Source organism: Cryptomeria japonica, chromosome 3 (genome assembly GCF_030272615.1).
Source record: "Cryptomeria japonica chromosome 3, Sugi_1.0, whole genome shotgun sequence".
NCBI lineage: Eukaryota > Viridiplantae > Streptophyta > Pinopsida > Cupressales > Cupressaceae > Cryptomeria > Cryptomeria japonica.
In genome coordinates, this window is record NC_081407.1 from 355,326,896 (window position 1) to 355,449,599 (window position 122,704).

Sequence of the window (122,704 nt, forward strand, 5' to 3'; positions counted from 1 at the left end):
CGATTACCATGAAATCCTTCATGTCGGTAGAGATTTTGTCAGTGCCAGTGTCGGTGAACCAAAATGTGTTGCCAATGTTGCCATCAATGACAACATAAGAAACCAAATGAGTGTCAATTGCCAACACCCACAAGGTATATGGGGAAGAGATCCCCAAGTACATTGAGAAGAGAAAAAGGAATATAAAATTCCTTGAGAAATGAGGAGAGGAATTAAAAATTCCAAGAATAAGGGATGTGTGGGGAGAATAAAGGAAAAATGAATTAAAAATTCCTTGGGAAGAGAGGGAATGGGAATGTGCAAAGGATTTGAAATCCTTTGACATGATCAAATTTGGTGTATTTAAGGTTTGGAAGGTGAGAGGGGAGAGCCATTTATGGCAAAGAGTTGACTTGCTCCTAATCTTGCGGATTGGGAATGTACAAATGATTAAGAGGGGTGATTAGGTGGGTTAATGAGAGATTAGAATGCAAGTGGGAAAGTTAGGAGGATGTGACATGAGGAGAGATAATAAATGGATGAATATAAAATTAAGGGATAATGATAAGCGTGGTTGTAGATGAATTAATTAAACTAAATGGAAATTAGAAAAAGTGATTTGTAGGAATCACTTTGGTTAGGTTAATTAATTATAATTAATTAACTAAGTGGGCTTAGAAGAGATAATGATTATAAATGACTTTAGAAGAATGAGAAAATAATTAATTTATTGATAAATTAACTATTAAGCTATAGTGATCAAATTAATTAAATTTAATTCAATTATATTTTAAGAAGAACGAGGGAATAAGGGTAGACAATTAAATAAATTAATTATGTAGAAAGGCTCAAATTAATTAAATGTTTAATTTAATTAATTTTAGATGTCTACATTTTGCCCCTTTCATGTAGCGACAAAATTGGCGATGGATAAAAGACAAAAAAAGATGCCCCAATGTGAAGGTGCGGGTGGTGTATGCCCCCTCAAGAATTTAACTGAAATTTTTTAAAAAAAATTGGGAAATTTTTTGAAAAAATGGAGAAACTAATGGCAAGAAGGGAAGAAAAAACAAGAAAAAAGGAGAATACAAAAAGAAATTTGGAGGAAAAAGGAAGGAGGACAGAGAAAACAAAAGAACAGGAGGAAGGAAGGCCCTATATAAGCCCCACGGGGCCCAAGAACGGATCATTGTCACACACAGTTCACAGAGTCCAAAGAGAGCGGAGTGAAACAGAATCATGTCACACATTTCGCACCACAAGCACCGCGCTGAGATAGTCCAATGAAACCAACGACTACCCGAGTATGGCCCACAGGTATGTACCCTAACCCTGACCTTTGATTTCAGTAGATTAGCATTTATTAGGGTCATTAAATGAGGGGAAAACCTTGGTGGGGCCCAGACGTTGATCTTTGTTTTGGTGTCTGCATTGGGGATCATCGCCTATAGAGACAATCCTCGTCCGCATAGACAGTCAACATCTGCACAGATGCTGACCTATGATGGATCAGCGTCTCCATTGCAGGAAAAGGAGGGAAAAAATGAGAAACTAGGGATTGTCGTCTCTGCAATGTGGAACAATACCTGGGCAATGGTTTTGGTGTCTCTGTCGTAGGGGGATAGGGAAGATTGCAGATCATTATCCCTACACTACGGAATGGTGCATGGGTTGCGATCTCATTGTCCTCACCTAGGGAAACACCATCTTTGTGTGAAATGGGGGAGGAAGAAAAATGCAAGTCTTGGGCAAGGTTGCGGGATGTCGATAGGATGCCCCGAGGCTAGAATAGGTTAAGTAGGCTAGAATAGAAAGGCTAATGAGGTGGTTTGCATGAGTGCGAGAGGATCCTATGATCATAGGGTCAAGGGAGCACTGGCCTCCCACAATGAGACTGTTTAGGGATCTCGATGACACAGAGAAGACTCCTCTACCCTAGTGCGGGTTGGGGTTCATGGCTTAGTGGCCCCAGATTCGCTGCAATGATGACTGCACTGATGGAGCGCTAACATAGTGAGATGTGCACTTTTCAACTACCAATAGGTGAATCTAGCATCACTCTCTTGGATATTTGGTGGATCCGAAAGGTTCCAATTAGGGGCGTCATCCCCGAGTATCGATTGGAGAACGGGGAGTTCTACCTATAGAGTGTGTTGCACTAATGATTTACTTATGGATCGGACACAGATGGTCCTCAAGCCAGTGATGCAGCAACGTCAAGGGATTTCTTGACTAGTTCTATTCATTTGTGGTTTGATCAATGGTCTGATGATGCTAGATCTCAGCGGGCATGGCTTCTCAATAGGGTGGACCAGATGTTTATACTATATGATGGAGGGTGGGGTACAACATGCATGGGGAGTGGCTATATTAGGCCAATTGTATCATGATATGCATATGTGCATATACCAGGGTTATAAGAACCTTGGGACCGACGTCATGCTCCTTCACATCTGGACCTAAGAGCATATAGCAGTGGCATAACTATTAGGAGTACAACCATGGAGATGTAGGTATCCATATGTGGACAGGTATCGAGGGCTGTTGCACTACACACAAGTCGGCACCATATGGTTCTAGAGGCACATTTTTTATAAGATGGTAAAGTTTACATGGTGCCCCTACAAGGATTGCGAGAGATGGTGGTGGGATTATATGCTTGCATGGGTTTAGAGCCACTACTGATTATTTGGTTGAACCATTCATGTGATTGATCAGTACCTTCCGCATCGAGTCATGAGACAGTTTGGCCAGGTACAGGATATAGTGGATTATGAGGGCACCCACCCACGAATCACCAAGGAGTCAACTACCTAGGGGGATACTATTAGACCATTCACAGTACGGCTGAGTTGGATAGGTACGAAGATGGTAGTGTGGGATGAGAGGGTAGAGATTGAGGGTTGCGGTTGTATAGGTGCATATTCTGCATAGTGGGAGGCCCATAGGCCTATTCCTCTCACAATAATAGGGGACTTGGAGGTTGATGAGTATAGTCAGAGGCGAGGGGGATGGTGTTGGAGAGGGAGGGGCAGTAGGAGGAGCTAGTGGTTGACAACGGATGCCTAGGAGAGAAGGGAGGAAACAAGTATAGTCAATAGTGCTAGTGCCAGTATAGGCACAAGCACTAGCATAGGAGATTGAGTCGGCTCCACAGGTGCAGGGACCACCAACAGGAGGGGATGATCCTATGGATGCAGGGGGGGATAGAAGGGGGGAGAGCAGGTAGCAAGATAGGTCTCTCAAGACATTTTGGACCACGCTATTTTGGAGAGGGACACTGAGAGGGCTCAAACTCAGAGCCTAGAGGAGCATCTAGCCGCAAAGAGACAAAGGACGAATCAAGAGAGGGTGAGAGCAGATAGCTTACAGGTCAAACTTGACCAAGTCAGGAAGGAGGGAGATGCTCTATGGAGGGATCTATTAGTTGTTATCTTTGAGTGAGACAGCTACAAGATGAAGGTCGAGACTACCACAGAGTTACTAGAGGCGACCAAGAGTGGGGGAGCCATGTGGTAGATAGGAGAGGAGATGCAGAGGATGGATAGGAAGTTGGAGGCACTGAGGTCCAGGATCAACTGGGTAGAGGCAGAGGCTATGAGACTGCAAGGGGAGAGGGATATGGCCAGATGAGCCTTGGATCCTAGATAGATGATGACACTGTTCACAGAGTCGATGGGTGCACGACGGGCATCAAATAGGTCATTGAGAGAGGCTCGGTATTATAGGAGACTATATGAGAGGGCAGTGTCAGAGGAACAAAGTGCTCCCACCTATGTAGAGCATACGCAGTCTAGGCAGACACAGACTTAGAGATCAGGGGAGTCTGTAGGCATGAGAGCCCCTAAGCCACCACCAACAAGTCCGTCAGGAGGTGCAAGAGACAAAGAGAGCACATGTTAGTGCTCAGATATACATGTGTGATATTTTGACCCTTATGGGATATATCATTGGACTATGATTGGACCAATTATTTTTGACATATATGAGTCATGATTTTGGTGGCGATACATTATAGATTTTATTGTTATGGATCTTATTATGAATTTTTTTATTTATGATGGATTATTGATTCTTTTGATGGATGATGTTGATTTGACGTGTTTGTGATGCGGGATGTATGCCTATATGATATGTATGCACATGTTTCTATATTATGTTTCTAATGTGTTGTGGATGCAGGTTGGATGTATGAGATTTATGTGATGTATATTATGTGATATACCATGATTATGTCTAACCTATGATGTATGTAGGATGGGATTTGAAATGATTGCATGATCAATTGATGTATAATATGATATGATGATATATAATAATGAGATGGCTATTTCTATTATGATGTGTAATGAGAATATATGCAATGCTTATAATGATATGTGAAAATGAGCTATTTATATAATATAAAATGCAATGTAATGGATGAACTTAACGTGCATGTGATTTCTAATGCAAATGTAATATGATAATATTTATAATGTTTATAATGGATGTAACTATGATGGATGTGATATGAATGTTCCTAAATGATAAGTTGTAACTAAATGATAATGAATGCAATTTATAATGAACTAAAATAAAAATGTGACTAAATAAAAATAATAATGTATCTAAGAGATAATGATAATGATCACTACATGATAATGATAATGTATCTAAATGATAATGAAACTAAATGGTAATGAAAATGTCACTAAATAATATAACTAAATGGTAATGATAATGAATGATAATAATAAGATGCACTTAAAAAATGCAAGAACCTAATGTAATTGTAATGCAAAAGATGAATGCAATGATGACCTATATGCATATGTAGATGCAATGGGATGGAAATGAACATTTTTTTGTAATGAGCCAACCATAATACAATGATATAGGTCTTAGACAGAAGAAAGATGGGAGGGAAAATGAATAAATTGAAGTCTGCAAGATGGGGGAATTATGGGAAAAATGGAGTGAATAGGTGATGGTTGATTTGTTGTTGTGTAGATGTGAAGAGCAAACCTAGTTTGATATTGCCATACCATAAAAGATACCCCAATATACACGAACCTAAGACATACCAGGATATAGAATTATCATGGCATCCCTAGATAGGAGTAGTCACAGATCGATGTAAAGATGCAAATCAAAGCAAAAGACCAAACCATGCAAACAACATACACATGGCCAACTAACATCTCTTGCCAAGAGTAGGACTAGGATTGTGATGATGTGTCAGGCATGGGAAGGATGTATCCCAATGGGAAAAGGTAATTGATAGGATTGATGAGGCAATAGAGAAAATGGATGTGCAAGTGGATGTGGATATAAAATCGATTGTTGAGATTTGATTAGGATTGTGTGGATGGGTTTTTGGATGATGTGCAAGTCAAGAAGAAGCTCAGCTTGATGGGATAAGCTCAGAAAATGGGGGAAATCTCAATGTGATGGGATAAAAGCGTAGTGTACTGGGACGATTCTTATTCACATTTTGGATGAAAGTTCATCATCTCATGGGGGGGTGTGGCGAGTGCAAGGGATTTAGACAAAGGGTCGCAAGTGGTCAAGACGGAAGTGACCTGCACTGATGAGGGGAGCAAATTGATGGGCTAAATGGTGAATTAATGGCTTACATGACGTAATAAATATGGATGTTGTATGGGAGGCGGGGACAGAGGAGGATAATTAATGACTTACATTACAAAAATATGGATACCAGGCGGGGGGGAGTAATGCAAGAAAGGGGATGAGTGTCCAAAAAGACAGTGGATCTGACTTATTTACCTTGACACCTGGAACTAGGTTTGCACCAATGTACTTGGCCATAGCGCCACAAAGTGATTTCCACTGATAGATGAATTGATTTTTCTTTACTTTTTTGCTTATCTATATTATTTTGTATTTTTTTGATTTTTTATTTTTTTGATCCTTTTTTGATTTTGAAAGGCGGTTAACCTTTGAAGACTAGGCATAGAATCTCTTCAAATGAATGATGTTCATGGGCTAATATAAGGGATCTCCTTCAGGTGTAGCCAATTTATAGGCTCTTGATCCATACTTTGGAGTGATAACATAGGGTCCAAGACAATTAGGCTCAAACTTACCTTTCTTCTCACAATCCTAAAGGTTTTTCTGATTTTCCATAAGTACAAGGTCACCAATGTTAAATTGTCGGGTCTTGAATTTCTTTTTATAGCTCAGTCATAGGCGATTATGATATACCAAAGGTGATTCAGGGCCTTGAGACACCTTTCATCCAACAGTTCTAGCTCTTGCAATCTGATCACTTTTTATTCTTCATCAAGAAAGATATTCTGCAGTGATGATTGAAGTGAGGGGAACTTGATCTCAAGGGGAAGAATAGCTACGAAACTAAAGACTAGGGAGTATGGGGTGGCTCTTGTAGGGGTGTGAATTCTTGTGTGGTGAGCCCAAAGAGTGGTGTGAGTTGTGAATTCCAATCATAGCTAGCTTTATTGATTATTTTCTTGAGGATTTTGATAAGGGTTTTATTTGAAGCTTCAACTTGATCATTACCTTGCGGGTAGTATGGGGTGGAAAAGCGATGTTGGATGGTAAATTTATAGAACAATTATTTGACATCCTAATTTTTGAAAGGTCTACCATTGTCTGTAATGATGACTTTGGGAATTCAATAGCGGCAGATGAGGTAATTTAGGATAAACCTGGAAATTTGTTTACCAGTGGTGAAAGTGAGTGGTATAGCTTCCATCCACTTGGTAAAGTATTATGTGGCAGTTATTATGAACTTATGGCCATTGGATGAGGTGGGATGAATTTTTCCTATGAGATCGAGCCCCCACCGAGAAAAGGGCCAAGCTGTGATAAATGACTGCAGATCCTGAGAAGGTGCATGAATCTTGTCAGCATGCTTCTGACAAGGGATGCATTTCTTCACATAGTGGTAAGCATCTTCTTCCATTGTGGGCTAGTAGTATCTAGTGCGCAAGAGATTCTTAGCCAAAGTGAGGCCACTTAAGTGTTCTCCACAGATACCTTTGTGCACTTCACGTAGTGCTTGTTCAGCCTCCTTTCTGTCTAAACACCTTAGGAGGATTCTGTCAAAGTGCCTTTGAAATAGGGTGTCACCAAGGATAGTGTAGCATGCAGATCGACAAATGAAAGTTTTTTGTTGGGTTTTTGTGAGGTGAAGGGGGATAATGTTGTCTCAAAGGTAGGCTAAGGTTTTGTGGTACCATGGGGAATCAAGACCAACAAGGATACACACCAATTTTGAGTCAAGGACATCATATGCCAGTACTAGAAGTTGTTCAACTAAAAATTCACATTTCTGACTATTTGCAGACATCTACTGGAGGGAATTGATTGTATCCATTACGTCAGCATCTCTATTGTTTGTCCTAGGAACTTTCTCAAACTGAAGGAAAGTGAAGTGTTTCTTGAATTCATCCACCATGCAGCGACAAGGGATCAACTTTCCATCCTTTTGCTGATATTCATCATTACCTTATTTTATGACAAGTTGAGAATCATCATAGACTTGTAGTTATATGATCTTCCATTGATTAGCCAAACAGAGTCCAGTGATTAGAGCTTCATACTCCACTATGTTGTTTGTGCATGCAAAGGCTATCTTGTAGGACTTAGGGATTCAATCTCCTTGAGGTGTAATCAATATGATACCTATCCCTACTTCGTGTTGTATGCAAGAACCATCAAAGTATAAGTGTCATTGTGTTGATGTGGTGATATCCATGATGGAATCATCAGGAAATTCTATGATGAGGGAGTGGTCACCTTGAAGCAAAGTGTCAGCCAATTGATCAACTATGATTTGTCCTTTTATTCTTTTTTTGTCTACATACTCAATGTCAAACTCACTTAGTAGCATCATCCATTTTTTTGTGCATCCTATGAGAGCAACCTTAGACAACAAGTATTTGAGGGGATCACTCTTTGCTATGAGTTTGGTCTTGTTGTTAAGCATCTAGTGCTGAAGTTTCTAAGTGTTAAATACCATTGTGAGGCAAGATCCTTCTATGGGAGTATAGTTCAGTTCATACCCAACAAGAGTGTTCCTAATATAGTATATTGCATGCTCTTTGTCGTTGTCATCTATTTGTGCTAATAATGCCCCAGTGCTACTGTGGTTGTTGATATGTAAAAGAGGAGAGGTTGTCCTAGAAAAGGTGGCATCAAAGATAGAGGGGAGGCCAGATTTTCTTTCAATTTGTTGAAGGGCTTCTGATATAGGCAGTCCCACTTGAACTTGGTGTCTTTGCACAGAAGGTGTGCAAATGGATGATACTTGTCTGCAAGTTGTGCAATGAACTGATGAATAAATTGAAGTTTGCCATGGAGACTACGGAGTTGTCTAAGTGTCCTGGGAGGAGGCATTTCCATTATTGCTTTGACTTTGACTAGGTCCACTTCCATTCCTTGGTGAGAGACTATTAATCCCAATAGCTTTCTTGATGTGACCTCGAAGATACACTTCTTAGGGTTAAGGCGCAACTTACATTTCTCAAGTCTCTCAAATATTTTCCTTAAGACATGAATGTCTCTTCTCATGATTTAGATTTGCCTAGTAGGTCATCTACATAATATTCCATAATATTGTGCAAAAGGTCATGGAAGACAGTTGTCATTTCTCTTTGATAGGTTGCTCCTACATTCTTTACGCAAAAAGGCATGACTTGATAGAAAAAGGAACCCCAAGGTGTAGTGAATGTTGTCTTGTGTTGATCTTCTTCTGCGATCCTGATCTAATTGTATCCCGATAATCCATCCATTAAGGAGAGCATTTCATGTCTAGTTGTGAGATCTACAATCATGTCTATGTTAGGCAAGGGGAAATAATCTTTCAAACATACTTTGTTGAGGTCTCTAAAGTCTGTGCAAATCATGATGCCTCCAGCGGGCTTGTCGACAGGTACAATGTTTGAGACCCACTCTAGATAGTCAATGGGTTTGATGAATCTGACATCCAACATTTTCTGTAGTTCCACTTTAACTAGGAGGGCAACTTGTGGAGGCATCTTGTGAAGCTTTTGTTTCACTGGCTTAGCATCAAGTCTGACGGCAAGATTGTGTACTACCAACTCTAGGTCAAGTCCTGACATGTCAGCATATGACCAAGCAAAGTTTATTTGTGTCTCTTTGAGAAAACCCATGAAATTTTGTTTTTCGTTGTCTATAAGAGACTTGACAATGAGCACATTATTTGGATTATCATTTCTACCCATGTTGATAGTGTTTGTTTCTTCGATCAACAAAGGTGATTTATCCTGATATGGGGAACCATGGTAGGTAAGTCAAGTCCCTCATCTTCTAGCGCTTGATCCAGGTTTTCACTAGAAGATACATCCTTTATTTTTTTAATTTTTCTGAGTCCAAAGGTGCATTAGAGATGTTTTCACTAGGGGACCTATCATTTTTCTTTTTATATTCATTTTTGCAACTAAGGGAGTTGACTTGACTACCAAAGTATGCTTCCTAGTTGAGTTGGATTCCATTCATGGATGTGTGATCTTCAAGGTCTCGCATAGTAAATAATGCCAAGAGGGCATTGTCTTTAGCACAGATGTTAAAGGCAGGTGGTACTTGTTGGTCCCAATCAATAAGCTTAGGGTGGATAAGTTGAAGTTTTGGTTGGGTGGAAGGGGTGACAGGGGTGGTGGTGTTAATGTAAGCATTGTCAAATATATCATCAAGGTACTCGAAAGGCACTTTGTGGAACTCCTTTTTGTCAGACTCTTCAATTTAAGAAGGAGGTTCTATCAGAGCACTAGTAATAGTGATCTTAGGTACTAGAGAGTAACCCAAGCCCCTATTATTCTTGTAGGAAATTGGAGAGATGGGTGCTTTTCTTCCTTGTTCTTATGGTTTGAAACCATGTCCTTTGTAGCACATCTTATCTACAATGGTAGATATTTTAGGATATATTTGTTTGGCGATATTTGTTGGTGCTTCATCTTCTTCCCGATACAACCAAGAAGTGACATATGTTTCTAGGCTCTGTTCATCAAGTGGGCCCCGCTATTGAAAGGTGGTCTTCTTAAATTTCATGGTGTGTTTCTTTTGAACCTTGATTTCTTTAGGTTTTCCATATGACTTAGGAGAGGGTGGGAGTTGACCCACATAAAGATCATTTTGAAGTGTGTTAGATATTTGGTTAGTCCCAAAGACACTGAGAGGGGAGGGTGAATCAGTGTCTGGCCGATAGATGAAAGTTTTAAACTTATTTGTAACTTTACAACTCAAACTTATATACCGATAAGAAAATAATAATGCAGTAAAGAGAAAAAAAAAAGAATTATCATCAATGCACACCATAACATAGATATTTTTGACGAGGAAACCCAGTAAGGGAAAAACCTCGGTGGGATTTGTGACCCACAATATTTACTCACTGGCCAATATGAATAAATATTACTTAGTACAATAGGGGCCTGCACATGTAGGAAGGCCAACTGCCTAGAGCTCATTGCTCAACAACAAAATGGAGTCCCACTGACTACAATTGGATGGTTAAATCCAATAACAATGTACTGCTCAAAATAACATATGTAATGTTGGATTCAATACCGATTTAAGCTTTGTCTGATACCTCAGCCAAAACCTTGCTTCGCTCTACTCTTCTCTTATTCTCTCTCAAGATAAATACATCAAAGTCCATATACAATTATTCACTAACATAACCTATCACATATTACTGCTTCCTTACATATATTATCCTATCATCTATTTTTCTTACAAAATGACCTACAAGATCTCATACATATATGAGTCTTTACAATACATCATGTTGGCTATACAAATAATATTACATTACAATACATTCCGCATAAACAATATTATTTCCAAGTCGACTTGGACTAGCAGTATAATTTGTTGTCGATGTAACTACATGTCGGTGTGAATAAACTTTGTAGTGATTGTCAATGCCAGTAGGTGAAGTCTTTTGTCGGTATAACTTGTGAACCATGTTACCAGTTGGTTTCCATCAATGACAATATCAACCATTCTCATCTGAGTGTATAATGCCAACAATCTCCCCCTTTGGCATTGATGACAACACTCATGAGAAAAATCCAAAAACCGATATCCAAAATTTGAAGTCCGAAAACTGAGAGTGTTCCCCCTGAGCAAAGTCCTTGTGTCAAATACCGAGAATCTCCTTTGAGAAATATAGCATTAAGCACACAATCAAATTCCCAAATTTGAAAGTTCCTTTCTTGTCACCTTTGATCTTACTCAAATTTTCTAATAGTTCATCTTTCAACCATTCACAGATGTCAATTTTAGCATTATTCATAATCATCTCATAGGAACTATGAATGCATAAACTTGAAACAAAATTTAGCCTATTAGTATGAGCAACTTTGTATCCAATGACCATACTAGCATACTTAACATTGTTGTCAGTTATATCACTAACCCTAAGTGATCTGTTGTCAAATGTAGCACTGATTAAGTTCATAACCTCTTTGTTTGGAATTTTATTTTTCTTATCAGGCCTAGTGTCGGTAGAAGGTAAACCAATAATAGCCTTAATTGCTTCCTTAGTTATCTTGAAAACTGAATCTAACCACAAAAATTCTCCATGAACTCTGCTAAGAACATAACGCACATCTCATCTAATAATTCAAGCATGTGAAGGATTTCGGTGAATCCTAAATCCTCAACAATCTCATCTTGGTTGTCAGTATTAACATTCATGAACATATTCTTTAAATCCTTAGACCCTAAATTTTCAATGTTACAATGAAAGTATGCCCTAGGGTCTTCAACAGACGCAACTCCTTTCCGAATTTTTGAAAATGCACCAATAGAGTCATCTAACTTAGCTATCTTGGGGATGATTTTGAAGACTAGTCTAGGACGCTTGACATTTTCTACAATAGTAGGGTTTGCAATGAATTCAGGAACAAAAGATGAAGATGCCATGTCGTAGGATAAATACCTTTTAACTAAAAACCTTGGATGCCCTAAGAATCTTGTTGCTTTGCTTCTTGAATGTTTGTGCTCAACTCTATGCTCTTTGAATGCTTGAATGCTTTGGTGAGTAGAAATGAGAAATTCAAGTGCTTTATAACCAAAAAGTTAACTTACAACCGCAATAAATGCTTTGTCGGTGAAGTGAATACTCAACATATGTGTCGGTAAAGAAGAAATGTGACTTCTTACCACCAACTGAGGGTAAATGCATGATCTTCAATTAGTTGCCTTACCCTTAAGGATTATTCCTTAGTTAGATGAAGAATCTCCTGTCGGTACAGGATTGCTCTATTCTGTCGGTGCAGTGACAGATTCATCATTCCTCTGATCTCTCTTCCTGATCTATTGTTTAGTTAATTCTTGCTTGATTTCATTTACCTTTTCTTTGCCTTTGTCATTAGATCCTTTATTGTTTGTCGGCACATTCTTCCTTCTATAAAATTTTGCAATATGCCCAATCTTGTTGCATGCATAACAAGTTGCATTGTTTCTTTGAATAGCTTTTCCATAACCTTGACCGGTTTGAGTTCTGCATTGATTAGATAGCTGTCCAAATCTACCACAAACATATAATTTCACATTCATTCTACAATTGTCTGAGTTATGACCAATTTTATTGCATTTGGAACATTGATCGGTGGGTAAGTTTGTATTCTAATTATTTATAAATCTACATTGATTTGCTCTATGACCAAATTTGTTGCAATTAAAACATTTGCCATTGAATTTATAAGCATTAGGTTGCCTTACCGGTTTGCTGTAATCATGATTGTTTGCAGTTATGAAAATCTCTCCATGTTCAAATCCAAGTCCAACTGTTTCTCCATTAGGTTTTTGACTTTTCAGCATATCATCAAGCTTGTCTGAACTTTTCTTGAATTTGTCTTTGTATTCATTTGCAGTGACCAACTCACTTTCCAAAGTACTAACTTGTCTCATAAGTTCCTCTTTGTCATGTTGCATGTGAATCAAATCTATTTTAAGCATATCATTTTCATAACTAAGCCTTAGAGATTCATCTGATCTTTCATTAAGTCTTCTAGCCAAATCTTCTCCATTCCTCTTTCTATCTTCAATATCCTTACATAGTCTCATGGTTAAATCTTGGGTCTCATTCATCATGTTATTGTTCTCTTGTCTCAGTTTCTCTGCAATGTCTCAGAGAGTTTCCTTTTCTTCATCATCTTGGTTTTGTAGTTGCACATTTAATTCTTTTCTCTTATTCTTTGCTATAACTAGGTTATCTTGAAGTGCTTTGTTGAATTCTCAAGTAATTCTGAGTTCATCTTCTAGTTTGATATTCTTCAATTTTTCTGCATCAAAATCTTCAAGAGATCCTTCCAATTGTTATCTCAAACTTTCCATCGGTACTGGTTTCAGAATCTTCCTCAAGTTGTTAGGCTTCTGCAAATAGAGGATCAGGCTCTGGTAGCAATTGTTAGATATTTGGTTAGTCCCAAAGACACTAAGAGGGGGGGTGAATCAGTGTTTGACCGGTAGATGAACCTTTTAAACTTATTTGTAACTTTACAACTCAAACTTATATACCGGTAAGCAAATAATAATGCAATAAAGAGAAACAAAAGAATAATCATCAATGGACACCATAACACATATATTTTTGGTGAGGAAACCTAGTAAGGGAAAGACCTCGGTGGGATTTGTGACCCACCATATTTACTCATTGGCCAATATGAATAAATATTACTTAGTACAATAGGGGCCTACACATGCAGGAAGGCCAACTGCCTAGAGCTCACTGCTCAACAACAAAATGGAATCCCACTGACTACAATTGGATGGTTAAATCCAATAACAATGTACTGCTCAAAATAGCATTTGTAATGTTGGATTCAGTACCGATTTAAGCTTTGTCTAATACCTTTGCAAAACCTTGCTTTGCTCTACTCTGCTCTTATTCGCTCTCAAGATAAATACATCAAAGTGCATATACAATTATTCGCTAACATAACCTATCACATATTACCGCTTCCTTACATATCACATCCTATCATCTATCTATTTTTCTTACAAAATGACCTACAAGATCTCATACATATACAAGTATTTACAATACATCGTGTCGGATATACAAATAATATTACATTACAATACATTCCGCATAAACAATATTATTTCCAAGTCGGCTTGGACTGTCAATATAATCTATTATCGGTGTAACTGGATGCTGGTGTGAATAAACTTTGTAGTGACTGTCAGTGCTGGTAGGTGAAGTCTTTTGCCAGTATAACCTGTGAACCATGTTACCAGTTGGTTGCCATCAATGACAACATCAACCATTCTCATCTGAGTATATAATGCCAACAGTGTGTACTCTCCACAGCCATTATCAATTATGTTGATTTTGATCTTGAGTTGGGATGAAGTGGAGGTGACATTTTATGGATCAGGTGGAGGTGCAGAGTGTGTGTGTTAAGCGAGAAATGATAGGGATGTCTCCCTTCAAGGAGTTTGCAATATTGGAAGGGTTGTGGATCAGCTGGGATAGTAATCTCTCTACCATTGTAAGGGAATTTTAGGCATTGATGGTAGGTGGACGAAACAACTTGAATGGAGTGAATACATGGTCAACCAAGGAGAATGTTGTAAGGGAGATCAAGATCCAAGACTTTACATGTAGTTTCCATCATTGTCGGACCCACTTGAAGAGGTAGGGTTATGGTGCCTTTACAAACCCTTTTTGCATCATCATAAGCTTTTACTTGTGATCTTACCAAACATATCAACCAAGCCTTCAGAGATGCCCAATTGTTTAATTAATTTGTACGTACACAGATATAGGCTAGATCCACCATCTATAAGGACCCTCTTGATTTTATGTTTTTGAACAATAGCCTCAATGTGAAGTGGCTTGTTATGGGATGGATCTGTAGATGGGGCATCCTTGGCTGTGAAAATGAGGTGGTTCTAGGTAGTGAGGTTTCCAATGAGGGCTTGAAATCAGGTTGCATTGATGTTATCTGAGACACAAGATTCCAAAAGGGCGTGCTCAAGGATCTCTTTATGAATGGGTGTAGTCTTAAGGAGTTCTGAGATGGAGATCTATGCACGCATCTTACTGAGGTGATCAAGGATAACATAGCAATGGGTGGATGACATTGGGGCTTGTGGAGGAGGGGGAGGAGCTCCCTGAATGGTTACTCTCCCTCTATGGGTAGTGACGTTGCAATCATTTTGAGAATATGAAGTGGAGGGCGAGGCACCTTGAATGAATATCTTTGCTTGGGAGGATCTTCTTGATGATTATGGAAGATGAGCACCTGGAATGGTAACCCTGGGTTTGTAGAAATGGGAGGAGGATAAGTTCCTTGGATTATGATGGTGTTGACGTGCGTATCAATGAGATCTATACAGACTACCAAGGAGTCAAAGTCAAAAACATAATTGGTGTAGTCATAATGGACTTCATGAGATGATGAGGCTTTGTCCTTACCATGTTTACGAAAGGGATCCTGGTACATCTTAAGTTTTTCATTTGAATTATTGGGCTTAGCGGTTGCAACCTCAATATCATCCTTGTCAATTAGGTCTTGAATGTAGTTATTCAATTTTATACACTTGCATGTATCATTACCATTGACATGATTGTAGTCACAATATTCGTTCTCATTATACCATCATAGTTGGGTTGATTAGCATCAAAAGGGTGAGTCATCAGAAAGACAATGACACCAGCCTTGACAAGATTTTGGAAGATGACCTTGATGGGTTCGACGAGCAGAGTGTAGTCATGCTGGGATTGATTGTTGGAACGGGGAGGTCGACCTTGGATGGAGACATTATTGCAAGGTTAGGATTGATTGTGGGGGTTGGGTTGAGAGTTGAATAGGTTATTGGTGGTGATGGGTTTGGGAGGGACAGTCATGGTTTGAACATGTTGGGCATCGATGACTCCATCATTAACGACATTCTTGGTTTTGGACCAATACTTGGGCTTGTCATTATACCAGGAGAAACCTTGATTAGATTTTTTATAATGTTTTAATGTTCCTTCATCTAAGAGGACACAGTCTAAGGATAGACCTTTCTTAGTGATTTGTTCAAATGTGTCCAAGCATTGACAAGTCAAGGGTTTAGACAATTCTGGTACCAGGTTACATTGGAACAATTCTATTTGATATGATTCTAGGATGTCCCAAGCAAACTTCTTGATGAGATGTCACAACCTTTGTAGGAAGTTGGTGAAATTTTCTTCGTGTTGTTGTATGGAGCCTAATGAAACGTAGAGGTTAATTTTCTCCACTTCTATCGGCGCAATTTCCTCCAAAATCATTTAACGGGGGTTTGGGGGATGTTGGCAATTTTTGTGCCAAACTTAGAAAGATATCAGATCCAAGATTTCAATATGACTAACACATCATGTTATCGTACTCAGCAGAGCTACCTGCTTCTTTCTTTTTAGAAAAGTGCATAACACGAAGGTTATGTGAAGGCCAATAACCCTTGTGTTATTGACCTGTGCCTTACAGTTACACCAACATCTCATGTGAATAACACATCATGTTATTTGCCATCTTGTGTTAGACACTGTGTGTTATTCAACTATGGTGGGCTAAGGTTTTGGCCACACAAGTTTTTTAAATCAGAAGTATATGTGTGTCGTGCGGGATGGTGGGGAAAAGCAAGAAAGTTGGTTCTTTTCCCCCCATGCGAGCAGAGGAGAAAAGGCAAACATGGCACGGGATAGCGGGAGATAGAGACTCGGTCTTTCCCTGTTACCTCGCAAAGGAAAACTATAGCAGACAAAGGCCTTGTGGGGTAACAAACATATAGTATGGGTAATGTTCCCCATTATCCCACAATACAGAAAGGTCAAGAAGAAGGGCCTTGCAGGATAAACAAAAGATGAGGGTGGATGGTTTTCCCCACTACCTTGCAGGGCAAGATGAAGGCAGATGTGCCCTTGTGGGGTAACAAATAGATAAAACCAATAAGGATCCCTACCACCCCACAACAAATTTTGAGGGGGAAATGCGACTTCGTGGGGTAGCAAGAACATAGTGCAGATGGTGTTTCCTTCTATCCCGCAAGAAAGCTCAAGGCCAAAAAAGACAGATGCGAGGTAGCAAAATGAAGTGAACAAAGGCTTCCCCTATCTGATCAATCTGTGCTCTAAGGTCATCTATTCACTCTTACTATGGTATATCCTACTGGGGTATATCCTGCATGTCCTCATCTCCACCTGTTTGCAATTAATTAAATATCTACTATTTAATTAACTTCTATCTACTATCCTATAGTCTCATCAATTACATAATTTCTTAATTATTTAAATCTTCCTTTTCCAACTCACCCTCATCTCCATATCATCTTCTTCTTTGCCAACTCATCAATCATGTGGCTAAAGATATTAATATTTAATATTAATATGCATCATTATCTTCAAACTTTCAAGTTTTTCTTCAAATGATGTGTATGGACGCACATTCCTCAACCTCCCTGTATTCTCTCCAACCTTCCTACATCTTGCACTCAAAAAATCTATAAATAGAGGTCTCCTGAGCCATTTTTGAAACTAATAGCTAATCTCATAGTCAATTTGGAATCTTTATCTTTGCATCTGTGAGTTCATTTGTCCTACATTTTTAGAGTTTTTGAGCAATTTAGCATAAATCATTATCATAGCATTAGTTTTTGCATATCATATTATCTACCAGTCCATTCCACACTTGCCATCTTGGAAGCTACCAGTTCTTGTTTGAGACCAAAATCATTTGCAACCAAGAACAATGTGGTTAGGAAACAATGAGACATAAATCGTGAAGGTATAATCTTTTTATTTTGTTTTATTTCATGTTGTTTCATTCGTTGAAGCTTGAGTTATATTTGCAGGATGGACTAATGAAGCCATCCTGCAAGGGATTATGAGGAAGCAAGGCGGTGTTGTGGGGTAAGAGAACAAAAAGAATATGGTCTTCCCCGCCATCTCACACCCAAGACAATAACAGCAATATACAACTGAGCTCGACCCATCACGTGGCATGCATGCGGCTGTGGATTTTCACTTAATGGCTTGATCCGACAACCAGGTCTTAAATATTTATTGAGCCCCATGGGAGGATACATGTCTTGATCTTGCACATCCATCTTCATGTGATTTGATCAATTGGTTAGAGTTCAATTTTGTGGGGGTCATTGAAAGTTTAAATCCTTGTACAGTGGTTGTCAACCAAGTGGTTGAATTGAGTTTCGCCTTGGTTGGCGCCTTGAATCAAATACGATTTTCTTCCAACTGCCAAAGGACTTCGTCATAACTCTAGAGGTAACTCATGTAGTCCATTTCAGATGCCACCTGTGGCTCATTCATTGCAATTCATACTTATGGGTCTAAAGGCCTTTTCAGATGCATTCAGGTGCATAGTTCTCCCTGATTTGCGGTATTTTGCTTTTCCCCGTGTTGTAGAGGACTACCTTCTCAAAGGTTGCATTCAACACGCCATCAGATCATTCGATCTGATCTTCTTCCTCTCTGATATTTGGTAGCCTAACCCTAGCTAGGGTTAGGGTTTCTTAACCACAACTCAACCTGAGTTATGCCTGATCTATAAAGGCAATTTTGTAACCCTATTCAGGGATCTTCTTTCTTTTCTTCCGTAGAAAAATTATATTTCTCTGCACTTGTAAAAAATTTCTTTGCCTTCGCATGAATAGAATTCACCTGTTTTTCCTTTAATCGGTTCTTTCAACTTATGTAATGTTTTACTTTTTTGTCTAAATGCATTTTATTTTGTTTCCTTAGAATAGATGAGTGTGTTGATCCCTTGTAGATGTCATTTGTGAACTGAATTAGTTCTACCTACTATTTTGTAATTTTCAACCTTCACTTTGCATTTTGGAAGCTAATTAGAATAGAATCTTATGCATGCCTTGGGTGGTTTTATTTGTGTTTTGTGCAGCTACAGGAAGGGAAGATCACTTTCAATCTAGGTGAAAAACCTTATTTACCCCCTTTCGAGCATCCCCTCTTTCTCCCTTTTCCCTCTTAGATCATAGATTTGGATTTTTTAGTGTTGGGTTAGTCCAACAATTGCACTCAGATTGGAAAGGAAGTCAACCTTCCAAAGACTAAACCTCATTTCTTCAAGTCCCACACTTGGGAGGTTGTTTCCATGTTGCACAAGGTTGATGATCAAGGTTGGTCATCAAGGGTGCAAAATTTGATAATAACAGGGGCAGCGCCCCTGGCGTGCTCCCTTTCACGATACAGGGTGGGGTCAAGGGGCAACGCCCTGTCGGCCCCCAAACGACATTATTTTATAAAGGCATCGAGAGTTATTTTTCTATTGGCTGACATATTCTAACCCTATTTTTGTAACCAACTTAATTCTTGATAAAATGGCTAAGGGTTGGGGTTTTCTGTAGCGTTTGCAGTGGTATTGAGTTACAAAAGATTGATGGTTGTAATCTGTTCGATTTGTTGAATAATAATATTGGGCTCTCTTTTTGGTGGATGTAGCCCGAGTTTGGGTGAACCACGTTAAAAATTGTCTCCTCACTGTTATTATTTTTGTGTTTTTCATTCCTTTATTTAATCTTTATTTGCATATAATTGATATTTTCTGCATGCGATTCCTAACACTATGGGCCTCTACTTTTTGTTGCACAGGTCTGTCATGGATGTGTTGTTCTCAATGTTATATGTGTAGTGGGACACAAACTTCTCTATTAGGTCTAGGAATGACTTGATGGAGCCATGGGGTAGAGCGGAGAACCACGTGAGGGCATCTCCACTAAGTCTTTTAATAAAAATTATTCTAAGGTAGACATCATTGTAGGAGACCTCCTGACAAAGCATATAGAATTCTCAAATGTGGTCTCTTGGGTCACCCTTGCCTTTGTATTTTTTGAACTTAGGAATTTCAAAACCAAGAGGATATGGTGTGATGTAAATGGAAGGATCATACAGACAAGGACATATTTCTTTGAAAGTATAAGGTATTTTGTTAGTCTCGTCTTTGAAATTTTTGATGAGGTCTTTCATGTCCAGAATTTCCTTCATGAGGTCAGGATGTTGATTTTGGACATTAGGGACGTAATGGCCCATATTAGACCTTAGGAGTTTGTTGGACATGGATGGGATACCACCACCACCACCACCAATATATTGCTAAGAGAAATCAAGAGGTTGTGAAGTAATTTGAGGATGCGACCGACAAATGGTGCTAGCAGGAGGTAAGCTAGTGTTGATGTAGTTGGCCGAGTTGTGAAGAAGTATGGATGATCTTGGAGGATTAGAGATGTTCGAAGGGATAGAAATTGGAGGCAAAGTGGTCATAGGTATGGAAGTTTCAGGTGGTGGATGATGAAGGGCATCAAGGATAGAGTTGTCTACGAGGTCACCTTCCAATGGTTTGTCGAGAATAGATCGATCAGTCTAGGCATAAACATGCCCCTTGAGTGATGAGTTGTGCTACAATCCCATTGGGATTGGATTTAAATAATCTCTCCATCATCTCCTGATTGTATGGATCATCTATGACAGATTGCACACATGGAGAGAGCTCAGGTTGGTCAACAAGTTGTTCCTCTTCTTGTTGGGGATCTTGATCAAAGAGGTGACTAGTTTCAGGCATCTCATTGCCCTTCACTGACATCTTCGCCTTTTTGTGAGTGATTCAAGACCATACACGTGTAACCTTAAAGATGAAAAATGAGAACTATGGAATAGATCAAACTTAGAAAGAAAGAGTGATGAAGAGGGACTTAGTAAGTTTTTTATTTGATTTGATTAGGATTGGAATAAAATTGGTTTGGATGGTCCTTGGATTAGGATGAAATGGATTTGATGATATCTTAGCCCTTGGATTAGGACCTAGATAGAGAAGGGGTTGCAAAGCGAGGTGACAAACAAGGTAGGCCAAACTCATACCCTAGGTTAAGTTCGATCAAGCCTTCTTCCACTTAGGATAGACTTCATTATTAAGAAAAATTGGGCAAAGGATTAAAGGTTTTGATCAACCCAAATGATTAGGATTAATTAAACAATATACTTGAGGTAGATTTTGTCTCAAGCACAAGGCCAATTGTGGATTAATGATGAAATCTCTAAGTCAGAATTTTGTAGAGTGCCAACCTTGGATTGGGAAGGTGATTGATTGAGATTGAAAGTTGAGGATTGATTAATTAGTGTGCTAAGTCCTTAGAGAGGAAAGATGGCAACAATTATGGATGAAAAGATAGATTGAAGAAAAGAAATGGAAGAAAAATGAAGGTTACCCTAGATGGGCAAAAGACTCAATAAGTGGTTTTGGGGTAGGGAAAGTTGGACAATGGGATGCGACCACTCCTATTGATGCTTTGGGATAATCTCGATCTTTGATGGAAAGCTTGGGTTCTCAAAGGTTCCTCATCAAACTCATTGTTGTAACCATGTAGGTAATCATGGAAACGATACAAGAAGGTTCAATGTTTCAACAACAACTTGCGGTTGATGTACAAAAATTTGTGACGCTTGAGGATTTGTTTATAGATAGGATTCTTCTTGTTGACTTGGCAGAAAATGGACCTTATGGGATGTTTGAGGGATTTTGTTTTATGGTGCATGAGTGAAATTGGTCAAATGTTGGGGAGGGTGGTCTAGAGGGGGGAAAATGAACCTCTTTGATAGGTAGATAACAACCTCTTGAAGATTCACTAATCGACCTCTCCACTCAAGATGTAGTATGTCTTTGTACATCCTCTAATAGCTCTCTGCACAAGGACGTGTGCGGATTATGGACAACAGTGCGACGCACTAGTGTCCTATATGAAAAAAATGTAGAGTTTGCACATAAGGGTACAATGTAATGGATATGCATTCTGGATTAATTTAAATGTGATAGTATATATAAAAGAAGGTAAAATGATTATATAAATAGAATGAAAGCCACAAAGGAAAATAAGAAGATGATCTCACAACCAGTCCACGATATGAAGCCTCCAGCCAAACGAATCTTCTTTGATGCAACTTGCACACACGCTAGAAAGGAAAAAAATTTGGGGCCGCTTGGGGACTTGCCTTAGTCAAATCCCTGTTTTGGTGTTCCACCTCCATAGACAACCAAATAGATTGATAGAATAAAAGATAAATGCAAGATAAGATAAATAAAAAATGATAAACGATAAAGATAGAAGAGGGATATGATAAATCCCAAGATGCTCAAAGATAGGATAAATAGGTAGATATTACCAAAGATGCTTGAGAAAGCTAAGAGAGTTGCAAAAGAATACTATGAGAGCTTGAGAGTGTTGTAGCAAAATAGAGATTGTTGTAGCAATTGAGAGAGAGCCGAAGAAAGTTGTAAGAGCCCAAAGAATAATAGAGATTGTGTCCAAAATCTAGAGAGCTTGAATGAAGAGAGAGGATAGATTTAAAAGAGAGAAGAGGAGGGAAAAGAGGGATGGCAAGCCATTTGAAAGATTCGTGGCCATTTCCACTGACATGCGCAAGTGACAAGTGGAAAGGCATGCTTAGGACTGTCATTCGAATGTCAAGATGTTGCAAGATGAATGTGCGACACGTAGACATCCACGCGACGTGCTAGTGTCCAAATGATTCACGCTCGAAACAACAAGAGATAAGGGAGACACGAGGCTAAAAAGATTGACGCCATGAGCAAGATGCTGAAAAGGGGGTCTTGAGCATCCTGAGAGGGAAAAGGCTGATGCAAGGGCTAAAGTGAGCCTACTCAGGTGCTAGGGGAATGGACACCATAGTGGTTACAAAATATGTAGGTCAAATTACAAAGGGGTATGCAATTTTTTACTCTACAAGGTGGAATGTATCTACTCTTGGCAAGAGAAATCAAACAATGACAAGCACATTGGCCAAGGATGACACTTTATAATAAGAGTGAAAGTGAGTTGGGCCTAGATAAACCCAATACCAAAATTACTAGTTTGCACAATGAAGACACTTGAAAACATACAACTTGGGTTAGAAATTGGAAACCATTTAATGGGGCCCCCGTGACATAGAAATACCTCAAACAAGCAAGCAAATAGAGAATCTGGTAGCACTATCTCCACTCCACAACACACACATCTCGAGCATACCAGATTCTCTTACCCCAAAGATCCGAAGATCTTTTAACCGAGGAATTCCTGTCTCATCTTAAGTGGGTACATGAGGAGTATCTACGGGGTACGATTCACACTCCCTAAACCATCAAATATGGGATTTGGGATACTACAACAAGGTTCATAGTAATTGTTTGACGGGTCCAATCCAACAACAAATCCACGAAGCAAACCACTTAAGGCTCTAAATGGGCTTATCGATGCAGAGAAGGCCTCCACATACGTCAAATTCGCTCAACACTCTGACCATTTGATCAGGTTTATTGTATAGTGGCTCAAAATACATCGCTCGAGATCATGCAAGGAGAAGACGATATCCCTGACGTGTCTCAATTTGAAGTACTCTTGTGGGGTGATGAAATCTCCAATCAAAGATACCCCTCAACTACTAAAAAAAGGCGGGTGTTGTCAATCACCTTTCTCTTTACCCAAGGTCCACGAAGGTGAGGGGAGAGGATAATAGGTGTTACAGTGGGTCCACCCTACAAATGTGAAAGTGCACAAGACATGGCAAACATTGTTCTTTTTAGTCCCACATATATAGGTTATCTACTCTAAATGCAAAAAAGACAACTAAACTAGTGGAAAATAATGATCTTGGACAAGTGTGTTGTAAAAAACCAGTGTCAGTAGTCTAATAAATAGTCTTGGACCAATGAGAAAAGCTACAAAACCTGAATCTGATTAATAACACAAAAATTTTGTCTACCTTGGTGCAGACGCCAACGTTTGTGCAAAGCATTTGCGTAGACGCTAATTTAAGGCCCAAACCTAGAAACCTAGAACAAAATATGAAAAATTTTGAATTTTAAAATCTGAAAAAAGATAGGGAAACATATACCTGTGGAGACGTCGAAAGGTTTCAACACATACGTTAACATTTGCACAAATGCCGAAGTAGGTGTCCTACAAAACAATGTTAGCCAGGAAAATTCAAAATTTAAATTTAAAACACAAAGTGGGAAAACAGTCCAACGAAGACGTTGTTCTGCAGCATAGACGTCAAAGTGCTAATTCCCGAAAAGATTGACTATTTATCCTAAAGATTATAAACTATTGTTAAAATCCAAATGTTGCAAAAATAAAAATTGCTAAACTAACTATTTTTTGTGATTTTTAACCCTTGATTATAAATTTTTTTTGTGTTTTTGATTAATTAGAAAATAGAAAAATGCATAAAATGGTACCAAAACTGTGAAGAAATGGAGACGCCAAACTAGCTAAACTGAAACACCAATTTGTGATCCTGCAAAAAACAATCAGTGAGAAAATTTGAATTTGAATGGAGACATCGTTCAGGCTAGGCAGAGACGTCGAAATAACCTATGAAGACGCCGAAGTGCAGTCTCAAGTGTCGATCTACTAAACCTGCAAGAAATGTTCTTAAAAACCAAAAAAAGGATTAATAAAAAGGGATGTGGGTCTCACCGGGAATGCCAAAATAGAGATGTGGAAAAGGTGTTAGATGATTCAGATGCATACAACCAATATTAAACACAAATAATCAAATAAAAGCATACAAATGAAATTGTTATTCCTTCTCTTCTCCTTTGGATTGAACCTTTGGCGAAGCAAGGAATGTGCCCCTTCCTCACTTGATTGGATTGGTTCTTGGATTGGGATGTGGATTTCTCTACACTATAACAACAACAAGATAGCTTGATGGTTGAATGTGATGATGGATGGAATTGGCTAAGTGTGCAGTGATTTTGGTGGCATAAGGGTGCTTGTGGAAGATTCTAAGGCTTATTTGGAGAGAATAAACTTGCACGAGAGAGGAGATGAATTGTGAAGGAAGGAGGCTCCAATTTATATATTGGAGGAGGTCTGAATGAAGGGCCAAGATTGATTTGGAATGGAGGGCTAGGATTGAAAGAATGTGGGAGAGGATTGAGAGGACAATGTGTGGGGTTCAAGAGATTTGCCATAAAGGCATTTCTTGTCTCCACATCCCACAAGGTACATGGGGAAGAGATCCCCAAGTACATTGAGAAGAGAAAAAGGAATATAAAATTCCTTGGGAAATGAGGAGAGGAATTAAAAGTTCCAAGAATAAGGGATGTGTGGGGAGAATAAAGGAGAAAGGAATAAAAAATTCCTTGGGAAGAGAAGGCATGGGAATGTTCAAAGGATTTGAAATCCTTTGACATGATCAAAGTTGGTGCATTTAAGGTTTGGAAGGTGAGAGGGGAGAGCCATTTATGAAAAGAGTTGACTTGCTCCTAATCTTGGGAATTAGGAATGTGTAAATGATTAAGAGGGGTGATTAGGTGGGTTAATGAGAGATTGGAATGCAAGTGGGAAAGTTAGGAGGATGTGAAATGAGAAGAGAGAAAAAGTGGAGGAATATAAAATTGAGGGATATTGATAAACATGGTTGTAGAGGAATTAATTAGGCTAAATGGAGATTAGAAAAAGTAATTTGTAGGAATCGCTTTAGTTAGGTTAATTAATTAGAATTAATTAACTAAGTGGGATTAGAAGAAATAATGATTAAAAATGACTTTATAAGAATGAGAAAATAATTAATTTATTGATAAATTATCTATTGGACTATAGTGATAAAATTAATTAAATTTAATTCAATTGATTTTTAAGAAGAACAAGGGAATAGGGGCAGACATAATTAAATAAATTAATTATGTAGAATGGTTCAAATTAATTAAATATTTAATTTTATTAATTTTAGATGTCTACAATCCACATAATAAATCCAGGCATCATCTTATAACATCAAGGCACACCATCAAAGAGTCATCATGCATATATGATCATCACTAAGCTACCAGTATAATCTAACATCTACATCTACAGTGATATCATATGAACAAAATAATATAATTGTAAGGATGCACCTCATGGATGCCAATACAAAACAATGATATACGCACAGTTAGGATAAAACATATAAGAGTCAATCTCGGATCAAAATAAGCAACTGACGAAGTGCAAACATGAGAGGCATTACATTCCTAATATTTTGACAAACAAGGTCATTCTTAACATAATTATATTCTTAAGAGAGAGAGAAAATTTCTTAAACTCATCTCTTTGTCCTTGCTAAAGGGATAACTGTGAATGAAGCTGACCAATCTTGGACCTAACTGCACCATCATTATCTTTATACACATCATATGAGTTGGCTAACTTAGTAAGTTGAGACTCAATTGAGTCAATTTCCTCCTTGAACTTCTTAGTGGCAGCAATCTTAGGCAATAATGATATAACCAAGCAGCATCATCAATGCATGTTTTGAAATTCTTTTGGGAACGCCTTAGACTTTGATGTGCCATGACACATTTCCCAAACATCTTTCCCTATAGACACTCCTATGTAACACATACCTTTTATTTTGAATCTCTATCACTGGTACCTTTCAAAACCATTTTCTCATCAAAATTTCTACTAAAATATTTGGAAGTATATTAAGAACATCAGGAGGAACAGATTTGTTTCAAACCAAATAAATAGTCAAATCTTGTTCAATAACCTCCTGATCATAGGAGGGAACCGCAATATATAAACCAATTGTATCCTTCAAACCATTAGGGAGTTCAAGCATATCTAATACTTTTTTCACCTTAAGAGAATCTTCACCTGAGAGATGTAGGGGAACACACCATTTCTTCTTCCTCTTCCACAACATCTTTTTGTCCATCATCCTTCTCTTATACCTCTTCATCACTTTCCACAACTATAGTTTCTGCTCTTTTCTTCTCAACAGGAGGCCAATGTGTAGTTTTCATCATTTTGGGAGTAGAGTAGAAGCCTCTACAAGAGAGGAGGATAGTTTCCTAGTTTGTTTCACCTTTGAATTATGTCCACCCAAAGACATACTTAATTCACCTTCTTCTGTTGACTCTCTAACATTTATATCACCACTCATTAATTCATCAAATATCCCAAACCTTTCTTCACTTGAATCCTCAGAAATATTGAGAATAATTTATGCAAGTGCCATGCACTTATTCTCAAATATATGAAAGCTTAGAGACCCATGATATTGTTGCTTCCATAAAACAGTTGTTCTTATTGACCATGAAAGTAATCTCTTCTATATACAAATCCACAACCTTTGGAGGAATCCTATTTTTGATAATCATCTCCTTCCAGAGATCCTTGAAGAACTTATAAAAAGCCTCACTACTATCATTCAAGTTATCCAAATATTATTTAATCTGAGCACCAACGGTCTTATCTTTTCTCCATACAATATTTTTTCTTTTTGGGTAATGCATTTAAGAAATAAAACAACAAACAAACAATATGAGACCCATACTGAAAGGACCCTCATCAGTCATAGATTCTTCATTAAATTAATTCTCAATAGTTCACTCAAGTCATAGTCATTGTTCTCCTTCACAATTTGATAAGCAACATAAAGTAAATTTTGTATAAAATTCCCATAGTAGCGTACCTCACACTGAGATCAATTATTTTGTCAATTAGAAGAGACCTCTTGTCAAATACAACCCCAGTAAGCCTTATGACCTCTTCATTCTTTACAAATTTCAAAACTGAAAGCTTTGTGGTAGAACACAAACTATTTACATCTCGTAGAGCATCTTTTCAAATTAGGTATGGCTGATCCAACCAAAAGAAATCTCCACGCAATTTACTTAATGCTATCCGTATCAATATTTCTTTTAAAAACATAGGGAAAACACTCAAAGTGTCTATCATCAATTGCCCTAGGTTGCCAAATTCAGGTTTGAGTCTTTGCATGACATCAACTAGATGGGTTCTTCTGAAATTGTTGATTTATGTATGATTATATTCATCCAACAAAACATGAATGTATTAGTGAATATCATCCTTACGAATAACATTGGTGGGACCCAAAGAGAAAGTGCCAATAAGGTCTTCCTTCGAGGGCTTGAATGTGTGTTTCATGAAAACTAGTCGAGATTCATCCATAGTGCTTACAATCTTTGTCATTTGAAAATAAAAAAGACCTAGAAATACCTCTGTTTAATTGCAGTGACATTTTTGCTCAAGTTGATCACCTTTTTGCATTCAAAAACTCTTGAAATTCACAGGGGTTCATAACAAACTCAAAAAGGGGAATATGTGTGTGTGTGTGTGTGTGTGTGTGTGTGTGTGTGTGTGTGTGTGTGTGAATTTTACCTACTTAGAGTTTCACTGACTCGAATGCACTTTACCAGAAAGTTGATCATACTCTATTTTCTAGAAGCCAAACAATCTAGAAATCCATTCCTGACCTCTTCCATGCTAAATGACGGGGGGGGGGCACAAGGTATTTGAATTCGGTACTCCCCCTTAGACCATGCATCTCTGACTAGATTTCAGATGAATCAACACCAATTGAAGGTGTAGATCCGTCCACATTCATAACTGTTGTCTTCTCATCAAATTCTTTTACCCATTCCATCTTCATCTTTTCCTTTTCTTCATTAAGATCAATCTTCTTTATTGGACTGGTAGACTTCTCATTTCTTCCTCTGTAGAATTTAGCAATGTGTCCAAGTCCGTTACAGTTATAGCATACCGGATCTCTCTATGGGCTATTTCCATTCATTCTAGTATTTCAATTTTCATTTCTTCTAAAGTTATAGCTACACATAGCAACCTTGTGCCCATGTTTATTGCAAGCACAACAATATCCATTGAATGTCAGATCATTCTTGCCATAACTTGTATTTCCATATCTATTCCAATTTAGTCTACTTTCATATTCATTTGCTTTATGCCTAGACTTATTGAAATTGTATCATTGACCATTAAATGACTAATTTTTTATTTGACTTTTACATTCACTGATTCTGTGTCCAAATTATTGCATGAAAGAAGATACCATTCAAGGATGAGGAATACTTGGTATGAATAGGAGGAGATGTCTTGGAGTTCTTCTTGTTTCAGATCATAATGAAATATTTCTAATCTTTGCTAGAATCCTTCAATACATCATTGAGCTCTTATTTTTCCTATCTTATTTGTTGGATGCCTTAGAGATTTTACTCGTTTCAAAGCCAAGTCCACCTTTTTCTTTATTATGTTTTGTAGCACTAAGCATTACATCAAGAACTTCACTGCCACCTCTTAGTTTTAGACCTTTATATATCCCTTTGTATCCTTTAGTTCCTTCTTTATCCTGGTCACTTCCATTTTGAGTTTTGTGCATTCTTTGTTTTTCTCATCAGGCTTTGTCTCATACTCATGAATGACTTTCTTTCCTTTGTTAAGCAAGCTCCTCAAGAAAGTGATCTTTTCCATTGCCTTCTTATGTGTTTTGTTTGCTTTCATCCAAGTCAACCATGGTTGATCTCAATTCTCCTTCCATATCAATTGCAACTTCAATACCTTTCCAATCACTCTTATACATAGCATCTATATCTTTCAAATCTTTTTCAAACACAGTGTTCAACTCCTAGATCTACCTCAATGGTTAAATCCTTTCTTTAGGAACCTTGCTCGAATACCAATTGTTGAATACTACTAGATGTTGAGAGGGGGGGTGAAACACCATACATTAAAAACTTGACCAGTTTAAAGCTTTAACATAATATTCATTTTATCCACCGTATGCATGGAAGTAAATAACAAAAACTTGAGAAGAAATCATTCATGTACACCATAATTTTTACGTGGACAACCCAAACAGGGGAAAACTATGGTGAGATTCATACTCACAATATAGATATCAACATTTACAATGATTAGGCCACATGCCAGGGAGCTCACTGTTGCAGACTTGAAAGCTAAGGGGTGCAACCTTAGGGGCAAGATACAAAAGACTTGCACAACTAGAAATCACTTTTTTAGGGAAAGATACATAGTCTCAAAATAATATCAGAAGATTGAACTATTAGAAAATTTCAAGTATCAAAATGCATATTGCAGTTCATAGATTAAACCACATTTGAAACATCCTTCATCTTCTATTTGTCGCACTTCTGGATCACTATATATCTTCACAATGTATCCAAATCAAGCATATATCTTTACAATGATTATGCCCTCTTTTATACCATATGCAAGACTTAAAACACCAAAAGGTTAGCTAGGAGTAGATGAAATGTGTAGAAGCAACTGTCAGCCTTAATAACAATCTCCAATGCAAATATGGAAGGAAAAGGAAGCATGTGGAGGACTACACCATGTTGACGTACCTTCCAATCATTACCAAAAATAGTACCACATGCAATGGCACATACCAAACTCCTTAAATCGACCAAAAAATAGAACTTTTTAACTTACACCGGTATGCGAAACTCAAACTTCAAACTGGATTAAAAACACCTTATGTAGACATGTTATGCCCTGCATATGTAGTCTCGTCATTTTTATTTTTATGAAAATATGGGTCCCCTCTTTTGTCTTTTTCTGGTAGTTTTTCCTTTGCTTTTTGGCTTTTGTTTTGTTCACCTCAAAACCCGGGTTCCTGAGTTTCTAAGGTGGGTTGTTTGCTTGTTTCTATTTCTTTGTTCAGGAATCCAGATCCTTGGGTGCCTGAGTTTGTTGTTGTCTTGTTTGTTTGTTTGTGTAGCCCTAGAAGTTCGGGTTTCCGAAGTTTTGGGTCATGTTTTTGTTTTCTTGTTTGAAAGTTCGGGTTCCCGAACTCCCGACTTCGCTTTGTGTCGTTTCAGAGCATCACTTCAGAACTTCAGGTTCCTGGAGTCCCGAAGTGTTTGTTCGTCTTTTGGTTTTCACCTCAGAAGTTCAGATTCCTGAACTCTCGGGTTGTTTTTCTGTCTGTTTTTCGAAAACTTGGATCCCTGAGGTTCCGAGCTTGTCGCTTGTGCGTCCTCTTGTTGGTCGTTGTTTCGTCTTCGTCTTCTTGTTTGTCATTGTCGCCATCATTAGTTGTTTCGTCTTTTGTAGATTGTAGGCTTGGCGTAGGCGTAAAAGACCCACAAAATCCCCCAAAATTTTTTAAAAAAAATAAAAAAATCCATAAAAATCCAAAAACCAAAAACCCTAAAAAATCGTAAAATGCTAAATAATTTTAAAAAAATCAAAAATTCGAAAATTATTAAAAAAAAGTGAAAAAACCCTTTGAAAATAACAAAAAAATCAAATATTTGTGAAAAATACAAAAAAAATTTAAAAATAAATATTAAGATTTATTTAGATGAAGATTAAGTACTAAAATTGATAGAAATTTATGTTAATATTTTTATTATTTTAAAATTTAGTTATTTTAAATTTTAATGTTGTTAAAATTTGAATTAATTTTAATTTTAAACATATTAGATATATTAATATAGATTTTTATTTAACTTTTAATATTTAAAGTTAATCTTTATAAATTTTAATTAAGCTTGCAATAAAATTAAATTTAAAGTTTAAATTAAAATTGAATTTTGAAATTAAAGTCAGTAATAATGTAAACCCTAAATAAATAATGGGAGCTCGTGAGTCTCAAACTCCAAAGCCCTAAAGAAGACAAGCTTTGGGTGAATAAGGCTCCGGAAGATGCAAACCCCAAAAACCAGAACATGGCAAATTCCCAAATTGCCAAATTCCAAAAACCCGCAATCACGACATCCAGAAAAGGAAGCTATGAAGTAACCCATCTCGGAGTTCCGAACTCCCGGGGTGCTGAGTGATATGAACGCAGAAAGAGCAATGAATCCTCAGGATTCCGGACCCCGAAGCACTGAGTGGCAAAAGATGTATGAGTTTGGGACCCTGTAGTCCCGAAACTCCAAATTTCAACGAAGTATAATCCCCTGAAAGCCCGGAGCAGCGAAGTGCAATGGAAGTCCTGAAGTGCCTCCGGAACTCCAGACTCCCGGAATATGAAAGTTTAAAACATCTCAATGTTGGAGATCCCGGAGGTCCGAAACCCCGAACTCCGTAGAATGCAAAAATTATGGTTCACCAATTCTCAATGTCCGTAAAGGGAAGTCGTAGTGAATAAAAATTCGTTAATGTATTTGGTGCAGGAACTAAACACGAGGAACTTCAACTCCAAGGAACAAAATGGTGACCAAGGAGGAAGTCCTTCGGGATCCCGGACCTCTGGGGTCCCGAGGAGAAAAAAAATCATGAGATCGGGATCTCGTAGTACCGAAACCCCGGAGTCTCTAATGTATGCAGAATGCGTGATGAGGGGATGAAGGATTGAGGCAGATTGAATAGTGAAATTTCTAGTTCCATTATGCACATCATGCGAAGCTTGCGAGAGAGAATCTTCAAGCTCCCAAAACTGACTACAGAGATTAAGCACACAAAGGGAGAATGAAGGTAAGTTTGTAAAAGGAGGAAGAAGCGTTGATAAGAAAGAGCCTGAGCAGACAAATAGAGGAATCACGTTGCAAGTAGTTGGAGCGAAGATAATGAAATTCCAATGAGTCTTGCGGCAAGTTTGAAGTGTATGGCTCTACAAGATTTCAAATTCTCACCTTGAAGTATCCATATACATCACTGCCCAGTTTTCGAGAAATGAATTAAGATAGCAATAAAATCTTGAAAGAAGAATTGCGGACTTGAGATAGAGCGATATTGTAGCTGGTGATAGTGCCAAAATGTTAGAGACCGATCGAGACAATAGAGATGAACATACAGAGAAGAAACTACAAACTACAAATTGCCCAAGAAATGGATGAAAATGGCAAGAGCAGCGGTAAAACCAGCGAACTTGTGGTTATTATGGATCGAATTTAAGAACAGAATGCAACAGTTATCTTCATGTTGTGGGGATCTGATATGAAATGAAGCTGATTAGGGAAAATAAAAATAAATTGATGAGCTCAACATGAATAGGCATTGGGAGAATCATTTCATCTGACATGAAATCCGTTTGCCTAAATTAAAAAAAAACATGTCTAGAAAATACCCAATATAAGACAAGGTTATTTTCTATGATCCAACGATAATGAGGAATAGAACGTCAATGCAATGAAAAGATACTAATGTATGTCGCACAGTGATGAGAGAGGACACGACAAATAGAAATCACCCTAACTAGGGCAACCACTGTTTTGTAAGTTTAAAAGAAAAATCTAATATAGCGCTACATGGAAGTTCGCTAATCTTCCAGGTTCAAATAGTGTTTGAATGTCTCTTGGTCAAAGAACATTTGAAATATTTTAAAATATGATGGTGATTGTTTTAAAAATGGGGTGCATTTAAAAATGAATTTAAATCAATTTTATTTATTTATTTATTTAAAATGATCATTTATGTTTTATCTTTGTCTTGCAGAAAAGTGGAAAATGGGCTCCACCATGAAAGGGGGTTATTTCCTTTATTCAATTTTAATTTATTTTAGAATTTGATAAAGTTCTTAAAATTCACAGCGAAATTATCTTTTTTTATTTTAAATTGTGAATTTATAAAATTGGAATTGACACATGTTAGAAAATAAATTAGTTATAGATTATTTTAATGTGTAGGGATAAAGATGAAACAAGATTTGAACTGGAAGTACAAGTTTAGAATCAAACATGTTGTTGATCCTCCTGCTGAGAATTTTGCATGACATTGGTACTGGGACTTTAACTACTACTCCAACATAAACCTTGATTATTGAGCAATTTCTGCATGATTACGAAGTGTTGGCTCATGCAACACCGTTTTTGTAATGGTTAACTGGAGTTCAAGGCAGAGACTTGCATGTCAACTACGACTCCTTGGTTTTTAGTGCTTAATTTATATAGGTTTATTTCCTAGAAAGTAGGACAATAAACTCTATAAATTGGAGATTTTTATTCATTGTTAAGGGTCCACAAATTGATGATTTGAGGCCCACTTAGAGATTTTAGATTGTTATGAATTAGAATAGCTTTTTGATACATTCTTTGAAGTTAATACAAGAAACAACTTATAGATTCCCTGATCTATGCGTATGTGCTATTAATTTGTTATTTGCAGCCCGGTTATGTCTATTGTTTGAAATCAACAACTTGTTCTGGTCTTATGTTTATTGCTTTATGAATCATACTGTGCACGTAAGTGGTGTATGAGAATTATTGGGATAGACGATATTGTGGTGATATTCTTGCCATGAATTTGTGAGGTTGCTGACTTTGCAAGTTTAATGGAGGTGCGTTATTGAATGTTGGTTTAAATAATATTGATGATTTTTGGATTGCAGGGTACTAATTGAGTAGTTCATTAAGTTGTGAATGCATTAGTTTCATTGTTATTTTTTTGTTTCCTTGATCTATCCTTTGTAGTTTATTCTAAAAGAGTTTTAAATCATAAAATACAAAAAAAGTGAAGTTATTAGAAGTTATTGGGATTTGTTTAACCAGCAGGCCCTTTAACATGTACAACCGCATCAACCATTGAGTTGTCCATCACCGTCGAGACCCGACTATAGAGACCTTGGAGTAGTTAGTTTCTCGAAACTTATTGCTTTTCAGGAGAGGTGGTGAGTGGTCACATAAACTACCCAACTATTGGTGAGTGTGTCAAAACACCCGTCAACAAGACAACAACAAAGTCAACATAAGACAACCATCCTCAACATCATCTAATAGATTTTCGACACAGGCCAGAGCAAGACACCAAGTAGTTAGACTGTTCATCAGAACAGTCACAAGTACCAACATTCCACCTTCAAACCAAACTGACTAACATCAAAGCTATGGAAACACAACATACCAAAAATATTTATCATTAAAGGCACCCTCAAATAGTTTCCATGTGTCTATACACCATCTACACACCCTGTAGTGTCATAGGATCACCACAATCTTTCACCCAATCTTATTGTCACTGCACAAGCCAATGTGTTTTCAACAGAGAAACATAAGAATATCAGGAAATGAAAGATAACAATCATCATACATCAACCACACAGTTGTCTGCAATACACCTTCCACATTCTGGACCAAGGCACCAGATTAAAATAATCACATCAGTATACAGAATATCCACATAGTCATGAAAGCACCTTTTTTTTTCATTATAGACATATACCAGCATATTGTATACAGCATACACCTCTACACCAAATCTAGATCATACGTACTTCAGAACCAATTGCCAAAAACTCTAGAATTAATCAAAATGAATTGACCATATACCAATCTATAGTAATGTAACCCCTATATCAAGCCTCGACCTTTAACTTAATGAACCAAACTATACATGACTTAGCGTTGTACACAAAGATATTTGGACCAACTAGATCATATCCGTACCAACAAGTTTGACATCAATGACAACATAAATTCATATGTGTCATAGGTAACTCATGTTGTTTGAACATAATATCTAGCTTTGTTTCATTCATACAATCAAGAAACACCACTACATCATTTGGTCTAGCAAAAAATGAGACAACTATCTTCTGTAAGGCTTCTTGGAGAATTCCATGAAATTTAGGTGAATTTTGAATCAAATCCAAAAGGGATATCTTGGCTCGTGTGGCACAAAGTTACTCAACAAGATCATACTCCTTACTAAGGTTATATGAAAGATGAGGAGGTGGAGGAAGAAAAGGTTGAGAAATGGGAAGAACATTTGACTCTTGCTTGTTGTTTCAAGTGTTATATGTGTGAGCTACTACATGATAATTTGGTTGTTGATTCATCCTACCTTTAATAATAATTATTGGCTTGTTATGAGGCAAAGGGGCATCTTGATGAAGATGGACAACAATTTTAGGCTTCACATGACTTGAAACATGAATAGCATTGACTCAATTGGGCTCTTTATTTTTTAAGGATTCATCTCTAGAAGGTAGACCATCGATAAAATTTCTAATGATATCATCCTCTTGCACTAAAATATCTTCATGGGTAGGAACAATTTTGGGAGAAGAAGAAGCATGAAAATCTAAGAATTTCAAAGAAAAATTAGATCTAAAACTAAAAATTAGACATTATGCAAATGAAAAGCATGTTAGATTCACCAAAATGTAATATAGTGAAAATGGAGTGTTCACTAGTATAAACATGCAAACTAGAAATCAAACCCATTCACATCAATATTCATTAAAAAATAACCAATTAGAGAACCTTGGGAGAGCTAGGCATTATGGTTTATTGTTAGATATTTTGTGATTTGACATGATTAGATAATATAGAATGAGAAATGATGCAAGAGCTAGGTATTTTGACAAGAAACACCATAAATAGGAAGATACAAAACTGTAAATCAAAAGAGAAGCTTAGATCTAGAAATGAGATAGAAAGAGGAATCTATGTTTGCAATCTAGTCCTAAAAGTTTTAGACACTCTGGATAGGTGCCACCATCTAGGTGGTGTTTTCATCAGCTTAGGTGTGTGGAATTTAGATCAGAGTGCTATATATATCATCCTCCTAAAATTTTAGCTAAAAAGTGTTGGACACTTTCAAATTTTGAATGGTGTCCAGGGTTTTTCACCTATTTTGAATCCGAAACTTTGTATCTCTATCTGCACTTTCTATTTCGGCAACTCTCTATCATCGGAATTATCACCTACGTACATAAAAGAGAGGAAAAGTGTTATGTTGTATAGGGTTTTCCCTTAGTAGGGTAGAGGCTAAATTTGAAGGAAGTGCTAAATTAAATTACTAAAATGAAATAATTATACCTTTTATTAGTGATGCAATGCTCTCTAGATAAGTCCTCCAAGTGTCAATGCAATTATATGATAAATCATAGCAAAATATATCATGAAAACACACTTGAAGACAACTTGATGTATCTCGATACTCCTTGTACTTAGATATGCTCTTGAGGAAGAACATTTGCTCTTGAATTGGAATATTAGCTTATGACAAGATGTTAAAATGAATTAGAGATGATGTCTTTAAATAGGGTTCTCAATATATTTTCATATTTAGGTTGACTTTCGATGGTCATATTAATTTATCGGGATTAGATCACAAATGGTAGGAACCAACAATTTGATAAGTTCAAATTTGTGCCCTTTTGGGAGGGACTATGACACCTAGCACCATAGTCCACCCATAAAGGGGTGGAATAGAGGCAAGTGTGGAGTTCATAGGCCTAGGACACTAGATCAGGGCACCTCATTAGCATATGGCAACAATTTGGATGAGGTAAGGCTAACAGAGGCTCAATTTGACCCATAAGGGGGCACAGTAAGGAAAGGGCTCAAAAAGGAGAGTGAAATTGTAAGGGGTTACAATTTACTGCAACTCCTTGAATTGATTTTGCATTATTTCCATGTATCCTATAAATTCTTATGCTTTTGTACTCCTTTTATCTTCCTTACTGATGTCTCTAAGTTCCACTCCTCCCCTAGGATGCAATCCAACTAGTATCTCAAATTGTGTCTTTCTTATGCTTTTATACAATGAGTTGTTATATAGAAACTCTACTAGTGGTAGGGGCTCCCTTTAGGTCAGGATCCTCCGGATACCTTTTGGGGAGCCTTGGTGGATAAATTCCATAAAAAGTTGTTTGGATGGAAGGGAGCTCTACTTAGTCAAGCATGTAAGGTTCAAATGATAAAAACCACTCTTCAAAGTATCCCTCTCTATGCCATCAGTCTGTTCAGGATTCCTACTAAGTATGTTGAGGCCATTGAAAAAATACAGAGATCCTTTTTATGGACAGGGGTTGAGGAGAAGAAGAGAATGAACTTAATTGCTCGGGAGAAGGTCCGTAAGCCTATGAATAAAGGCGGTCTGGGCCTTAGAAGAATAAGAGACATAAATGAATACCTTATGGCTAAGCAGATTTGGAGAGGATATAGAAATCAAGGAGAGTGGAAAAAAATATGGGACAACAAATATAAAAGCCAATGTCCAAATCTTCAAAGTTTCCTCAAAGCGGAGATTATCCCAATTGGATCCAATATTTGGAAAAATATCTCTAGGACTAGAGACTTAATTATCAAAGGTACAAAATGGAAGTTGGGGAATGGGAATCTTATTCAGTTCTAGGAGGATCCTTGGCTTATGGAGACCCCTTTAAATGAAAACCTTGAGTGGAACAGATATCAGAACCAATGCAAGGAAAGATTTGGAACCAAGGTGGAGGATTATTGGAAAGATGGACAGTGGAAAGACTTATCTCAAGTGGATCAGTCTTTGGGTACTTTGAACAAAGTCATGAACTCAATGGTGAGGATTGAAGAAGAAGATCAGCTAATTTGGAAACTCACTGCTAGTGGTACTTTTACAGTGGCATCTCTTTATCATCAACAATACAATAACATGGAAAGTCCATGCTGGGCTAAAGCATGGGTGAAAGGCCTTACCCCCAAGATCAACATTTTCTTTTGGATAGCCCTCCAAGACAAAATTCTAACAATAGAGAATATAAGAAAAAGAGGTATCAGCATAGCAAGTTTCTGTACACTCTGTAAGCAAAATGAGGAGACAATAAATCATATGCTCTTTCATTGCCCCTTCTTAGCTGATGTTTGGGGAAGTTGTCTGGATCAATTCAATATCAGTTGGAGATTCCCCAACTCGATTCAGGAGATTTTCAAGTCATGGCATCATCCTTCAAAAAATAGAACTACTACCTTGCTATGGAGAATTGCTTTACCACACATGTGCTGGGGTATATGGAAAGAGAAAAATGATAGGATTTTTAGAGAAAAGTACACTAAGGCTAACATTGTGTTTGAAAAAATAAGAAGAAGCATAGTGGAAAATATGAATATTATAGGTGGTATTGATAATCCTAACACTAAGGAGGATCAACTTGTCTATAAAAAATGGAGATTAAAAGCTCAAGAGAGTATCCAGAGTAACCCTAGAGAGGGAGTGATATGGACCAGCCCACCTAGGGGATGGATGAAAATCAATTTTGACGAGGCCTCTGAGGGAAACCCGGGGGTTGCAAGATGTGGAGTGGTCCTATGGGATGAATGGGGAATATGTAAAATCATAAAATGTATTCCTCTAGGAAAACAGACCAACCATGTTGCTGAAGCCATGGCGGTTTATCGTGGGATTATCCTTGCTAAAGAAGCCAAATGCACTAAAGTTTGGTGTGAAGGAGACTCCTTAAACATTATAAATTGTTTAAATATGAAATTCCCGCTGTCATGGTCGATTAGTAATGCTATTAAAGCAATGAGGAAAATCAGCGAAGAGTTTGAAATGTGTGTTTTTACACATGTTTATAGGGAGGCCAACTCTTGTGCTAATTGGGCAGCCAACCTAGCTTGCCAATCGAAAAACATCATCACTAGTTATGGTGAAAAGGAGATTGCAAGTGAAATGAAATCCTTACTCAATCAGGACCGAAGCTATACAAGGCAACGTGGTACTTTTAATCATTATTTCTAATGACCTTTCCGCCTTTTTTGATGCAGGGCTTGCTTTAAGATAATGAGCTATTAAATAGGTGTCATATCATCATTATTTGGCATGGATTATGGGTGCTCTTACAGAATAACCACAGAAACCAGAGGAAAAGTTATCAAAATGAGAGAAGGCATTGCAAGGAAGGTGCTGGAAAAATGAGAGGAAACAAGAAGAGATTTGAACCTGCTTCATGCACTGAATGGAGAAAGAACGAAGAAGTCTGGAGTATCCTTCAGCAGGGGGGGCTCAATGTTTTCATGGAACGACTGAATGGGAAGGACCCCACAATTACGAGCTACTTCATAAAGAACTGGAAAAATGGAAAAGTTCTGATTGGATCACATATGATGAATGTTGACGAAGAGGTTATCGTTGAGGCCACGGGGATGACTACTGAGGGTATGAAATTTTACAGGGATAGAGGGATATCAGATAAGGCTGCAGACAAGTTTCCTGTTACGGATGGTGAGAGAAGAAAGATGATCAAAATTGACAACTCCTACCACTCCCCAAAGAGAATTTGTAGGCCATGGAGGTTTGTCTTATTTGCTTCTATTGAATATATTACCTTAGACGGTAGGTTTACCAGGGCTTATGGGCATCACTTCGTCCTTCTTAACCATTTCCGTCATGGTGAAAGGGTTAGCCTTCCCTATTACCTGGCCTATTTAATGGATCATACTATAAAGGAGATCCAAAAGGACCCTAAAGGCGATCATGCCCTCCACCAGGGGCTCATGGTCCTGGTTTACAAAATGCTAAAGGGGAAGTGCATTGAAAAGCCTATTAAAGGCAAAAATGCCAGAGATGAGACTACGGAAAGTAAGGATAATGGTTTCAACTTTGATTTTGAGACCGAGGGAGAGTCAGAAGAAACTAGCAAAAAAGGGAGGATTAGGGCTAAGAAGAGGAGGATTATTGTTGAATCTGAAATGTCAGACTCTGAAACTGATTCCCTTGAGGAAAAACCTGTTAAAAAGAGGAAAGGGAAAGCCTCTGGAAAGAAGGCTCAGAAAAAGAACACTAAAAAGGGTAGCAATTCTGATCTCAATTATGTTCTGATTGAATCTGAGGAGGAGGATGATGAAAATAAGAGGATTGATAGTCAGGACAAAGAAGGGAAGGGTAACCTGGTTAAGGATAATTTGGAAACCGTGGAGACCGTGAATACCACTAGACTGCATAACGAGGAAAAAGGGGGTCAAAGTGATAGTGGTGACAAAGATACCATTAAGGCCTTCTGTTAGACCATCACTACTCTGGTGAAGGATATTAATAGCTTGAAAACAGATACACAGGCCATGGCAAAAATTATAGTTGGTGACAAGCCCTTGGTGGAGCATGTTAAAGAGTTAGTGGTCGTTCTGCATAATGCGCAAGCTATTGAATGTATGGTTGGAAAAATCTTAGCCACGGAGAAAAAGGTCAATGAGATGGGAGATAGAAAGGAAATGGACAACAAACTGAAAGATTTTGGGAGTAGAATTGACAAGCTGGAGCACGGTGTCAAGCATATTGCTGATCAAAATTTCCAAATTCTTAAATCTTCGGTGGACAATATGAACATCTTTATCAACAGGTACGAGAACAGTGCAGAGAAGGAAGGGGATAAAGAGTAGGTGAACAAGAAGGGTCATGAAAGGAGGACCAGAGCCAACACAAAGAATAAGGTCGACATCGAAGGTCGTGAGCTGGAGGATATGAAGACCTCGACAAACAACATGAAACAAATGGTTGTTCATGCTGAGGAGATCTTGAATAGTATTTAGTTCCAGTTGTTGTCCTTGGTTCTGTCTCTTTGCTGTCTTTTGATTTCCTGTTGCTGTTTGTTCCAAGTTTTATGTAATTATGTAATGATGTTTTAAGTTGTGCCCATTCGGTGGGTTCATTTTGACTTTTTTAAGTGATCAAGCACTTTTTTATGCTTTTCTGTTCTCCTGGCTTGTAAAAGGTTCGGGTACCTTTCAAATACCTGTTTTTACTTAATCAAAACTCTACTAGTGGTAGAATTATGTCCTAATTTCCTAGCTTATCTCCCACTAGACATCTCCTCAATTTTCCCAAACCCCTATTTACAAGACCTCTATCTTTCCATCAATTTACTGGTGAAATATCAAATTGAATATTAGGTCAATCTTCATCTTCTTTCATAATATTTTTTTAAAATATCTTATATGATTTGTGTCTTTGTCTAAGACAATGCTTCATGATAATCCATGCAATGTCACAATCTCCTTGAAAAACATATCAACAACTTATATAACATCATGTGTTTCCTCACAAGGAATTAAATGTATTGTCCATCTTAGAAAATTGATCCACAACTAAAAATATGGAATCATGTTCTCTCTATGTCCTCAACAAATCCAATATGAAATCCATGCTTATTTCCTCACAAGGTTTTTTTGATAATATTAAATGTTGATATAATCATGTGTTCTAACTACTCCCTTTTGTAACTTGACAACTTCTACATTCTTGAACAAATTTCTTCACATCATTATGAATTTGAGGCCAAAAATAATATTCGCTTACCAAATTCATTGTCTTCTCAATGCCAACGTGTTTTTTTAACCCACCACTATGTTTCTCCTTAATCAAATTCTACCACATTGAACTCTTAAGAATGCATGATTGGCTTCCTTGAATAACATACCTTCATTGATGAAATAATTCAGTCACTTGATCCCGTGTGTCACCAATGGATCTATACTTGCCTTCCAAGATTTTACAAAATCTAGGTCATCCTCATACAAGTGTTTCAATTCTCCAAATTTCACTACTGCTATTTTCATTTATGTCAGTAAGTTTCTTCTTATACTAAATACATTTTATACCAAATGTATAGCTCTACACGAACTCTATCCATCTTTTGTGTCTTCAATTAAACTTTCCTTGTTTGTTCAGATATTGTAGGTCTCGATGGTAGTGTACAACACAAATTTATTTGGTAGAAAGTAATGTCTCCACTTCTTCAAGGCTTGGACTATGACATATAACTTCTAATCATAGATCAATTATCTCCTTCTTGCATCATTCAACTTCTCACTAAAATATATTATTAACCTCCCTTCTTCACTCAATACTCGTCCTATTGCACTTCCACTAGCATCACAATCAACCTAAAATACTTTATCAAAATTGGGTAAGGCTAACATTCACTTTTATGTTACCCTTTTCTTCAATAGTTCAAAACTCTTTTTTCCTCCCAATGTCAACCTGAATTCCTTTTGATCTCCTCTTGTTGTTTATGTTATTGGTATGTCGATGACATTGAAATTCCTAATGAAATTTCTATATAAACTTATCAATCCATGAAAGGATCTCACCTCATTGATGTTTTTCAGTGTTGGCCACTCTTTAATTGCCCTTACTTTTTTTGGGTCCGTACTCGGTCCTTTCACATAAATGACAAATCCCAAATAAATCCGTTTAATTTTCATGAAACTACATTTCTTCATGTTTATCCACAACTTTTCTTCGTTGAGCTTCCAAAATACTTGTCTAATATGCCACAAATGCTTTTGATTGGTTCTAGTAAAAAATAGAATATATAATCCAATTAAATAGTATCAAAATTACCCAATTATTCTCTTAGAATCTCATTCATCAATTAGATGAGCGTACTTGGCACATTAGTTAATCCAAAGGGAATAACCAACCACTTATACATGCCTTCATTTTTCTCGAATGTGTTCTTCCATTCAACCCCTCTAAATCTAATCTTATGGTGTACACTCTTCAAGTCAATCTTAAAGAAGTACTATGTACCACTCAAACAATCCATAGTATCATCCATTATTGACAATGGGAATATATACTTGATAGTGATATTATTGATGGATCTAGAATCCATGCACATCCTCCATTTTCCATCTTTCTTTGGTGCTAACATTGTAGGTACTTCACATGAGCTTAAAATTTCTTGGATAATCCTTTCCTCAACAAATCTTGCACTTATCTATTTAACTTTTCATTTTCTATTGGTGTCATCCTATGTGTTGCTTTGTTTGGAAAACTAGCTCTAGTTAGTAGATCTATATGATGATTGATACTATGGATTGGTAGTAGTCATTCTAACATATTCTTTGATACAATATTTTGGTATTTTCTTAGCAGTTCAACTACTCCTACAATGCTTCCTCTTTGGAACAGTACTTCCTACACTCTGATTGTCACACTTTCTTGGAATAATGAAAAACACATATTTTTACTCTTAATCCATCCAAAAATTTCCTTCCATCCACCAAACAAATTCTAGTGCTATTGCACACTTCACTCTTGTGTTCATCCTCCAAAGGTATCGAGTTATGCTTCTTCCAATTCAAGATTAAAATCTAGGAGTTCTTTCTTCCATTATGAATTACCGTCCTATCATATTCCATGACCTTCCTAATAACATATGACATTCATTAATTGACTTAATATCACACATTACTTTATCAATATATGATCCTTTATGAAATTTTCCAAAAAATAATTCATTTACTAGAAACTTGTGATCATCATGAATCCATGCAATCCTATATGGGTTTGGATGTTTTATGCTCTTAAAATTCACCTTCCCTACCATCTCCTCAAAAGCCTCATTATAGGTACTACCACTATCAATTATAACTTTACCACACTTACCTCTTAATTTGCATACTATTATAAATAAATTTTACATTGCACTAGCTCCTCGATTGTCTCAATCTGCAACATATCTCTCATTGCAACCAATGATTCACACTTCTTAGGTTTTTCAACCTATTCTAGCAATCCCACGAACTCTTCTTCCACATATATTTCTCGTGGGCTATTCTCTTCTCTTTTGTTAGCACTCCCTTGGTGACATTCAAATGCTCGATGCCCTTCTCCTTCACATTTGAAACACATTCCTCTTAATGGATACTTATCAAATCCCATATCACTACAAGCTAGTACCCATTATTGTGATCTAGGTACTATTGCTTCCTATATTATTGTAGTAGGAATTCTTGTCACTCCCTCAAAAACTATTACTTCTCTCATCACTATGATATGGTCTCCCTTCGTTGCATTGTGGTCTACTTTTCTAGAGTCTACCTCCTCAATTTTTTGCCACTTGTCAAATCTTTTATTAAACTTTTAACATAAATTGATATGCTTCTTCAACAGTCGTCATTCTTACCAAGCTCAACTATTTTTAAATGTTTATTTTGAGGCCATTTATGTATCACACAAATTTCTCCTTGCTAGCTTCATTATGTTCAGTTCTAATGATCATCTTATGGAACTGTTCAATGTATTCCTTCACTGTCCTCTCCTTTTTCCTTAGGTTTTGCAATCTCTTTAGCAATTCTAGTTCACAATTAGTAGTTATGAATTGACTCTTTAACTTTGTCACTATTTTGTCCCATCTTGTGATCTTTCTTTTTCTCTCCTATTTCTATCCAACTAAACTTCCCCCCACTAAATAAACACATATCCCTTCAACTTAATTTTTGCAAATTTAACCCTTTTTAAATCTTCAATTTCCATATATACAAAATATTCTTCAATGTCATTTATCCAGTCAATTAATTTATTAGGGTTCAAGTTCCCAACAATATTAGAAATCTCAATTCTAGTTCTCTTACCAATTTTGGAAATGGCTTTCAACATCTTGGTCTGATCTAATTCTTCTTCTTCTAGGAATTTTGCATATTGGTCTACTATTTGAGTTCTCATTATAACTCATCCTCATGTCTAAGGTCTAGACCTCTCTTTCTATCTTCTTCTATAGCATCTGATCAAATCTTTATTTTTATCTAGAAACATTGGCTATACCAAGCATCCTTCTTGGTGACATCTTTCCCTAAATATGGTGCAACTACCTCAGGTCAATGACCTAGTTGCAAAGTTGCATCTATTGTTGTTGTTCTATTAAAAAAAATACTTGTATTTTGCCTAGAGTTGGTGACCTATTCACCAAATGATCTTTTAGAATTCATTCACTCCCAAAGGATTCCAAAAATCACTTTGATACCACTTGATGTAGTTACAGATGAAGGATTTGGAGAAGGGATTGTTCAACCATGCTAGTAAGACATAATAGAATTAACTTAGAATAGGAATTTTTATTTATTTATTTGGCATGACATAATGGTTACAATATGCCCATTGGCCTAACATATACATACTATATATTGGCTCATAGCCTACCACATGCTTATTACAAGGTTACATACAAAATATGATAATGAAACTCAAATTTAAAAACTCAAAACTCAAACTCCAAATCTAGCTTACTAACTATTTGACCAATGAAGAGTTAAAAAATAAGAACTCCCAAACTTCCAAAAACTAAAACTCTAAAAATTTCTTCTCAATGAATGTAAAATATGTTTATATACCAACTTCAAGCTTTGGGAATGATCTATGTTGGCTGCAAGGTGTCATGTAATTCAAGGTCTTGTGAAACATGTAGATTAGCCTAAATCCAATGGTGAAGCTCAAAGAGTTAATAAAATTCATCGTAGTTCCATTTGAGGGTTCCTTTGGTCCCATACTACCTTGTGATCTATTGAGTTTAATGTTGCAAGGTTTGAAAGGGTTTGCAAATTTTGCCTAATGAATCGAGTGTTGACCTTTTTGAATTGTGAACTTTTAGAGATAGTAACTTTATATAGATAGATCCATTCCCTATCCGATTTTAAAGAGTTTCCAAAAATATCACTTACTATTTTTAGTAAGTCTAGTTGTCTAAAAATAGTAACTCAATAAACTAAAAATAATAAGTAAGGACTAGTTGATATACTGAAAAAAAAATAAAAAATTGGTGGCTTGGTTCTGAATAAAATATTATTTTATCATCAAATATATTTAAGATTTTAAAATTATTTCCAACTTGGACATTAGATTCCCCTTTAGCCCGTTTTTGGCATTTAGTGGCTTATGGCAAGCTAGAGAAAGTGGCAATTTGCATGGGAGTGGAAGAAGACATGTGACATGTGGCTACGGAGGTTACATGCACTACATGTAAATGGAATATCTCCTTTGGAATAGGATTTGGTAAAGAGCATCTTTGACTTATGGAAGGTGGTTGGTAGTAAAAGACAAAGTTGGATAAGTGACAAATTGAGAAAATAATGTTAGAAGGTGATGAACACATGGAAAAAGGAGTTACAAATTTGTCATGCAAGCATCTTCTATTATTGGGCATGGGATTTGGGTGCCCAAATTGGTGTTTGAAAATGTTTGTTATATATTTAGATTTTGGCTTGCATTGGAGATTCATCCTATCTTGCTCATTATGACCAGCTTATGATGAAGAGATATCTCAAAGGTTGATAAACCAAGGAAACTAAGGCTCAAAGGTAGTGATCCCAAGGGTCTCCAAGGGCAATCTCATCCAGAGGTTGTATTGGTGCTTAATGGTTCTAGTTTTTAGTGTTTTATCTAGTAGTTTGTAAGTGTTTTGTAGAGGATTTGAGTGCATAGTTTAGAGATGTGGTTTCATATTTATATTGTTGTTAATAACAACATATATTTTTATTCTTAGATGTTTTGGGGATATTATTTTATGTATTTTTCTATTGTGAGAAAGTGTGAGAAGTTTGGAGAAGTTTCAATAGAAGTTGTAGTTGTTTCTTGTGTGTTTGTATATTGAAGAGTCGGAGTTTGTTCTTGTATTGTTGCAACAGATGTTCATGGTTGTTATTTGATGTTTTGAACATCAAAATGGATGCAAAATCATGTCCAAATCTATAATAAGGTTCTACATCAGTTGTAGTAAGTTGGGTTTCAGTTTGTTATGTTTTGGAGGTCATTTCAATGTACCCAATTTGTCTATTTTCAAGTTTAGGTAAATGCTATTTAGAGATTAAAAGAAAGCATTCAATCTGATTTTTATATTTTAAAAAGGGATGTTACAATGCAAGGATGTTGAAATATGGATATGTTATGATGAGATGTTGTTGAACTATGTTTCTCTACCGCAAGCTAAATTGAGGTTACATGATCAAATGAGTTAAGGTTTGCTAGGATGCTCCTGCATCAATACTCCACCATTAATCATTGTGGCACCCATATGTGCTTTATTGAAAGACATGGGACACTTAAATGGACAAGGCTTTTTGTTGTTTTTGGACTTTAAAAAGGCCTTTGACATAGAGCCTTGTGACAAAATTTGGAATAGGATGGAGGAACCCGAGGTTCTAGGTGAGATTAGTGTGACAATTCATAGGCTTTATGAACAAGTCAAGGCTAAATTTAGAACAAGTGATGGAAGGTGTGAGTGCTTTAGTAGTGATATTAGCATCAAATAAGGCTACTTTATCTCCCCACTCTGTTTGGTTTATACATTGATAAGCTAGAGGAGTGTATATATAAAACCAATGGTGAGGGGGTTCAACTTGCTAAATATGCAATAAATTCTCTTATATGAAGATTATATCATCCTAATTACAAAATGACTCATAGTTTGAGAGAACACTTGATGGCTTTAGGACTCTTTTGTTAGGAAGTTAGGATGTATGTGAACACTAACAAAACCAAAGTCATAATCTTTTTATTATGGAGAAGAAAAAATAAATTAAAACTAGCCTATTGGAAACAGTGAAAGAATATAAGTACCTTGGGTTCAATTTTCATAAAAGAATTCAAGGTTGGAAAGCACCACATTCACTAAAAAATAGATTTAGGAGCTCAAAATTATAGAATTGGGGGACTAGGAGAATCCTATTTGGTTTGTTTGTCACTTTGATGATCCTTTATGGGTGTGAAATTTAGGGCAACAACATGTCAAATGAGAAATGAAGGCAAGTGGAAAGAATTTAGAAATATTTAATCATAAGCAGCCTCAAAACAAAGAGTTTAGTTCTCTACAAAATTTTATTAGTTGAAATATGTACTTTTCCTTTGGAAGCATTGATAATGCCCTTATTGTTAAGGTACCTAAAAAAGGCTCAAAATATGAAGAATCACCATTGATGCAAGTTGGTTATTGTGGAAGAGTTAGATAAAAGAGAAAAATGTACAAATGAAAAATAATGACAAGTGAATAAATAAATTTGTAGTAATGTTTAGAAGAAATAAAAAAATATTGAAGACAAATTTAAGACTATCATGTGAACAACACAAATCGATTAGAAGAAAATTTATTATATTAAAGAAATTAACTTTAGATAAGACCACAACGAACAAGCTTACATAAATAAATATAAAAAATTATTGATAACCCATTTAAATACTAACTCAAATCAAATCATTTTAAATATAAAATAAAAACATGGGCACTCTCTAACAAGAATGTGGTGAAGAGAAAATGTCTGTACATCATATAGAGTACTTGGTCTGGAATGACATCCATTTCACTCAAGGATGTCATTTCAATTAAGACAACTAAAAAATGGACAATCTAAACATCTTATTTGATGAAATAAGCTTGAAAAAACTCTGAATTCCACTACAGAAGATGGGTACCAAAAAGAAGTCTGACTTGCATGCTGCTCTTGGTCCTTTTTATGTGAACGTTATTAAAATCCTCCTTTCATTCGTTCAGTCTCGTCGGATTTATGCGCCTGCGTGTCTGAGAGTGCATTTTCTGTAGTTTTCTTGTTCTTTTACTAGTTCTGGTTTGTGCTGCGATTCAGATCGTAGCTCAGTATGACTACGGAGTGTGGAATGAGCGCGCAGATTGCAGACGATACGAGCATTTTAAATCAATGTGTGGTGTTGGAAAAAGATGGGCATGTGCATGTAGAGGAGAATATATTAAATGTGAACGAAATGGAGATGGGTTCCGTTCTTCTGAGTATAATGTTTGGGGAAGTGTGTGGCACAGACGTTCATCTAAGACATGGGCGTCTCAATACTGTTGTTTATCCAATAATACCTGGCCATGTTGCTGTTGGAACCGTGCACACAGTTCGTGGGGACATTGCAGATGTCGACGGAATGAAGGTCTAGTTCAACATTTAATGCCTCGCTTTTAATGTTTGTAGTTTTGGGAACCCATTTTGCCAAAGATGCAGTGATTGGTCGAACCCAGCTAACCCTGTTTGTTTCTTTACAAATTTGTTTTAGGACTTAAATATCAGGACATATTTATTTCTTTCCCCCTTCATTGATTTTTAGAATTCATGACTGTCTTTAATCTCCTGATCATTGCGAAGATGTTTTGTTGCAGGTTGAGGCGGGTGATGTGGTCACATTTTTGGACGTTATTGATACCTGCAACTCTTGCATCCAGTGCTTGGTATGTAAGCTTGGATACGCATAGCTCATAGGCCATGGTTAAGTAGTAAGCGAGGACACCCAAAATTGTAATCTCGTTAGAAATGCACTCAGGTTAATGTGTTTTTGTTAGGATGAAATCTGGTTACCGTGTAATTAATGTTACTAGTCTTGTAATATTCAGAAGTGCAAAAAATCTAATACTCAGAGAAACTCACCTATGGATTTGTCCTCAACTCATATCTAGTGTTTTAGGCCCAGACCACATTTAGCTCTGCTATATAGTGCTAGCAAATTGAGGATGAATTTAATTGACTTATTTGCCAAGCTGCTACCTTGAGAGTATATTGACTTGGTCGAGGACTTACCATCAGGTGGATAAGCAAACAACACGGTGTTCTAAAAGAAGAGTTATAGGAATTACCTGCAAAGCAGATCATACGAGCATTAGAGGACTTCTCGGTGGATGGACAACATATCTTTATCTTCCTCCAAATACCAAGATAATTCGACTTCCAAGAACTCTCCCTCCACAAGTTTTTATTGCAGGAGGTTGTGGGTAAAAACTCTAGTTCGTTTTCGTAAGATTCAGGTTTTTCATTGTTTTATAATAGCAGGGAAATTGCTACTCTGGAATGAACTTTGATGATTTTCTCTTTTCTCTTCTATTTATAGCTGTTTATCAATTTCCCTAAGGTTTTGTCTCCCTCTAGAACATTTAGTAATCTTTTGGACCAGCATCTTCAGCATGATGCATTTGTTCAAAAAGTTGAATGTTGGTTCAGTTTAGGATTCATATCTATTCATATTTGGTCACTAAACCTTCCTGTCAGTTTTTGTGGTTTAACTTGTATTACTGGCGCTTATGTTTATCATGCTTCTTGGGTTCTACAGACTTCCTACTGCACTGCACGCAGTTGACAGAGCAAATATACATATAATGGATCGTGTAATCATACAAGGTTCTGGACCAGTTGGGTTACTAGCTGCACTGTTGGCCCAAGCTAGCGGAGCTCTTCAGGTGAGGCCCTGATTTTAACGTTGTTCTTTTATTCTGACTAAAAGTAATCATTTAATAGCTATACAATATCACAAAGCAATATTTCCATGTATACGTCTGTGGGCAGATTTTGCTATATATTATTCTTATAGTTGCAGATGGATATTATTAATCAATCTGATGTCAAAGATGCAACATATACTATGCATTTTTTGAAACAGGTGAGAAAGGTTTGTAACTTAGGCATTGCTAGCACAAAAGGTTCGTAATGTTTGTTGATTGAGTCAATCTAGTGGTGCAAGGAACGTCTGAAATGAATATGCTTATTTAACTATTTTCTCTCTCAAGTCCGTGCATGCATCATTTTCTTACTGGGTTTGTATCTTCACAGCATTCTTGTAAGTTATTATCATGGTTAACATGCTAAACTGAAGGCAAAGAGGTTTCACCATGCAGACAGTAACTTACTAACTACTTCTCCCGTCATCACTTCTTATGCAACCTGAATCACTATGGTCATGTACAAGAACACAATGTTAGATTCAAAAAGAGGAGGAAAAAGTTGAATAGTTTGGATATAGTGACAACCTCTTGCTCTCGAATTCATATCAACTTATTGAGTTATATAGCAACCGTAGAAGCTAAAGCCATTAAAGCGTGTATGATCCAGTGAAAATGTCACAAGTACTAAATAGATGCAACAAAATGTTACTCTTGAGATTATTTAGGAGTCTGCAAGAACAGTTTAAGAGATGAGACTCTAGGAGAGGGATGTTTTTCTTGGGAGACCAGTTTTCTGCATGATTGTGTCTGTTTAAGCACAGCTGCCTGCTAACACAATATATCTTTTATTTAGTTTCTAGAAGAATCTCTAGATTTTGTTGATTGCATAATGCTTTTCACGAAGGGTACTTGTTATGCACCATGCAGGGAGCTGCATTACTTTTGGGGAAACCATGAGGTATGTATCAACTTACACGGGAAGGAAAAACTTATCCTACACAAACCTTAAAAAATCTTTTAAGTGAGTTTAGGGATACTTGGTGCACTTTAAAATGAGTGTCAACTTTTGGCAATTAATTTGAGAGAAACCTTGTGAAAGGCTGAGAGTTTAGCCAGCAAGATTCAGAGCCACTCTTTTAGAAGTTGTCGGTATTTCATTTGAGCATTCTGTTGGGACAATGGTTGTGTTGATGTGTGTTTTGACCCACCAACTTGCCAAACAATTTATTTCTCTTGAAGAGGGAAAAACCACCTTCCAAGCTCAAGAAACTTGTTAAGGCATGTTTGATTGACTCAAACCTGTGTGAATCTATTTCCATTACAAAAAGCCTGCCGGATTCCTTAAAAGGCAGATGGTAATTGTTTTTTAAAGTGTGCTTCAGCTTGCTCATTCATTGGTGAGATTCCTCAATGCCCGTGATAAAAAAAATACCAAGAGAGAGATATAACATCAATGCTCTGTATAAAACTAATCTAATTCTACTCCTATATTATTCCTAAACTAAGTAGGCTCCAAAAAAGATCAAAAAGAGAGATAAGGAAAGGAAAAAAGAAATCATAACAGAAAGGGAAATTTGCATAATCATCAATTCCTTCTATAACATCTTGGTGCAGTCACTAGTTAGGAGGGACCTCAAAAAGATCAATCCGGACCGGGCAGCAAGAGTAAACACAACGGAAACAAGACGATATGATGGAGACAATGCAGAACTCAATGAATTAGATCATGAAAACTGTTTACAGATAACCAGTAACATCCGGATCACTGGCCTGCTACATACATACTCAGTTACATAATTGGTCAACTCCGGACCTTCAAATCTTAAGATCTATCTTCTATGTTCTACCTGACTGATCTCTAATGCTCATCTACAATGATTTATATGATCTAAGAAGATTCGGTCGGCCCAAAAGGGATCAAATGCCGAAGAACAGAATCAAACATGTAAAACCAAGAGGTCGGCCTCCGCCAAAGAGATTCCTCCGGAAAATCCAAAGGATGAAGTGCAGATCAAAGGGAAGGTCGGCCACATGCCAAGGAACATTGGAATCCATGAACATGGGCTCCACAAGCTACAGAAAGGGTCCACAAGATTCAGCAAAATAGGTCCAGGCAGTTTCGATGTCAAAGATAGAAAACTGTCTCGGAATCCGGAATCGATAACTTGCCGGAAAATGATCCAAATGCTTTGCGGATTAGGAATAAGGAAGATAATCATGTCCTTAAGCAAAATCCAACTCCGCAAGATCCGGTGAGCCAATGCAAGAAAATGCAGAAATAAATATTGAAAGTTGAAACTGCAAAACAGAAAACAAACTGAAAAGAAAATGTTTTTGGTTGATGCAAGATTGCCAAGAACCGGGGATGCTCCTGCATGAGACATCCTGGGTTGTTGAAAAAGTGAGTCTCTCACTTTGCTGGGGTCAGAGGAAAACCAAGGCGGTCCACCTCTGCTTGAGAAATGCAAGATGAATCTTCAACTGGTTTGTCCTTCCATTTCACTAGATACTCTTTGTACTGACTGCTTCGGGTACTACGCCCCATCCTACTGTCCAAAATTTCTTCAATTTGATCTGGTTCCTTCCGGGGCAACTGTTTCTCCAAGTTTGCAATACTGTCTTCACTGAATTCTGATTCATGATACTGATGTAGATCTGTAATGTTAAATATGGGTGAAATACTCAAACTATTTGGTAGCTCCACTTCATATGCATTTACGGAACTGAACTTCCTCAAGATCTTGCAAGGTCCAAACTTCCTCATCTGCAACTTGTTATAGGTTCTGTAAAGCGGAAAATCGCGATCGAACCCTAGTTGTTCTCCCCTCTTCCAACTCCGAGGAGAGAGAAGGGAGGTTCGCTAGGATTCGATGGTTTTCACTTAGGGGAGAGACTTTACATTCAAAAGAGGGGTTGAAACCCACTAGATCCAATCCCACGCGATGCAAGATTGGATGCTAAATGTGTTTCAAGAGTTAAGACAGCAAGGCTACCCTCTTTTGTAAAGAATGTTGATAGAAGAATTAAACTAAGCATGCATAGAAAGTGACAAAGATTTGCTTATAAACTGAGTTCGGATGATAGGATGAAGCTGCGGACCTAGAATTAGCAGTAAAATGTCGATACGGTGCTGTCCTGCAAATTTGAGCAAAAGTTGTCGGGACGATGGCGCCCGGCGCCACGGTCCTCCGAAAAATCCGCGAAACGAAGGGGGATCTGTTCGTCTCTGCACAAGGATTCCAGATCTTCAATTTCAGCCGCGTACCTGCAACCTACAGACAGAAAAGCGAAGACGATTGGGGGGTTAGGGATTAGGGGTTTGCCTTTAGGTCAAACCCCGGTTTTGGAATTAACCAAGAAATGAGCAAGAGCTGTAAATGTAAATGACTGTAAAACAAGTACTAATACCTTGTTCTAAGGATGTTTGTATCCTTATGTGCGAAGGTTTAGATGTTGTATGTTGTATGTGGTATGTAGCATGTAATATGTGATCTCCTCTTCAATGGTTGAATCCTTGACTTGAATGCAACACTTAGCCTTGAATGGAGACTTGAAATGATCAATTGCTTGAAGGAATGCTTGAATGCTTGAATGCTTGAGTATAGTTTCCACGCCTTTTCCATCATATATCGAATGAAAGAGGAAAATGTAGTTTATATACTTGTCATTTAGGGCTGATAGACTGATTTTCCCGACCTTAGGCCGACTAGGAAAGCTAATTTCCAAATTGCAAACAAAAAGACCCGAGCCCCTTAGGAGACCGGGCCCAAAATAGGACCCAGGGACCAGGGCGCTGGGCGCTCTGGTCCCACCTCCCGGGACAGCAGGGTGCAAGGAGGTTCAGGCCAGGGTGCTTGAAAAATGCAGTTTTCAGTGTCGTGAGCAAGTTTCAGGGTCTCCATTCAGGTTGCGTGTTGTGTCGCCATCGTGAAGACCGAAATGCAGTCGAAATTGCAAGTGTCGCAATTTTAGGACGCTACAGGTTCCAACTGGGAATCTTTCTTTTCTCAGATACGCCATCACTTCATCACCAACTTCAAATTCCTTATGTTTCCTCTTCTCATCTGCTTTCTCCTTATACTTGCTGTTCATATCCTCCAAATGCTGCTTAACCTGGATATGTAAGGCCTTCATGTGATCTGCAAATTCTTCTTGTTTTGCACTCCTCTTATTTGCATTACTGATATCTCTCAATTCTGATATACCTCTAGGGTGTGCTCCGGTAGCTATCTCAAAAGGTGTTCTTCCGATACTCCTGTTTACTGAATTATTGCAGGCAAACTCTTCTTGTGCAAGAATTATATCCCAACTTCCGGTTTTCTCTCCAACTAGGCATCTCAACAAATTTCCTAAACTCTTGTTTACTACCTCTGTCTGTCCATCAGTCTGTGGGTGAAAAGCAGAACTAAATTTCAAATCTGTCTTCATCTTCTTCCAAAGTGTTCTCCAAAAATAACCAACAAACTTAGTGTCTTTGTTTGAAATGACGCTTTTCGGTAATCCATGCAATCTCACCACTTCCTTGAAAAATAAGTCAGCTACATGCACAACATCTGATTTTTTCTTACAAGGTATGAAATGAGCCATCTTTGAGAATCTATCCACCACCACAAATATAGAATCATTCCCCCTCTGTGTCTTAGGCAATCCAAGTATGAAACCCATGCTTATGTCTTCCCAAGGTCTCTCCAGTACTGTCAAAGGCTTGTACAATCCCACATTCTGACTACTGCCTTTTGCAACTTGACAAACCTTATAACTCTGCACAAATTTCCTAACATCCTTATGAATTTGAGGCCAAAAGTAGTGTTCACTCACCAATGCTACTGTTTTGTCAATACCAAAGTGTCCTGCTAATCCTCCACTATGTTTTTTCTTAATCAAATTTTCCCTCATAGAACTCTTAGGTATACATAACTGAACTCCTTTAAATAATATCCCATCCTGAATGAAATAATCCAGCCACTGACTTCTGTCCACTATATTCGGTTCTCTACGTGCCTTCCAAGGTTTTGCAAAATCCGGGTTATCATCATACAAGGTCTTCAACTCTTCAATTCCTAATACTATCACTCTCATCTCTGTCAACAAATTCCTCCTTCTGCTCAGTGCATCAACAACTTTGTTTGACTTTCCACTCCTATGCTTCAACACTCCTATGCTTCAACACAAAGGTGTAACTCTGCAAAAATTCTACCCATCTCATATGTCTTCGATACAACTTATTCTGACTGTTTAAATACTGCAAGGTTTGATGGTCGGTAGACAACACAAACTCTTTAGGCAACAGGTAATGTCTCCACTTCTTCAAGGCTTGAACTATGGCATAAAATTCCTTATCATACACTGAATATCTCCTCCTGGCATCATTCAACTTCTCACTGAAATAAGCTACTTCTCTCCCTTCCTGACTTAACACGACTCCAATCGCAGTTTCACTTGCATCACAATATACTTGGAATACTTTGTGAAATCCGGTAAAGCTAACATAGGCTGCTCAGTCACTTTTTGCTTCAGCAATTCAAAACTTTTATTTGCTCCGGTCGTCCACTTGAATTCTTTCTTGTCTCCTCTCATTGTCTCAGTCATAGGGCTACAAACAAAACTGAAATTTTTGATAAACTTCTGGTAGAAACTAGCCAATCCATGAAATGATCTAACCCCTCCAATGCTTTCCGATGTAGGCCATTCAACAATTGCTCTTACCTTCGCGGGGTCCATCTTCAGTCCATCCGCAGATATCACAAATCCCAAATAGACTAACTCTTCCTTCATGAAAGTACACTTTTTAAGGTTTATCAACAACTTTTCTTCTCTTAACCTCTGCAAAACTTGCCTTAAATGCAACAAATGCTCCTTTTTTGTCTTATTGAAAATCAAAATGTCATCCAAATATACAATAACAAACTTACCCAAGAATTTCTTCAATACCTCATTCATCAACCTCATGAAAGTACTTGGTGCATTAGTCAACCCAAAAGGGATCACCAACCATTCATACAATCCTTCATTTGTTTTGAATGCTGTCTTCCACTCGTCTCCTTCTCTGATTCTGATCTGATGATATCCACTCTTCAAATCTATCTTTGTGTAGTTCTTGGCTCCACTCAAACAGTCCATTATGTCATCCATCCTAGGCAAAGGAAACCGGTACTTCACTGTGATCTTGTTTATTGCTTTGGAATCGATACGCATCCTCTATTCTCCATTCTCCATTCTTCTTAGGTGCTAATACTGTTGGTACTGCATAAGGACTCAAACTTTCTCTGATCAAACCTGTTGACGTGGCTAAAGTCGTGTTGCTACAACTCTCTCCAATCAACGCATAATAGAATGCTAAGTATCCTATCCTCTCTTGAGATAAGGAAATCCCTAATGCCGTTTTAATTGATCAATGGGGACGACCTCAAGGTTTCGGTTGTCAAGTCTTGACTCCAAGATAGCTCAACAGTTTGATGTGTTTTGCTGGAAACACAAAGGGGACTTACGATTAGACATAATTGGTTTTGTTCACATAGGTTCCCTAAGATCTTATAGTTTTGATTTCATCAGATTTTGCTTTAATACGATGCTGTTCGGATTTCAACTTTGATAAAAAAGAGGAAAAAGGAAGGAAAAAGAGGGAGAAAATGCCTAATTAATCTACCTAAAAATAACACCTTCAAGCTAATAGACAGAAATCTTGCAATAATCAAATTTTATTTCGCCATCAATTTGCACAACTACATAAAATTGATGCAATCTTCAATGGGGAAACAAATTTTCAAGTTTTTAAACATAAACACTGAATTTGAGAGATTCATACATTCCATGTTCAAAAACCGAACTAAGCATACTAGTAAGTTCAGACTAACCATGCAGAGGAACTGGCAATCAGCCAATCCTTAATGATACGAACAAAGATTTCTATCAGATATCAACTTGCACATATTATTTTGTAAAGCAAAATGCATACATAAATTTAAAGAGTGAAGAAATAGACCATGCACTCACATGAAAGAGTAACAACTTTAATCTTCATTAAGTCTGAATGTATTTCTGCAGAGCGTTTGCAACAATCCACAATTTCTTACTAAAAAGAAAGAAGGGATTATCCCTTATAGAGATTTTGAAAAAATGGATGAATGGCCAGGATTTGATTCTACAAGTGGCCCAGATTCATCCTATGAAACATGGCTGCCCATACCCATAAATGGAAAACAAAATATCACCACCAACCATAAAGTAACTAATAACTACCAACTACCAAACATAAAGCTGCTCCAAAAAGTGCACTTGCACGGAGCTCAAAAATTTACAATGACTTTGGTAGTTGGATAGAAACTTTATGTTGAAAAATTGCATTTAGAATTTGAAAGAAACAAATATTTTCAAGAAAACACTTTTTCCTTCCCCGAGGTAGACTCTTTCTCCAAAAATTCAACTTCGTCGTGCAAGTACTCTCCCCAGATGTCTCGATCTGCTGCACGTTCTACCCGAACGTAATCCTGAAATCTCATGCACAGTTGGAACAGTACCTTGCTGGAGGGCATAGGAGGATGGTGTATTTTGTACTGCATACCCTCTCGGTGGCGATCCACTTGTTTCAACTCATCACTCCAGATCGACCGACGAGTTTCAAAACCCAATATGTTCGCACGCAGCTCATAGGCAAATTCCAAGTCTTCTATGGAGTACGTGATTTTATGAATTCTCAGTCTATTCTCCCACCGTGATCATACCTTATTATCCTTCATGCTGCTCTTCCAACTAGGGACCATTGATCTGAGAATCCCTTCACCAAGATCCTTCATGTTTGACAAAATTTCCTCGCACTCATCTTGCTCTTTTTTTATGGTGTCCTTCATATCATTTTTCATGCTAGCAGTCCAGTACCACTCTTTGAAATTGCTGATGTCGTAAGGATCTAGGATAGTATGCAATGTGGGTATCTGAGTGTGGGTCCAGAAAAGAGCCCTTGTGAGGGGGAAAACCATACCAACTATCTCATGGACCTTGAAACATTCCTTCTTTACTTCAAACATCTTGACGCGAATGGTCCCTCGGTTGTGGGCCATTTTTCGCACCTTTGATGATCTGCTCTCCCTTTTCTTTAATGCCCCGAATCCATTCCCTGATGGCCTTGGCAGTGTCATGCACTCCTTCAAATTCAGTTGTAGTTTTTTGTGCTAGTGCCAATGGGGGAACATGGGATTCCACGGTATGCCGCAGCGGTCTCAACAGGTGATCTATGTACCCCTTAGCTTGCTTAGCACGAGCCCGGTACATCTCTCTCAGTGGTCATTTCGTCTAGCTGTCTGAGCATATTTTGCACGTAATCTTTTAATTCTTCCCTCTCTTGCTCTTTGGTTGCTCGCCCTATTGGGATGGTTGTGACGTTGTAATCAGCTAATGCAATCTGATTTGCTGGTTTGTCTGCAGGTGGGGTAGCAATATGAATCGTGCGATTCCTTTGCTCATCTTTAGTGATCCCGGAGTAAGTCCTCGGCTTCTTCCTGCCTTTGGATTTTATTTCTCCTATTCGGGAGAAGATATCCTCCAGGTTAATTGGTGGCTTGATAGCCGCTTTTCGCTGTGTGCGAGCTATTAACCAGTCTTGAGGGATGTTCTGTCCAGATGTAATTGCTAGATTCCCACTCTGTTCTTTGGAGGCCTCAGCTGACTCACTGCCTATCCGTAACTGATCAGATATAGGAGGAATGGGTGCAATATCTAATCCTTTACTCACAGTTGAGTTCTCTCTCACTTCACTAAGCAACCATTGGGTATCCTCTAGTAATGCCTTTAGTTCTACTGGGTTCTAGAGTTCCGTCTTCTTTCTGTTCTCCCTCAACCGTGGTGTCATCTTTGTTGCCGCCTTTCTGCTGCAACTCATGCCTGCTCTCTTGTGTGAGCTCTTGTTTACCAATCCCTTGATCAGGTGCAATCTCTCTCTCCTCGACCTGATTTCCAGGTCCATCCAAACCAATGATCATCACCTCTGCTTCTTGCTCATTTTGTATTTGAGGATTATTTGCCTCCAATGCAACAAGATCATTCTGTGAAGGTGGAGTGGGTATGTAATCAAGTTCAACCACATCATCCTCCGAACTGGGGTCCTTGGATGAGGAAGTAACCTCTGGCCTCTTGATTGGGATCTTTTCTCTTCTTGTCCTTTTCGATGTCCGAGTCCCTCTATTGGCCCTTGCTTTCTTTCTCTTCTTTTCAGGTTTCTCAACCTCTTCTTTTGGCACACTTGAGGTTCCTTCGTCCTCTGAAGACTGGGAATCGAATTGTATGTGAATTGGGTTCCTTCATGGGTTAGCCTCTCTATTTGTTGGGATAGCCAGTTATCTATGTACCTTCTTGGACCTTCTATGACTGCTTCAAAATTTGTGATTGGGTCTTGAGTCCAATCAATGGCTGGCGGGAGGTCCTTGACTGCTTCAAATTCCCGGACTTGCAAGCAATTTCCATAGTCCGTTACTTGCTCTGGGACCTGGCGGTACTCATAAAGCTGCATTTGTTGAACACTCAACCTTGAATATTCTCGCCGACGGAATTCAAAGTCATTTGAACAATTGCTCCAATAGTCCTCAATCGATACCTTGGCCCTGTAATGCTTGCCGTAAGCCTTCTTTCCCAATCCATCATGGTCAAAGCATTTCCTGGGGAAATGCTTCTGTAAGCAATAGGATGCTAATTCAGCAAATGATTCTTCAGCTTGCACCGAATTCTTGAAGTGTACATCAAGATTACCCAAAATCTTGGGGAAGGTGAACCCTGATTGCTTTTTGTCCTTGAGCATGCTGCCTGCCGGGTGTGCCTGCCTTGCGACCTCCATGAGGACTAATCTGTTTGATGGATAACGTGGAAGCTGATACGGTGTTCCCTCAAAGCCTGCTATTCTGATGTAGGTGAATCTGGGAAACTAGACGAACCATGCACCGTATTTCTAGATCAGGGTGGTAACCTGCTTTGACAACCTTATATGCAATCCTCCTTGCATTAATCTAACCAGGTGCATGGTAAAAGTGTCATTAACACGCTCGTATTGACCAATTGCATATGCGATGTTATTCTTTTGTCTTTGGGCAATGTCATAGTAATGCAACTAAGGGTAGCAGTCGTATACTTTCACTTGATTCGGTCTGTTCCCAATCTCACCTTTCTTAATTAATCCCGGTAGCGGCTGATGTCGAGCAAACATGTAGACCAAGTAGGAAGTCATGGCAAAATACTTTTTCTCTTCAAGCTCAACCAGTTGTGTGTGAATATTGTCGCTGATGATTTGAGCCCAGTCGAACTTAGACTTCCCAGCGAAGACTTGCTCGGTGAAGTAGAACATCCATTCCTCAAAGAGATTGGATTGAGGAAGTCCCATGACCCGACTGAGTAAGGTAACCGTATCACCATACTCATTGTGGAAATTGCTTCTGAGGGTCTTTTTACTGATTCTAGTGCTTGGTGGTCTTCTCTTGCTGAACCATTCTTCGTTTATCAATGTTTTGCACTTAACAGGATTCATGTCATAAACAATTTGAGCCTCATCGATAGTTGTGGTAGTGGGATTTTTAGGAAACAGGATATCAAATGCTTCCCCAAGGGCTTCAGGCGTGAAGTCAACCAGTACCATCCCTTTCAATGCCACTAATCTGGTTTCCGGCTGATAATGTTTAGCAGCCTCAACCACTAATTCATAATTCTACACGGTCGAAGGGAAACTAGCTGCCTGAGCAATACCACTCTCCATCATCCGTCTGGGCTTGCCATAGGTGTTAGGAGAGTATACTCTGTTCCTGAAATCCTGAATATCAATATGTCCTAGGTTAGCATCACCTATGTTGTCCCACACACCTTGGACCTTTGACTCCTTGACTCCTCCTTGGTACCGGCCTCCTTGGTACTGGTATTTCATTTTTTCGACCTTGCGGGGAATGTTAGCATTGGAAATCCTTGATGTTCCAGTTGCGTCAAGTGCCTTTGAGGACTCTGTTGCTGATTTAGGCATCTATCCTACACAATTGGACACGGATTACGAGACGAGATTAAGGCAAAAAAACGGGTTAGCAAAGCCAGAAGACAGTGTTAGCGTTAAAATTGACGATCGACAAGATAATCGAAATTTGAAAACATTGCTAAAACGCGACATTTAAACAATTTTTAAATTTGATCGTCTGGGAGCCACATGCAATTTGAAGCTGAAAATCAAGTTGGCTTGGTTAATTGCCGTTCTTGGAGTGCATTTTCGAAATGTTACTCCTGATTGCTGATGGCGGAAAGTTGCAAACATTCTAGCTTGCGATTCAGTGTTTCAAGTTTTTAGTTTTGTTTCGCACTAATAATTTCGAAGATGCTTCTGCGTTTGCAATCTTTGAAAGATGAGTTTATGTGCTTCACAGATTCGGACCAGAATTCGTAAATTTTACTAAGTTGAACTTTTGGTTGAGTGATCGATTTTGACAATTGGTTGTTATTGATTTTGAGCAAGTTTACAATTTTATCAATCCATTTGTTGACGATGATTGAAGATTGCAAACGTTTTCTGCTTTCTAAAATCGTTGAGTTTTCAGACTTGCTCGCTTTGAGCGTTTTGAGTGTGCATTTGAAATTTCAGGGAGATGAGTTTATGTTTTCCATTGTAGACCGAACCCTTTGAGTTTGCCTAAGTTTGAAGATTTTCGACTACAGGACCAATTCTAACAGTTTGATGGTTAAGTTGGTGTTTGCTCTGGTTTAATCCTCAAGGTTTTACACAATGCGGCAACATAATAACCTTAGTTTTTGAAACATGACCATCTTGCAAAGTGTTAACCATCTGAAAGGAGAATTCGGACTTACCTGGAAATGCAATGAAGAGGTTTATTGACTGCAAATGTTGATGGTGCACTAACCCGAAGTGGCGGGGTTTCGATTCTAACGGTTTGGAGAGATCTTGTAATTTTGGCCTGATGCAGTGATTGGAGACAACGCCTTTCTGAAGAATATGTGACTCTTGGTTTTGCCTTAGGCCAGACTTAGCGATTTTGTAGAATGTGTGATTTATTTTTGAAAACGCTAGACTTCACTTCAAATGCCCCTTTGCCTTACGAAAATTGGATCTTTTGAACAAAATGGATTTATTTCGAACTCGCAAAACGTTGGTAAAGGGCGAGTTTGGGGTCTAGACACACATACCTCCTTAACATGAAATTCGGGCAATTAGATGAAAATGCGCGACTTTGGGGAAAATGATTGAGCTCAAACCCCTCTTCCTCTCCAGCTGTATGCAACTCGACTTTCAATCCGTTTTCGGAGGGATTCGATAGATTTTGGGGCAACGGTGAGGGTTTGTGCGATCTAACCTTCGGCGTGGAATGAGCAATTTTGAAATGTATGGGCCCTTTGATGGAATTCGGGTATCTATGCTAGAGTGCGCGTTTTCTTTTGGCTTTGCACGCCTTCCATGCCTTTCACACATCTTGTGTGATTTTCACTCTGCAAAATGATGGACAATGCTGAATCTCATTTAAACTTGCCCTCATTCCAAACTTTGAGTTGATGAATCTTGTTCACATGATTTTACCTTGAATAATCGTTTTCAGGCCAAATACCTCTATTGCGCAATTTTCGACTTTGAATGATTTCGGCTAATAAGGAGATTATTTCGCGAGTTGTGGAAAACCTAAAGTTTTTCGGGCAACTTGGTATTATCGTGCGATTTTCTAGTGAATCATATATCGCGTGATTTAATCTTCATACCTTTTTTGGCATGTTAGAATGATCTGCGAGTTGGTGTCTTTACCTTTCGGATGTTTGGATCATTTTGCGATTTTCTCCTTTGATCATTTTCGGGTGTTTGGATCATTTCGCAAAATTTTAACTTAATGCCCTCCCTGCCTTTTTCGGCTTCTTCTCTTATAATGCGAACTTGAACTCTTCGAAGTTTTTTGGCTTCGAAAGACGTTTTGCGAATTGGTTATGTTTTAAAACTCTTTCATCTTCGGCCCAAAATGCATATATCATGATTTTAACTTTTTTCGTCTTACTTGGCTTGTTTGCGAGACTTTCTACTTTGATCCATTTTCGGGAAAAATGAAGACTTCGTGCGATTTTGAATCATTATTTCAATTTCGGCTTATAAGCTTTCATTGCAAGTTTTACCTCTTTTTACTATTTTCGGCTTGAAATCTGATTTCGCAAGCTTTAGACGTTTTAAAACTCTTTTGGGCATTTTCGTGATTTTCTTATTTTCTTCCATTTTTGGCTTAGAAGCTGATTTTGAAGAACTTTGTTGAACTTTGCATTTTGGCCTTGGAGGCCGATTTTGGGCTCTTAAGTGTGCATTTCGGTTTGAGAAGCCGAATTTTAACCCTTTGTCACATTTCAGCTACTTAAAAGCCTTTTACAAACTTTTCGGCCTGTGAGCTTATTTTGTGAACTTTTGAAGTTGCTCATCATTTTCGGCAAATCAGAAGATTGCATGAATTCTCCCTTTGATCCCTTAAGTCTCCAAATTTCCGGGCTCTTGAGGAAAAATGCAAGTTGATTGCGCGATTGGGAGATGTTCTCGTTTTCGGCCCATAAGGGCTTTTTGCATGATTTTAAGTCGTTTTTGGCCTATAAGGCCTTTTGCTTATCAGCCAAAATGCATCTTTTGTGCGCTTTTGAGATATCGCCTCCCATTTTGGCCATTTAGGCCGATTTTTAATAACACAACCTTGCATTTCGGGCTATAAGGCCGATTTTGTGGGCTTTAATGAATTTCGGCTTAGAAGGCCATTTTGTGAGCTTTTTACCTATGCTTTGTTTCTCACATTTCGGCCTATCAAGCCGATTTTCAAACTTTTGAATGCATTTCGGCTTACAAAGCCGATTTTGAACTTTTGCGTTGTAATGTTTTGGTGTTTAGGTCGATTTTGCTTTCAACGACTTTGCATTTTGGTCTGGAGGCTGATTTTGGGCCTTACAGATTTTAAATTCACATTTTGGCCTTAGAGATCGATTTTGGCTCTTGAGAGGTCTTAAAGACATTTTTCAACTCGGCTTCAGGATCACTTTGCAAACTTTGAATTTTCAAAACCCCCTTGGTAGCTTGGTCATCTGACTTAGATGCAAAATTTTGCTTCTCATCTTCAAGATGTAAACACTCCAGTACCTAGAATTTAGGCTAGTCATCTTCTCAACATTCAAATTCTTAGCTGCTACATCTTCCCTTTGCAAATTACCGACCTACCTAGGACCCGAGTGATGATGAGATAAGAGAACGGAAAAAAAGGGGGACCCTGTCGACGACGGGGACTGTGTGCAAGGCACAACAAGACCTTTCTTCAGCAATTCCTGCACTTGTCTATTCAACTCTTCATTCTTTGCCGGTGTCAATCGGTGTATAGCTTTGTTAGGCAAACTAGCTCCGGGAATCATGTCCATGCAATGATTGATACTCCTCACAGGTGGTAATCCATTAGGCACATTATCTGAAATGTTGTCTTCATACTCTGTCAGTAACTTCTTTATCTCTTCCGGTTGTTCTTCATGCTTCAGATTCTCAGTCTTCTTAGGAACTAAGGCAAAACACACATTCTCATGTCTCATTCCATCTAGGAATTTCCTTCCATCCACCAAACAGATTCTAGTATTCGTACAAACTCCATTCTTCAAGGGCTTCTCCAAGGGTAACAAGGTTTGCTTCATCCCATTTGCTACAATAGTGTATATGTTCTTTCTCCCATCATGTATTGCTTGTCTATCAAACTGCCAAGGTCTACCCAACAAAAGGTGACAAATATCCATAGGCATAATATCACACAAAACTTCATCATAATAATTCCCAATTTTCAATTTCACCAAACATTGCTCACTTACTAACAACTTATGATCATCCCGAATCCATACTATTTGATATGGCTGAGGGTGTTTCAATCTTTCCAACTTCAACTTATTCACCATTTCTTTTGAAACAAGTTTATCCGAACTACCACTATCAATAACTACTTTACAACACTTACTGGATACCTTACATATGGTCTTGAACAAATTTCTCCTCTGCAAGGGCTCTTCATTTTCTCCGGTATGACACAAAGCTCTCCTCATCACCAATAGTTCTCCGTCTTCCGGTTTGTTAGCTGATCCGGTGGGGCTTTCTTCTACCAATGCCGTTCTCTCAATGTTCTTTGTCTTCTTAGATTCGAAAGCACGATGTCCTTCTCCTCCACACTTATAGCAAGTTCCTCTAAATACCCTCTTATCTTGTCTTCTGTCATCTTTGCCAAAATTTTCATTCCAGAAACCATCAAGTTCTCTCCTTTGATAGAAAGTTTTGTCATCCTTCCGGTATGAACTGCCATCTTTGCTTACTTCCTTGTCCTTGTTCTGATTTGTACAGGTTCCTCTTCCTACGAAATATCCTCTTCCTCTTTGAAATCTTCCTCTGGAAAATCTTCTACCTCTACCTCTCTGTCTCTACTCATGCCTTTTGTTCAACTTCTCTTTTGCTTTCAGGGCATATTCGTAAGCTTCCTCAACACTCTGTAACTTGATCAAACTGAGTTTGTCCTGTATAGACATTCACAATCCATTCAAATGCCTTGCAACTTGTTCAACCTCATCATCGACATGTCCGGATATGATATTCAACTTGTAGAATGCTTCGGTATACTCCTTCACTCTTGATTCTTTCTGCTTCATGTTCTGCAACTTCTGGAACAGATTTACTTGATAATTAGCTGGCATAAACTTCGATTTTAACTTGGCAACCATCTGCTCCCATGTTTTGATCTTCTCTTTACCTCTTCTCTGTCTATCAACCTGCAAATGTTCCCACCAAAGAGATGCATGACCTTTCAATCGGGTACAGGCATATTTTACCTTCCTTTCCTCTATGGTTCTCAAAATCAAAATACTTTTCCATCTCCGAGATCCAATCCATTAACTCATCCGAACCCAACTTACCATCATACTCTGGTGGGGTAAAATGTGGTTTAGTGTTGGCCCTACTCAAAACCCTTAAGAACCTCTCTTCCTCTAGATCGATAGTCGGTGGATTTCCTACTTGTTCTGCCGGTGCTTCTTCTTCTTCATCTTCGCTCACATCTTCAATATGTGGGCCTTTTCTCTAGGCTATCTCAATGGCTTCCAACCGTGCTGCAATTCCTCTAAACATTTCCATCAGAGCAGGGTCCGGATTCTCGTGCGCTCCACCATTCTTATTTCCTCTTCACGCCATCTTCACGCTAGTCCTCTGTAGTTGTAGGTCGGATCCACAGTCTGCCACCCTACAACAAAATTCTCAGGACAACGCAATCTCCGGAACGAAAGCCTGCTCTAATACCACTTGGTGCAGTCACCGGTTAGGAGGGACCTCAAAGAGATCAATCTGGACTGGGCAGCAAGAGTAAATACAACGGAAACAAGACAATATGATGGAGACAATGCAAAACTGAATGAATTAGATCATGAAAACTGATTACAGATATCCGGTAACATCTGGATTACAAGATTCGGCTCACTGGTCAGCTACATACATGCTCAGCTACAGAATTGGTCAACTCCGGACCTTGAAATCTTAAGATCTATCTTCTATGTTCTACCTGACTGATCTCTAATGCTCATCTACAATGATTTATATGATCCAAGAAGATCCGGTTGGCCCAAAAGGGTTCAAATGTTGAAGAACAAGATCAAACGTGTAAAACCAACAAGTCGGCCTCCGCCAAAGAGATTCCTCCACAAAATCCAAAGGAATAAGTGTGGAATCAAAGGGAAGGTCAGCCACACGCCAAGGAACATTGGAATCCATGAATAGGGGCCCGCAAGCTACGGAAAGGGTCCACAAGATTCAGCAAAATAGGTCTAGGTAGTTCCGGTGTCAAAGCCAGAAAATTGTCTCGGAATCCGGAATCGATAACTTGCTGGAAAATGATCTAAATGCTCCACGGATTAGGAATAAGGAAGATAATCATGGCCTCAAGCAAAATCCAACTCTGCAAGATCCGGTGAGCCAATGCAAGAAAATGCAGAAAGAAATACTAAAACTGCAAAACTGCAAAACAAACTGAAAAGGAAATGTTTTTGGTTGATGCAAGATTGCCAAGAACCGGGGATGCCCCTGCATCACACCGTCGCTGGATTCTGCGAACCCTTTCATCGGAAGAATTGCGACCAGCCTTTTACACAGTCCTTAGATACTCATGGTACAATCTTCTAAGGAAATCATGTAAAGGAGTTACCTCTGGTATTGCTAGGTCATGGATCAATGCACAGATGCACCAAGAAGCTCCCTTAAAGCAAATTAACATGGTAAAAATGATAAACTTTTAAAAAAATGACACCCAAATGATTCACAGAATGAAATTCATAATTTCATACTGACTTAATATTATAGAGTCTATGATAACTACACAAATTGCGATAGAGTTTTTACATTAGAAACCATATTTTTGGACATATGGTTCTTCTACCTGGCTTTCCTGTTATAGTTCAGTTCCTCTTTACGTTGGATTACAACTAGGTATATATAGAATAGTTGGAGAGATAATCAGTTGCCACTTGTCATTTTTAACCACTCTCAGATGATCTTCAAATTCTTTTTTCTGCTTTCATGCGTTATAGAAACCTGGACATAGAAAACCATTAAGTCTTGGGAAAAAACACAAATGAATATAAATTTAAAACACAGTTTAATATTTCAAAAACATAGACTAACAGATTAATCAATCAATCGTAAGCAAAAATGTGATCCAGGATTGAAAATTCATTAATTAAAATTTTTAGACATGGATAGGAGGCAGATTCTCTTGTACAGGTTTATTCTCGTGGTTTACCCTTTGAGAATAAATTTGACATGACAAAAAAAAAAAAAGAAGTCAAACATTAAAACTCTTCACATCAATATTTAAATTAAGACAAGACTTGTGGGATAAAAAGGACCTGAAGGTTGGGGAACTACAGCTCGGATAGAGATTAATCCAGAGAAAGAAAACTTGATAAATGACATGTGGAACCACAAAAAGATTAGGAAAATTCAAATTTAGGGGATTGTTGGCACAATAGGTTGGTGACTATCCCTTGGACTAATTCGGCATTTGATGTTCCCACTTGGGGGAGATGTTGTTTAGGGGGCATGAAAATCACTTGTGATGGTTCCTTTATAATGGGACTGCTTTCATTCTCCTTTGAGAGTTGGATTCTATGGGCTGGCATGCGAGATGTAGAAGTTGAGGATCTTGTTGCTTGTTGAAGGCACAAAAGATGCTTACCTTCAGATGTATGCACATGGATGGAATGTTTTCTGAATTGTGGGAGTTGCTTGATTTACTAGGAGCTGTTTAGGGGGATGCTGATTTGTTCAGCTTAAATGCCACCTTCCTCTTGCTCCCTGCAAGTTGAGTTTTAGTGGGGAAGTTAGAATTTGCAAAGACCATCTTCTCAGGCCCTATTTAGTTACTAATTTTCATTCTATACATTTGGGATATGTTGACCTTATTTAAATTCTTTGTAACTTGTGTATGGAGGCTACATGTGTTAGTGATCCTACTTTAATTAAGTGTCTTGCATGCATAAGGTATATTTTATTATTATATTGGGATTAGTGTCACTATTGTGTTGGCCTATTCTTGTGACATATGTGTGAATTGTGTATAAATAGAGGCAATGCCTTCATTCTCCTTTGAGAGTTGGATTCTTTGGGTTAGCATGCGAGATGTAGAAGTTGAGGATCTTGATGCTTTATTGAAGGCGCAAATGATGCTTACTTTCAGATGTATGCAAATGGATGGAAAATTTTCTGAACTGTGGGAGTTGCTTGAGTTACTAGGAGCTGTTTAGGGGTGATGGTTATTTGTTCAGCTTTAATGCCATCTTCCTCTTGCTACCTGCAAGTTGAGTTTTAGAGGTGATGTTAGAATTTGCAAAGATCATCTTCTCAGGTCCTATTGAGTTACTAATTTTCATGGTACACATTTGGGATATGTTAACCTTATTTAGATTCTTTGTAACTTGTGTATGGAACCTAGATGTGTTAGTGATCCTACTTGTATTAAGTGTTTTGCATGCATAAGGTATATTTAATTATTATATTGGGATTAGTGTCACTATTGTGTTGGCCTATCCTTGTGTCATATGTGTGAATGGTGTATAAATAGAGGCAATGCCTCTCACCAATTCATTCCAATTCCATTTTATATGTTAACTCTTCTATGTAGAATACACTTGTAACAGGAAGACACTCTTCTTGTAATCCTGCATCATTTCCAAGTTTATGATTTTCTTTTTACTTTTTAAAACAATTGCAAATAGCTAACAATTACAAAATATAGAAACAATTTTTTTTGCATAAAGTTCCAAAACAACTACACCACTGCAATTCCTTTTGTTCTCATCCAAGTAAATCTTTATTTACTCTTTACTCTGTAATTTGTAGCAAGAATCTATAGATTTCACCTCCTTGTTTGCCACAATTTCAACCCTACATGCCTTGCAATTTCACCATATACTTTGCAATTTCTTCCACCATCTCCTTTTGTCTCCGACAACAGTTAAAATCATTTTATGATAATACATAGAAAAGCTAGGGCCCAGAAAAGCTATGTGCCCTGGGGACATAACCCTGACCCTTTTGTTTGGACACCTTCTCTGAGGATGCTTTCAGGAATGCACCCCTACCATCCCCTTTTAAAAAAAGTTGCAGAATTATCCCAGAAACAGCTCAGAAATGCTCAGAATGAATAAAATTTATTGTATTGTCTCCTTTTGTGGGCCTCCACGTCACATTCAGCCCTAAATGACTAAAAGAAACCTCCCTCTTCCATTCCAAATCATTTTTACATGCCAAAAAAATTTGCAGCAGTGTTGGAAGAGAAAAAAACACTTTAAGCAAGGGCTGAAGCTGCGGTTGGAGATAAACAAACTAAGACAGCATTAGCGAGCAGGGAGCAGTGAGACATTGAAACTAGCAGCAGAGATAACTCATTAGTGAGCAGTGAGACAGCAAAATTAGCAGCAGACGTAAGTGTATCTCTCCTTTTTTTTTCCAATTTTTTATAGTTTGAAGGATTTTTTAATTTTTGGTTCACACTTGCATTCTTCTTTCACAAAACAACATCAACAACACTAGTGACAATAGTAATACGAAATGTGAGGCAGAATGAGAACTTCAACCCCAATTGGGGGTTCATTAGAGTATGGGAGTGTCGTGGGTGAAGGAGAACAGCCACATAACATGTTTGAGTGCTCTTCCACTGTCTTGAAACCCTTATGCAAAAGACCCTTTAAAACCCAATAAAGCTCTTCTCCAATTTGTGACAGCTCTAGATAAAGACTAAAAGAAAAATCTGAGGGGGAGTGAGGTAAGTGTATCTCTCCTTTTTTTTTTCTAATTTTTTAAGTTTGAAGAATTTTTTAATTTTTGTTCACACTTGCATACTTTTTAAACAAAACAACATGGCCAGCAGTAGTGACAGTATTAATATGAAATTTGAGAAAGAAACGTAAGAACTTCAGCCTTAACTGGGGGGTTCATTAGAGTGTGGGAGTGTCATGGGTGAAGGAGAACAGCCACATAACCTGTTTGAGTGCTCTTCCTCTTTTTTGAAAACCCAATAGGCCTCTTCTCCAGTTTGAGACAGCTCTAGATAAAGACTAAAAGAAAAATTTGAGGGGGAGTAGAGTGTTGTTGTGTCATATTTGCAACAAAGGTTTTAGACGGAGCTACATCAAGGTATGTTTTCTTATGTTTTCATCTTTTGGGCATTGCAAGATAGAAGGTTAAGGTTTGGCCATATGTAAAAGAGAATGATAGGTAGAAGTTAATAGATTGTTTATGGAAGTGGAAAAGAGGTCTAAGGGTGTGTCGATGCCAATGCATTTCGCACAATCAAATATGTCATCCTTGGGTGCTAGTGCTAGTGGTCGTGGAAATATAGATTGGTGGTAGTGAGAGATCAAGGATAGTTGTAGGTATGTTCAGTATGCAAGCATGGGTTGTGGTAGAGCCTTTCATTGCCAAATATTTCTATGCCTGTCCCATCTCATTTCATGTGGCATGTTCTCCTTACTTCAAATAGATGTTCAAAGATGCAATTTCTATTGGCTCCTCATTCACTTTATGGAGAACATAAACAACACATTACCCTCCTTGATAATAAATATTCTAAAGTGAATTTGGTGATGGAGGACAAGAGATAGACTTGGATTGGGATAGGTTGATCTATTGTCATGGATGGGTGGATTGATATTAGACATCAACCACTCATCTTGTCGTGTTTCACAAGATGTGGATCCGAAGAACACCTCAGAAGAAGGTCCAGAACCCAGTGTGCGTCCTGTTGTGACCTATTTCACACATCGCCTCATCGTAGATGGGGACCCCCTGTTTTTGCTTTTTAGGTTGTCTTAGCTCTGCAGTTTCGTAAATCCATTTTCTCCGAGAGTTTTGAGTTAGAGTTTTGAAGTCGTCTCAAGCCAAATAGAGAAATCGTGCTCATAATCATGTTTGAATGTTGTCAAAGTACTTAGAAGGTTTGAAGGATGAGGATCACAATGCTTTGAGTCATTTTTGACAACTTTCTATTTTTAGGAATTTCTGCTTTTTTTGCTTTTTTCTAAAAATAGAAAGTTTGATTTTTTGGCACTTTGGGCACATTCTGGGAAGCATCTTTTTTGGCTTGTTTTTTGCTTTTTTGAAAGTAGAACCTGGGTTTTGTTCCTCAGGGCATTTGATCAGTACCCATGTCTTTAGATTTGAAATTTTTTGCCTCCAAGTACAAAAGCAGGGTTATGTTTTTTCTGCTTTTTTCTGAGATTAGGGTTTTGATCCTTAGGCCATATCAGTACTACCCATAGTTGAAAATCTTGGACTCGCCTCGGACTCGGCAAACCAAAATTTTGGACTCGGACTCGGACTCGTGAAAGACTCGCGAAAGACTCGGCAAAGACTCGGCAAAAAAAAAAACCGTAGTTTTACAAAAAAAACATAAAGAAATTAATGCATTTAGAGAACATAAGTGCCATAATTGAAACATTACACATGTCATATGATCTACAAACACGCAATATTTGAAATTTCATCATTCATGGCAGCATAATCAAGTTTCAACTTTCAACTCTAAAATGTATAATGGCAGCATAAGTATATAAATGTTCACAAAATTACATATAATGATATGTCCAAGTCCAACTCCAAATGTGAAAAACAACAATGTGAATGAACAAACCAAAGAGAAGACTACATCTTCCTCTTTGTATTTTTCCTAATATAGCTCAATTTTTCAGGCCTTGAGCTAGAAGTAGTAGCAGTGGGTGTTGTGGTATCTAAATGGTGAAATGATTCTTCTTCAAAGTCAAAGTCCTCATCATCATCCTCATCTTCGTCCTCATCTTCATCCTCCATTTCATCCAATCTTGCTCCTTTTGCATCTTGTGCTGCTCCTCTCTCTATTTCTGCAATTTCTTCTTCGGTAAGGAGGACATCATCACCATCATTTTGTTCATTCATGGTCCAATCACCATATGGATCAATTTCATCCAAGTCAATGGCCTCATGTGAAACACCCTCCACCTGTCTAACTCGAAGGCGAAGGTTGTACCAAACAAATACTAGATCATTGAGCCGCTTTTGTGACAATCTATTTCTCTTCTTTGTGTGAATGCTCTCAAAGACACTCCAATTTCGTTCACACCCAGAAGCACTGCATGGCTGAGACAAAACACGGATAGCTATCTTTTGAAGATTAGGCGTGCCGGCACCATAATTCTCCCACCATAAATCTACAAAAAACATTTAGAAATATTAGAATTGAGAAAAAAATGTAACAATCAAGTTTGTAGGTTTTTTCTTGCACTATTGAACTAAGTTACTAAATTTTTTACCTGGTTGTTGTTTTCCTCTCCTATCAATTGCTAGTTGTGATGAGAAGAGTCTCCCCTCTGCATTTTTGTAGATCTTGAACAATGAACATTTCCAAATTCAGAAATAGATACTAGATAGTCAAAGTGTCAAACTCAAATTCAATAATGAACATTTCCGAATTCATAAATAAAGATAGAGCAATTGCAAATGTCAAATCTCACCTCCAACTCATCAAGAACCTTGTCTCTCAACTCAGGATTAGGTGTCATCTTATCAATGCATGTAATAACACCTGCCATGACCTCCTCATCAGCCCTAAATGAATCAGAGAAGTAGAATTTCGGGTTCAAAAAGTAGGCGAAGGCATGTATCGGTTGGTGGAGTTCGTTTGTCCACCTACGATCAATGATGCGCCAAAGGATTTCACATTTTCTTGTATTTCCACGATAGTAATGTGAAATGGCCTCTTTGGCCCTATCCATGGCCTCATAAATGAAACCCATTGGCATGCCCTCTCCATCCACCATACGAAGAACCCTTACCAAAGGTTCTGTCACCTAAAAAAATTAAAACAAATTTTAAATTAGTACAAAATCAACCCCTAAAAAATAAAATCAGCAAATAGACAAGATTGTATAAACTTTACTTTTGTGTTTGTTACTTACCGCAGTCAACTCCTCTCCACTTTTATTGAACCCTTCATCAAAAACAATGCTCACAATCTTCTCTGCTTCAGGTCTTTTGGAGTATGCAGACCCCAACCAAGCATCTGACACAAACATTTGCTTAAGATGAGGAATGGCACTAAGAATGCTCTACAAAGTGATGAAGTGGCTAGCAAATCGTGTCACTCCAGGTCGCACAAGGTCCTTGCCATTTGTGTGTTTTCTCATCAAAGCAAGCACCCAAGTATGGTTGTAGATGAATTTGGTGACACTTTTTGCATCTTCAACCACCTTCTTCACCCATCCAATCTTCCCAATGTCCTCTAGCACCAAGTCCAAGCAATGTGCAGCACAAGGACTCCATGTAATCGAAGGATGCCTTTGCATAAGCATTCTACCTGCAGATACATATGCAGCTGCGTTGTCCGTGATAATTTGGACAACATTCTCAACTCCAACTTCCCGAACCACACCATCCAACATATTACACAAAGTCTCTGCATTTTTTATTTCATTTGAGGCATCAACAGACTTTATGAATACCATTGCACCATTTGAAGCCACCAAGAAGTTGAGAAGAGTCCTATTCCGTCCATCTGTCCATCCATCAGATAAAATGCTGCATCCTTTTCTCTTCCAATACCTTTTCTGATCATCAACCACACCTTCTGTATTTTTCACAGCTTTCTCTAGCAATGGCCCACTGAAGTCATGACCTGTTGGGGCCTTAAATCCCTTACCCGCCACCGTACATGCATTAACAAAGCTTTCCCAATACACATTGTTTGCTGCATTGAAAGATAGATTATTGTAAAACCAAAAGTTTGAAGCTGCTATCCGTGCTTGTTCATGCTTCTCTCTATTCCATCCTGTACCTTCAAGTGAAGGTTGTGCACCTGGAACATTGCGTGGTACAAAAAAATTAGGGTCTGATCTAACAGGAGTGCCACTAGCCTCACCCTCATTGTCACCAAAAGATGAAAGTGACTGACAACCCCGACTGTGACCAATGGGACCCGAAGTGGACAATGTGGGATTCATTGCAGCTGCCATGGCTTCCCTTGTTTTTTGCCTTTCTTCCTTATGCATATCATTCTCAGCAAGAATGGCCTTCATCTCTCTAATAATTTCAGGAGTTGATTTGGGGCATGCCTCCACACCATATCCAGGTATTTGTGCAAGGTGGTATTTTAATCTATTGATTCCACCAGTCATCCATTTTGTGCATTCGGTGCAAGTGACCTCCCCCTTTTTGCTTCCTGCAATCCCATATTTCCAAGCTTTATCTCTTTGTCTTCCTGACCTTGGGGTTGCCCTTGGAGTTGAACTTGCCATTGCTGATTTAACATGAAAAAAAAAAAATCAGCAGGGTTTTATGGAAAATCAACAAAAAAAATGACAATAAATCATTTGGGAAAAATAGCATTCAAAAACAAGAAAAAAAAAAGAGGAAATAACTTAGGAAAGAAAATAGAAAAAAATTTGGCAGCATATCCCCTTGTTTTTCAAGATTTTTTTCAGTTTCAAAACAATGAAATGATTCAAATGAAAAAAAAAAGAAAGAGAAAAAATCCTTACCTAGATCTCTCTTGCTGATTTTTCCTTCTTCCCTCTACTCCTCCAAACCCTTCTAACCTGCTACAGCAAAAAAAAAACCAAAATGAAGTCAAAAATTAAAAAAAAACTTGGTTTTAACCCTTTACGGGTGCGTTTTTTCTGGGCCCGCGAGTCCCTGTGAAAGACTCGCGAGTTCGAGCGAAAGACTCGCGAGTCTTTTGCAGGGACTCGCCTGGACTCGCCTCGCGAGTCCTAGGTGAGTCGACTCGCGGCGCCAAAGGACTCGCGAGTCCGTGGCGAGTCCGAGGCGAGTCCGCGATTTTTAAAACTATGGTACTACCCATGTTGTCAGAATTGAAAAATTTGGTCTCTAAGGGTAAAAAGCAAGATGGAAACCCTAATTAGGGTTTTGTTCCAGAAGATTAGCCATATGATCAGTGCCCATGTCCTCAGATTTGAAAAATTATGTCTTTGTGCAAAAAGCAAGGTGGTAACCCTAATTAGGGTTTTGTTCCAGATAAACCAACATGGCATGAACATGGCTGATCGGGTATAAATGTAACAATGGAAGGTGGCACATGGCTGTCTAGGTGAAAATTTCGCCCAAGATGGAAAGACATGACTAATGGCAAGACTTATTCCAAGTCCCCCTATGCCAAGAATGTGTTAGCGGTAATATTGTACGGAATAAAATAGTTAATTAGATAGTACTTTACTTTCATTAGTAATGTAACCGAGGGATGGTAGTTACGGTGCGACGGTTGGCACTCGCACCCCCTCGGTACCTATATATACCTTGGAATGTAACTTGTAACACACGGATGATTATGAATGGAATAGCATGTCTTATGTTTTATCTGATATCTATGGCATTATTATTTTGCATTGAGTGTTTTAACGGTATGTTCTAAACATTTGGTGCCGTTGCCTAGACATACTTGGGAAAGGAAGGAGCGGATGGCGCACGGTGGGCCTACCCGTTGGTGAGATTAACCTAGAGGCCGACGACGCGCAAACAGAGCTCTACGATGGAGAAGACATTGCAACGAGGGAATTCTCAATCCTGCTTCAGGTGGCCATCGAGACCTACGTCCGAACGGAGGCCACAAAGGCTGACGTCCCAACAAGTGCAGTGTGGACCGCACTAGAAGTTAGCCCCGCAGCGAATTGGTTGATGAACCACCTCCCCCGGTTGCTTGCACAGGCATCACTGGCACAACAAACTCGCTTGGAGGAGATTGCTCGTGAGGAGCGACGCCAACAAGTCCTCCAACAGTATGAAGAAAACAGTCGTCGCTGGGAAGCGGAGCGTGATGGCACGAGGCCAAGGGGAAATTGAACATTGAACCTCCAGGAGGAATAAAGAACATTCCATACTATAATAATGGTGTCGTATTATTGACACAAATTGTTTCCGACGGGATGAATTAATAAAGAAGTGTTCTATTTTCATGTGTTGTTGCTATTTATGGAGATGTACGGGAATTAATGCCAAACCTATTAAACAAAGATAGAAATAAGAAAGCACAAATGGAGGAGTGGGAGGCCGCACAGAGGGCCTTGATTCTAGAACAACAAGTAGAACGTAGATAGAGGTTGAGGCAACTTGCCGAAGGACGACCTGCCGAAGGGTTGCCCGAAGGGAACCAAGGAGGTGTCACGGAGGGTGTAGAAGCTGAGGAAAATTTCTACGCGTCGCCAGAACACCGTAGGGTGAGAGGCCACGAAGAGTCTTTGGAGGAAACAAGGTTATGAAGGAATCTGGTCGAAGAGACTCGCGATCAGTTTAGGAACTTATCCCTTACGCCGTGAAGTGAGGACCACCAAAGGGAGCCAGTAGCGGGTGCGGGTGAGAACAGCGGTGAGGGCAACCGTACGACCGTAGGTGTGGAGGAGCCGTAGACACATGGCAGACAAAACACCGTACCCCCAGTCACTCAAGTAGGAAACACCATCGGCGCAGGAGGGAGTGGCGCGGGTGCACGACAGACACAGCCACCTCCGGGGACACGACCCCCATCAATGGCCAATAGGCAGAAGTTGCCAAAATTCACGGGTGACGGGAAGGAGGATCCCGTTAGGCACTGCAGAACCTGCGAAACCATATGGGCGACCAATGGTGTCACGGACTAGGATGAATGGACGACGCAATTCCCAGCAACATTACGGGGAGTCGCCATCGACTGGTACTTGGATATTGACAAAACTACAGTGGCCACATGGGACACGCTGTGGAAAGCCTTTGAGAAGGAGTTCCGCCTACTTCGGGACGACAATGAAATAGTGGCAGAGATATACAACACTAAACAAGGACAAATGGAATCAGTTCGTGCCTACGGAAGGCACCTGAAGGAGCTGATTGGGAAAATGGAGAGTTAGCCGACCGACAAACTCAAGAAGAGGTCGTTCGTAGAAGGCCTAAAACCCAGTTTGAAGAGGAAAATGAAAATAGTCCCTCCTTCGTCATACGATGACGCATACGATAGCGCTATGGACTTGGAAAGTGAATACAAAACGTCCAAGAAAAAGGGGAAGTCCTCTGAGGAAAATGATTCTTCCTCTGATGAGAGTGGTAACGAGGTGTCGAAAAAGAAAGTGACGGCCCTGCAGAGGGACATGAGGGAATTTAAAGCGATGAAAGGCTCTACTAGCCGGACCGAAGGAGACGTGTGGTGCACGGAGTGCAAGGAGGAAGGACATACGAAGGGTACATGCCCGAAGAAGGCCTTTTGCGAAATTTGCCAAGTAATGGGACACTCCATCAAGGAGTACCCATACAATATGAAGGCCCGAAGTACGCAAGTGCTGTTCACCGAGCAGGCCACAACATTCGCACCAGTGGGTACGGCCCAGCAAACCAACACAACGGCATCATCTGGAGGTTACTGAGACAATAGACGCGGCGGCGGAAGGAATAACAACAATAACAATAACCGAAGTCGTGTCCAGTATGACGCCAAGGGCCGACCAATGATCCAATGTAGGGCTTGCAGTTAGTGGGGGCACTTTGCCTGTGATTGCATGAAGGAAGCCACCCCTCAGCACCTCTGCCGATGGTGTGGGCCAAGCGACCATGAGAACGCAAATTGCCCTAAGCCAGGAGTAAACCTTTTGAACATAGAACCTACAAAGGTAGAAGTGTTGGCAAATGACAAGAGCACAGGCCAAAAAGTCCGCGTACCCAGATCCTCACACAGAGACCGAGAGAGTGCGGGAAGCAAGAGACGAGATCACAAAGGAAATGGCTGCACAAGGACAAAATAGCCCCAAGGCCGCAAGCCCGTCACGGACGAGGGGAGAAGAGAGAATCTTACGGCAAATATTGCAATTGGAGGTATCTGTGAAGATTCAAGACGACCTTTAAACCATGCCACAGTTGAAAACAACTATCTTAAACTCCGTACCCACACAAGTGAAAACAAGAGAGGTCGTAAGCCCCACGGTTGACCCCGTGTTGAGGGAGGTCGTAAGCCCCACGGTCGACCCCATGTTGTTGGTAGTCAACAGCGGACGCCAACTAGCGGTGGTAGAAATGGGCATCCTCCGGACTACCTTGATGGACACTATTGTGGACGGAGGGTCAGGAGTAAATGTGCTCCCAGAAGCGACATGGAAAAAACTGGGAAAGCCTACGTTGTGGCCTCCCACGTTCAACCTACTAGGGGCAGATCAACACGGGATTAAACCCCTTGGTACCCTCATGGGCTAGCGGGTGATGATTGGCACGCAGCCATTCGTGCTAGATTTTGTAGTGATTCCACTGAAGCAGAAAGGGTATGACGCCATTCTCGGGCGTGGGTGGCTCATTGCAGCAAAAGCGAACCATAACTAGAAGCGGAATACTCTTTCCTTGGAAAACGGGTGGAGGAAGTGCACGAAGACAGAACTATTCTGGAGAACCGACTGGGTAGCGCTTTGGAGCAGGTGGACCAGAAAGATAAGGAAGTCTTGGAGGCAACATTGATGGTGAAAACAACGATGGAACGCTAGATGGTTGCCGAGTGGGACTTCAAGTTGCGGACTGAACAGGTCTACGAGTTACGCGCTCGCCTGAGTGCCGCCCCCTCTCCACTAGGGACTCTTCCTCCACCCCCTTCTCAGTCTTGAGTTTTATGTTGTAATCCTTCCATGTTGCTTTCCAGTCGTCAGGAGACGACCTTGTTTTTTGGGGGGGATGATGTTAGCGGTAATATTGTACGGAATAAAATAGTTAATTAGATAGTACTTTACTTTCATTAGTAATGTAACCGAGGGATGGTAGTTACGGTGCGACGGTTGGCACTCGCACCCCCTCGGTACCTTTATATACCTCGGAATGTAACTTGTAACACACAAATGATTATGAATGGAATAGCATGTCTTATGTTTTATCTGATATCTCTGGCATTATTATTTTGCATTGAGTGTTTTAACGCTATGTTCTAAACAGAATGGAAGTAAGACATGGTGAAGGTTAAGCAAAGTCCGCCCATGTCCTAGAGGCCATCAAGTCCGCCAAGCACATTCAAGAATGGCAGACAAACTTCAAGTCCGCCTTGTCTAGGAAGATGGCATATCAACTAAGATGGCTAAGACTCTCCAAAGTCCGCCTAGGCATGTTAGAGGAGGGCAAGGAATGATCAAAGTCTGCCTAGACACAAAACAAGCCTGGCAAGCACATGTCAAACTCCTACCTTCAGTAAACTAACTCATGGCAAGAGTAAAAGTAAACTCCTACTCGAGGTTAAGCTAGCAAGACCAAGTTGAAAGGAAGGAAATTAAGCTAAGGCAAGGATTGTAGGTAAGGATTAAAACAAAGGAAAGATTGCTTGGCATGAGATACATGGAGTCCGCCTTGAAGGATTGTCCAAGCATGTCTTAAGTCCGCCTACATTGGCACATGGAAGTTGGCACAAGGAAGATGAAGTCCACCCTTGGACTATCTAAAGAAGCATGAAGTTCGCCCTTGGCTAGACACTTCCAAAGTCTGCCCATGCTAGTTTGGAAAGAGGTCGGTAAAGTCCGCCTAGGCAAGTGTGGAAAGAGACTACCAAAGTTCACCCTATAGGAGAAAGACTAAAGCAAACATGTTGGCAAGGACATGTATCCAAAGCACTTCAAACTCCGCCCTACCTTGGCCAGACAACTTCAAATTCCGCCCATGGCCAAGGACACTCAAAGTCCGCTAGGCATGTATAAAGAATGGCAAAGACTATCCAAAGTCTGCCTAGGCATGAAGGATATGTGCCAAAGAAGTCTAAACTCCACCCATGGCAAGACTTCATCAAAGTCCGCCTAGGCACATAAGAAGATGGGCAAACAAAGTCTAAACTCCACCCATGAGATGAAAAGCAAATATTAAAACATGGCATGATAACTTCAAAGTCTGCCCATGTCTAAAGGCTCTCCAAGTTCGCCTAGATGATGAAGTAAAACACAAGTTGGCATAAAGCATGCCAAGGCATGAAAAGGAAAGATTAAGACAAGAAGATGAAAGCATCAAAGGATGCCTAATAAGCATGAAAGTCCGCCATGAAGCAAGCAATCCAAAGTTCGCCCAAGAAGAAGGTACTTAAAGTCTGCTTAGCATGGGAAAAGATTAAAAGATGAGACATGGTAATCAAATCTTCCAAGTTCGCCTAGACATGGTAGAATAAAGCAAAACATGAGGACAAGCTCTTCAAGTTAGAAAGAAATTTTGGACTTGAAAACAAAATTGGCCAAGATGAATAAGACATTAGAACTTCCAAGTTGGCCTAGGCATAAATGGAATATGTGAAGATGCCTAAGCCAGACATGAAAATTCGCCCAAGATTTGAAGATCAAACATGAAGATCAACTTGTCATGGTGAAAGACAAAATTGGCACATGAAATCAAGGGTCAATCAACGAATGGCTTGGAAAATAAAATTTGACACATGAATATTATTTTTAATATTTTCCAACACTTGGAATAATTCTCAAAGAGAAAATAATTTCAACACTTAGGAATATTTTTGAAAAATTCAAGAATTTTATAAATTGAAAGAGTTCTAGAAGATTCCTTAGCTAAGAATGAAATTTTGAGAGAGAAAGAAAACTTTCCATTTTGGAAAGATTTAAAACATTAAAACACACAAAAGAAAAAAATTTAGAAAAAAAAAACAAAAAAACACAAAGAAGAAGCTTCTAAGTTTAAAAACCTTAAACTCTATATATTTTCAACCAGTCACTTTCAAATTCATTATTCAGGTTGAGAATTTGGAGAGCAACTAAGAAGTTTTTTTTCAAATTTTGTGAAAATTGATTTCTTGAAGAGAAATTTTGAAGAAGTAAAATTCTTGTAAGTGTTGGAAGTCAAGAAATTAAGTGCTTTTTTCTGATTTTAAGACAGATTTTCAGAATTGAAGGTGAATTTCAGTCACAAAGATCAATTTCTAAGACATAAATCTGAAATTAGCTCACTTTTTCTATTATCTTGTCTTATTTCTCTCAAATTTCATCAATTTCTTGACTAAATTCTTCACTTTCAGTCTACTTTTTCGTAGAAATTTAACCTTTTAACAAGCTGAAAGTGAAAATTCCAAGAAAAAGGATAAAAAATCAGAATTAAAACCTTAGAAATAATATTGAATTTTCATGTGTTTTGCAAGTTGATGACTACCAAAGAAACATTTCCAGAAAAGTACCAATGAAGTTCGCCAGTAAGGGAGTGCAACCAAAATCCAAGATCAAATCTAAATGGAAGAGCGTCACAGACATTGACCTTGGACATGTAGATATGGAAGAATTCAGAAAGAGAATGTACGGGTATGATGAACACCTCCCGACCCTCATTGCTTGTTGGATGATGAGAAATGGCATCGTCCAAGCAGCTGGATTTCCTCTGGCTAAACAATGTGCTGAGCTGATGGTTGAGTGTGCTATTCACTACAATGCACAATCAAGAGAGATCATTGCACATGATGGAAGGGTTTTAGCTAATCTTTCAGAGTTAGCCATTCAAGAGACGTTTGGAATTCCAAACTTCAATAAAAGCTCCTACAAGACCAAAGAAGATACCCAGAGGATCTACAATAACCAGTTTGAACTCTGTGCGGCAAATATCAACAAGTCCTGGTTGGAAAAGAAAAGACCCCAGGGAAAAGTAATGGGCAGCCCTAGGGTGCACCATTCGAGACATGGATGTACTACTTCGTAGATAAAAATACCTCGGGAGTCAAGATGTTCAATTGGTCATGCATAATCAGCAATAGTCTTCATAAACAGTTGATAAATTTGGAGAAGACAAAGACATTCTACATGAGCTCCTACATTATCTACTCATTGGCCAGAAATTTTAGATATTCTGGACTGATCTGCAGAGGCGTAGTTGGTAATGGAGAAAATGAATTCAAGTCTTATGATTGTTATCCTCAGCTACAACTTAAGGAGAAAACCCACTTCAAGCGAGTGAATGATGCATTCTTGATGTACATCACAAGGACATTACAAGGAGGAACTCACCAAAGGATATCTCCTGAAGCCAAAAGTTTAATCGACAAGTATGGATCCTGGTTTATCCAGTTTCCAAAATTCACAAACATAAGAGTTCAAGGTTTTGACGGTCGTCCTTATCGACTTCCGATCTATCCAACCAACGGGATGGTCCTGCTTGAAGTTCTCAGACAACTTGAAACATATCAAAGCTTCAAAAGAATAAGGCAGAAGGCAGCAATTACCTTTCCATTCTTTATTGGAAATATGGAGGAGTCTTGTCCGACAACACAGGCAGCTGAAAGTGCCAGGCTAGAGATGCAGTGGTATCCCGTTACACCTCCTGACCCTCATTGCTTGTTGGATGATGAGAAATGGCATCGTCCAAGCAGCTGGATTTCCTCTGGCTAAACAATGTGCTGAGCTGATGGTTGAGTGTGCTATTCACTACAATGCACAATCAAGAGAGATCATTGCACATGATGGAAGGGTTTTAGCTAATCTTTCAGAGTTAGCCATTCAAGAGACGTTTGGAATTCCAAACTTCAATAAAAGCTCCTACAAGACCAAAGAAGATACCCAGAGGATCTACAATAACCAGTCTGAATTCTGTGCGGCAAATATCAACAAGTCCTGGTTGGAAAAGAAAAGACCCCAGGGAAAAGTAATGGGCAGCCCTCAGGGTGCACCATACTTCAAAGAAGAATATGGTAATATCATCATACTGCTGAATAGAGTAATGGGCAGCCCTCAGGGTGCACCATTCGAGACATGGATGTACTACTTCGTAGATAAAAATACCTCGGGAGTCAAGATGTTCAATTGGTCACGCATAATCAGCAATAGTCTTCATAAACAGTTGATAAATTTGGAGAAGACAAAGACATTCTACATGAGCTCCTACATTATCTACTCATTGGCCAGAAATTTTAGATATTCTGGACTGATCTGCAGAGGCATAGTTGGTAATGGAGAAAATGAATTCAAGTCTTATGATTGTTATCCTTAGCTACAACTTAAGGAGAAAACCCACTTCAAGCGAGTGAATGATGCATTCTTGATGTACATCACAAGGACATTACAAGGAGGAACTCACCAAAGGATATCTCCTGAAGCCAAAAGTTTAATCGACAAGTATGGATCCTGGTTTATCCAGTTTCCGAAATTCACAAACATAAGAGTTCAAGGTTTTGACGGTCGTCCTTATCGACTTCCGATCTATCCAACCAACGGGATGGTCCTGCTTGAAGTTCTTAGACAACTTGAAACATATCAAAGCTTCAAAAGAATAAGGCAGAAGGCAACAATTACCTTTCCATTCTTTATTGGAAATATGGAGGAGTCTTGTCCGACAGCACAGGCAGCTGAAAGTGCCAGGCTAGAGATGCAGTGGTATCCTGTTACATTTTACCGGTCCAGGCTTAACTATGATCCTCACAACAATATTGGATCGGTGAATGGAGAAAGATTTAGACATAGAGTGGACATAGAGGATTTTTGGGCAAATGTTGCAGATGAATTTGAAATCAGGAAAAAAGACTATGTTCCAGACTGCCAGTAAGCTTGATCAGAACGATTGAACCTTTCCTTGTATCGGATCAGCTTGAAGATAATGTAGAATATACTTACCTTGGCTTTGATGAGTATGCACCTCTTTCTCCTATCAAATGGTTAGAACCAGAGCATGCAAACTTGACCACCTCGATGCGGCCAGTTATGAAATATTGTAGGCGGTGGGTTGATCAGCAGTGCCATAGATTAAGACGGAGAAATATATTCTTGACTTATGACCTGATGGGTGAAGCAAAAGGATATTCTTCAAATGAGGAAGCAACTCAAAGTGCTAGACCAATTGAAAGTGCTAAAAAGAAAGGGAAGGCAGTTGTGAATGAAGGGCCTGCTCTAAAGAAACAAAGGCTAGAACCGTCTCGTTCTGCCGCATCAGCAAACATAAATGACATATTGGCCATTAATGAATCATTGGCAGCGATGGAGATTCCTTCCCCAGTTCATGAAGGAAACGTAGAGTCAATCCATCAAGAAGATGAACAGCCTCCGTCTCCTACCAACACAAAAGTATTGGAATCAAACAATGAAATGGATGTTGAGGAAGGTGAATTTCAAGAAGGAATGATTTCCGCCCTTCGGGATATCATGTGTGAAAAAGACAATTAGGAAGTGGAAGGCATTGAGCAGCCCACTGTTCTTGATTGGTTGAAGGAAAGATTGAAAGTGAAAACACAAGAAATAGAAGTTCAAGAAGAGGATGATATGGCAGATTTCTTGGCCAGATTAGAACAAGTTGCCACAAAGAAGCCAGCCAAAAGGTTTTCCACCATCCAGAGAGATGAAACCGGCTGCAGGATAGTGCAAATTTTTGTGTCAAAAGTGGACAAGGCAAAGGGAGATATTGGTTCCCATGAATATGAAGTCATTGCAATCAGTTTAGGACCAACTACCAAGAAGCAGGAAGCTGAAGACTTGGATAATTCAGTCGCTTCCATGAAGGCAAGAGTGGACAAGGAAGTAGAAAAGAAGAAGGAATATAAGAAAGAAATTGAGCGCTTGAGAGAATACATTCAACACTTGACTAAGCCACTTAACCAAGCCAATCCAGAAGCTCCTCCACTCATGAATCAACAAGAAACAGTCAGAAGTTCTGAGGAAGAAGCAGTAGCAGCCAGAGAGACCAAGTCATGGATGGAAAGCACAAGTAAAGAGGCAGCCACATTTGTGGAAAGGTTAGCACTAACATATGGACAAACCTCCTCTTTACTCTCCAGAATTGCAAGGATGGCAAAAGCATGGGCCTACCTTCAAGACATCCAAGAAAGAATTATTCCATGCCTTAGAGAATTGAAAGGAGTTTCGAAGCAAGAACTAATTGATGGAAATATAATTGAAGCAAGAGCTGCATATGACTTCAACAGTTGGCACTAGACATTGGTTGCACGCAGCGAAGTCTTGGAGAAAGTGAAGGCAAATGCTGACAGAGCTGAGGAGCAGATAAAATAAATTCAAGACAAGGTTTACCTTGTAGCTACAGAGGTACTTGAAAAGGAAACTATTCGAGAGAAGGATATGCAGTTGGAAAATTTAAAGACCAAGACACATGAAATCTTTTCCACTAGACCAGTCTTGAAGCAGAATCTGGTTAAGGCATCAAACCTCCTGTCCATCAAAGATGCTTTCCAAAAACAGGAATTAGATTGGGAAATCACTTTTGTTGTATGTGTAGATGATTTGGAAGGATTAGAATTCAGAGTTAGTGTGCCACCACATGTCACGATGGAAGAGGTTGATCAGATTGTGTCCAAGTTCATTGAACTTTTTGCCTCTCAACAGGAGAAGGGGGTGCAGTCCTAAAAGATAGCAACTTGTGCCACTTGTCTTACATGCATTGGATTTTTTTATTTTTATTTTGGGAAACCCTAATTAGGGTTAGGTTGTCTTAATCTCGATCGTTGATCTTAGATTGATCTCGGCCATTCATTTGTTTTCAGAAACTCTATATAAACTCATTCTCTCATTTCATTTCAGTGTGGAGAGATTTATGAAATTGTTGCGTATAGCTAATTGGATAATAAAAAGTTCATTATCAGTATTGTTTTGAAGTCTTATTGTTATCAAGTGGTTTCATGGTTGCATATTTTCTTCAACACTTAGAATAGATTTGCTTTAAGTACTTTGAAGTTGTTAGATGAATGAAGGATTGATAGTTTAGATTGGTCAAATTTTGCTCATACTTCTGTTGGATGGATGATTTTCATTCAATGTGTAAAGTTAGCCTGAGCTTTTAATGTGGATGTTTAACTTCTACTTTGAGTAATATTGTTCAATTGTTGGTGAGTGTGAAAATCTCCATCACAACCCTAGAAGATTGCACCCAGGCGAAACAAAGTGTCGTTACTAGTTTCACCCGGTCTACACCGTCTTTTGAGTTTATAGGAATAGCTTAGTAGTAGTTAGAATTCCTAAACCCTTATCCTTTTTATCTTTTTTGAAATCCCAAATCAGAAAATCCAAAAAAACAAAGCATTTATTGATAAATTCGCCTAAGTCTAGCTTGTGAATGATACCAATGGTTAAGCGTAAGTCCTCCTTGTATTTCAGCACACACTACCCAAGAAGCTATCCACATAAAGTCGTCCGTTCGCACATATAGACCTTGGAGTCACCTTGTGGTCTTTCTCACAGTCTTGGCACAAGTAGTGATTTTGTTCATGAGAGGATAGAGTATCCTTGGATATTTAATTCTAATTTTCAGTATATGATAAAACGTTCACCAACATGTCCATCTTTGAAAATTTGGCTAAAACACGATTACACGTTGTTCATTACCTTTTGATACGAGACTATGGCTAAAGCCATTGAGTGACTTCAAAAGGAAAGATGAAAATGGACAACTGCCAGCACGGCAACAGTTAAAGCATTCATTCTGAAAGAATTTGGAATAAAAACTAATCCTATGATTGAGAACCCTCCTAAGAAGGAAATCACGCTAGAAAAACCTAAGAAGTGTCATGTACCTACTCCAATATATAGGCTTGTTCCTTATTCTGAATTTAGTGATCAGGAAAAACCCATCACAGGAAGTGATAGCGATTCTTAAATAAGAGTTAATAAATTTTTTAACTATTAAGAATGTAAAACAATTTTGGCTTTAGCAATAAAATTGAATTTTTGGATTGTGTATGCAGTCATTGAATGTCAATTTTTCTTATCTTGAGTTATACATGTGTAATGCTTAAATGAATCTAATAGAATAAACTTAATTTTATCAGGAAAACAACTAGAGAATGGATAATTCTAGGAATAATCTAGGAGGTTTTGAGGGTATCGATGACCCTATGGCTATGATGAGACAACTTCTTGATGCCATGAATAAAAAGGCTTGATAATTTGGAAAGAAGATTTGTGGGGCAACGAGAATCAAGAGATGAGGAATCTGAAACCCAGTCAAGGGGTAATTTTAATAGACAAGAACATACTAGATAGAGCGAACAACAAGAAGAACATTTGGAAGCCTTAGACATAAATAACCAGAAAAACCAATTAGCTGATGAACTCTCAAATGATATGAAGAAAATTAAACCACCAAAATTCGATGGTTTTGAATCTGGAGACACTACTGGAGTGCGGCTCATGGAGATGGAGAAATACTTTGAGATTTGAAACTACTCCAATAACTCTAAGGCAGCTTGGGGGGCCTATCAACTATTAGGAGATGCAACAACATGGTGGGAGAATAAGAAGGCAGAGCTAGGATTGAAGATAACTGAGATCACATGGGAGCAATTTGTAGGTGTCTTTAGACAAATATGGCTTCTATAGATGTTTTATGACCAAAAATTGTTGGACTTCCAAAACCTTAGGCAAGGAGAGTTATTGGTTAACGAATATTGGGAGAAGTACACCAAATTACTTAAATACATGCACTAGATTCAGCAGGATGAGAACTTTCGCATTAGGAAGCTTGTTATGGGGCTTATTCATTGGATAGGAGGGGAGATGGATGTGCTTGTTCTATGAACAATGTATGAGGCCTATGAAAAGGCTGTCAAGCAAGAATAGAGGTTGAAGAGAGACGAGTCCTACCAAGATAGAAATCGCAAGAAGGTCAATTGGAACCAATCCTCTCAAAATTTTAAGAAGGGATTCAAAGGAAACAAACCAAATTTCAAGAAGGATAGAAAATGATATAATAATCACATAAGGATGGAGATTTTGCAAACGAAGGGACAAAAAAGTGAGGACCACCTAGAGGGTGTTTCACATGTGGAGGAGACCATTATGCAAATCAGTGTCCGATGAAAAGTCAGGGTGGTCAGCAACAGCGAAATCCCTTAGCCCCTCTATAAACAACATTCCAACAGAGGATTCATGCAGCAGTGGACAATAAGCAAGTTGAATATCATATCACACCTATAGAAACAACAAGTATGCTTTACAGTAATCCCATGACAGTTTTGATAGACACTGGTGCCACTGAATGTTTTATATCTCCTAGATTACTGAGTAGATTTCCTAAGAGAATTAGTTATATTGGCTAATTCATGGACTATAGAATATGCCAACTAGATGAGAGCTTGGGTAGAGCAGTGTGTGTTCGAAGCTAGGTTGAATTACCTGGATTCACTATAGAAGTAAACCTATATGTAGCACCTTTAGGCTTCTACGATGTGATCTTTGGGATGAATTGGTTAAGGAGGCATAGGGCCAAAGTGGATTATTTTTCTAAGAGGGTAGAATGTTTAGATGACTTTGGTAACAGAGTATACATTCAACGTATTCAGCATGAAATTAAAGTTTGGCATATCTTTGCCATGCGGATGAAGTGATGTAAAAGAAAAGGATGTCAGATGTTTGGCGTCAAGATGGAGGAGACTAATGAACATAAGGAGGTTGTATATCACAATGATATGATGATTTTTGAAGCCACCATGCAAAATGGTGAAGAGAGTATGGAGAAAGACAAGGAGGAGGAAACCTTTGCAGGAAAATACCCTTACGGGATTATCAAGATGTATTTTCTGAGGAGCTGCCAAGATTGCCCCCTAAGAGAGTGTTTGATTTCTCTATAGACTTAGTGCTGGGGGCCAAACTTGTATCCAAAGTTCCTTATGGCATGATAACCATGGAGTTGATGGAATTGAAGGCTCAGTTGCAAGAAGTCATTAGTTAAGGGTTGATTTGACCCAGTGTGTCACCATGGGGAGCTCCTGTGATATTTGTGAAGAAGAAAGCTGGGACTTTGCGCTTATGTATAGACTATCGAATGTTGAACAAGCTTACTATCAGAAATAAGTACCCCTTATCAAGAATTGATGACTTATTTGCCCAGATGAGAGGGGCCACAATGTTCTCCAAAATTGACTTACGGTCTAGCTATCATCAATTAAGACTAAAGGAAGAAGATATTCATAAAGTAGCATTCAGAACAAGGTATGGTCACAATGAATTCATTGTATTGCCTTTCGGGCTCACCAATGCTTCGGTAGCATTCATGAATTTGATGAACAACGTGTTTAAGGATTGTCTAAATTTGTGTTAGTATTTTTGGATGATATTTTAATGTATTCAAAGAACGAGGAACATCTATAGCATTTGCAAATAGTTCTCTAGCGGTTACAAGAACACAAGTTGTATGGAAATCTATCCAAGTACACCTTCTTCCAGAAGGAAGTGCAGTATCTAGGGCACATCATTGTTGTTGAGGGAATAGCATTAGATCTAGTAAAAATAAAAGCTATAGTGGAATGGCTAGTTCCAAGAAATGTACAAGTAAGAAGCTTTATGGGGTTGGTCAGTTACTACAACAAATTTGTGAAGAATTTTTCTTGAATAGCATATCCTATCACCACTCTTTAGAGGAAAGGGAAACTATTTGAGTGGACAGAAATGCTAGAAAGCATTTGAATATCTGAAAGAGAAATTGACTACTATACCAATTTTGAGAGTACTAGACCTTGAGGGATAGTTTGTGGTAGTTATGGATGCGTCCGGAGAAGGATTAGGAGTCATCATGCAAGATGAGTAGGTAATTGCCTACGAGCCTAGAAAGTTGAAGAGCTACGAGCAAAATTGCGCACCTCACAATCTTGAATTGACAGTCATTGTGCACACCCTTTAAATGTGGCGACATTATTTGATGGGAAAACTATTTGAGCTTTGGCCCAATCATCAAGATTTGAAGTACATATTTACTCAACCTAATTTAAATGCTCGCCAAAGATGGTTGGAACTAATCTTTGATTATGATTTTGAAATTAGTTATATAAAGGGTAAGGAAAATAGGGTAGCGGATGCCTCGAGTCAATGAAGACATTTGTCATCTATAAATATTGTGAATACAAATTTTAGAGGTCGAGTTCTACAGAATCTCAAAGGAGATGATTATTACAATCAGGTATGAGAAGCCCTACAAGTCAACACTCAAGACTCCAAAGATGAAGGATTCGGCATTGAAATAGATGGATTATTGAGATACCGAGGAAGAATGTATGTATTGAACTCTCCAAAATTAAGGAAACTAGTTTGGAAAGAGGTTCATTCGACACCATACTCCAAACATCTAGGTGTGACTAAAATGCTAGCAGATGTTAAGCCTCTATATTTTTGGAAAGGAATGAAGAGGGATGCTGGAAGATTTGTGGCAAGATGTTTTGAATGTCAGAAAGTGAAAATAGAACACCAACATCCAGTAGGGCTGTTGCTACCACACACCATCCCAAATTAGAAGTGGCAGATCATCAGTATGGATTTTATACAAGGTTTACCCATGACGAGGAATAGGCATAATGCCATTTTAGTGGTAGTGGATTGGCTCACCAAGGTAGCACACTCCCTACCGAGAAATTTGATTGATGGAGCACATATCATTGCTCGGAAATTTGTTCAGGAGATTTTTCGATTGCATGGGATACCAGAGAAAATTATTCCTGACGGGGATGCTAGAATGACATCCAGATTTTGGCAAACCTTGTTTGCAGCCTTAGGAACCCAATTAAACATCAATTCAGCCTACCATCATGAGACAAATGGTCAAACAGAAAGAGTAAATCAAGTATTGGAGGATCTCCTAAGGATGTACTGTATGGACCAGCAATATAAGTGGGAAGAATACCTTCCACTTATGGAATTTGCTTACAATGATTCATACCAATCAGCTATTAAGATGGCGCCTTTTGAAGAACTATACGGAAGGAAGTGCAGAACTCCTACCAGTTGGGAGAAGCTTGAGGACAGGATAACCCTTAGACCTGAAAGGTTGATGGAAATGGAAGAACAAGTTAAGTTGATCAAGCAGAGGTTAGAAAAAGCGAACGATCGGTAGAAAAGCTATGCTGATGCAAAACGAATCCCCAAACAATTTGTAGTGGGAGAGAAAGTTCTCCAAAGAGTTAAACCTCAAAAGAGTAATATCAAATTTGGTAAAGCCTCCTAACTAGCCCCAAGATATGTTTTCCAGTCTTGGAGATTATCAACCTAGTAGACTACAAAATTGCTCTACTACTAGCTCTTGTTCGATTACATAATGTTTTCCATGTCTCTTATCTTAAAAAGTATGTGGTAGATTTTGATCATATGATTGACTGGAATTCCTTGCACGTGTTGGATCCAAGGGTGGCTATGATTGAACCACTCAAAGTGCTCGAGGTATGTAAGCTATGCTTAAGTAACAGCGAGGTTACACAATGCAAGGTCCAGTCAGACTAGTATGCAGAAGAGAATGCTTCATGGGAGGATTATGATGAAATCCTTAAGAAATTCCCTTATTTGTTTAAGAGCAATTGAACTATTGTAGCTGGAATTAAACAGTTTTATTTATATGTTTAATTTTTGGTTATGTTAATCAATCATCGAGGACGATGATTCACAAGGAGGGAAATATGTTACATCCCTCTTTTCCAACATTAGATTAATATTTATTTATGCATTTGTGATTGGTTAATCAATGGCATTTTATTTATTTTCATATGTGGATGAGTACTCTTATTAAATTGGAATTCGAATATGGAAAATTTATTTTGACATTGGTTGTTTCCAAGAATTTGGATAATAAGTAGATAAGATTAGTCTAATTGGTTTTTTATGTAACCAAGTGAATGCTATTAAAATAATGTAATGTTTCTTTAATGGTCATCTTAGTTAGTATAGTTAGTTTCTAATTTTGGCTTTTGTTTACGTTTGTTTCATTTAGAAACGTCGTAATGTAATTGCCTATATATGTAAACTCTATTTTCATTATAAAATACACAATTACCATTACATGATATCAGAGTGGGTTGATGGGGTTTTTTAAGGTTTGGTGAATTTTAAAAAAATTCGTGGCCTCCTACCTGAAAGTTTTTCCAGAAATTTTTAATTGATTTTTTAATGAAAAAAATCGTTGGTGGATTTTTGAAGGAGTTTTCTCCTCTGATTTTCGAGGATTTATTTCTCTACATTTTCAAGGGTTCTTTTGTGAGCTATGACTGCGAAGGGTTTTGTTATTGTGTTTTCCAAAATGTGACGTTTTTTGCAGCTCGTGAGTAGGTTTTTTCTGAAAATCGTGCAGCGATCTGGGCATTTTTTTTACTTGCGTGACTGCTCTCTTTTTGCCCATGTTTTCTCCAGTCTCTATTTGCTTTCGCAGCAATTTCGTGTCGAAGGTGTGTTTGAGGTCCTGTTTTATTTCTCTTGCACACGTGCGACTTTTTTTTGGAGTTCGTGCCAAATCTTCTGAAATTGTTGAGAAATTTTTTAATCTTTTTTTAATGAAACAAAATGTGGTAGTCTTTGCATTTTTTTCAAAGGTTTTCTTAAGGTATTTGGTGCTGTTATGAAAAAACACGGTAGTTTTTTTACACGACTTGCATTCAGCTATGTTTTTTGGGCCTGACCCCACTTGTTTTTTGGTTGTTGGCGAAATCTAGTTTGTTTTTTGCTGGGTGGCATTTTGTTTTTACTTGCATTTTGTAAAATGCCCATTTTTTTTCTTGCAATGTGTGGACAGATTTTGGGTGCGATTTCAACTCACATGACTCATTGCGCTGTTTTAGGCAAGCTAGAAGTTTGGTGATGGCTCTGGAGGTTTTAGCTAGAGTTTTGGGGTTTTTGTAGACTTGCGGGAGTTGCAATTTGCAACAAATCACAATGTATTTGCGTGCCTCAGATCTGTGAATAAGGTTGACTCGTGGCAGCTTTGGTTTCCCTATGCATTTCTGCAACCTAGGGTTTCATGGGTCCTCTTCACTGTGCTGAGACTTTTGTATGTGGTTTTTTTTGGGTTTTTATAATTTTTCCCTCAAAAATTATATTTGGGTTTTTATAATGTTTTCCTCAAAACTTATATTTGGGTTTTGTCTGATTTTCTCCTAAAAATCATGGTTTTTTTTCGTTTTTTGCATTATTTTTTCACACAAAAATCATGGGATCTTTCTCTACAAGAGGGTTTTTTGATTTTTTGCACAAAAAATCATGATTGATGTCTTAGTGCCAGGGTTTTGATCGATTTTTCTCCTCAAAAATTGTTTCTGGTTTTTTTGATTTCTCCTCAAAAATCATTTCCAGGTTTTTTCGATTTTCTCCTTAAAATTTGTTTCTGGGTTTTATAATTTTTTCCTCAAAAAATTACTGTTAGGTTTTATAATTTTTTCCTCCAAAAATTACTATTAGGTTTTATAATTTTTTTCCTCAAAAAAAATTGTTCTAAAAAATCAGGCAATTCGGGTTTGGCGATTTTCTCCTTAAAATCGTGGTTTTAGTTTGAGAAGTTCTCAATATCTATGGCTACAGGGAGGGATGATTTTGTTTCCCAACATCAGGTTGGAAGGATTTTGGTTATCTTGGTCATTTCCAGAAGTTTTGCAGCATCAGGGAGGGTCTTAGCAGTAGACTCATGTGGCAGAGCGTTCTGAAGAGAAGGGGGCATCCTTCTATGCATTTGTGACCAAAAAACCTGCGGATTGTCTTCTGTAGTGTAGTTAGATCGTGACCATTAAGGGAGGGTATTAAAATAATGTAATATTTCTTTAATGGTCATCTTAGTTTAGGTAGTTTCTAATTTTGGCTTATGTTTACATTTGTTTCATTTAGAAACATCATAATGTAATTGCCTATATATGTAAACTCCGTTTTCATTATTGAATATACAATTACCATTATAGATGTTGGATACGCGACACCCTTAGGAGGGAGGGGGAGTATAATCAAGGAGAGGATTGCAGACTTTGGAAGAGATCAATTTGCCATTAATCTCTTCGCTATCAGGTTGGTCATTTGGTCTTGTCGATTATTAGGCGGTCACTCTTTCCTTTATCGTCTTGGGTAGTTGTTGGAGTGATCGTTTCCTATGTTTTATTTTAATCAATGAATACATTTATTGAACCATAAATTAACGTCAAGGACTACCACAATAATTATATATATAATAATCTACTAGAAATGTGTATAGCATATGTACATTTATATACATACATGCGTATATATACACATACACCCCATAGTCAAAAGGTGTATGTATGTATACACGTATATACAAATATATCGGTGTTCATCATTATATATATATTAAATGCGATATAACGTTAACTTGGTTATGTGTTTATATTTTAATGACAGCTTTGTCTCACTTTATGTAAAATTATGAGCTGGCTTTTAGCCGAAGAATTACTAAATATGGAACAATGGAACGAGTTGTAACTCCTTGACCACCATAAGGGATGTGATGCAAAGATTCCAATGCTTCTTGTGGCAGTTACATTTCCATTGGTGTTCATCATTAAGGATGCATTAGAGTCAGTTCATGCTTTTGGGCCACTCATCGATAGTGCTAGCTCTGCAGAAAAATGCAAGTATGATGCTTATAAGATCCCCTACTACTATGCATTGAAAGCTCAGTTAATATAATCCTTTTGCTAGCACATTTGAACCTAGACTACTCTGCTTAACGCATTAGTAAGTTGCCAGACTTAAGCTTGGGATGCGGATGCTTGTCATTTAAAGATCTTTTGCTTAGTTAGGGAAAACGTGTTTGTGTGGTGGGCTTTATATCAGATAGAAGCAAGTTCTTTACAACTTCATCTTTCAACAGGCATGTTATTCTCTTAGCTTATGAATATTGCATATGAATAAATGCTTTCTGGAGTGTTCACCAAGATCAAATCAGAGCAAGTTAAATATATGTTTGCCTTTTAGGAAAATATGTGAGTTTTGTTAGATCTGGAACTGAATTAAAACCATCTGAACACCTTGTTCATGGTGTATCAGCGTGGGGACATGAAAGTATATTTGAATTAAAATTCAGACATTCAAATGAATTAAAAACAGAAAGGTTGTTGTTCTTGCATGCTTTAATATCGATTGCATTAACTGGTTATATCAGAAAGAATCTTGAAGTCAAGTTCAGATCGGGATTTGATCAGTCCTTAGGAAAGGTTATCATATATTTAATCAGTAAAGATCATGGAGTAAAAGATACTACCGTCTTGGTCTGATTGGAAAACCGTCATTGTCATATCTTTCAAAAAGTTAAGATGTTAATGATAAACCATAGTTTTCAGTTGTTTTGGTTTGAGATAGTTACCAGCTGTTTGCTGAGCTGAACCATGTCATAATCCCTTGAAGGTCATTAGAGGCCGTTAATGTCAGTGGTCATGTGACTAGTAAAAAAACAGTTAATTAAGTTAAAAAGGAACTTAAAAGTTAATTTATTTGTGGGTCAGTAGAACTCAAATAGTACAAGTCGAGTAAGGGTGGTGAATACTGACAGCACACTATCGTGCATGTTATTTGAAATCTTGGCCAAGGTGGCACTGCTTAAGCATACGACCGTCAAATCACATAAACCAGATACACCACTAGTCAGAAGGGTCATACTAGTTGGGGGTACCTATAGCGTATGACCGACTAGTTTGTGTAGGTTCTAAACACCAGACTCAGATGGCAAGATGGCAACTAGGTCTCATCCTTAGTCTGCATCCTTGTGCAAGGTCAGGCCACTTCCAGTAGGAAGGGGCATGAGAGACTGCCAAGTCTGTGGTTGGGTGGAAAAGCCCTTGATGATGCTCTCCCTCTCCCAGATTGTGCCGAGGCTTGTTATAGAGGTATTCCAGTTGGAAAGCTTATTGTTTGTAAATCTCTAAGCCTATATCTTTCCTTGTTTAAAAAAACTTATTTTGTTAAATGATCTTTACAAATTGAAAGCAAAAGTTGTATGTTCTTGAAAATGCAAAATTTAAAATAAACTGTTTCTTTTCAATTGAATTAGTTAGTTTTCTTATTCAGATGAAAGCAACAGTTAGTTAATTGGCTTTATTTCATTTTCAGCTGAAGTAGTTAAGATCTTGAAGTTTCTTGTTAAGAATTAGTTAGAATCTTTATTATTTTCTTTTGGTATGTTATGGGGTTGTTACAGAAAGTCTCTTGATTTAATTGTTTTGAGGTAGATACCAACCATCAAATGGGAACAATATGGTCTTGTAAGAGAAAGGTGGTCCAATCATATTGTGGTTGGGAATTACCCTGATTCCACCATTAGTCTCCTTTGTGTAGAAAACAAAGTCGCAACCATCCTTGACCATCATATGGGTGAGAAAAACAATGAACTGCTTTCCCAGACGGATACAAGGGCAGTGTGGTGTTTTTTTAAATTATAACATACCTTAACTTCTTGTAATATACAGGCTTCTCTTGGCAAAAACATGCCAATTACTAAATCTATGGGGGTATTGATAGTCCGCTTCCATTTCCTTAAAGAAGTTTAAGCTCCAACAAGGTAAGCTGATCCCTGGGTATTGCCAGATATCAAAGTCTGGTACCAATCCTTAAAGCTCAGAACATATCTAGTTTTGTTTCTCTCAATTGGATTTAGGGCTTTGACTTCGCAGTTGTGGGCTGTTCTGGAGAGAAACATTTTGTAGAGAAGGCTAAAGAACTTTGAGAAGACAGGGTTGCTGCTTCTAGCAGTGTAGTATGGCTCTGGACTAGCAGACTGTTGTTGAGGGTGTGGGTTTTATTTTCTTTGGCAGCTCCAACTATGTTACTGATTGACTTCTTTGTGTTGAGAAACTCCAACATCCTTCAGAAACAGAAGTGTCGTGGAACTGGGAAGCCTTTGGCCTTTGATTCTCAGTGGTTCCCATGGGAACAGGAGGTCTGAAGTGTTTGGGAGCAGGTTCATCAAGCCTGCTTTTAGGTATTTCATAATATGTTGGCATTCCTCCCTGCATCAAAATCAAACAATGAAGGTGTTCAAGTAAAACAACAGGTTTTTGTACCTCAAAACCCGGCCTATAGATGTCCATCTTATCAGTTAAAGGCCAAGCAATATTCAAGCTGGACTACTTATCAGCCCCAGTTTCAGTCCAAATAACTTGATCAAGACAGGTGGCAAAGACTTTTATACGAGTTTCAGGTTTGAGTACAAAGTTTAGAAATGGGAACACAAACCCACATTTGCTATTTGCTGCGAACAAGTCCCTTGGGGAAAAGTTGAAGATGCAAACCTGTAGATGATGAACTTGCTTGCATATCACACAAGTGCCAAACTTGAAATACAGCTTTAGCAGCTTCACCATGAGTAAAAATAATAAATGAGTAACCCTTCTCAAATGCCAAATTGTAATACAGCTTTAGCAGTGAGTGTGACAAAAGTCATGACTCTCACAGTTAGATCTAGCCCACTGGAAAAATTCAGCTTAGAGAAACACCTCTGACCTGTAGTCCAAAACAACATATTTAACTTCACCTAACAATTGATTTTTGACAGAGGACATACTTTGTGCATGGTAGTTCCGATCCATGTGTTCATGCTATGCACCGCAAGTTCTGGTTGCTATTAAGAATATTCTCAGTAATTTTTCCTTGCTACAAATTTTCATTCAGTTTCTTTTCTGTAATGGCAGAAGAGGAATTGGGGTTTGCATTCGTGGAGTCCCAGACCCAAAGAGGTCCAAGGCTGTAGGACTAGCCTGATGTTCCTCAGCTCCAGATCCATTTGAACAGAATCCTAGCATACCGGAAATACCACAACACCACCTTCCCCATTCATCTTCGTCAGAAGTAAAGATATCTATATTACTGTAATATTCTAAAGATATTATCATATCATCAACGTATACACAGAACAAAAGTACATTTGCGAATATACTTTTAAGTTTAAGCACATAAGCATGCCTACAAGTAAAATAGAGATTAAGAATTTTGTACTCGGAGATTTACAATTTATTTGAAAATAGTAAATAGATATATGTGCATTAGCAAAGGCTCCTGTGTAATATAGATAATCTTAAGTAATATTTTTTGCATTTGCAATTCTGTTTACTTCTCCTCTTGCATCATATCTTCTATTTTGGCATTCTTGAGCAGCAAGTATGACTGTTTACATATTCTTTTTTATTTTTGAATAATCAGGTAGAATAATTATGTGCATGTGATATAAAATATGCCTTGTTTGAATGTAATGATCAGAGCTAAATTTCCTTTGGATGGCATTCAGGTGGTAGTGATTGGAGCTCCTGCTCACCGTCTCGAAGTTTTTAAAAAATTCGGATTTGAACACACTATCAACATATTAGACGTGAGAACTCTCTGCCATGAAAGTTATATGATACATAAGTACACATTATTGTAAATACTCAAAATAATTGTGGTTATTTTCGTTTTGCATCAAGATAGCTTTTCAGGTGCAAACAGAAATGGCTTGTAAGAACACAAATTAAAGTTTTAAACCATAAGGATCCTAATTCTCTCACAGAGTGTTATTAATGAATATCTGGTTTACAGATTTCTGATCCTGTGGAGAGGAGGAAATTAGCTATGAAAATGATGGGAGACAAACTTGCCGATGTTGTAATTGAAGCAACGGGACGTCCAGAAGCTGTTTCGGAAGGAATGGAACTCTGTAGAGATGGTGGAACATATGTTGTTGTGGGTCAGTACACTGACAATGGGAGCGTTAGCATAAACCCCCATTTCTTGATCAACCGCAAACACATCACTATCAAGGGATCTTGGGGTTCGGATTTCAGTCATTTCTACAGAGGTGTGCAGTTTATGGACAAAAATTCTCATTTACCGTGGGATTTAGTGGTTAGCAAATGTTTTGATCTTGAGGATGCAGAACAGGCCATTGCATGTGTAGAAAGACTAGAGGTTTTCAAAGTCCTCCTAAGACCCACTAAAAACAAATGACACTCCCAAAGTCTGCAAACACAGAGTTGATTGTTGCAGCATTTGTTTTATTACAATCTAACTCTAGCATGGGATTTGTGGTTTGGGCATGGCAGAGTAACCGCTCATAGGGTACTAGTAGTGAAATGTACCTATAGTTGAGCAGCCTAATAGTTGTGAGGGCATTGAGATATTAGAAGATTGTGTTTTAATATAATAGTTGTGATTTCAAAGTTCTCTGCATTTTATTATTATTATCAATAATTATGAAATGATCTCCTCACATCAAGGCACATTTAAAAAGTACTAAATTATGTGGTCATATGGACACAAAAAAGATACTTCATGTATAACTATAGGACTAACATTTTTTCTTTGTTTGTTATGGCACCATGTTGTTGTGGCATCATATTTGATGATATGGGCATGAACTTTAGGTTTAAGCAGCAAACTTACCAAGTTGTTATAAATATTTGAGTCATTTGATATCGCCATGTATGAGTTTGAGAGATGAAAATTTAAGGTGCATGCTATTGGACGCTTTCCCCTAGATGTCATGATTATCCCATAGTAAAATTTGTTCATCTTCTTTTCAAAGTGACCAAGCTTATGAACTAATTTTTAGAAACATTCATTCTTATTTCATAACTATAGAAATCATTAAAAGTGTTTTAACTTCATTTTATATCTAGTTGTTATGTTTTTCCCTATGTGACTAATGAAAGATGCAAGTGATCTTGGAAGATTAGTCTACTAAAATATTTTGAACAATGAGCGCAAATATGGGATTGATATTGAACAAATATCTAATAACTCAAATTTTCATCAATGTATTTTAATAGGATTATAGCTTTATCCAATAATCTATGGAGACACAAACCTTAATGCTCATTGTGGCCCCTTGAAAATTTGTCATTTCAAGGATGGGGATGTCTCCAAGACTTGGGGAAGAAGACGAAACATCCCTCCCTTGTCCCTATATTGCTCTTTGGAAGGTGGGATGTCCTATCTTACAAAGGTGCAAAGGGGACTCCACATTTGTTAAAAATATTACATCATTCATTTACATCAAGAGGCGTGTTACACTCGCATAATGAATTGAACCCCTATCAATAAAAAATTCCATGTGATTTAAATTGATGCTTTTTGTTTTTTATATATAAGTAATTTGTCATATATTTATATTCAAATAAAAAATTTAATTTATAAATTATAAATGAACTATCAATATTTAAAAAAGCATAAGAACGATATGGATAAAAATATTCTTTCCAAAAAAAAATGAAATAAAGTTTTTTAAATTCATATTTAAAAAATATTTATAACAATTTTTTTTTAAAATACATTTATTTTGTAACTTTAAAGTTGTTCTAGCTTGTGTGTTCTTTGAAGACATTGAAACTTAACAAAATTTGAAGGTGTAAGGGCAAAGGAGGTCGTAAGCTCACTTGTTTTCTTTTATCTTCTTTCTTCTATATTTCTGGCATGAACGAGCAGAGGAGCTTATAGAATCAATGGGTCTTCATGTCAAACAGTTAATTTAATGGCATTTGCAATTCTTAGAATGTGGGCCTTGTGAAATGATTTATCTTCTTTTTCAAGCTCTATTGTATAGCATTTAGATCATTCATAAAATAACAATGTGTAGATGGTGATACTTTGCTCTATGCAAAAGAGGCCCTCACATTTGAAAAACTAATTCAAGTATCAATTTTTAATACCCAACTTCTTCAATAAAATAGATTTAGTTAATATTTAGTGAGTAATGTAGTAGATTTAATAAATAAATTATAAATCAGACTCAGTGATCCGATTTTAGAATGATAAAATTAATTAAGTTATTGAGAGTGATAATTGTTTTTTTGTAACCAATTTACTTCAATTTTCTAATGCTAAATAGTGGCGATAGTTATTTGAATGTAGTATTGGTGTAGTATGTTGAGAGAGAAGGGAGTGTTTGACATGATAGAAGTGGCCAAGTCTATGATGAGTGTTTTGTTGTATATCAAAGCTTCAAGTGTTGTTGCAATAACGTATGCATTGAAAAGTAGTATGATATGTGTGTGTGTGTGTGTGTGTGTGTGTGTGTGTGTGAGAGAGAGAGAGAGAGAGAGAGAGAGAGAGAGAGAGAGAGAGAGAGATCAACAACTCTTCATCACTACCAAAAGCCTTATTAAATTGTTTTTGTTTGAACAAAACTTATTTTGGCAATTGACATTCATTTATGTCTTTAACAATTCCTCTTGCTTGGTTTGATTTTCGCTTGGTTTGGAATGTTCTAGAGTTCGATATTTACTCTTTTCATGTAGATGTCTAGAGTAGTCATGAGGCTTGATTTTAATTTTTTTAGGTTTGGTTTTGGCTTGACTTCGTCTTTTTTTTTTTAATATTAAAAAACATTGAATTTTGAACAATAATATTTTGAATTTTGAATTAGCTAAGTGACATCATAACAACCTCATATTATTGTTTAAAATAAAAAAAATAAACATATTTACTTAAATTATAATTTTATGAAGGGAATGTAACTAATTTTGTGGAAAGGTGTTGTTGAAGAGAATTAAGAGCTTGTTAAGGGGGTCCACATAAGCTTCTTTGTTGCTATCAAAAGTTTCATCAATTTTCCACTACATTGAAAACATTAGTGAGTGGAGTTTGAGAGGGAGGTGGCATCACCACTCCCCGCTAATTCTAAGATCAACTTGTTAAACATGATGCCACAAATTTCGCTTTACATCTGCTAATTATATTTACTTGAAATTTTTTGAAGTCTTTTGAATAGATTCATTTATTACATGTTAGCTAATTACTTTTTTTATATGTTAACATATACACGAATCTTATTTTAATGTCAAAGAGTGTACCACTGCATAGCAATTTCTATTGAGAAAACACCCTTGTAAACTTGACGATCAACCTAATAGAAATATTGACATTATATTTTCCTCCAAGCTAAGTGACCCTTTACATGAATTCTCAGCATCAATTATCAAGGTTATTAAAAGAGAGAACAAAATGTTGTCTAGCCATCCATGTAGATTAAACTACATTCAATTAGATTATATTAATCTTCAACAATTATTTTCAAATTAATATCTCTACCATACTCTACATATTATTTTTAAAATATAAGTATGCTATTATGCCTATAATTAAATTTGCTAATTTGTAAGACATCTATAATATTTGTTAAGAGTTTGTTTATGTGATTATATGTAGAGTAGTTATAAGAACTCTCTTCAAATATATGTATTATTGAAAAATGAATAGAAGCACAATATTGTTTCATGTATAACATTTACAATCTCCTATAAACTCCACCTAAATTTCAATATGGCATCAGAGATATTGCCATCCTTTAAACTCCACCTAAATTTCAATATGGCATTAGAGATATTGCCATGGTTATAGGTATAATAGTTACAGTTATAATGCAATCAAGATTGCAGTTGCTCGCTTGTACCTAGGTTTGTTTAGAAGTTTTTGTCTTGAGATCGATTCCAATGAAGCCAACATAGTAAATTGGTGTGTAGCATTGCTAGCCATGGTTTAGTTTCTCGAGTTCAATTCCATATTCAGATGCCTAATTTCATGCAGTGATTTCTCAGCACACATCTCTGAGCCAACTGATCCAGGTTTCTTGTTTTTCGCACTATCCATGCCCAAATTAACCAAATATATTGAGCCCATGACTGCCTCTAGTCTACAGAACCCCTGATTCACAAATTGAGGCAAAAGGTTTTCAAATAAGTGGAGTTTTATTTTGCTGATGCAAATATGTGTACCAACAAATATCTAATGAAATTTGTGAAGAAAGATTCGCATGGATTTGTACCTTTTTCGATCATGGCATCTTTCAAGAAATTGAAAAATCTTGTCAACAATTGAACATTGATGGGAGCTGCATTGAGATCATCTTCCCAACTAGATGTTATTCAAGATATTAAGAAAGTAAGGCATCTACATCCATTACCTGATATTGATATTGAGGAGGTCTTGTCTCACACTATTATTGCATAAAATCTGCAGAGTGATTATTCCATCCCAAATTTGGAAAAACTTTTTTTGATGGTGTTGGCAATTTCAAAATGGTACGTGTTTCTAATTCTCATGGGTTAATGATTTGATCCAACATCTATGGCACCTTTCAAGAATGATATTTAAGTCAAATGACATGTGGTTTAATGGCAAAGTCCATGTTGTAGGTATCTAAATGGTGTTGAATTCAAATCTTCTTCAATACAAAAAAAAGAAAGAAAGAATGATATTTAAAATGAGACTAAGGCCAGTATAAGGTAGAGATTAGTTGAAGTTGATAAGTGCCTTACTCATGGAGTTGATGAATGCTTGTAGTTGTTGGATGTAACCAACAATAAAGTGTGTGTCTTGTCTAACTTGATTTGTAACATGATCCAACAATGTTGTAATTTATATGAAATTTGAGGATGGAGGCACAAGAGGTTGAAGGACAAGCAATGTCTTTTTGTTAATCACTAATGATGAAACCACAAAATTTTATTAGAGGTAAAATTATTTATATCAAAACTACTAAAGTTAAGATCAATTGTTTGGTGGCAATAGTAAGCATCTTATATTGTTTGTGACTAGAGTGGTAGTGATCTATATACATGACAAAGAGATATTAGTTCTCATTTATTTTTTATGTTCTGACTGGATGTTTGTCCCCAATCACAGTTGTTAGTTGTTTATAATTAGATGATTTTGTCCTCATAATTGATATGAACAAAAATGTGTCCCTATTCATAATTGATGGTGGATAAATGCATTCATCCCTATCCAAATTTGGTGTATAACCTTAGATGGAAATGTTTGTCCCTATTTTTCATTCATTGGGTAAATGTGTTTGTTCCTATCATTGGATAAAGTGGACAATAAGGTCAATATTATTAAAGAAGCATAGTGAGACGAGTTCCACTATTGTTTTATCTTGAGTAGATGTGTATGCCCATATTCATACGTTGTCTTTTTTTATGAACTATTTAATGTGTTCAAGAAGTAATGTTAGTCTGCCTATCCCTATTTTGAGAATGATGTAATCAGGGGGTGTTAGGAATATTACATAATTCATATTCTTGTAGCTAGGTATCTTAGTCTTTAGGTTTATTGCATCTTGATCCTATTGTTTCCTATCTTTGGTCCACTCTTGAAGATTTGCATTCTCATTGTACCTACAAGAGACACACAAACCCTACTAGAACCAATGTTAGCACCCCCATTTATTTCTCATTTTTTATTGTTTTTCTTGGTTGGTTTGCTTTATGTTTTTTCTCACCCATTATTGATAATCTATCTGAGAAATCCTAAATGGGTAGTATTAAGAGATTTTGTGCTTATGGCTATTAAACATGACTCTCATATTATTTCTTTAGTTAAAAATCTGAACTATAGAAACCGAATTAGGCTAAATATAAAGTCTTTTGGGTTATCAAGGTTTTAGTGTCCCTTTTACTCACGTCTCTTCTATTGGCCTTGACTCTTCACTTGTGTCTTCTCAAATCTGACTAATTATTGCATATCTAGGTTGTTGGTTGTTAGCATCTACGTTGTTCCCATACCAAATTAGATCTCCTTCCCTTCAAATGCTTGATTCCCAATGAACAATGAAGGAATTCTCCATTGGGATTTTAATGATAGACATTATTTTATTCCTTGTATGATTGGTATGCCACATGCAATTGGTCTGATGCTTGATGGGTTTCTAGTTCATAGGGAACCTCGAAAAATGAATATGTTGAAGGTGGAGCAAAAGTGGTTGGTGGTTCTTTGGTTTTAGGAATCAAAGGAACCCCTGACAGGTTCTCATTACCTTTTCATGTCCCAAAGGCAAGGAATGCAAAGTACGACATGGAGGTAAAGTGGAAGTGTTGACAAAGTGATGAAAAGAAGTTCAGTTTAAATTAGAGCTTTCCAGAGGTTCTAAAATATTTTCTAGCCCATGATAAGGTTCTTGAAATCACCCTCAACATTGACAAAGTTCCTCATGGAGTCAAAACTCTCAATAAGGCAAGAAGAATCCAATGCCATAGGGAGTAGTAAGTTGAAAGCACAAAGAGATTAAGCTAAAGAAATCAAGTGTTGAAGGATAAATAAGCCAAGCAAAGAGGAAGAAAGAAACAACAACAAAAAATTGAGCTTCAAGGACTTTGTGAAAGTTTTGAGGGTGTTGAGACATATCTAGATGGAGTCTAAATTCTAGCTAGTCTCGGTGGAAGGTGATGTTTTGCAAAGACCTAATAATGATCGAGGCAACACTAGCTGAGGTTTTGCAAAATTTTAGGGTTTATGGATGTTGTAGAGGTTTTAGTGATGTTTGGATAGATCCCAATAGATGATGTTTCGCTACCACATCATGATCCTCACCAAATGCCAACATGTCTAGATGGAGATCACTTCCCTATGAAAGGTTTAGATTGAATGAATGGTTCCGACTGCAATGCCATTAATACTCGACCACAATTGCAACTACCCACACTTGATACAAAAATGTCATTTTTTATATTTAAATGTATTTTGGCATAGAACCAAATAAAATTGCAGCCCCCAATACTATATTTTATTATTTACAAACCATTTCTCTATTAGGTGACTCCTAAGGATGCAATTATAGTAGAATTTATGGGTGATTTCATTCAATTTTATAGTCAAATCCATAACTCATAAATGTGTGGATATGGTGGGCATCAAAAGAATGTTTTTACATACCTCAAGATAATTAGATTGAGTTACAAAGGATACCTGTTACTTATGGGTTGGTTGGGCTTGAGGTTAGGTTCTAATGTTGTGTGGCCTTCTAACAACTTGTGCACTTTTTAGCTCTAGATATATCTTGTTTGGTCGCCATGTTTTTAAAGAGAGGGGTGAGGATAACATTTTTTATAGAAGAGATGATCAATTACAGAGCCAACAAAAGAAAGATAGTCACAAAAATGCCTAGGGATTGAATTCACAACTTTGGGTGTAGCCATTTTTGTATTGTAATGGTCTAGGTTTATCCCAAATTTATAACAAAATCTATAACCTTTGAAGGTAGAATATTAATGGCTAAAGAAACCTTCATTGAGTGTCTCTATATGTATGTTTTGCATTTTTTAATGTGTGATGTTTAGTTGGTCAACCAAAAGATCATAAAATTGTTGTGAAGCTTCTATAAGGTGTTTGTTCAACACGATAAAGTAAATTTATGGGTATGTTTATAGATTACTAAGTAGACTACTTCAATATTGTGTAGTTATTTGTGGGTTTTTTGAATGTATGTGTAGAGTCCATCTTGCTTCTATATTTTGGAAAACCTAGTCTTTTTTAGTGTGTTGATTAATGCATCACCTTGGTTTTAGTTATTACATATTTGTATGAATCCAAAGCCTATTTCCCATTGGATGAAGGAAATAGCATCTTATTGGCTATCTGTCCCATCATTCTCAACATACTATAAATACATCAACTCAAACACCTTTTTCAATTTTACTTGTGGGTGTGTTTCATTGCCATATTTGAATGTACATAACAACATAAAAAAAATATTCTCAAACAATTGTATGACAAATTATCTGTTTGGTTAAGGTTTTTAACATTGAATTCCCTAAAATAGCATTACATACATGAAGTGACAATTCAAATTGGGGTGTACTATGCAAATGAGTATGGTTTGTGTCAAGATATGTATTATGCTTATATGGTGAAATCTATTCCAGAACCTTAAGGAAGGCTCCCTTGGTCTTGGAAGTCCAAAAGTAAAGGAAATTGTACCCACCTCTATTAGAAATCTAAGACAAATACATAAACAAGATTTTTTTATGAGAGAGATAAGTTGTAAAATTGTAAATGAAACAAAGCAATTATAGACTAGTGATTCCAAGAGATGTGCAAATGTTAAGATGACCATATTTCAATAGGAGCTCAAAGAGATGTTGTAAAAGAATGATAGCATAAATTAAAGTACATGAATGCCAACCTATGCAAGAGAATCACAATGTATGCAAAGAATTTCAAATACAATCTAGGTGGTGAGTTTATATAGAACTTGACAAATCCAACCAATAGGTTGTGATCACCAAGTAGTCTAAAAATATAAAATGTTCTACCCTTTAAAGAAGGGGACACCTCAACATCATATCCTAGCTAAAGTTACTTTGTGAGCCTAAGCAATCTTAATAAATGTGTTGGGAAAGCCTAGGACTAAGAAAAATTAAATATCTCACTAGGAAAATAAAAACATACGCTGGCATTCCCCTTAAGCATAGCTTAGGTGGGAAAGGATTATGGGTCCCTACAAATGAATCCATGTTAGGTACCCATGTGCAAATAAAAATCCACCCAAAGAAGAAGAATCCCCTTCTCACAAAAAAGAAGTATCTCCCCTCAAAAATACATGTAGAAGATGGTCCTCGGTTATTTAACAACATTCCTCTCCTTTCAAAGAAACAACACCAAATGTGTATGCATGAGATCTTCCCAATCTTAAAAAGAATAAGTAGGACTACATCTCAAATTTGTGATGTCTATAAACTTCAAAGCTCAATCATCTCCATGTCGATGTTGAATGGTTGTCATGACCAAATCAAGCATTCTAGGCCACACTACTAAAGATGACAATCTAGAATCTCTTGGAAACTGATGTAGAACACAATTTAAAGACTCAACTATCTCCTCTTAAATAAAAACCATCTCCTCCAAATGTTTTTCCAAATTATCCACACTCATGTAAAACTACCACGAATGATCATGTAGACAATGAAGAAGGGGGTCAGAGTGTTCCCTCACAAAAATTGAAGAAGAATCATCCTCGTCAAGGAGAATATGTATGAACTCATTAGTGTCTCCCAAATTGACAATATGAGACACCAAAAACAAGTTTCTAATACCTCTCACAAATTCATTCGAAAAAGCTCTATCTGAAAGATTATGTATGCCTTGCTGCAAAGAATCATGGGAAGCTTTTGATGAAGCAACTTTGAAATCTAAAGTAGCAACAATAGGTGGAGAATATGGAATGCAAGGTTCAATAACTGGATCATTATGAGAATGCCCAAGTTCAAGAAACCAAAATTCTCCTAAAACCAAAATCCACACTATAAGTGTAATCATCATCCAAAGGAACAAAACCATCATCAGCAACAAAGACTAAAAAGTTGTATAACTGAGGTGTATGATCAACCACCCTAATAGAAAAAAGAATTTCTACTCCCCAAATCTTTGATGATAATTGAATTTGGAGTGAATTCAACAATCTTCCCCGATCCACTATGAGTAATATGATAGATGGAAATAATATTATTGATCAAATGAGGTACACAAAATACATCATTGGAAGTGTCATCCTAAATATCAACGAATCCCTTCCCAATTAGGTGCATATATGTATTGTCAGCAATCAAATAGGTGGCATAAAATAAGGCTCAAAAGAAGAGAACACATATTGTGAAGAAGTCATGTGATGAGAATCTCACCAATCCAAAAGCCATCTCCCCGTTCCAACACATGTATAATAACAAAGAGCTTTTCCTTTTTTATTGTCTGATGTAGAAACATAACCAGCATGACCTTTTTCCTTCTTAGTAGATTCTTTTCTTGATAAAGATGGAGATTCATTGACCCCTTTTTCGATCTTCTCCATAAGATGTGTGAGGTCATGCATTTATGTTCATCATGACCAATTTTCTTACAATAAGCACATTTAACCTTCTCGTTATTATGTTTTTTGAAGATATATTGGTGTCCACTTTATAAGTATTGAATATTCATCCAAGTTATTCTCTCCTTGATTCTTTTGTTTGGTAGATTGCTTTCCATTATCTTTTTGATCTTTAGTGTGTTGATTTGCAACCAACATATGAAACTTAGAATATTTGATAGTGCCCATTTGAACTAGCTTGTCATTTTCTTTTGTTATTTTACTAGCAAATACATCAAGAGATGGTATTGTGTAGGTATATCCCTAAGAAACTTTTAGTAGTATAGAATGTAGAAACAAACACTAAGTAGTTAGGACCAAGTTTAGAGAGAATACTTAAAAACAATTGTTTATCATCTTTTTCAATTCTACATTGTTTCAATTTTAATTTTATGGCCTTTAATTTGGTGAATAAGTCTTGTATGGTATCAAAAGTTGAAGGAATTAAACCAATGAACTCATTCTCCAATTGATGACATCTCAATTCATCTTGTTTCAAAGATTTTTTCATATGTTGTCCAAACTTCATTGGGTGTAGAGAAGGACTCAACATTAAAGATAAAATTAGGAGATAAAGACATATATAAGGTTCCAAAATGCTTCATTACACTTATTAAACCATTTAGGATTTTCTATTTTGGTTTAGTTTCTAGCCTTATTGTTACCCAATACAATCTAAACATTTTCAAGCAAACTGTCATTTTACTTTTCCATTCAAAATAGTTGTAGGGTTTCATAATTGGAACTACTTTTTAATCCATTTTTAAGCACAAAATTAGATTGTTTATGAGTGCATAAAAAAAGAAAGCAAAGTGCAAAAGAGACACTGATAGATAACACTCTTTCCACTAGTCTCATAAATGACCCCCAAGATACTACAATGTTGGAACTTTATGATTAGTGTGATTACAAGATTTGTACCACATTACAAAGCTCAATAGGCCAACAATAGCTAAAATTACAACTTTGTTGCCTAATAAACTAGAGAACAAATTTGGAAAAAATAACCCTATACTTGGGTAGTGATGTTCAATACCTTTGCAATGCCTATTTGTTTGCAAAAAATGAAGCTCCAAGGCTAAAGTTATGACCTGTTGAAGAAAAAAGCAACAAACAACTTCAACTTGCAATATTTGACAAAAAATGAATTTCCTTTTTATCAAAACCAGTGTGAATGAAAATTTCCTCTTATCGATCTGTTAATGGGTCTGATAGGGTTAATCCGACTGGGTCTAGAGTAAGTTTATCTACATGGCGACCACCAGATCAAGGTTGGGTTAAAGTGAATTTTGATGGTGCAGCTCGCGACATTCCTTGTCCTGCTAGCGCGAGATGCGTTGCTAAGGATTGCGAAGGCAAAATTATAGCCAATGGCATACATTACCTACATCTGGGTACAAACAATGATGCGGAATCCCAAGCAGCTATATTGGCAATCCATGTGACAAGAAGATTAGGTGTTTTTAAGGTCCAATTAGAAGGGGATTCACAAATTATCACCCAAGCCATTGTCAAAGGCGAAGCTCCAACTTGGAAATATGATAGGGAAATTTAGAGGATTAAAGCTCTATTGTCTCATTTTCAGAGCTTTAGAGTCACACATGTTCTCATAGAATGAAACAAAGAGGTTGATAATCTTGCTAATAAAGCTTTTGATCTCCAATTTGGAGAAGTCAAGATTGATACTACACTCCCAATGGCTACTATTTGAATTGTGGGGCTATTTAACCTTTTGTTAGTGTGCTTGAAGGGTTGTCCGCCAGTTTGGTTGGCGATAATGGCTTAACAACAAGTATGGGAGAACATTTAAAGCTTGTTAGTATGGGGTGTTGATCGGATCTCTCTGTATCCGATGATATCCTCCATTATTTCTCAGGAGGGCAAGTAGGCTAAACTTGTCCGCGTTCCACTTGGCCAAGATGGTGCTTTTCCCTTCAAGCGATGTACGACCGTACAAGAGAATTAAAGTCATCTTAATCTTCGCACATGCAGCCACCCGATCCATGTGAAATTACATTTAAAGCCCATCGGATATGCAGCCTCACAGTTTGTGTGGAGCTTCCTTAGCAAGTTTCTATAGCAGGGTTGTTGGACATAGATTCTTTTGTGAGTCTTGTATTAAGGTGTGTTGGAGACTTGTTTTTTCTGGCTTTCTTTTGCTTGCAATTATTTTCGCAGAGAGTGTTGTGGAAACAAATTTCTCTTTGCATGCTTTGTGTCCGATGATGGCTTTCTAGGGACCCATTTCAGACGAGCGGTTGACAAATATATTCTCGTTTGAAGAGAAAACCTTCTTGACAAGAGTGAACATTGTGTTTGGAGATGAGTATCTGTGTGGAGAGTTCAAATATCAGACAAATGTTGAGATTGCCTCCATGTTCATGGCTTGGTATTTTGAGTTGGAAAGTAAGGAGAAGGTGGAGTGGATTGTGCGAAGTTGTGTCCTGGAGGAATGGTGTGGTGGCTTGGATAGTTTCTTAAGGATGACCAGGGACAGGGCAAGATTTGTGTGTCCAAATGGTGCCTGGATACACGTCAATGAGTTCAAACCTCTTTTGCACCCTTACCTCCTTTGGAGTGCAAACTACAATAAGGAGGTTAGGTGAGCCTCAACGCAAATAGGAATGCATGGCATCAAGGAGTTTTTGGAGATGTGGGAGAAACAAGAACTCAAGTTGCAGTTGGAGTAGTGAGGTGATTTTGGAGCTAAGTCATCCCATCCAGGGGCACCTTCATCATCACGATGCAAACCTGGTCACCTGAGAGGAATGAGGAAGAGGAAGGTTCGTCGCAAAATGTGGATCAGCTTTCCCCTTGAAGACAATGGCGATGATGAGGATTCTGAAGAGCAGGCAGAGTAGTCCAATTCACCCAGCGGGAAAGGCAAGGAGATAGTCTTTGTGATCTAATGCATATACACTTTTTTTTTTGCAATATTTTCATAGCGTACATATGTGATGTAATTTTTCATAGACATTGCTCAAGTGATGGGTGGGGGTTGTTTTGATATTTTTTTGGGGGTTTTTCTGATTTATTTTTATTTTTTTAGTCTCTGCATGGATTGGATGGGGGGTTTGGTGATATGGGTTCTATATGAAAATAGGGGGGTTTGGGCCATTTGAATGCAACGAAGGAATTCATTTGGGCTAAAGATGTTTCAATAAAAAATTGTTCACCATATTTGAGTTTCAAACCCTTATTTGCTACTGTGTCATATGGTGGCCAAAATGCATGAAACAAAAGTCAAATCTGACTTTCTTGAGCCTCCCAAAAGCAATTGGATAGTAAAAACTAGTACAAAATAACTAAAATAGTTGCAATCACAAGATCTCACCAAAAACACACATGCATATATAGGATTAAGTGATCTTAGCAAACCCTTTCTAAGTATCAAGATCATATCAAAATGTAAGATAAGAGCAAAAAAGAATTTACATCTCATACCAAAAACCATAATCTGTAAATTAGGAATCTAAGTATTCAAAACTCCTAAAACCAAAGCTTTGATGCCATGTTAGAAATCTGAAACATATACATAAAAATCTTTCTATGAGAGAGATAAGCTATAAAACTATAAATGAAACAAGTCAATTACAAACCCAATATTTTATGAGATATGTAAATGTAAAGATGACAAGATCTCATTAGGAGATCAAAGAGATGTTGTAGAAGAATGGTTGCATGAATCAATGTACATGAATGCCCACCTATGCAAGAGCATCACAATGTATGCAAAAGAATAATAAATACAAGCTAGATGGTGAATTTATATATAAGTAAGGAGAAGATGGAGGAGGCAAATCCAACCAATAAGGTTTGACCACCAAGTAGTCTAAAAATAGAAATGCTCCACCCTTCAAGCAAGGAGACACCTCGACATTATATTCTAGCTAAACTCACATTACGAGCCTAAGCAAGCTTAATAAATGTGTAGAAAAAATCTAGAACTGAAGAAAAATAAATATCCCTCTAAGAAAATAAAGACCTATACTAAAACCTCAATAATTTATCTTGGTTTTTGCAACCTCAATAACTTGGGAGATGATAAGATCTTAGGGATTTAGGGTTTACAACTTAAATCATCAAATAACCCATCGTGTTGATTAGGTTGAAAGCACTGGAATATTGAGAGGTGGGGTGAATCAGTATTCCCACAGATTAAAAAAATAATAAACTTTTCACCAATTATAATTGTTATCAAACACACTTGACTGATATAGAGCAGTTAATGCAGAATAGACATGAAGAACACAAGCACAAGATAAACACTAGATTTTATACGTAGAAAACCCAAATGGGAAAAACCACAGAGAGTGTTAACTCTTAGGAGAATATAACTAGTTATAGTTTGAGTTTACAAAGGGGTGGCTCATTGATAGATTACAAAAACAACTCACTACCAGACTTCTCACTGCGGATATACAAAAGATGGCTAACTGTCGGAATGCTCACTGCAACTGGAAAGATTGAACTGAAAAGGTTTGCATCTCCAAAGGCATGGGATCAATTTCAAGTTTAAGCTCGGATTACAAATATCAAACTCTACAGTAGATCCGGTTAGAGATCTTTGTACAACTATCCTACAACAGGTCCGATAAAGGACTACTGCACTACCGCAACATTGGTTATCTTTGTTGTCTGTGACTCACACTTCACACACTCTGCTAACTTCAGTGCCAACTATCTTTCGCACATCACTCACCTTCATTTGCACGCATTTGTTCGATCTCTCATACCACTACATATATGAGTATATATAGACCGAAGGGTATAGACACAAAATAGTGTGTTGTCCAAGCCCAACATGTTACCAATATGCTCATGTTAGCCTCCCCAATATTTCTACATGCTTCCTTTTCATACTCCGATTATCAATGCATATACCGAGATTATCGGAAAAGGGGCAGGGTCATCTGGACCTAAGAATACCGACTCGTTATCTCAAGATCAAGCCCATTATCTCCAAACAGATAGACTCCACATGAACCAAGGAAACTACAACACAAAACTCAAAGAGATATTTCAGATGATTACCAAAGTTGCTAACACCGGGACACATAAATGATATCGGGATAATTAATAACTCCTAACACCGAATACTAGGATCAATGAGAACTCAATGAATCCACAAAAATCATCATCCAGAGTTGTCCATGATGCATAATAACTTCTGACCAAAACCGCAACATCTGAACTGCACATACATACTACATACAATATTATAACATTTATAACATCCATAATATCCCGACTAATATCCGTGTTGGTATTTTGGTATGGTTTTGTCATTGATGTTAACACCTATAACACTTATCAACTCTGAGACTTTGGAGGATCAGCAATGTTCACCGACAAGCAAGTGACTTATGCACAGTCACCGGTATCTGGTTCACCAACATGATATATTATTCACCGACACTTGGAATGACATGGAAAACACTTGGTTATGTCGAAGACATTGTTTGGACACTTTGTCTTGGAGATTTGTTCATTGGCATATTCGTATTTGCATATTTGTTGTTACCAACAAATAGGTCCAGATTAAGCACCGACAGGCTTATCTATTCCAGATCAGCATGACACGCTTTGGAGATGTTTTTGTTGTTATTGTAAATGCATTAAGCCGACATGTTGAATTGGATATTGCATCGGTTATTGATTTACTTATAATTATTTTATTGTAATATCTTTTAGAGCTGACCTACTAAATTTGGTCTTAGGTTATGGTATATATGTAAGATCTTATTTGTAAGATTGATATGCGATTAGGATAAGGAATTGGAAGAAGGTATATGTGAGAATAAGCAGAGCTATACACACAGACATCATTTGAAGGTGAAGCAAGGTTTTTGTGAAAGCAATCAGAACTACACCGGTACTGAATCCAACATATGAAGATGCTATTTTGTGCAGTACATCATTATTGGATTTAACCATCCAATTGTAGTCAGTGTGACTCCTATTTGTGTTTGAGCAGTGAGCTCTAGGCGCTTGGCCTTTCTACATGTGCACACCCCATTTGTATACACATACTATCTACAGTAGTATCATCTGATTGTGGGTAAGGTTTCCCACCGTGGTTTTTCCCCTTACAGGGTTTCCACGTACAAATATTTGTGTTATGTGTTGTGGATGTTATTGTCCTTCTGTTTCATGCATTAATCTTTACCGGTACTAATATTAACTGATAAACTGTCTACCGACATAAAGTTTGGTTTACCGGTATTAAGCATTAAGGTTGGTTAAGTTGTTTTTGGTTTGAATTTATTAGACAATTGATTCACCCCCCCTCTCAGTTGTCTCCGGGACCTAACAATTGGTATTAGAGCCTAGTCCTCTTTTTGCAGAAGTTTAACAGCTTGAGGAGATCCAATGACTACTAACTATTTCAGGAAGGACAATCCTAAACTTGATAGAACCAGCTATGGTATATGGAAGATTAGAATGGAGACACATCTAAATTGCATTGGAAAGGACATTTGGGATGTTACAAAGAATGGCAATATTGCTCCTACTCAAAGTCAGCCTAATCCACCTACCTTAGGAAAAGATGAAGAAAATGAGCACTTTTGAGCGCATTATCAGATCAGAAAATCATGGGATTATCGGATAGGTCTACTACTAAAGCTATTTGGGATCATTTGGAAACATTGAATGAAGAAGATTCCACAATCAAAATTGCAAAACTTGAAAGCTTCTGGGTCAGGTATGAAAATCTGAAAATGGAAGAAGATGAAAGGATTTCTGCTTTTATGGAAAGAGTAAATGAAATTGTTTCAAAAGTTTTAAGAGGATTGCCACCGGCATATAAAATGAAAGTTACTGCTATAAATGAGTTGAGAACAATGCCTAATACATCAGTAACTAGGGATACATTGATTGGAAAACTTTCAGCTTTTGAAATTGAGGAATTTGGTCATGTTGCTACTATAAACATAGACTTAGCTTTTAAGGCATCAACATCATTTGCACCATCTTTTGACAAATTTGATTGGAAAGCCTTTTATGCAAGAGAACTTGAAGAATGCAAGAGAGAAAATGAAGAACTTGAAGAACTTGAAGCACTATTTACAAGAAAAATGTCTAAAGGTCCGATTGGAAGTAAGTATGAAGGTAAAACACCCTTTAAATGTTTTAACTGTAATAATATTGGTCATATGGCTTCGAGATGCCCTGATAGACATGCTAGACTAAGAGAAGAAGCTAGAAGAACATACAAGCCTAACCTTGAATATCAGAGATACAGATTTAAGAAGAATAAAGATAAATCTTGTTATCTTGCTGATGAAAGAGTCACTGATGATTTTGATGAAGATCAGGTAGACAATGGATGGGTTTTTGTTGCTATAACATAAGATCAACCGACACCTATTGTTCAACCAGTAGAGCAGGCCCTGGCAGCTAAAGTTGAAGTTAAAGATGAATGGATCATTGATTCAAGATGTTCACATCATATGACTGGTGATAAGGGTAAATTCTTGAACTTTTAGGAATATAATGGAGGTTTGGTAAGATTTGGAGATGACAAAGATTATTTGATCAAAGGAAAAGGTACTATATCTCTTGATGGTAAGCATAATACTGACAATGTTTACTATGTAGAAGGTTTAAACCATAATCTTTTGAGTGTTGGTCAATTAGTTGAGAAAGGATTTCAGTTACAATTCAAGAATGGTAAATGCAAAGTTATTAACAGAACTGGTTTGAAAATTGCAACCAGTAATCAAACTAGAGGTAATATCTTTCAATTGAATAACAATGAAAATACATGCTTAATTGCACACATTGATGAAAGTTGGCTATGGCATAAGAGACTCTGTCATGTAAATTTTTATTGCATGGTAAAAATCAGTACTACTAAGGCAATTAGATACTTACCTAAGATTGTTAAACCTCACAATCCGGTATGTAAAGAATGTCAATTTGGAAAACAAGTTAGAGCATCTCTAAAAAGTATTCCAGAGAAATCCAATAATGCTCTTGACTTAATTCACACTGATTTATGCGGTCTAGCTAGAACTAAAAGCTTACAAGGTGATAGATATTTCATGCTAATCATTGATGACTATTCTAGAATGTGTTGGGTTATTTTTCTTAGAGAAAAATCAGAAGCACTTGAGAATTTCAAATTATTCAAAGCAATGGTAGAAAATGAAACTGGTAAGAAAATCAAATGTTTGAGATCAGATCAAGGAGGTGAATTTACATCTAAGGAATTTAATGCATTTTGTGAAGTGAATGGAATCAGAAGACAATTATCAGCACCCCAGACACCACAACAGAATGGAGTTGTTGAAAGGAAAAACATAACTATCTTGGATGCAGCCAGAAGTATGTTATCTGAAGCAAATCTACCACATGTATATTGGAGAGAGGTAGTAAGCACAACGGTCTATACATTCAACAAAGTTTGCATCAAAGGAGAAACCGGTAAGACCCCTCATGAACTATGGTTTGGTATTACTCTTACTCTTAAATATTTCAGAATATTTGGAAGTAAATGCTATATTAGAAGAGATGAGTATATTGACAAATTTGATCCTAGAAGTGATGAAGGAGTATTTCTTGGTTATTCATCTAAGAGCAAAGCATATAGATGTTTTAACAAGAGATTGCAGAAAATTGTTGAGAGTACAAATGTGAAGATTGATGAACAGTTTAGAGGAACTTCAAGGTACATAGACTCTGAACCGGCAATAGAGATACTGACAAATGAACCTACATTGAATCTATTGGTACAAAATGAAGATCCAGTTACACCGGTATCATCTAAAAATTCCACTAAAACTGAGGAACAACAGCAAACGAAGACACCCCGGTATGTAAGATTGAACCACTTTGAAAATCAGATAATTGGGAATAAGAATCAAGGAGTCATGACAAGAGGAAGATTGGAAAATGAAGAGTTATGTTTTATTTCTCAAATTAAACCATCATCAATTAGTGAGGCATGTGAAGATAAACACTGGATTAAAGCTATGAAAGAAGAATTAGAACAAATTGAGAAGAATAACACATGGACATTAGTTCCCCGGCCTAAAGACAAAAATGTGATTGGAACAAAATGGGTATTCAGAAACAAACTTAATGAAGATTGGAAGACAATCAGGAATAAAACAAGACTAGTGTGTAAGGGATATTCTCAGAAAGAAGGAATTGATTATAATGAAACCTTTGCACCGGTAGTTAGAATTGAGGTAGTCAGATTATTCTTGGCTTTTGTAGCACACAAGAACTACAAAGTATATCAAATGGATATTAAATGTGCATTTCTGAATGGAGATCTTGAAGAAGAAGTTTACATTGAGCAACCTGATGGATTTTTTTTGACGGATAATAAACATATGGTTTGCAGGCTAAGGAAAGCTTTGTATGGGTTGAAGCAAGCTCCAAGAGCTTGGTATGCTAGATTGGATAAATATCTTTTGAAGATTGGTTTTTCTAAAGGTAATGCTGACATCAACTTATACTATAAAGTGACTAATGATGACATCTTGGTTATAGAAGTTTTTGTTGATGATATAATCTTTGGAGGAGAAGATGGATTATGTAAAAACTTTTTTATTGAAATGCAACATGAATTTGAAATGTTTATGATTGGAGAAATAAAATTCTTTTTAGGATTGCAGATCTCACAGACTGATAAAGGTATATTCCTAAGTCAATCCAAGTACTTAAAGGAGTTACTAAAGAAATTTGGGATGGAGAACTCTAAACCGGTAAGCACACCTATGACTACAAATGACAAACTATCACTAAGGGATGAATCAACACTTGTTAATCCGACTAGGTACAAATCTATGATAGGAGGCCTATTGTATTTGACACAAACAAGACCTGATATTATGAATGCAGTATGTATTGTTTCAAAATTTCAGAGTAATCCTAGAGAAAATCATGAATCAGCAGTAAAAAGGATTTTTCGGTACTTACAAGGCACTACAAATCTTGGTTTATGGTATCCTAGAGATGAAAACTTTGAATTACGTGCATACACAGATGCAAATTGGGCAGGAGATGTGGATGACAGAAAAAGCACCACCGGCGGAGCATTTTTTCTTGGAAGCAGATTAATTTCTTGGTTGAGTAAGAAACAAAGTTGGACATCTTTATCAACAACAGAATCAGAATATGTTGTAGCAACAACTAACTGTACATAGGTATTATGGCTTAAGCAAATGTTGAAGGACATAAAGGTAAAATGCAAGGAACCTATAACTATCTATTGTGATAACACTGCAACAATTGATATATCTAAGAATCCGGTACTACATTCTAAAACTAAACATGTTTCTATCAAATTGAATTTTCTGAAAGAGAATTTTGAAGCAAAAAAAAGTAAAACTGGTTTATGTCTATACTAAAGAGCAGATTGCAAATATTTTCACTAAGCCTTTGCCTAAGGAGACTTTTGAATATCTCAGAGACCAGCTTGGGGTCATACCCCCACCAATAGAGACTTAGACAGTTGATGTTTGTCATCAACTGACATAACTAACAGAGAAATATTTTATTCTGGCCTTGATGAGGAGAGCTACTTCTAAAGGGGAGTAGTTGTCATACTGAATTGGTTGGTATTTTGTATTTGAATCTGGCTTTTGTATTGGCTTTGACATTTGATGTCAAAAGGGGAGAGATTGATATGGAAAAACACAAGGAAAACACATGTTACTCTCAAAGGAAGAGATTGATTACTCTCTGTATCTAAATTTGAATTTTGGTTATGATCTCTTTTGGGAGATTGTTGGTTTTTGGTTTTTGACATTTCTATTTTGGCACTTTGATGGTTTTTCCATCTTGTGTTGCCATCAATGCCAAAGGGGGAGTTTGTTGGTATTTTGGTATGGTTTTGTCATTGATGTCAACACCTATAACACTTATCAACTCTGACACTTTGGAGGATCAACAATGTTCACCGACAAGCAAGTGACTTATGCACAGTCATCGGTATCTGGTTTACCGGTAGGATATATTGTTCATCGACACTTGGAATGACATGGAAAACACTTGGTTATGTTGAAGACATTGTTTGGACACTTTGTCTTGGAGATTTGTTCATTGGCATATTTATATTTGCATATTTGTTGTTACCGGCAAATAGGTCCAGATTAAGCACTGACAGGCTTATCTGTTCCAGATCAGCACGACACACTTTGGAGATGCTTTTGTTGTTATTGTAAATGCATTAAGCCGACATGTTGAATCGAATATTGCATCAGTTATTGATTTACTTATAATTATTTTATTGTAATATGTTTTAGAGCCGACCTACTAAATTTGGTCTTAGGTTATGGTATATATGTAAGATCTTATTTGTAAGATCGATATGCGATTATGATAAGGAATTGGAAGAAGGTATATGCGAGAATAAGCAGAGCTATACACGCAAACATCATTTGAAGGTGAAGCAAGGTTTTTGTGAAAGCAATCAGAACTACACCGGTACTGAATCCGACATATGAAGATCCTATTTTGTGCAGTACATCATTATTGGATTTAACCATCCAATTGTAGTCAGTGTGACTCCTATTTGTGTTTGAGCAGTGAGCTCTAGGCGCTTGGCCTTTTTGCATGTGCAGACCCCATTTGTATACACATACTATCTACAGTAGTATCATCTGATTGTGGGTAAGGTTTCCCACTGTGGTTTTTCCCCTTACAGGGTTTCCACGTACAAATATGTGTGTTATGTGTTGTGGATGTTATTGTCCTTCTATTTCATGCATTAATCTTTACCGATATTGATATTAACTGATAAACTGTCTACTGACATAAAGTTTGGTTTACCGGTATTAAGCATTAAGGTTGGTTAAGTTGTTTTTGGTTTGAATTTATTAGACAACTAATTCACCCCCCCCTCTCAGTTGTCTCCAAGACCTAACAATCTGAGCCTCAAAACATAGTATGGTCCAAAACTAGAGGACTAGTTTGACATCAATGACAACATTATTCACACAAGTCTAACAATCTCCCCCTTTGTCATTGATGGCAAAACATATTCAAAACATAACTTCACAACTCCCCCTAACTCATGCAATTCCTCAAAACCGCATGCCTTGAATTCCTTTCTCCCCCTTTTGACATCAATGACAAAGGATTCCTTTGATGAAAAAAAAAAGAACAAATATATACAAAATTGCCAAAAAAACTGAATGTTACATAAAGAAACTTTCGGCTGCTCTTCTTAGAAAATATTAACTTGTAATTTTCCTTCATATCAAGAAGAACTTCCCAAGAGCATATATCGAGTTTGATACTCATTAAAATACTTCTACACTCAACCAGTAGATCAACTGAATTGGAGAAATTATCTGAAGCAGTTGGATTCTTCTTATACTCAATTGCGTTATCAAACAATTTCCTTAACTTTCCAAAACATACTTACAAAGTCTTCTTTCTACCTTTGCAACAGAAGGGGCTTAGCTTGAAGAGAAATGAATCTTTTCCTCTACTCACCATCCTTATCATTCAGAAAATCAAAAAAATTTCCTGGATTTGTCAGTTCATCTTCAATAACATCAATCTTACATTTGTGCTTCGCTGCAACTGTCGACCAAGAGATACAATATTTGTAGACTCTGCTAGCACTGCAAATACAATCTCTCAATTCCTCTATACATGTTGACAAGTTCTTTTGTGGATCAATGCATTCATTCAACAATCTCTGCATATCTGGGCCTTTGGCCTACACATACATTCTTTCTTTTAGGACCTCATTCAAAGACTCCGGAAGCAGATTACTAATATCTTCTAGACTGATGTTGTTCCAGATCAAATGCTTCATCCGAATGCTCTCAATTCTATCTAACTCAATTGAGGCCAGTCATTTCACACCAATCTTCTAAATTCCATCTACATTGTCAACTGGTTTTAGAAAATCAGACTCGTCATCTGAGTTTCCAGCTTCCTTCTCACCAGCATTCGAAACTCCTTTAGCTACAGGGGATTCCAGATCTTGAATTACCACAACATTCTCCATCTTTCTTCTCTTTGACTTTGAAACACCAGTAGGAACTGATTATCTCCTTTTCATCTTTTCGAAGGACAAATCTCCAGAATCGGAAGAGAAAGACACATAAACCAAACCAACTCTCCACATATCCACAAATGATTTGAAGTAACCATTGCAAACTTTCTCTTTATTAGCAAACTGTTCAAATATCTAAATATATGTCTTGCAATAGAAATAACAAACTCCCAAATGACATTGTCTTTTGCCGGAAGGGATTTTGAACAATACATAACCAAACTCACAAGCAATGACCCAAATTGGAAAGCATAATTATTCTCTTTTGTCATCTTAATATTTTCAAACAATAATTCTTTCAGCAATTCACAAAAGTTGAATGATCAGCCCTCCATTACAAGCATAAGTGTCATATATACCATAATAGCCGAGGTGGCTCCTTCCCTATTTTAGAAATTTATTCTATAAGAGATGCCATAGGCAACATACCTCACCACGGGGTTGATGATTGTGTTAATTATTAGAGCTTGTT

General features: G+C 37.6%; 1 protein-coding gene across 1 annotated transcript; it reads left to right on the forward strand.

The window, feature by feature from the left end:
* Positions 1–48,035: 48,035 nt before the first annotated feature.
* LOC131080000 (uncharacterized) lies at positions 48,036–99,751 on the forward strand. Its single transcript, XM_058018050.1, has 6 exons — positions 48,036–49,122; positions 49,349–49,417; positions 49,770–49,954; positions 50,290–50,416; positions 98,841–98,921; positions 99,128–99,751. Exons 1-6 carry the CDS (start codon positions 48,826–48,828, stop codon positions 99,533–99,535), a joined length of 1,167 nt encoding a protein of 388 aa, XP_057874033.1. The 5' UTR covers positions 48,036–48,825; the 3' UTR covers positions 99,536–99,751.
* The last annotated feature ends 22,953 nt before the right edge of the window (positions 99,752–122,704 follow it).

Bases quoted from the DNA above. Each gene is read 5' to 3' on its own strand.
- LOC131080000 (XM_058018050.1), top strand. From the start codon at position 48,826: ATGACTACGGAGTGTGGAATGAGCGCGCAGATTGCAGACGATACGAGC. The intron at 49,123-49,348 runs GTCTAGTTCAAC...GTTTTGTTGCAG, and splicing joins CAGATGTCGACGGAATGAAG to GTTGAGGCGGGTGATGTGGT. The intron at 49,955-50,289 runs GTAAAAACTCTA...TGGGTTCTACAG, and splicing joins TTTATTGCAGGAGGTTGTGG to ACTTCCTACTGCACTGCACG.